Raw genomic sequence first — 144,179 nt, forward strand, 5'->3', positions numbered from 1 at the left:
GCTCGGCCGCTCCATCCTCAATGCGCCTGTGCCGATGAAGTCACATCTACACCCGGCGCAGGCGCACTGAGGAAGGAGCGGTACGGCGCAGGCACCAGATTTTGAATGCAGACAGGGCTAGCCAGAGGACGAGCGCGTTTGCTGGCCCTGTCAATCAACATGAGGAGGGGGCGTCTTTATGAAAGGAGGATGCGGCTGCTACCAGCAAGTAGCCGCCCTACTTGCTGGTAGAGAGGTAATTTACATATTATAAAAGTCTGTTTTTTTAAGAAACTGCTGAACGAAAATGAGTAAGAGCACTATATATTGATATATCGCAGTATAAGGAATTTAAGTAGCCAAAAAATAATAATATGACTTTAGTGGGGTGACAGAAGCCCTTTAAAAAAGCACATGAAATCCTTGTAGTTTTTACAAGTCAAAGTAAGACATAGAGGGCTATACAGCTTTTACTACAAGGACATCCAATAGGAATAAAGACAAGAACAACTATATACAGGGGTAAAAAGGCAATTTTATTTATAATGAGGGATGTGCTTCATTATTGAAATATTAGTGCTAAGACTATTACTGTGTATATGTAAATGATTTACCTGTCTTTTTAAAACCTATTTATGGGCCAAGTTGATCCAGAGGAAGGTAAAAATGCCCTGTGAGGAATAAGACAATTGTCCTCCTGAGGCCCCTTGCAGACGAGCGTGTCTGGATTAGGTCCGGATGCGTCCCGGTGCATTGCGGCAAACCCGCATGAGTAGGTACGCTATTGCAGTCAGTTTTGACTGCGATTGCGTTCCGTTGTTCAGTTTTTATTGCGCGGGTGCAATGTGATTTGCACGCGCGTGATAAAAAACTGAATGTGGTACCCAGAACCGAACTTCTTCACAGAAGTTCAGGTTTGGGTTCAAGGTTGTGTAGATTGTATTATTTTCCCTTATAACATGGTTATAAGGGAAAATAATAGCATTCTGAATACAAAATGCATAGCATTATAGGGCTGGAGGGGTTAAAAAAAAATAAAAAAAATTTAACTCACCTTAATCCACTTGTTCGCGCAGTCGGCATCTCTTCTGTCTTTTTTGTGAGGAATAGGACCTTTGATGACGTCACTACACTCATCACATGGTCCGTCACATGATCTTTTACCATGGTGATGGATCATCTGACGGACCATGTGATGAACGTAGTGACGTCATCAAAGGTCCTATTCCTCACAAAAGAAGACAGAAGAGATGCCGGCTGCGCGAACAAGTGGATTAAGGTGAGTTAAATTATATATTTTGTAACCCCTCCAGCCCTATTGTACTATGCATTCTGTATTCAGAATGCTATTATTTTCCCTTATAACCATGTTATAAGGGAAAATAATAATGATCGGGTCCCCATCCCGATCCTCACCTAGCAACTGTGCGTGAAAATCGCACCGCATCCGCACTTGCTTAATAAATTACTTATAGGAGTTTACTATAAACCACCTAATACACCAGAGTCCACAGAAAATCTACTACTAAACGAGATAGACAAGGCAGTAAATCATAATGAGGTGGATATTATGGGGGACTTCAACTACCCAGATATAGACTGGGAAACTGAAACTTGTATATCTCATAAAGGAAACAGGTTCTTGGCAATAACCAAAGACAATTACCTCTCCCAACTGGTTCAGGACCCGACTAGAGGGATGGCCATACTGGACTTAGTATTAACCAATAGGCCTGACAGAACAACAGACGTGCAGGTTGGGGACACCTGGGAAATAGTGACCATAAAGTAATTAACCTTCCAATTATCATTCAAAAGAGCGTTTCTACAGGGAGGAACAAAAATACCAAACTTCAAAAAAGCTAAATTTAGCCAACTAAGAAAGGCCATAGGCCTAACTAACTGGGACAAAGTCCTCAAAAATAAAAATACAGCCACAAAATGGTATATCTTTAAAAGCATTCCAAAAATCTCATTGTGAGAGGTACATACCGTATGGGAATAAAAGGTTAAGGAACAAAAGAAACCAATGTGGATAAATAGAACTGTAAAGAAAGCAATAAATGACAAAAAGAAAGCATATAAATAACTAAAACAGGAGGGTAGCGAGGAAGCACTGAAAAACTATAAGGAAAAAAATAGAATATGTAAAAAACAAATAAAAGCGGCCAAACTAGAGACCAAGAGATTAATTGCCAAAGAGAGTAAAACTAACCCTAAAATGTTCTTCAATTATATAAATCTTAAAAAGTATAAATCTGAAGGTGTCGGTGTCACGGACGGTGTACAGGAAACAAGGCAAAGCAACATGTATAAATGACTCGCTGGATCCGAAAGCTAAGGAACCAAGGGAGACCCCTGCAGAAGACCTGGCACTTTCCCTGGCTGCTCAGCCTATGCAAAGATCCTAATGGTGGAGGTTTGCATATCCACGAACCTTGACTATAAAGCCCTGAGCACCCTACAATAGTGATGGGGCACGACCACCGGCTCCCTACACAAGATACGGAGGGAGTCAGGGTCACCTGGGATCCAGCAAACAGAAAATAACAGATAAAGGTACAACACTTAGCTTTGTAGCAGGCAGGAGAACAAGGTCAGCATGCACACACACTCCAGGAAGAAGTATAGGCCGCCCAGAAAAGCATTCTGGGGAGGAATTTAAAGGGAAGCAATTAGTCCAACACATGACAGCTGAGAGAGGCTAACGAGAGGAGGAGCTGAATACCACAACACAGAAACTCAAGGAGGAGGTTCTGAAAGGCCTCTGTCAGAGCTTCTCAGCTGTCTGGTTGTGACAGTCGGCCCTTTACAGAGTAATGAGGGGGGAGTCGCAGAGAGCGACGAGGGGAAAGCAAAGCTGTTAAATATTTTTTTCTCCAATGTATTCACTGAGGAAAATAAACTGTCAGATGAAATTCTGAATGTAAAAATTAATTCCTCATTAAAAGTGTCCTGTCGGACCCAGAAAGAAGTACATCAGCGACTTAAAAAGATTAAAATAGACAAATTGCCAGGACCGGATGGCGTACACCCCCGTATCCTAAGGGAATTAAGTGATGTCATAGCCAGACCCTTATTTCTGATATTTGCAGACTCTATACTGACAGAGAATGTCCCACAGGATTGGCTCATAGCAAATGTGGTGCCAATATTCAAAAAGGGTCCAAAAACAGAGCCTGGAAACTATAGGCCGGTAAGTTTAACATCTGTTGTGGGTAAACAGTTTGAAGGTTTTCTAAGAGATGCTATCTTAGAAATAACGCCATATCAGCACGGCTTCATGAGGGATCGGTTTAATCAGTTTCTATTCGGAGGTAAGTCCTAGACTTGACAGCGGCGAATCAATGGATGTCGTATATATGGACTTCTCCAAAGCATTTGACACTGTACCACATAAAAGGTTAGTATATAAAATGAGGATGCTTGGACTGGGAGAAAATGTCTGTATGTGGGTAAGTAACTGGCTCAATGATAGAAAACAGAGGGTGGTTATTAACGGTACACACTCAGATTGGGTCACTGTCACTAGTGGGGTACCTCAGGGGTCAGTATTGGGCCCTATTCTCTTCAATATATTTATTAATGATCTTGTAGAAGGCTTGCATAGTAAAATATACATTTTCGCAGATGACACTAAACTGTGTAAAGTAATTAACACAGAAGAGGACAGTATACTGCTACAGAGGGATCTGGATAGATTAGAGGCTTGGGCAGATAAGTGGCAGATGAGGTTTAACACTGACAAATGTAAAGTTATGCACACGGGAAGGAATAATGCAAGTCACCCGTACATAGTAAATGGTAAAACACTCGGTAACTCTGACATGGAAAAGGGCCTAGGAATTTTAATAAACAGCAAACTAAGCTGCAAAAACCAGTGTCAGGCATCTGCTGCCAAGGCCAATAAGATAATGGGTTGCATCAGAAGGAGCATAGATGCCCGTGATAAGAACATAGTCCTACCACTGTACAAATCACTAGTCAGACCACACATGGAGTACTGTGTACAGTTCTGGGCTCCTGTGAACAAGGCAGACATAGCAAAGCTGTAGAGGGTCCAGAGGAGGGTAACTAAAGTAATAACAGGAATGGGGCAACTACAGTACCCTGAAAGATTATCAAAATTTGGGTTAATCACTTTAGAAAAAAGACGGCTAAGGGGAGATCTAATTACTATTTATAAATATTTCAGGGGTCAGTATAGAGATCTATCCCATCATCTATTTATCCCTAGGACTGTGACTGTGACGAGGGGACATCCTCTGCGTCTGGAGGAAAGAAGGTTTGTACACAAACATAGAAAAGGATTCTTTACGGTAAGAGCAGTGAGACTATGGAGCTCTCTGCCTGAGGAGGTGGTGATGGTGAGTACAATAAAGGAATTCAAGAGGGGCCTGGATGTATTTCTGGAGTGTAATAATATTACAGGCTATAGCTACTAGAGAGGGGTCGTTGATCCAGGGAGTTATTCTGATTGCCTGATTGGAGTCGGGAAGGAATTTTTTATTCCCCTAAAGTGAGGAAAATTGGCTTCTACCTCCCAGGTTTTTTTTTTGCCTTCCTCTGGATCAACTTGCAGGATAACAGGCCGAACTGGATGGACAGATGTCTTTTTTCAGCCTTATGTACTATGTTACTGTGAATGGGTACAGAGAGGGCCTAACTACTGTGAAGGGGCATAACAATTGTTATGGGGCACAGAGAGGGCATTACTAATGTGAAGGGGGCACAGAGAGGGAATTACTACTGTGAAGGCAGCACAGAGAGGCCATTACTACTGTGAAGGCAGCACAGAGAGGCCATTACTACTGTGAAGGGGGCACAATGTGGGCATAACTACCGTAAGGGGGCACAATATGGACATAACTTGTGAGGGGGCACAATGTGGGCATAACTACTGTGAAGAGGTGCAATGGGGGCATAACTATTGTGAGGGTGTGCCAGAGAAAGGACCCGCACTGGGTACCAAACACCTTAGGCACGCCTGTGCCTGTACCTATTATGCAGTGTGCCTGTTCTTATCATATAGTGATGCATGTGGTGTAAGTACTTACCTGGCCGGTGCTGAAGTGAATTCAGGGATAATAGCCGCTCCAGTGTATTCTCAGCAGCCCCAGGATTACAACATACGGCTATTGTCCTTGAACTCACCACATGGAAATGAAGCACAGGCTTCTCCTATGGTCAAAGAGGATCTTCTGGCTTTAGTGATGTCAGATGCCAGCCTGGGATTGGAGGATGCCAGCTCAAGGGCCTGGGGCAGCAATGGTAAGGAGGATGCTTTAGGGCAGCTGAGGTGCCATAAAGTAGCTGAGACCTAAGGCATAGGTCATGAGGAGGCACAAAGTTCTGGTTCGTACGCACAAGCTCATCCTGAAAGACATAAGAGGAAGACATCTATAATACGTCTAGCTACTATGCCTTCTGTCATATTAGTGGCATGCTTTTTATAATGAAGCATCCAGCTATGTAACATCAGATATAATGAGGGGTGTGCAGTGTGTATGGTGGTCATGTAACATCCCAGAGTTATGTTACAAAACTCTTTTACCCCGCTACAACCTGTTAAGTGTATTTACCTTGTCATCTAATGTGATTTTATCTAATAGTCTCACAAATGTGCATTGAAACCCTTGTTAAATGTATTTGCTGTGATTTTCATGTTCACCAGCAGGTGGCAGCAATGTTTAGCAGGGACTTAGCTACAGTTTAGTGCTTCTAGACTGGAATAGTATATTCCAGTTTGACTCCCCCCTCTTTGAGCAGAGTGGGCTCGCCCATATCATGCCTCATGGGTGGGGAAGGAAGTTAGAGTGAGTGTGCCAGCCACCCCGGTTAGGGGAAGGCTGTGTGTGTAGGAGCTCTCAGTTCTAGTGATCCAACCCAGTATCTTGTCTCGGCTGAGACAAAAGATCCTCATTCCCAGTCTGAGCCCTTCAGCCTCAGCTGGTGGAAAGCAAGCAGCCATCTCCAGTATTCCAGGAAGAAGCATACCCTGTGAGCACAACTGTGAGTACCGTCCAGAGACCAGGAGAAGCCAAATTCCTCCTCAGCCTGTCAGTCCCCATACAGCAGAAGATAGTAAGCGCAGAAGATATAAATTCCTGCCACATTACAGAGCCACAAGCAGATGACTTATCCTGCAGAGAGCTCCAGGCACATGATAGAAGCAGAAGATAGATTCCTGACACACATTGCCAATACCTGCTGGGACCTAAGACTATTGCTGTATCTCACTTGGATGAAAGCTGCATATAGTAAAGACAAGTTTGAACTTTATTCCAAGTCTGGATCTCAATTATTGCTGCAAATCCCTCAATTACTCCTACTAGCAACACACTCATTTTATTGCAAGTGAGCCAGGATACAGGGGTCCAGCCGTACTAAAGGTAGGAGACACCGTTGACACTATTACTACTACCACACAGAGACATTACACCACTCTGGCATTCCCAACCTACATGAGTTGTAACATCTTAAAGGGCCCTGTGACTGTTCCTTGTGCACGCTGCAATTGGCGTCACAAACAAAACTATAGAGTATCACTTACACCTGACCCAGCCATTGCATATTGGCGTCAGAGTGCATGTCCCAATCCGGCTTATTGCATATTTTGGCGTCATTGGAACAGGATACAAACTGAATTGTGTGCCGACAGAACCGGATCCAATTGTGTGCTTAGCTGGATCAAATTGCATGTTTCACAGTACTGTAAGATCTACAGATTGTGCAAAAACCCTGAAGATTGACTTTATTGCTTTGTTGTTGTGCCAGAAAGCGCTAAACGTGCGCACCAGCACTCAAAAGGTTAATTTGCCATATTCGCAAAATGGCGCTGCTTCTTCATGCCTAGAAGCGGGAAAACTCAGGAACGCCCTCTCAAGAGCACGAAGATGCCGAATACTCCCCCCTAGAAGCGGGAACTCTAATGCCTGCCCACCAAGAACTTTGCATTGTGAGCCAAGGGAGTGCAGACTCCTCCCTCTGGGCTCCACCCTCACTTCCTGAAAGCACCCCGACAGTGGAGCCAAGGAAGATGGCGCTCCCTTCACCAGGATGGAACCAGATGGTTATTGGAGGAGAGCCTGTATACGAAGATCACCCACCGGAGATTCAGCTTTCTCAATTGGTGAAGAGAAGTGGTCCCTCCGTCTTTGCCGAAAGCCCGGAGGCAGTGGATCCCTCCGCGGCTACGGAGCCTGCAACCCTGATTGCTACCAGCGCCGAAGAAGAGAAGGCCGCTGTTCCCGCTCCCACCGAAGAAGACGTGACTCCAGTCCAGCCCTCGGAGGCAGTGGATCCCTCCGCCACTACTGCTGACAGTAGATGGATCTTGCGTTCTAATGCCATGGGCCCTCTGGGATTAAATGAAAAACTCTATATGAGTGGTTTTTTTGTAATATCTCAATATTCCATGTATGTTGTCTTTGTTGTTTTTAATATTTCACAGATATCTTATTTTGTAACACTCGCAATGTTATGCGACAGTCTACTCCAACACCATGCGCCTAAGTTTGCGTGTGTGACGCATAAAAGATTACGTCTTTTGCATCAAAGGGTTGACAGTATTGGCCAGATGAAGTGGTGATACGCGAAACGGCCGTCGCCATGATCCTGTGAGTGCACTGTTGTTTGCTATTTCCCTCTCTGCACCCAGTAAAATTAATTTTGCATCGAAGGGTGAGTGCCGCTTATTCATTTCTACTTTTGGAACTACTGCTGACAGAGTCGAAGGCTAGACGTCCCCCAAGATGACCGCCAATGCTGAGCCTGCTCCCGCGGAGGACCCCGCTGACACAGCCGCCCAGGCCTTGAACCAGCCTGCAACGCAGACGGCACCTGAAGCTCCAGATGACCACCAGGAGGCACTGGAACCGGCCGCGACATCAGGTAGGAGCAGACGCGCTCCCTTAGGCCCAGGCCCGGTCTGTACCTGCCACTGCACCGCTCCCTGTGGGTCCCGATACCCCAAACAGGCCTAGGCCTGCTCCGGAACTTCCACTTCACTGCCCAGTGCTGCTACTACTGCCAAACCGGAATGCCTTAACCCCGAAGTCTCCTGGGAGATCACTGCTTATGCCCGGCTTGCAGCAGGTTACAGTTGCTTTCTCCAGTACCTCAAGCATTTAACCCCTCACGTCCAAGTTCATTGTTTTACCCCCTTTCTCAGGTTACTTGATAACCTTGTGGAACTATGGTTCTTAAGCTGCTATTTTATACCTCCTTTGGATTACAATTAACTTTTATTCCTGTGGATTACAATTGACTTTTACCTGTTTCCAGAGTATTTAACGTCAAGCACTTCAAGTAAAAGGACTCAAGTTATTTTTGAGCATACTTTTGCATTAATAAAATTATTTTCTAACAATGTTTACTGCAACGTTAAAAGCTTGCACCCAAAGAAAAGACTCAAACGTATACCTGAGCTCTTTGTGATTTCATTCTGTGATATAATTGCACTATAATTTTACCAGTTTACATGTTATGCAACGTTTAAGATAACATGCCCATTGTGTGTATTCTTTTCTAGGTGCCGTAATGTGACCTTCCTGCACTATTTGTGACAATTGCACTTACCATTGCACTTAACCAAATGTAGCAACTTACTCAGTATGCCTTATTTGACAGCTCTTGTTCTCTCCTCTCTTTATAAGGACTGCCTTTATACGGACACTTAATACTAATGGCCTACACCTGGAGTCATATATCCCGGGTATCCAGGGTAGGACCAAGTGGTAAGTCCTGGCAGGTCCAATAACTACACGGGTAACCCCGCTGCTTCGGGAATGGTTAGAAGTCATAGACCCCTCCTTCCCGCTTGTTATATGTTCATGAGGTGTTTTACTTCTAGGAGTTCCATTGGATTATACTACCCTCCTCCTGTGACATTGCCAGAAGTGCATGGAGACGCTAAATACCTTCCCTTCTGAGCCTTTGCCTAAGGTATGGTACCTCAAGCCTTAGAGCCACATTTAGCTACCCATAGTCACCATAGTGATCGTGCTATAAGCCATATTTTTCAGACTTTGGTGCACGGAAGGGAATACAGGATAAAGCCACCCTTCCATTTGCGGGCATTCCATTACATAATGGTGGGATTACGGAGTAAAGACTCCCCTATGCTTTCTTTAGTGTTTAAAGGGCTCAGAACACTACAAAGTCCGTCAGTAATGTTTGCTTAGTGCAGTATTTGGTTCACTGGTTATAACGAGAGAGGGAAATTGTTAAATAGGACAGCTCTCGGTAGTAGGTCAAAAAATAAGTCCCTGGGTATGGACGGCATCCCTGTAGAAGTTTTAAAAACATATAAATCAGTGCTATTGCCTCATCTACTGGAGGTGTAAAACGAGGCAAGAGATCAGGGGACATTGCCGTCGTCAATGAATGAAGCTATAGTGGTAGCATTGCCTGGGCCAGACACAAGGATGTGTTGTTAGCAGAATCTTATAGACCCATATCTCTGCTTACAGTTGATGTCAAAATACTAGCAAAGATACTAGCCAATTGTTTGACCTCAGTGATTACATCACTTATTATTCAGACCAGGCTGGTTTTATGCCTAACTTATCCACGGCTGTCAACATGCGGTGATTATTCCTAAATATTCAGGCAAATCAGATCTCCATCTTGGATGTGTCTATGTCATCTTTGGATGCGGCCAAAGCATTTGACAGTGTAGAGTGGTGTTACTTATGGGTAAGAGAGCTTTAGGGATGGCTTTTTTTCCTGGATAAAACTGCTGTATGCCTTCCCGTCTGCTTAGATTATTTGCAGGGGGTGAGGAGTCCCTGGTGGTGGCAGGTCGCCCAATGAAATTGCTGGTCATGCTGGAGGATTGCAGACAGTGTGTCAGCTAGGGTTCAGGATTTTGATGCTTTAAATCTGCAACCAGTGGCGTACACACAATCCATGGGCCCCAGTGCGAAATTGATCTATGGTGCCCCCCCGTCAGATGCCAACCCAATTTTTTATTTACCATCCTTTTTCGTTTGCCTCTACTGTGACAATTGTACAAGAAAAAAAAAATACTTTTAACTTACTGAAATTCTCCACTGGTTCAAGACAATATTTTATTTGCTACTGCAAGATGGATGAATTTTGAACCTGCAGAAATAAGAAACAGCAATAACTTACCACTTTATTCTAAATATTGCATATCACCTGTATATATTAAACAATTCCTATGTAATTCAGCCACGTAACAGAAGTAACTTACTCAAATATTCCATAACGAGGAATCTTATTCATGGAACAGGATTGCAAGACAAACAATGGTAACTTCCAACTTGGTTAATTCAAACGTGATGCCTTCCAGCTCCGTAACGTTAAATTCTTCTTTAATTAAACTTTTCAATAAACAATCACGACACAACGAGAAGACCTATCTGCAGAAAGTAACTAAAGAACAACCATGCATTAGCACTTTTTAGTAACAATAAAGCAAGATAGAAAGAATAAACTGTAAATCACTTGGTTAGTACAACAATTTAAACCATGCAACAAAGGTTGGTATAAACTCCAAACTGCAAGCCGAACTGAAGGCCAAATGCAAGGCAGAACGCAAGGCACAACTGATAACTTACGAATCCCTTTAAAATGGACACTGCCGTGCTTTCATTTCAGAAAAGTTGTCCACAATGGTTTCAATGTTAAGTTTTCTAGCTCTCTTATTTTCAATACTTAACAGAGCTAGGCCAGAAAGTCTCTTTTGTGACATGGTGCTTCTCAAGTAATTTTTTTATTAACTTAAATTTTGAAAAGGACCGTTTTGCACTTGCAATTGTAACTAGAATGGTGAGGAACAGTAGCAACGCTATGTACACATCTTGTAGATTTGATGACAAGACACAAATAGAAGGTGAGAAAGGTCCTTTACAGTGAAGCATGTCAGAATCTCTTCCTGAAATGTTGAACGGAAGCTCAGAAGCTGTTCTGGGAAAGCTGGTGACATGTCCTCTGGGTAGCATTCCTGTAGCTGTGTAGCTGTCACAACCAGACAGCTGAGAAGCTCTGACAGAAGCCTTTCAGAACCTCCTCCTTGAGTTTTCTTTGTTGTGATGTTCAGTTCCTCATCTCGTTAGCCTCTCTCAGCTGTCATGTAGTTGGACTGATTGCATCCCTTTAAATTCCGCCCCATAATGCATTACTGGGCGGCTTATACTTCTTCCTGGAGTGTGTGTGCATGCTGATCCTGTTTCCCAGTCTGCTACAAAGTTAAGTGCTGTACATTTATCTGTTATTTTCTGTTTGCTGGATCCCAGGTGACCCTGACTCCCTCCGTGTCTGGTGTAGGGAGCCGGTGGTCGTGTCCCCTCACTATTGTAGGGTGTTCAGGGGTTATATAGTCGAGGTATGTGGATATGCAACCATCCACCTTTGGGATCTTTGCATAGGCTGAGCAGCCAGGGAAAGTGCTAGGTCTTGTGCAGGGGTCTCCCTTTTGGTTCCTTAGCTTTGGATCCAGTGAGTCATATATGCATGTTGCTTTGTCTTGTTTCCTGTACACCGTCAGTGACAGTAGCAGCTTTGAACAAATAATCATCAGTTTCAGAGGCAAGGACTGTAGGCTGAAGTAACCCCTTCAAGACCAAGCCAGTTTTTACCTTCAAGACCAAGCCACATTTTGCAAATCTGACATGTTTCACTTTATGTGTAAAACTTTGGAACACTTTTACTTATCCAAGCCATTCTGAGATTGTTTTTTCGTGACACATTGTACTTCATGTTAGTGATAATTTCGAGTCAATATGCTTTACCTTTATTTATATAAAAATCCAAAATTTACCGAAATTTGGGGAAAATTTGCAATTTTCTAAATTATGATTTTTCTGGTTCTCTGACAGACAGTGGTAACTCACATAATTGTTTTTACTTTACATTTACCATATGTCTACTTCATGTTTACAGACAATATACAACTTCACGCCATACCTAGCCCTTTTTTTTTTAATCGGCCTTTGAAGTGGACCAATGATTCATCCACTGAGAGCCATTTTTGGGGGGTATATACTTGATCAAATTTGGAATTGTAGTGGTCAACCACTGGCCTAATTTTAAAGAGTCTGTCATAACTGGGGTCACTTGGGGGTGGGCATTCATTATTATTGCTGAAGTGTAGAAATCTTAGAAGAGCTTTGAAACGGGCCCAGGGCATGGCAAGACAGTGAAGAGGGGTGTAATATAAAATATCTTTGTTCCAATACGAACATATTGTTGTTGTTTTTTTTTTATAATGCCCATGCTTAGGAGAAGTCCCCAAAACCTTTGCATTCAAGTCGTGTTAGTAGGGGTCCATTTGCGGGGCCTTGAGAGAGGAGGCAATAAATTGCTCTGCATATATATTTGTTTGTTCCACCATCAAGTTAATTAGGTCATCAGTGAAGAATAATTGGAAAAAATGTATCTCACTGAAACCTGTGGTATCCACATTGATGCCTGGGGTGGTTGTAAATTCAGGCACCTGGGGCACATAGTTATCTGTGGGGATCCATGAAGAGTCACTTGTACAGGGCTGCGACTGCGCACTACCCCTAGGACACCTATGAGGGGGTTCATCATTAGCTGAATCATCTGAGGAAGATGAAACTAAAAATGTCACTTCATCTTCACTGTTGGAATCAGTGTCCTCAAAAAGCATAGCATATGCCTGTCAAGGAAGGTGTACAGAAAACTAGAAGACACAAAATGAAGATCCGACTGACTGGATCCAAAACTAAGGAACAAAAGGGAGAGCCCTGAATCAGACCTGGCTCTCTCCCTAACTGCTCAGCCTATGCGAAAATCCCAATGGTAGATGATCGCATATCCTCGTACCTCGACTGTATAACACCTGAACACCCTATAATAGTGAGGGGACACGACCACCGGCTCCCTACACTTGATACGGAGGGAGTCAGGGTCACCTGGGATACAGCAAACAGGAAAACACAAATGAACGAACAAAACTTATCTGTAGAAGACTCAGTAGTAGGATCAGCATGCACACACTCCAGGAAGTAATATAAACCGCAAAGTGATGCAGTATGGGGAGGGATTTAAAGGGATGCAATCAGTGCAACTACATGACAACTGAGAGAGGCTAACAAGATGAGAAAATGAAAGCAAAACAAAAGGAACCTCAAGGAGGAGGTTCTGAAGGACGTCTGTCAGAGCTTCTCAGATGTCTGGTGGTGACAGTACCCCTCCTTCTACGAGTGGACTCCGGACACTCAGAGCCCACCTTCTCAGGATGGAACCTATGGAAAGCCCTGATGAGACGAGTGGCCTTAATGTCCGTCACTGGGACCCACATCCTCTCCTCAGGACCATAACCCTCCCAATGAACGAGGTACTGGAGAGAACCGCGGACAACACGAGAATCCACAATCCTAGAGACCTGAAATTCAAGATTACCATCAACCACAATCGGAGGAGGAGGCAAAGACGAGGGTACAATGGGTTGGACATAAGGTTTTAATAAGGACTTATGAAAAACATTATGGATCTTCCAAGTCTGAGGAAGATCAAGACCGTAGGCAACAGGATTGATGATGGACAAGATTTTGTAAGGCCCAATAAACTTAGGACCCAACTTCCAGGAGGGAACCTTCAATTTGATATTCTTAGTAGACAACCACACCAGATCACCAACATTCAGGTCCGGACCAGGCACACGTCTCTTATCCGCCACATGCTTATATCTCTCACTCATGCTCTTTAGATTATCCTGAATCTTTTGCCAAATAGATGACAAAGACGAGGAGAATCTGTCCTCATCAGGTAAACCAGAAGACCCCTCTCCAGAGAATGTCCCAAACTGCGGATGAAACCCATATGCACCAAAAAATGGTGACTTATCAGAGGACTCCTGACGACGGTTATTTAAAGCAAACTCAGCAAGGGACAAAAAAGAACACCAATCCTCCTGATTCTCCGCCACAAAACAGCGCAGATATGTCTCCAGATTCTGATTGACACGCTCTGTCTGACCATTCGACTGCGGGTGGAAAGCAGAAGAGAATGACAACCGAACCCCCAAGCGAGAACAGAAAGCCTTCCAGAATCTGGAAACAAACTGCGTGCCCCTATCAGAGACTATGTCTGAAGGAATACCATGAAATTTGACAATGTGATCAATAAATGCCTGCGCCAGCGTCTTATCATTGGGCAAGCCAGGAAAAGGAATGGGTAACGGAAGGAGAGGACCTGATGGCCGTGAATGAGGAACTTTGGCACGAGCGCAGGTCTCGCAGGTTGCCACAAAACCCTCAACCGACTTACGAAGCGCCGACCATCAGAATCTCCGTGCGATGAGATCCACTGTGGCTCTTGCCCCCGGGTGCCCAGCAAGGACAGTATCGTGGTGTTCCTTAAAAATCTTGTGTCTTAAAGCGAGAGGCACAAACAACCTCCCAGGAGGACAAAGATCAGGAGCCTCTGACTGGGCTACCTGAACCTCTGCCTCCAATTCAGGATAAAGAGCAGAGACCACCACACCTTCAGCCAAAATGGGACCCGGGTCTTCAAAATTCCCACCTCCCGGAAAACAACGTGACAGGGCATCCGCCTTTACATTCTTAACCCCAGGGCGGAACGTGACAACAAAATTAAACCTTGAAAAGAACAAAGACCATCTGGCCTGTCTCGGGTTCAGACGCTTGGCTGACTCCAATTAGGCCAGATTCTTATGGTCAGTAAACACGGTAATAGGGTGTCTGGCTCCCTCTAGCCAATGGCGCCATTCCTCAAAAGCCAACTTGATTGCCAACAACTCCCTATCTCCCACATCGTAATTTCTCTCTGCAGAGGAGAGTTTCTTCGAGAAAAAGGCACCCGGTCGCTATTTGGCAGGAGAGGGACCCTGAGACAAGACCGCACCCACACCCACCTCAGAAGCATCAACCTCAACTATGAAGGGTAGAGAAATATCAGGTTGTACCAAGATGGGAGCGGAAGCAAAACTATCCTTGATATTAGAAAAGGCCTTACTGCGCCTCTACCGACCAGGAGGAAAAATCTACCCCCTTTCTAGTCATATCAGTGAGTGGTTTAACAACAGAGGAATAATTCAAAATAAACTTCCTGTAATAATTTACAAAACCCCAAAAACGCATCAGCGCCTTCTGATTCTCAGGAAGCTCCCACTCAAGCACAGCGCGGACCTTCTCGGGGTCCATGCGAAAACCAGAAGCGGAGAAAAGAAACCCCAGAAATTGAATTTCTGGAACCGCAAACACACATTTTTCCAGTTTAGCGTACAATTTATTCTCCCGCAGGATGAGCAAGACCTGACGTAAGTGTTCCTTCTGAGTTTTGAAATCAGGAGAAAAAAATCAAAATGTCATCTAGATACACTAATACAAATTTCCCCATTAAATGATAAAAAATGCTGTTCACAAAATGCTGAAAGATGGCTGGAGCATTCATCAAACCAAAAGGCATAACCAAATTCTCAAAATGGCCCTCAGGGGTATTGAAGGCCGTCTTCCATTCGTCTCCTTCTCTGACCCTGACCAGGTTGTATGCCCCTCTTAGATCCAACTTGGAAAAAACTTTAGCCCCAACAATCTGGTTAAACAGGTCCGGGATCAGAGGAAGCGGATAAGGGTCGCGAATTGTGATACTGTTCAGCTCCCTGAAATCCAGACATGGTCTTAAAGAACCATCTTTTTTCTTAACAAAGAAAAAACCAGCGGCAACAGGTGACTTTGAGGGTCGTATGTGTCCCTTTCTCAGACTCTCAGAGATATAAGCACGCATAGCGACCCTTTCAGGTTGGGAGAGATTGTATAAACGAGATTTAGGCAGCTTGGCGCCTGGGGTGAGATTAATAGGGCAATCATACTCCCTGTGCGGGGGCAAGTCCTGAACACCACTCTCAGAGAACACATCCGAAAATTCAGAGAGAAAAGATGGTACAGTCTTAGTAGAAACCTCAGAAACAGATGTCGTGAGGCAATTCTCTCTGCAAAAGTCACTCCAACCATTTATTTGCCTCGCTTGCCAATCAATGGTGGGGTTATGTTTAGTGAGCCAGGGTAACCCCAACACTAGAGGAGTAGGCAACCCGCTTAGGACGAAACATGACACATCCTCAACATGAGTATCACTCACAATCAAACGGATATTGTGAACTATGCCCTTTAACGATTTCTGAGAAAGTGGAACGGAATCAATAGCAAAAACAGGTATATCCTTTTCCAAAGTGCATACCTGGAAACCATGAGTTATAGCAAATTGACTATCAATGAGATTGAAAGCTGCTCCACTATCTACAAAAATCTCACAAAAAATGTTCTTCCTCTCTAGCGCCACCCTGGCAGGTAGGAGAAAACGGGAACTACAAGCAAACGGAAAACCTTCAATTTCCGCATCAACCTTGCCAATAGTAACAGATTGAACATTTTTAGAGGATTTTTTTTCTTTTGTTTCTGTATTACTCTCAAAAAACTGCCTGAATCTCCTAGAGGGACAAACATTTGCCAAATGATTTATACCTCCACAACAGAAACAAACCTTCCTATGAGAGCTGAATCCTCTATTGTCAGAGGCAAGCAAACCCAGCTGCATGGGCCCCTGCTCAGAAGGGATTGAGAGCGACTGAGACCCCTGTGCACTGAATGAGACCGCCGCACTGTCCTTGGACTGAGTATGACAGGAAGGAGTGATCTCTCCTCTCTCTCTAAGACGCCTGTCAATACGAACGGACCGAGACATGGCAGAGTCCAAGGAGGTAGGTCTCTCATGAAAGTCAAATGCATCTTTCAATCCCTCTGAAAGACCATGGCAAAATTGACTTCGGAGTGCAGCATCATTCCAACCAGTATCAGCTGCCCATCTCCGAAATTCTGAGCAGTATATCTCTGCGGATTGTTTACCCTGACATAAAAGACGTAGTCTAGACTCAGCCAGAGCCATACGATCCGGATCATCATATATCTGACCCAGGGCTAAAAAGAATTCATCCACTGAACGGAGGGGCCGTGCCCCCACCGGCAGTGAAAAGGCCCAGGACTGAGCGTTATCCCTGAGCAGCAAGATGATGATCTCCACCCTCCTCTCCTCATCACCAGAGGAATGGGGAAGTAGGCGAAAATGGAGTTTGCAAGCCTCTCTAAAACGAACAAAATTCTCACTACCTCCGGAGAACTTATCCGGGAGCGAGATCTTAGGCTCAGAACAAACTCTATGAACGCAAGCTGAACCGGTCACCTGAAACTGAGAAAGAGTCTTACGGAGATCTGCTACCTCCAATGAAATACCCTGCATGCGTTCAGTCAAAAGTGAAACCGGATCCATGCTTGAGACGGTTTTGGCGGTTTATAATGTCACGGAAGGTGTACAGAAAACTAGAAGACACAAAATGAAGATCCTGACTGGATCCAAAAGCTAAGGAACAAAAGGGAGAGCCCTGCATCAGACCTGGCTCTCTCCCTAACTGCTCAGCCTATGCGAAAATCCCAATGGTAGATGATCACATATCCTCGTACCTCGACTGTATAACACCTGAACACCCTATAATAGTGAAGGGACACGACCACCGGCTCCCTACACTTGATACGGAGGGAGTCAGGGTCACCTGGGATCCAGCAAACAGGAAAACACAAATGAACGAACAAAACTTATCTGTAGAAGACTCAGTAGTAGGATCAGCATGTACACACTCCAGGAAGTAATATAAACCGCAAAGTGATGCAGTATGGGGAGGGATTTAAAGGGATGCAATCAGTGCAACTACATGACAGCTGAGAGAGGCTAACGAGATGAGAAAATGAAAGCAAAACAAAAGGAACCTCAAGGAGGAGGTTCTGAAGGACATCTGTCAGAGCTTCTCAGATGTCTGGTGGTGACAATGCCTCTTCAGCAGCGAAAAGCTGTTTAGTCTTTTATAAACTGTAAACTAAGGTAGATTTTTTTGTCTTTTTTTATTTTTATTTAAATAGAACAGCAGACTAAATTACTGTATATCCTTTAGGATAGGATAAAAACTCCCGAGTCACTTGGCAATTATTGACAGGTGTCACAGGTAGCACAGATGGCTGGCGATGAGCCAGGGGTCTAGTATGGGGCACAGAGTAGTGCCAATATCCTAACTGGGGCAGAAAAGGGATTAATTAATGTAGTATTTTACAGTATTATGTGGCACAAATACACATGGGGCATAAGAGACCTATATTTTACAGAATGGTGCCACTCAAGCACAGGACATGTGTATATACACACAGAAGGATGTTACTTGTGAGTGTGTGACAGGTGACTTGACGGACAGATAGGCTAGTGTGACAGGTGTCTTTATTGAACGGACAAACTGGAGTGACAGGTGTCTTGCTGGATGGACAGACTGGACTGACAGGTGTCTTGATGGACGGACAGGCTGGAGTGACAGGTGTCTTGATGGGCGGACAGGCTGGAGTGACTGGAGTGACAGGTGTCTTGATGGACGGACAGACTGGAGTGACAGGTCTCTTTATTGAACGGACAGACTGGACTGACAGGTGTCTTGATGGACACACAGGCTGGAGTGACAGGTGTCTTGACGGACAGACAGTAGTGACAGGTGTCTGGATGAGGTGATGATGACAGGACTAATCTCACTGACTGGGGCAAATCAGGCACAGAAGAGTGGCAAATCGGTACTGAAGGGGTTAATTAGGGGTTAATTATGTAGGAGGCAGGGGATGAGGCACAGAACTGACTACAGATGACAGACGACAGGCTGTTGATGAGGCACAGAACTGATCTGTGTCACTGACTGGGGCACAGAAGCAGTTTTTCGGCACACAAGGGGTTTATTCTGGTAATACTGTTCTGGTAAGTGTTACTGTACTGCAGCTTTTCACACTCGTTCCTTCTCTGACAGGAATTGGGACGATCAGAGAAGGAGAAGCACATAGTCCCTCCCTAACCCCCCCTTACCTGCCCCGATGCGCTGCGATTGGTCCCTCTGCAGTATTGGACCAATCACAGCGATCGCAGGCGGGACAGAGCTCCGATACAGTTCCCGCCGGTGTCTCTAGTTGCCTAGCAACCCCAGCATGCCGGCTTAACTGAACCTTCAGCGCTTCGCTCCCTGCGCTGACAGAGAAAGCCGATCACGTACATGTATGTGATGTTGCGGGAAGGGGTTAAATCTCTGCATGACATTGCTCATTCCAGCAAATCGGTCGGACAGCTGGTTGGTCACAATGTGTAAACACCTATAAAACACAGCGGTTTTAACTCCTTAAGGACCGGGCTCATTTTATAGAGCAGGTTCTTACGGATGCGGCGATACCTAATATGTCTACTTTTGAAATTTTCTTTACATTTAACATAAAAAGCATTTTTTTGTCTGAGAGCCATAGTTTTTTTTTTATTTTTTGGGCCATTGTCTTATGTAGAGGCTCATTTTTTGCGGGATGAGGTGACAGGTTTGATTGGTACTATTGTGGCGTACATACGACTTTTTTGATCACTTTTATTACCTTTTTTGGGAAGTAAGGTGGGCAAAATTTCAATTTCATCATAGTGGTTTTTTTTTTATGGCGTTCACCGTGCGGGGAAAGTAACATGACCATTATATAGATCAGGTCGTTATGGACGCGGTGATATCAAACATGTGTAGGGACATGGTTGCCACGCATGCTATTGCCGGTGGTAACATGTGGATTGGTATGCTTGTGTGTGCACTTCCCCTTTAAGTGGCTTCCTTTCCTTGTTGGTGTTGGAAGGGTTAACTCCCTTCCTAGTGTTTTATCCACACTGGGTTTATGTGTTTGTGGGTGTGGCTGCTTGGGCTATTTAGTCTCTGCTGGAAGCCTGTAGCTCAGTGGTACTCCAGCCTTGGTGTGTGCTGGAGTTAAGCTCTGTCTGGTTGTTCCCTCTGTCCAGTGAGGGCCACCCTTGTGGTCATAGATGTTCTATGTCATCCCAGTGTCTCCCTCCCTTCCTGTCCCTATGTGTATGGAGTGGGTTATGTTCAGGGTGTTTGTAAGTTGGTGTTACATGTCTGGTGGTGTCGGGTGCATGTTTACTAGATATTCCCCTGTCTCAAGTTATTGCAGCTATGGGGTTAAACATAAAAAAAGCATTTTGAAGTTTCTGATCCCCGCGGTCAGTGACAGCGGGGATCAGAAACTTCCGAAAGCGCTGCAAACCTGCAGGTCTGAATTGACTTGCGGTTTGTAGCGATCGCCGATACGGGAGGGTCACAGGACCCCCCTCGGCATTGACCCAGGGTGCCTGCTGATTGATTTCAGCAAGCACACAGTTCTGATCACTGCCCGCCGGTGATTGCAACTACACAGGGCGTACAGGTACCAGGACATCAGGACGTACCTGTACGCCCTGTGTCCGTAACAGGTTAAAGCATTGTTCAGGATCCTGCAACCTTTCATGCATTGAAAGTTCATCAAGTGACGCTTCACTTTTCTTACTCTCTTGTTTTCGAACTGCATTTGGATGCCCCACTTTTCTGCCCGTTCTACCGCTGTTTGTTTTGCTCCATTAAAATGATCCCTATACCGTATTTCTAAAGGACTTGAGCTGACTTTTGTATTAGATGCACTGGATAAATCCATATTTTTTGACTGCAACAATTTAGAAACCACATTTATGGTGTCCAAAATCTTGCTTTGCAGGACAACGAGACAAACAAATTGAAATGATCCTATTTTTGTTCTAAGGCGAGCAGCATCACCTCTTTCTTTAGGCTTGGGTGACATCAAGTTTATTTTTGTTAAAGCTTGCATAATGTCTACAAAACAAAAGCGTAGAGCAAGCAGTGAATCATGGTGAGATGACCGTCGAGTGGGGCAAAGTTTTTTCAATGTAAGTGCGAACTCTGTAGAGAATGATGAAAGAATGTTCCATATGCGTATGCTTTTCCCCCAATAAATATACAATTCCTGCACCACTTGAAAATACTAAAAATTTCTGGTATGTTCCCAACAGCATCCTGAAGTACCAGGTTCAGATTGTGAGCTGCACAATGTACATACAAGGCATTTTTTTTCTCTCTGTGCAATTTGAGCCTGCACACCAGAATACACCTGCACTCATTGTCGCTGCACCATCATACCCCTGGCCATGACATTTGTTATATTGAGGCCGTTGCTCTCTATGCAAGAGACAATGTCATGTTCAAGGCCTGCAGCACTCTGGTCCTCAACGGCATGAAACCCTAGGAAAAACTCTTTGATCTCAACACTAGTTGCTCTCTGGCTTTCATCTCTTTCCACAGAAACATATCTGAATATTTGACTCATTTGGTCAACTTTTGATATATTCTGTGTAGTATCCATTATAATTGAAAAAAAAATGGTGTCTGTTTTATTTCCGACACAATGATTTTCTGGACCTTATTTGAAAGTATTTGTATAATTTCATTTTGTATTCTAGGTCTTAAGTATTTTACTGATTTTTGGGGTAACTGGAGGAGTTGCTTTAAAACAGGGTCATACTCTGCGAGCAGCTCTATAATGGAGAGAAAATTCCCATTGTTGACCTCGTCTACTTTTTCTCTATGACCGCGGAAGGCAAGATTAGCCATTGACATTGTCAATGTTACATTAACAATTCTATGTAATACTTGTCTCCAATAGTTTTTTTCCTGTGTAATTTGCTTTTCATTTTCCTCATCAATAGTTTTGTTCTTCCTCCACTGTTCATACACTACACAGGCTTCTATATGAGTTTTGGAAGACTCATGAACCAGAATTCTTGCAGAAAGCCTTTGTCATTTCTGGATTCCTTTTGCCCATGCAGGTTCAAATCCTGCCTTTTTACGGTCCCAAAAAACAGCCAGCATGGTTCACAGTATGCTACATTAATTTTAAAATTTAGTAGCATAGCCACATCACAGGGATCTTAAGGACTGTTTTTGTAGTTAGTTCATAATAGCTTTCAGAAAAGCACATTCTCTCTTTATCTTGCGGAAAAGGTCCTGGAGGTCGGCACAGGCCATGAGCTATTATAAATCTCTTTATATTGGAATCCATTATTGTGATAGGGTAATGTCCCCCATCAGTAACATGTTTCTCTCCCACAACACTACTTTCTATAGAAGCCTCTGTAGATTTCAACAATTCAAAATCATCACCTGATTTGGTGCTTTCTGTTGACTGCACATTTCTTTAGTTGGTAGCCTTGTGCTACTACCTTCATCAGGTTTATCATCGCTCGCTATATCTAAAGAACTGAAGTAAGTGCATTCGCTGATTTCCACCTCTGTGACATCAACAGCACTTTCCGCAGACATTTCACTTTCAGTGTTACTCCGTACAGGAGGAACTCTAGCAGTTGTTGGAGTGGAAAAGTAGCTGCTTATTTTTGGAAGTTTCCCAGTTCTCAAATTCTCTTCCCTTTTCTGTTTACGTTTCTGAGCACCACTCTTATGTTGATAGGATGACATACTTGGAAAAACTAGTTTTCTGTAAATAAAGTACAAAAAAAAAGTAACCTAACATTACATGCTAAATATTCTCATAATTCCACCATAAACTGCAGCTCTGAATACGAGTCCTCAGCTCCTCCATGTGTCTCTTCATCCTCCCCTCCAACTCTTTGTAGCATGGCCGAGCGGACTAATGTACGCGGCCTAAAAGCAAGTGCTTGTTGCTCTCAGTGAGCACTTCCTGTCAGACCACGGTCTACTTTGCCAATCTACATGCAGTGACTAGCAAGAGGGGAGCATTGTGCCGAGTAGTTTCCCACTGTCAGTCACCTTCCGAATGCTCATCCCCACCAGTTGCGGCTGTGCACCGGCCCTGAAGTTATGCAGGCCTACTGGGATTTCCCGTGCCAGTCTGGCCCTGTGCATCAGCAGGGGTTGACGGGGCAGCAACTGTGGTAGTTCCACCACTCTGTACAGATAAATACACTGTAATTGAAATAGCTATGAACTGAGTACAGACGGTGAATTTAAAAGGGACTCCAGTGGCGTATCCAGGAGAGGGCAACAGGGCAATTGCTTCACACAGGGGGGGGATGAAGGGGCTGCACACAGGGCAGGTGAAGGGGCTGCACACAGGGGGGGGGGGGGGTGAAGAGGCTGCAAACAGGGGGGGGTGAAGGGGCTGCATAGAGGGCAGAGGGACTTGCACAGAGAGGGGGTATGGAGCAGGCGGGCAGCACATGAGGAATACATACATCAAATACTTTTATTTGGTGCCCCCCTCCCTTTGGCTTACCTTGTTGCTGGGCCAGAGAGGGGAGACATTTCCGGACCCACGCGGAATGGCGCGCACTTCTGGGAGGTTTCCAGCTGTCGACTGTCGTCACTGCCACCAGCAAAAAGATTCATGCAACTTCCTGCTGGGGGCGGGCCCTCCCCCAGGCAACACAAGGGCCAGGCCCTCCCCCAGGCAACACATGGGCCAGGCAACACATGGGCGGGCCCTCCCTCCCCCAGGCAACATATGCTCTGCCCCCGCCCCGCCCCCAGGCAACACATGCTCCGCCCCCCCCACCTTGTGAACTGACTGTGGCATTAGTCCAATGGGGTCCCACAGCGGCGCGTCTGTGGCCGCCAATGTAAGTTCTAAAAAGACCACACATGGTTAGGGCTGCAGCTAACGATTATTTGAATAATTGATTAGTTGTCGATAATGTCATAGATTAATCTGGAAAAACACCAAAATGACAAAAAAAAAGGGGTTTATATGATTTAACTTGAAAAATTATGTACAAAGGCCATATTAAAACAATTTTAGGAGTTAAATAATTATGAAAATTTTAGGAAAAGGGAGACTAATTTTGATTGAGAGAGGGGCTTATTATTTATTTAAAACTAGTCTGTGCAGACGGGGAAGAGCATTGCATCATCGTGTCTGTAGTAGCATTACGCACGACGTAGCTTCTCAGGTGGCGTGGGGGAGAGCAGCAGCAGCAGCGCCTGATTGGTGAGTGGAGGATCAGAGGAGGGTAGGACTGAAAGTCAGGGGTCAGGGACTTAACCATAGTCGTGCGCAGCCTATTGCATTACGGTGTGCACCCTAAAGCACACACGCCGCGTGCGCATGTGTATGTATATATATATATATATATTATATACTTTATATCACTAATATACAAGAGAATGATATACGGTATAACATCTTCTTGTATATAGTGGACCATGCTGATGATATAACCTGGGTAATCTGTATATAATTATATATGTACAGCTGGTGTAAGTTATACATCTTGTATATAGTGATATGGAGCATGCTGGTATAACCTGGGTATCTCCTGTATATAATTATAAATGTACCGCTGGATATAAGTTATACATCTTCTTGTATATAGTGATATGGACCATGCTGGTATAACCTGGGTATCTCCTGTATATAATTATATATGTACAGCTGGTATAAGTTATACATCTTAATATACATCCTTATATACCAGAAGATATATAACCTATACCAGGCCAGCTCACATATAATAATATACAGAACATACCAAGGCCAGATAGTAACTATTACCTGGGCTGGCTCAGGTGGAAAGCTGCTAAATGGACCTGCTGAAAGTCAGCGGAAACTGAGTGCTGCTCCCGGGCCTGGCTCAGGCTGGCAGAGAGAGAACGAGGTGAGGTGGGGTGAGTGACTGTAGTATAGAGTCAGACTACTGGTCAGTGGCAGACTAGCAGTGGCTCCTGCGCTCCTCTGTTTCCAACTTCCTTCTGGACCTGCAGCGCTGATAACTTTGTGACGTCACGTAAGCGCGCAGTGTGATCTGGACATTCTGCCAGGCCCTGCCCCCTGCCATTGGTACTTAAAGTTACCATGCCTGAGCCGCCGTCCCATCAACCATAACAACAAAAAAGGGGGACTTCTGGACGTCCGTCCTGGCTTCGCGCCGGACCAGGAGTCTAAAAAACGGACTGTCAGGCCTAAAACCGGAAGTCTGGCCACCCTAACAGCAGCAGTGGCAGAGAGACTGAGGCCAGCAGCAGCTATTTCAGTCAGATTAGAGCCAAAGCTGCAGAGTGGCTGTAATCTGACACTGCAGAGAGACCTCAAATCAGCTAACTCATCCCCCATCAGACCTCAGATCAGCCCACTCGGTACCCCATCAGACCCACAATCAGCCCGCATCAGACCTCAGATCAGCCCAAAGACCCCTATCAGACCTCAGATCAGCCCAAAGACCCCCATCAGACCCCCACTCAGCCCCCATCAGCTCATATCAATCAGCGGCAGCCCACAGAGTGATTCCCAGGCCCCAACATACTTACCTGTTCTGCGCTGTGGATACTCTTCCTCTCCGGCAGAAGTCGCGCTCCTCTGTCCTCCCGGCTGGCGCTGCACTATCACCTGACAGCGTGCAGCGTCAGGTCATAGTGCGCGCACTACGTCAAGACGCTGTACGCGCTCAGGACAGTAAAGCGCCGGCCGGGGAGGGTAAGTATATTAAAGGGTCGGGCCGCGCAGAAACGAGGAGCACTGGGCCCCGGGTACTGCACTACTGCAGGGGCCAGGGGTCCACAGGCTGCCGGGCCCCCTGGAGTGCCGGGCCAGGTCGCAACTGCAACCCCTGTATGTATGCCAGTGTCTGCAACCTCTTTTAGTTAAATTTCAGTGTAAGGTGCAGTACTGGTCTAGACTTTCTCTTACACTGGTTGGTCGGACTAATCCCATTAAAATTATTTTGATGGCCCAACTGCTCTATGTGCTCCATAAGGCTCTGGTGTGGGTCCCACTTAGATTCTTCCATAAGGTGAATGCCTATTCTTAGGGATTTCATTTGTAAAAAGGGTATCCCGAGAATAAAACTGGAGACGTTGAAGAGGCCTAAAAAACATGAGGGGCTTAGGGTGCTCAACCCCTGGATATATTATTTAGCGGCCTAGATGCAACATCTCAGGGGATGGGGAGAGGGTGATAAAGTATCTACATCAGGAGAATTGTGCAGTAACTGTCTTATATGTACCTTGGAGGAAGGGACCTTTCAGACTTTAGGTAGTACATACCCAGTTCTAAGGAACAGGGTGTAGCTGTAGGGTAAGCAGGGGCCCACTCAAGAGAAGGACTAAAAGATTTTATTGTCGGGGGCCCCCTCAACAGAAATGGAGCAGCTGCCGGGCCTCGTCTGAGAGAGCGATCTTAACTAGCCACAGGTGTGGGGGTTTCATGGGACAAGGGGGTTGGGAAGAAGTACGTCAAAAAAGTAAAAAAAAAAAAACTCTCTCTATATGCAGATCAGTGTTTCGGGATTCCATGATTCTTTTATAATAAAAGTTACTTGGAGCCTGTCAGATAATTCATTTCAAAGCCTTCAAATAGTACAGGTCTGCCACTAGCTTACATGGAGCAATTTTGTGGGTGCAGCCACACCTATTAGTATGGCTGCATTTTTGGTGATATGTTCTTGTAACCCTGAAAATACACTTCTCAACTTTGAAAATACAACACCAAGAAGGAGAAGTTGTCGAATTATGGAAATCACAGGATTGATAGACATTTTAATGATGTGCAAATGATTAAAAATGGAAAGAAAACATATTCAAAACATCTTGATTTATTCAGTATTGAGTATGAGCACCAAGGGCAGAGATACACACACTTACACGCCTTGGAATGCTATCAGTGAGGTAATTAATGGTTGTCTGAGGAATGTTCTGCCATGCTGAATGCACTTGGGCACTCAACTCATCAAGTTCTGCTGCTGGCAGCTCCCTTTGCAATTGGTCACCAGTAATATCCCAGATGTACACGTCCCGAGAGGCTGCAAGCCATGATAGCACGTTTAGGCCATGCAGGCTGCTCACAGTAGAATGAGCAACATGGGGCCTGGCGTATTCATGTTTAAAAATGGCTGTACCACTGGTTCTGCAACCAAATCACTGTAATGCAGATCTGTTAGTATACCTGAAATAAAGAGTAGAGTAGGCTACCATACATTATGTCACTCCACATTATAATTCCATGAAGGACGTTCCCTTGTGAATGCCTCTTCATGGTGTTGCCCACGTGGCCTCCAGACCAATCTCTGGCTATCATTGCATTCAAGACAAAAGCGTGACTCATCGATGAGGAGGATAGACCACCATTCCAGCCTCCAATGCCATCTTGCTGTGCACCATGATAACCTTTGAGAATGGTGACATGAGGTCAATGGAACACCTGTAGCTGGACATCTGGCTCGTAGCCCAATTTCATCCAAACTCCTTCTAAAGGTTTGTGTAGACACTGTTTTCTGCCCTAGGCTTGGGATGTGACTTCCAATTTCACTTGCACTACAGAATGGGTGACTACATGCCATTCTTCTAATCAGAAGGTAGGACTGGGAGTTGAGCTTGACTCCATCCTCAACCCAAAAAGGCCCCACAAGCTCATCTTTGATGATACCAGTCCAAACCAGTACTCCACCTCCACCTTGCTGGCGTCTAAGTCGGACTGGAGCTCTCTGCCCTTTACCAATCCAGCCATCTAGCCCATCAAGACTCACTCTCATTTCATCAGTCCATAAAACCTTAGAAAAATCAGTCTTGAGATATTTCTTGGCCCAGTCTTGACGTTTCAGCTTGTGTGTCTTGTTCAGTGGTGGTCGTCTTTCAGCCTTTCTTACCTTGGCCATGTCTCTGAGTATTGCACATCTTGTGTTTTTGGGCACTCCAGTGATGTTGCAGCTCTGAAATATGGCCAAACTGGTGGCAAGTGGCATCTTGGTAGCTGCACGCTTGACATTTCTCAGTTCATGGGCAGTTATTTTGCGTCTTGGTTTTTCCACACGCTTCTTGCGACCCTGTTGACTATTTTGAATGAAACGCTTGATTGTTTGATGATCACGCTTCAGAAGCTTTGCAATTTTAAGAGTGCTGCATCCCTCTGCAAGATATCTCACTATTTTTGACTTTTCTGAGCCTGTCAAGTCCTTCTTTTGACCCATTTTGCCAAAGGAAAGGAAGTTGCCTAATAATTATGCACACCTGATATAGGGTGTTGATGTCATTAGACCACACCCCTTCTCATTACAGAGATGCACATCACCTAATATGCTTAATTGGTAGTAGGCTTTCGAGCCTATACAGCTTGGAGTAAGACAACATGCATAAAGAGGATGATGTGGTCAAAATACTCATTTGCCTAATAATTCTGCACTCCCTGTATTGTTCAAGGGGTTGTCATCAATATCAGATCAGCCGGGATGCTCCGGCACCCTGACGATCATCTGTTTGAAGAGAGGGCAGCGCTCATATGAGAGCGGCTTTCTCTGTTCTGTTCACCTGCTCGCTGTAGCATTTGCAGTGATGAGCAGGTAAACAGAGCAGAGAAGGCAGCGCTTATACAAACAAAAAAAAAAAAAATAGACACTTACTTTCCTACTTTTCCATCTTCCTCCTCACCTTCTCAACACCCCATCCTGCCACCCCCAATACTGTGCCCACTGTGCTCCCCAATACTTTCCTGCAGAAAAAGTCCCCCAGAAAATACTGGTACCACACAGATGCGTCAGTACAAAAACACCCCTTTATATTGTGCGCTAGTACAAAAAAAAAAACCCCTTCCTTTCAGATCAGACCCCATATAAAACCCTAAATGAGATCCCCATCTCAGACCAAACCCCCTTTAGACCTTTATGTCAGACCCCATATAAGACCCAATATCAGACCTCTGATCAGACCCCCAGACACCCATTAGACCTCCATATCTGACCCCATTATACCTCCAGATCCCCATATCTGACCCCATTAGACCTCCAGACCCTCAATCAGACCCCCATTAGACCTCTAGACCCCCATTAGACCTCCAAACCCCCAATTAGACCCCCATTAGACCTCTAGACCCCCAATCAGACCTCTCCAGACCCCCAGTCAAACCCATAGACTCCCCAGTCAGCAGTGGCGACTCTAGGAACAATATATAGGGGTTGCACATAAGATACCACAGTCAAAAATGGGGGGCACTAATAATTTTCACCACTTAATCATACTACTGAAAAAAAATGAAATAAGTATGTAAAAATAAGATTACAAAATACGAGAGTATTGCGGTATGCAGGGATACCTTTTTATTGTACAAACCTAATACTTAAAAGACAAGCTTTCAAGAGTTTTCCTTTCTTCCTCGGTATTGCTTCAGACCTGAGAAAGAGAGAAACACTCTCCAGAACTTTTCTTTATAGTTTAAAGCAGTTTCAGCAAACCTCAGGGCTGTGTAAATAATCCCATATGTAAAACATGTCACTAAAGAAGACCAATGAACATAACCCTGTCGGTGTTGTTGGTGTGTGCAACTAATACTATTATTCTGCTTGTAACGGAGAATGCGGCGGTCAGGGGTGCGTGTAACTCAGGGTGCGCTGGTCAGGGGTGCATGTAACGCAGGGGGCGCTGGTCAGGGGTGCAAATAACGCAGGGGGAGCTGGTGAGGGGTGTATGTAACGCAGGGGGTGCTGGTCAGGGACGCATATAACGCAGGGGGCGCTGGTGAGGGGTGCATGTAACGCAGGGGGCGCTGGTCAGGGGTGCATCGCAGATAGAAAAGGTACTTACAGTTCTGATGTGCTCTGTCCTTGTGCCTTCTTCCTCCAGGCGTGGTGACAGAGGGAGGGGCGCACAATGATGTTTCCTGGTGTTAAATCCCCAAGCCGCATTCTTTTCTGCCTCTGCAGGCCCTGCTAGGCTGAAATACACAGGCAGCCAATGGCAGTGCTGCCTTCTCCCTCCCAGCCAATAGCAGCTGAGGTGGGCGGGGGAAGATTCACTTGGCTGCCGACTGCCGAGGAGCTCGTAGTGAAGCGGGTGGGCAGCATGGGCAGTACTTTCAGTTTGGCAAAACTGACAGATCACCACTGTACTCAGGGCCGTCTTTAACCCCTTAGGCAGCGGGCTCATTTTCACCTTAAGGACCAGGCCATTTTTTTGTAAATCTGACCAGTGTCACTTTATGTGGTGATAATTTTAAAACGCTTTGACTTATCCAGGCCATTCTAAGATTGTTTTTTCGTCACATATTGTACTTCATGACACAGGTAAAATGGAGTAAAAAAAAATCATTTTTATTTATAAACATTTGCAAATTTCCAAGTTTCAATTTCTCTACTTCCATAATACATAGTAATACCTACAAAAATAGTTATTACTTTACATTCCCCATATGTCTACTTTATGTTTGGATCATTTTGGGAATGATATTTTATTTTTTGGGGATGTTACAAGGCTTAGAAGTTTAGAAGCAAATTTTCAAAAAACCCACTTTTTAAGGACCAGTTCAGGTCTGAAGTCACTTTGTGAGGCTTACATAATAGAAACCACCCAAAATGACCCCATTCTAGAAACTAAACCCCTCAAGGTATTTAACACTGATTTTAAAAACTTTATTAACTCTTTAGGTGTTCCACAAGAATTAATGGAAAAGAGAGATAAAATTTCTGAATTTCACTTTTTTGGCAGATTTTACATTTTAATAATTTTTTTCCAGTTACAAAGCAAGGGTTAACAGCCAAACAAAACTCAATATTTATGGCCCTGATTCTGTAGTTTACAGAAACACCCCATATGTGGTCGTAAACTGCTGTACGGGCACATGGCAGGGCGCAGAAGGAAAGGAATGCCATACGGTTTTTGGAAGGCAAATTATGCTGGACTGTTTTTTTTACATTATTTTAGAAACTACGGGATAGGGTGGCAGTTTTGTTGGTACTATTTTAGGGTACATATGATTTTTGGCTACTCTATATTACACTTTTTGTGAGGCAAGGTAACAAGAAATACGGTAGCTGTTTTGGCACCGTTTTAATTTTTTGTTATTTAGAATATTCATCTGACAGGTTAGATCATGTAGTATTTTTATAGAGCAGGTTGTCACGGACGCGACAATACCAAATAGGACTACTTTGACTCCACATTCTGAAAGCCATATTTTTTTTATTTTTTTTTGGGCGACTGTCTTGTGTAGGGGCTCATTTTTTTCGGGATGAGATGATGGTTTGATTGGCACTATTTTGTGGTGCGTATGCCTTTTTGATCGCTTGTTATTACACTTTTTGTGATGTAAGGTGACAAAAAAATGGCTTTTTTACCCCATTGTTATTTTATTTTTTTGAGGAGTTAGGTCATGTGATATTTTTATAGAGCAGGTTATTACAGACGCAGCGATACCTAATATGTATACTTTTTATTTATTCATTTAAGGTTTACACAATGATTTCATCTTTGAAACAAAAAAAAAATCATGTTTTAGTGTCTCCATAGTCTGAGAGCCATAGTTTTTTCAGTTTTTGGGCGATTATTTTGGGTAGGGTATGATTTTTGCGGGATGAGAAAACTGTTTGATTGGCACTATTTTGGGGTGCATATGACTTTTTGATTGCTTGCTATTACACTTTTTGTGATGTAAGGTGACAAAAAAATGGCTTTTTTTACACAGTTTTAATTTTAATTTTTTTTTACGGTATTCACCCGAGGAGTTAGGTCATGTGATATTTTTATAGAGAATGTTATTACGGACGCGGCGATCCCTAATATGTAAACTTTTTTTTAATTTACTTAGGTTTTACACAATAACAGCTTTTTTAAAACAAAAAAATGATGTTTTAGTGTCTTCATATTCTGAGCCATAGTTTGTTTACTTTTTGGGCGATTGTCTTAGGTAGGGGCTAATTTTTTGCGGGATGAGGTGACGGTTAGATTAGTACTATTTTGGTGGGCATACGCCTTTTTGATAGTTTGCTGTTGTACTTTTAGTGATGTAAGGTGACCAAAAAATGGTTTATTTAGCACATTTTGTAGTTCTTATTTTTTACGGTGTTCATCTGAGGGGTTAGGTCATGTGTTATGTTTATAGAGACGGTCGATAAGGACGTGGCGATACCTAATATTTTTTACCAATTTATTTAGGGGAAATTACTTTTAATTTTTTGGGGGGAAAACTTTATTTTTTCAATTTTTTTTCGCTTTATTTTTTGTCTTACTTTGGGACTTCAACTTTTGGGGGTCTAATTCCCTTTACAATGCATTCCAATACTTCTGTATTGGAATGCATTGGCTGTATGAGTAATAGTGTGTATTACTCATACAGCTGCCTGCCTGTGAGATCCAGGAGGCTGGATCTCACAGGCTCTTCACCGGAGCCTTCCATGCCATCAGGTCCCCATTACAGCAGCACGGGGACCCGATGGCACCGCCGATCCCCGCCGGAACAACCCGTAAACGCTGCAAACCGCAGGTTTGTCCCAGGGTGCCTACTGATTGATTTTAGCAGGCACCCAGTTATGATCACCGCCCGCCGCGCGGCACTCATCAGAACTACACATGACATACCGGTACGTCATGTGTCCCCAAGAGGTTAATATTGATTGGACGCTGGGCAAGAATTTACTTGGGCCCTCTGGATCCCGCCTTCCCACACCCTAGCATGCAATCACGCCCTCCACCACAACACACACACACACACACAAAAATCCACACACCTCGTAGAGTAGTAAACGTTAATAATGATGAGTGGCCACTAGAGATGTTCCTTGGCAGTAATGTAAATACTGCCCTTTTTTCTGAAAAGACAGTATTTACATTACAAAGCTTGCAGAGACATGCTATAGACACCAGAACTACTACGTTTAGCTGTTGTGGTTCTGGTGACTATAGGTGTCCCTTAATATAGAGGGGAAAAAAAGAATTAGCACAAAAGTATCAAATAAAATGGCTGTATCATTATTCTAAAAATTAAAAAAAGCACAACTTCTGACACAAATATATAGTATTTTGCAGATTACTATTATTTTTTTTAACACTGTGCAGATAGTACTGTACTACTAACCCCTCCATCCACCCCTACATACAGGGTAATACAGCGCCACATACCTCTTACATCCAGTGACGTCTCTTTGATGTAGATGTTCTCTTTCCTCATCTTCTCCTTTCAGACCTTCAGACCAGACCACCATTTTTCAGCCATTTTTCGTCTCTGTAGTTTGACAAACAAAATCATAGTTTACTACTTTTCCATCATCCTACCATCTTCTGGACAAATCATCCTACCACCCCCAATACTGTGCCGCTGTGCTCTCCAATACTATACTGCAGAAACAGATAAACCCCCTGATAATACTAGTACCATGCAGATAGCGCCCATCAATAATTATTGCCACACAGGATCCTAAAATAACTGCGCCCAGCAAATAGTTCCCCTGACACTAATAGTGTAAACATAACGTCCCCCAAAAATAATTGTGGTAAGCTGATACTGTGCCAAGGTGCCCCCACAGTAATAGTGCCCCCAAAAGTCCCACCAATAGGAATAATTCTCTGCTAGAGCACACATGGTAGTAATAGTGCTCCTACAGTGCCCCCAACATGTCCCCACTGTGCCCCAGAAGTAATAATGCTCCCATAGTGGCCATACTAGTAATCATGTTTCACATAGACCCCCTAGTAGTAATAAAGCCCATCATAATGCCCCCCAGTAGTAATAATTCTCCTTATAATGTGCCAGTGTAAAAAATCCCCCTATATAGTGCCCCCAGTAAATGCCCATAGTACTCCTCTCTCCCCTTCCGCATAGTACCCACAATAATGTGCCCCAGTATAAAATACCCCTTCTTTGTGGCCTCAGTAGATGGCCTCAGTAGATGCCCCCATAGTGCCCACAATAATGTGCCAGTAAGAAGTACCCCCATAGATGCCCCCCAATCATGTGCCAGTAGTAGTACCATATAAAAAAAAATAATCCCCTTGTTTTATAAAAAAAAAAAATTAGAGGTTTTGTCGCTTTGCTGAGTTAGTGGGGCAGGATCACTCAGTGTAGCTGGGTGGATGTAGTTCTAATTCATTGATTATGCTTATGGGTTATTGAATTAATTTATTGTAGAAGTATTTATAATTATTTACTATAATTGATTCTGCTGTTAATTTAATTAAGGTAACCCATAATAAAGCATTGTGGCCATTATTTATCCAACCCAGATTGTGGTGTCTTATTCATTGTTAGTAAGTTCTTTGAGGAGGGTGCGATGTGCCCCCATGTTCTTACAAAACTTTACCATATACAGTGAGTTATTTCTAGATGTTGCCACTGGGGGGCAATGCTGAGCTATTTGGTGGTTTTCTGAAGTCATTCATGAAATTCACCAGTTATCAGAGCTTAGTTTTGAACAAAGCCGATTCAACAAAACTTTGTGCAAATATGGTTGACTCCAGAGGCCAGAATGAAATTGCAGCATGATAAATATCCGGCTCACACGCCACCAGATACATATCAGAGACACTGTCACGAACCTTAGTGATTACTCTTCTCTACTCAATTCATGTATCAAAAAGTAGAAGAGGATAATGTCCCTCTTGTTTGTCCTCTCAAGCCATCTGAAATCAGGAGGCTATTTATATCCAGTCAGAGATGGTCATTCCTTCACATCAAGGCAGCAGAACAGGAAGAAAAAATGATGGGCTCTCAATGTACAGAAAGTTCTTTTATAGGGCCCCATCCTGACCACCCTGCCCCCAACCCTTCACAACACATTCCAACACCCACAAACTGGGGGCAGGGAAGACAACTGTAATAATTGCCAATTTCTACTTGGTGCATTTCCCTTTTTAGTACATGACCCAGTATGGACTTTGCGACAGAAAAGGACCTCCTGGTCCACCTAGTCTGCCCTTATATTATTTCTTATTTATCGTAGGACAGACATAGATATCACAGGCATGGTGACATTCACATACTGTAGATATCCCAATCACATCTGTTCCAAGTTTCAACTACTCTTTTGGAGTAAAAATATTTCCTGACATTGGTTCTGATGCACTTTGCTTCATGTTTCAGGTCTTTGACCCGTTTTACTTCAGAGAAATGTCCTTTGACCTCAGACACGGCCTTCTTCATACACATGCACACTCGGCTGAGCATACATGTGTTCTGAATGGAGACAAGGGAGTGAACCTCTGGAGGTGGCTTATCTCCCCCAACATGGTTGAAATCCTACTGCCCATTCCTTTGTAACATTTATAAATGAGGGAAGGTCCGGACACCCTTATGTTAGATAGTCAGCTGGTCCCACTGAAATCCGCTGGTTAGGCCGACATTAAAGGGGTGTCTCAAATCAGCAAACGGCATTCATCATGTAGAGAAAGTTAATACCAGGCACTTACTAATTTGTAACAAAATCGATGAAAAAAATCCAGCTTTTCAACAGGAGACACTTTATTGATGCAGTAAAAACTTTCCAATTCTCATAAGCAAGAATACAGTCTACGCGTTTCAGACCCTCATATTTCAGTCCTTGTCATGATTAAGAACCGAAATATGAGGGTCTGAAACGCGTAGACTGTATTCTTGCTTATGAGGATTGGAAAGTGTTTACCGCATCAATAAAGTGTCTCCTGTTAAAGAGCTGGATTTTTTCATCGAGTTTGCAGTAACAGCGGTGTCCAGGCTGGTGTCCGTGCTCACAACAGGGGAGAGCTGCAATTTTCTATTTTATTGAGTGTTTCTGCAGGCACTAACTAATGTATTATGATTGTCCATATTGCTTCCTTTGCTGGCTTGATCCATTTTTCCATCACATTATACACTGCTTCAGGGGTTATGACCACCCTACAATTCACCAGCAGTGGTAGTCGTGCTTGCACACTATAGGAAAAAACAACGGCCTATATGCCCTCCTGCGGTCCCAGCCACCAGAGAGGCCAGCACTTTTTCCTATAGTGTCCAAGCACAACCACCGCTGACCACTCCAGGACTGCAGGGTGGTAATAATGAAACGAGCGGTGTATATTGTGATTGAAAAATGAATCCAGCCAGCAAAGGCGGCAATATGGACAATCACAATACATTAGTAAGTGCCTGATGTAAACTTTCTCTACATGATAAATGCCATTTGCTGATGCGAGACAACCCCTTTAATGTTTATGGCCAGCTTTAGGATTTTTGTGGGCTTCACAATCCTGAGGCACAAGAATCCTGCTAAGCAAGAAACAGTATTTAACTGTATCACCATCATGAGGACAGTAATACAGTTGAGTTCAGGAGGACACCTGACGCGTTGAGCATCACATCATTATTTACCTGTCTTTCGGCCATCAAGAGGGCTTTAGTGGACCCCTGGGCATCGGCCCACCAGGAAATTTCCCTGTAGGGTCTATGGCCAATCCACCCCTGCTACACCTTATCACTTCTCCAAAACAGAAAAATACCAAATCACTAAGTAAATTTAAAAAACATACGGTAATTCCCAAATGTTAGCTACTGCCGTGTATATACGGCACATATATGTATACCATTTTACATTCTTTGTATGCCTCTTCTATAAATCTGGCACGGTATACAGCTAGCATGGCATAAACCACAGTGTGGATCCCTATGTGTAATTCAGAAGCCAAGAGAAACTAACCAGCCTACAATCCAAAAGCTTTTTTACTTTTCTTCTAGGAGGTTGTAGTGAGTAGCTCCCATTTCCTGAAATCTGCTTATATTATTATGGACTACTCATCATTATAGCCCTGTTTAGATGAATTCATCGGTTGTCACCATTCTGCATGTGGGAACTGGGTCCAGTCACTGTGTGTAAACGGTCTAGAATGTCATGTGGGTGGGAAACAGTCTGACTTGTCAATGTGAACAAACCCTAAACGTTTCAGGAGTTTATCAGAACAAAAGATACTGGAGACTAATAATGTGTGGACGTTCTCTCAGACTTCCAGATCTTCCACTGAATTTCATGGTATTGCAGTCTACACTGTGAAGGTAACCAGCAGTCACATGCAGAATCACTGAGAACTGTTGTATTCCCCAAACTACACTCATCAGTGAATCATCCGGCTTCTGCATTACTGTTTTATAGACATTTGGATTTCATACAGTTGATGACTTCTCTTCCTGGAAGTATGACTAGCAAGTGAAAACTCACAATATGCAGAATAGTATTTTCTGCAAAATTACAGGATAGAGAAATACCAGAATGGAAAGCTCCTCACCTTCTGAGGTTGGCATAACATGGACAGATTAGATTAGGGTAAAACTACAACTCCCACCATGCCCTGCTTTAGGTTAATAGCTGTAGGCTGGAGAGTCTCAGGTTGGCCATCCCTGGATTAGATGATCCATAGGTGCACACAGCTGTAGTTTTGGTCCACATCCGATTTGCGTTTATGGTGGATCGGATTGAGGACCTATTCATCTTAATGGGGTCCCAAAAGATGCAGACAGCGCACCCGTAAGTCTGTTACTCGGCCCCGCAAAAAATAGAACACGTCCTATTTTTGTCTGTTTTATGGACAAGGATAGGGCATTTCTGCAGAAGAAAAAAAAACATGGTGGCAAGCACTCGGACAGGATCCGTGTTTTGCAGATTCACGATTTGCAGACAGCCAAAACAGATACGGTCATGTGCAGGAGCCCTAAGGGTAGGGCTACACTGTGACGGGTCGTGCAACATTTTTGGTAATGATAGTCAATGGTGTCACACTCTGAAATGCTGCGACAGAGACACGACAGTTAGACAAAACCCAACTTGGATGGATTATTGTGCGACTGTCTTGTCACAACACCATTGACTATCATTACAAAAAATGTCACGCAACACATGTGTAGCTGATCCCTAAATCATCTGGAAACACTTGTGGCCACTGCACGGCTTCCTCAGGCTGCTTGATATGAACCAACTTGTAGAAAATAACAATGGTATATTGCAGGCCCTGCTGTTGTAGGAAGACGCTTGCTCTTACTCAATCAGACTTTATTTAGTGTTCCACGCGTTTCAGGACTGGTCTAATCCCTTGATCCCAAATTGTGTAGAACACAAGTCTTCCTACAAAAGCAAAGTTTACAGTTTGTCTTAGTGGCTTTTAAAGGAATGACCCCCATTTGGGAGAGTGAAGCATTGCTACAATCATCAGGCCTCATTCTGGAGGACCTCACGTGTCCACCATTCATTACATGGTCAGCTTGTTGACTTCAATTGTAACTGTGTAATGCTTCATTTTCCCTGAAGTGGCGCTGCAGGGGAATTGGAGACTAGAGAGTACCACAGATTAATTGGGGTCTTGTTAGATTGTTATCTGGGGACAAAGTAGACAACCCTCATATTACCTTATGGTGCAGTTAATACCAAGGCTTGATAGCGCTGTTCAATAGAATGGTATCCTCCTGCATTATTCTCATCTACACCTCACTAGCCCGTAACATTTAATTTCCTCCTCCATGACAGAAGACATCCAGAACTCCTTCAGAATCCTTTGACTCGCTCTACTTTTAACCTTGATAGAAGTCAGACCCCACAAGAAGATCCCATACTGAAAAGCTTTAGCCCCTCCAGCTGTAGACCTGATGTTCTTATGGTGTTATGAAGTTCTCCATCTTGGCCTTCCACATTTATTATCCTGGTCTTCATCTTCATCTTTCAAAATGATGACTCGTCAGTGTAACAAAAGCAATGCATTTTCTTACCAATTCCAAACCTGATATAGCTACTCCTGTCCATTGCTACAGGACTTCTTCGCCGCTGCGTATCACAGGGGGAGATAGGTGCTGATCCTTCGAGATTTTACATTTTGTAGGGCTCATTCAAACGACTGTATCCTTTTTTGCGGACCGCAAAAACACATATGCTGGCTGTCTGCCTTACGCATTGGGCAAATACAGGCAAGGATAGGATATATTCTATCTTTGTTGCAGGGCCATGGAACTGCCATATGGCTGCGGACAGCCCATTGTGCTTTCCTCATCTTTTGCGGCCCCATTGAAGTGAAGTGGTCCGGATCTGATCCACAAAATTGCAGACAGAAAAATACGGTTACGTGAATGGGCCGTAATGCAGTGTTTGGGAGGGCATAAAGATGGGGCAGAGTTTCATTGCACACGTATCTACAACCAAATCCTACAATTACATAGGAAGCCTTTGTGAAAGCAATCCTGCTTTCGCAAGAACACATTCAGAGGTGAAATAAACGAAACGCAGTCACACAAGACAGAAAATTAGCCCCGTGCCTGGTTCTATCCACAGAACTAATGGTTAACAAGGCTGAATGTGAGCCAACTGGCTCTGCTGCCTCCATTCTTGGCTGCTGGATGGGGTCAGTAGAAGCATTGTTCTCCTGTGAAATGTGTGACTTGGACCCTGCTACCATGGAGAAGAAGAACCTGCTTTGTGACATTAGCAGGTGTGACTGACAGGGAGGATCAGTAATGTCATGTCGTTACCATGACTAGTCTTATCAGCTCATAAGTCGTGCCGTATGAAATCCCACTTCTGTTAATGCATCACTCACAAATGGTGGGAGAGGTAGCTGAGTATTCCAATAGTTAATGCCTACAAAGACACTCATGCTTGAAGGAGCGCTCCACTTTTCTGTTTTACATCTACATGAATGAACATTATGCTAATAGGTTTTCTCTGTTCTCATCTAAACTGCTGCAGGTTTCCATGTACCAATATGAAATGTAGAAACACAGGTGCCATAGCGCTAAACTGACGGAGTCTCATGCATCAGACCTAAGCATCCAGTCTTCTTCCTATTTTACTTTGAATGTGAAGAGGACACAAAGCGACTCAAAAATCAGTACAAAATTATCAAATCAAGCAATATTTGAAGTCATTTTGATGTGACTCCGAACTGGGAATGTAAAAATGTTTTGGAGTATAGATTTCCTTTACATGGAAGTCCATATCTGCATTTTAAATCTATATCCTGTACCATATGAAATACTGCGAAACATGATTTGGCTGGAATATTTAGGTCCAGTGTTTGGACTTGCTTTAGAAGCTCCTTTCGAAAGGTTGGAAAAAAGTCCTGTGGAAATCACGAACCGGCATTTTGTTCGAAGTCTAAAAAATCGCCTCCGCATTGCATTGGGGTTATCAGGATTTTACTGGACAATGCCAAGGAACTTTGCAAATGCCTTGGACTACATACCTCAATATACATTTTGCTGCCTGCCTATATATCTGAACAGTTTAAAAACGGCATATAAAGATGTCCTTAAAAGTTTTGGCTCAACGAACATCTACTAATGCATATGGTTGTGTGGTATGTACCTATAGTATGGAGCTCATAGAATTCTGTCTCTGTAATGTACTTGTGTGTGCCCCTGATCTAATTTGCGATCTGAAAAACACGGATACCGGGGGTGTGATTTCCGCCCTATGTTAAAGGGTAACTGTCATGTTTTCATCAAAAAATCTATTTTAGCATATGTTACCGCTGCAGCAGCATTATGCATAAAGCAATCTTTAGTTTCTTCACATACCACAGTTTTCCTTGAGTTTTTGCCTTAGTTACGGCTTTTTAAACATTTACAATTTGAGGACCTTCTCAAGATGGCTCCTCTGCCAGTTCTCTGAGGCCAAAACGGCTTTCCCTCACTTCCCATACACACTTGCTGTAGCCAGCAGCTCCCTGCCAGCCAATCAGATTGGATTACTGAGAGACACGCCTCCTCACTCTGAAGCCTAACGCAGGCATGCAGTGTGAAGGACCGCCCTCTGTCTTCTTAGGCTACTTTCACACTGGTGTTTTGGCTTTCCGTTTGCGAGATCCGTTCAGGGCTCTCACAAGCGGTCCAAAACAGATCAGTTTTGCCCTTAATGCATTCTGAATGGATAAGGATCCGCTCAGAATGCATCAGTTTGCCTCCGTTCAGTCTCCATTCCGCTTTGGAGACGGGCACCAAAACGCTGCCTGCAGCATTTTGGTGTCCGTTTGACGAAACTGAGCCAAATGGATCCGTCCTGACACACAATGTAAGTCAATGGGGACAGATCCGTTTTCATTGATACAATATGGCACAATAGAAAACGGATCCGTCCCCCCATTGTCTTTCAACGGTGTTCAAGATGGATCCGTCTTGGCGATGTTAAAGATAATACAAACGGATCCGTCTGTGTAGAGAGCTGTGCCTCCAAAACAGTGCAGAAGACATGACCTCTTCAAACACCTGATCATCGGGGTGACGAGAATCCGCCCCCCACTAATCTAATGTACATAGCCCACTTTAAGAATAGGCCATCAATTTTAAAAGTCCTAGATCACTCCTTTAAATAAAAAAAATTTGTGAATTAATTTTGTATTACTTTTGGTACAATTTAGGATGGGTTCACATTATGATTTCTTACATTTAATGTAGACAAAAAATACAACGCATGTCATACAGTGGCACCCGTCACCAGAGACCCACTGTGAAAAAAAGAATATATTTTTTTTTTACCGGGCTCTGCAATATAGAAAAGCACAGTGTACTGCTCTTTTATATTCCCAGCCCCCTTAAACATATATGTTAAATGTAGTTTAAAAACGTGACATAAACCCAGCCTTATATACAGTATTGTGCAAAAGCTTGTGGGAACAAAAACTGCTAATTAAAAATGCTTTAAAAAATAAATAAGACGTGTTAATAGTTCAAAATTAAATTTTCATCAGGACAACGACCCCAAACATGCAACCAACGTCATGAAGAACTGTCTTCAGCATATAGAAGAACAGGAAGTCCTAGAAGCGATGATATGGCCTCCACAGGGCCCTGATCGCATCATCATTGAGTCTGCCTGGTTTTACATGAAGAGACAGAAGGATATCAGAAGATCTGTGGTTAGTTCTCCCTGCCGTGTTCCTTCAAAAACTGTACAAGTGTACCCAGAACTGATGCTGTTCTGAAGGCAAAGGCAATATTGATTGGATTTAATTTCTCTTTTGTTAATTCAATTAGCATTTTGTGAATTGATAAAAATAAGCTATTAACACGTCAATTTTTTAAAGCATTCCTACTTTACAGCGTTTTTCCTCCACACTTGTCTAAAACTTTTGCACAGTACTGTACATACCAAAACTATAATTACTAGGATAAGGCTAGGTTGGTATGTACTGGAAACAGTAGTGGTATGGGGCGTGTGTGCAGGTGATATGTCCAAATATTGTGTTGTAACCTTTATAGCACCAGCATAACAACCTGTTGTGGTGGGTTCGGACTATTTAGATTGATCGATCTACAACAGCATCACCATAGATGGAGCCCATGTAGCTATTAGGGAACCCCTGGAGCAAGGAAGATCCAGTCAAGGTTGGTAGCAGGCCCTTTGCTATTGGGCATTTATTGCATTGGTAGCAAGTGGTGGGAGAGAATCGCCACTAGGGAATGAAGAGCTGGCAAACATGTGGTGGGCCCTTTGTCCAAGCTGGCATGACCCAGCACCATTTGGGTGCTCAGCCTACCTGAGGGTTGCAGATACAAATATCAGCAGGTGTCTTCTACTTGAAGGTCCTTCTGTTGTTAGAAGAAAAAAAAAAAAAAAAAAAAAAATCAACAAAGGCCTGCAAATGGGGGTTGTAAAGCAGACTTCCAATAGACCAGCAATACTTTATTGCATCTTCAGGGTTCACAGTGGAATAATGGCTGCAGTCGCCAAGATGCAATCACAGGTCACTCCAACAAACAGCATGGACTTCCTTGATTTGTATAGCTTTCCGTCCACGGTAAATGCAGCAGGCCGGCTCAGCTGCCCACATTTGCCAAGCATAGGCTAAAACCTGCTCTTTGCCTGGGACAGCCATTTACTGAGAGACCTGGACAATCGTGGTGGGACAACTTAAGGACATTGCAACCAACAATGCAGTCTTGTAAAACTTCTATATCACTAATTAAACATTTAATATTCAACCAATTTTTTTTTTTAAGCCAGGAAGCAGAGGCCAAGTACCTTATTCCGTACAGAGACGGATTTCAAGATAAAAACTCTTCTCTGGGTGGTAAAAATGAAAATTTTTCAGAATGCACCACGGGGTCTAATATGCAAAATTATTTCCTTTAAGCCTCAATATCACTGTTACGGTAGGAAGGGTCAGGAGTGTAAAATGTAGGGATTACTAGAATTGTTATCCAGGTCATCCTGTCCGTTCCATTACTGCAATCCAATAAGTTAATTGTACAATGATGAACACAATACTAATTGGTCTAACAGATCATATACTAGTGATTACTAATGGAGCAGGGTTGGTAAAACGACTGCCACCCATGGAATCCTGTCTTCACAGGATAGAGGAGAACTATTAGATAGGTGGAGCTCCTACCTCAACAATCATGAGAACAGGGACCCTGTGCTCTGTGGAGCCCCCTCCGAAATAAATAAACAAAGTTGCTGGTTAGGTATACACGGAGCCCCTTTATTCATTTCTATGGAGGTTTCAGAGACAGCTGAGTACAGTGCTCGGCTATCACCAGAACTCCCAGGCTATCACCAGAACTGGAGCGGCCGCGTGCATGCTCAACTGGCTGCTTCGTTAATTTCAGAGGGCTCCATGGGGGACGGTGTCTCTTTCTTGTGATTGGTGGAAGCCCCACTTCACAAACCAGAATAATCCTTTAAAGTTGGCCATACCATACACCTTGGTCTAAAGTTGATCAAAATTGACTATTTCAACCAAAAATACTGTACATTGGATGAAATGTAAAAACGAAAGATCATTTTAGGCCAGCTTCACAAGAGCATGTGTGGTCTGGAAAATAAGATCGTTATGACGGCTGTGCCTCAGCTGACCCAAATTCACTGCATCATGCCGAGCTCCAGCCTGAATGCAGATCCACCGCCCCTTACTTGCGGCATCATTCGAGTACGGGACTTGTAGACCCCTTGTTGGACTGGAATTCATAGTATTACAGATCGCTATAATGTTAGGTCAATTGTGGAGTGGTCGGTCCGGAAAATGTGCCTGTCACACGGATCTTATGTCCCAGACCACACATGCTCGTGTGAAACTGGCCTTAGTAGACCGATGACACCATCATCAATGTGAAATGAAGTCTGCTGTGTTTAAAATTTTTGTCTGATAGCGGCTAGGACAGCCAATGACTGTAAGGCCTCATGCAAACAAACGTATATTGTTTCCGTGTCTGTTCCGTTTTTTTTGCGGATAGAATGCGGACCCATTCATTTCAATGGGTCCGCAAAAAATGCGGACAGAACACAGTATGCTAACCGCATCCGTATGTCCGTTCTGTAGCCCCGCAAAAAAAAATTAACATGTCCTATTCTTGTCCGTTATAGGAATTGTTACAATGGATCCGCAAAAAAAATTAAAAATAAAATAATGGATGGCATACAGATATCATCAGTTTTTGGGGGGGCTGACCGCAAAACACATACAGTCGTGTGCATGTAGCCTTAAAGCCAATATAGTTCAACCAATGTTTATGTAATGTGTACGGCCACCTTAAAGGGGTTGTCTCACTTCAGCAAATGGCATTTATTATGTATTGTGCTGAAGTGCGACACCCCTTTAAGAGTTAAGCCAAGGGGGACATAATGGTGCAGCAAGGAGGGGTTGCTAGATAAGACAGACTATGACTGCGGGTTTCAATACTATGCTCTGAAAACCATATGGCTTTCAAAGGAACGGAGTGAACACCTGCCTGCCTTGTGTGAATACGGCCTAGCAAACCGATTCAAATAATAGATTCTGGTCATTGCCACATCCCAGAAGAATAACGAGACACAAAGAATTATCCGACACTTGTGTTATATTCTATGTACCAGAGTGTATAAATAATGTGACATAACACAGGTAGATTGGAGAAACAGATAAAAGCGGAATAAACAGTAAACCATCAGGAAAAAAATAAAAACCAATACATTGATAAACAGCTTGGTTTAACCATTCAGCTGCCAGAGACACTACTGGTCGCCCTACACAGCAGCAAGACTCAGCCCTAAAACCGGAATGTCCCAAATGTCAAAAAGGCAAACAAAGGGAAGCTGGGTAAGAAACTTTCTCCCAAAAATTCATAAAATTTTCTTGTACCGTACATTTAGTTAAATATAGACATTTGTTATTTATACATAAAATCACTTGAATAAAACTAGAAATTATTTCGTTCCACTAAAAATTCATTCAGATACTGTGTATTTGTAGGTCACCCAATCGCTCAGTTTCTGCGCAATGTTAGTTCAGTCCCAGAATTATTATTAACCTGCGAGGAGAGCAGACGGGGGCGTGGAAAAGTATACATACAGATATAGCGATTTCTCTATCTTTGTTCTAGAATTCCCCACACCTCCGCTCTCTCCCAATAAACATTCAGTTTCCCTTCATTCCACAAACACTCATCTCGTGGGACGTCTTGTAGTTCATAGGTTACAAGATGATTGAATAATCTGCATTCATACCGGAATGGCAAATAAAAAATAAAATAATATTAATTACAAAAAGGAAAAAAATAAAATAATATTTATATATATTTATATATTTATATATATCTAATGCAAGACTGGCACTGTTACATATTCTCGCTGGTCCTATCTGAACGCAGATAGTCCCCCGGGGGTTCAGTCCACCTCATATGATCCACTTTAACGGTATCACCGAAAACTGCTCATGTCGGTTCCAGCAGCCACCTGGCAAATTAAGAAATTCTTCCTGGGGTTTGCGGAGTCACCGTGTCATCCAGCTGCTTTGTGCTTACCCCCACAGCAGCCACACATCTCCCCACAGTGGTGACAGGCTCGTAGAGGGAGGTAGCAGCACATACAGGGGGCGATGAAGGATAGAGTGATTAGGGCCAGCCAGCGCAGGCACAAGTTTTCATCAGAGGCATCGCAAGAACAGGGGTCAGAGAAGTCTCCTTCTGAATCTGACATGCAGTGGTAGAGCATGCTCTCGGCACACAGCATGCAGCTGACCTGATAGATGCACCGCCGGATAGGATCCGGAGCATCCTGGCACTTTCCCCTCCTGTTCTCTTCATGGTTGAAGCGCTCCTGGCAGTACACACACCGGGAGCGTTCTCCATCCTCTTTCCTTCGCTTTTTCAGAGAGGATGTTGGCTGAGTCTTAAAAACGCCAGATGTTTTTTGCTCCTTAAGCGAGTCTCTGCCATTAGCAGGAGAATAAAGATAGTTGTTTTTTTTATTATCCACCTTGGTAAAAGGAGCACTTATCTCATGTTCCTCGTGCTCGGCGTCACTCTTCCATATGTCAGGGTGGCGATAGTCCGCGTAGCGTCGAATGATGATGTCACGAGGGTTGATGCGCACAATCTCATCTTCATCCTGGAAGCTGACGTGGCGGAGGGGCTTTAGAGGAACCTGCAAAAGATGGTGTCCAAGGTAAATGATTAAAGTTGACTCAATTATGTTGCTTACAGTGACTCGGAGAACTAGTGAGACAAGACTATAGAAGACTTAGAAACTTCACCCTTGGATCGCAATCCAGTGCTACAGAGGTGAAGTGTTAGCAGGATGAATCCCATTAAACCAGGCAAAGGGTTATCCTGCTGAGTAAAACAATTCCTCATTTATGTAAAGTTAAAGGGGTTGTCTCACCTCTCATCGCTAGGATATGCTCCCACCGTCTTATAGGAGCAGGTCCCACCTATATTGGGAACGGAGTCTTGCAAAGTGGTGGCTGGAGGACTCCGGTCTGGTCACCACCAAGCGGTCTCCCGATAGAAGTGAATGGGAGCACACAACGCATGACTGGCCACCGCTCCCATTCACTTCTATTGGCCCGACGGAAATAGCCGAGCTATTTTCGGCAGCCCCGTAGAAAATTAATGTAGGGTGGTTGCGCATGCGCAGTGCTCCCTACACCCCTTTTGGGGCTCTGTGCTCGATATAGGTGCGGGTCCCAGCAGTGGGGGCATATCCTAGTTCCCTGCAGGGCTACCACTAGGGAGAACAAAACATTACACAATGCTCATTGAAATCAGGTTCTCCAGAGTAAAAGCCACTCTTGTGACCAGTCCTGCTAACAGAGGAGGTCCTGACAGAGAAAACCATCATAGGGTATTTGAGGGTTTCCCAAACCAGACAATCCCTTAAAATATACTTTTTATGGGTGTACTCTGCTATCTCCGGCAATTCCATAGAGAATGACTGGAGTAGCATTTTCTTGGGATAACAGAGTCCCAGCGATCGTACCCCCACCAAGCTACTTAAAAACTTGGCACAGCCCCTTACAAGTGGAGTTATAGTCAGAAAATTGCATTATTTAAATCGAATTTTTGTATTAAACATAATTTCAGAACATTTCGGTGAGGTTTTCAAATTTTCAAGGTCATTATCTAGATTTTAAAAATAACCGTGAAATACTGCAATTTAAACAGTTAAAACCTCTACTAAGAAGCAGGAGAATCCACCACTGACAATAGGTGATGGGGAAAGCTCACCTCCTCCCCCTCCCTACATAATGACCTCTGCAAAGGTCACAGAGCATGCCTAAAACACACTCTCATAGCAGTCAATGAGTCATCTCCAGTCTACACGTTCCAATAGGCCATGTAACTGTAAAGCAGCTCCCATAATCATGTACAGATATGATTAAGAATAGAATATAAAAACAGGTTATAAAAAAGAAAAAGTACCCTTTTTTTTGTTAGTAAAAAAATACATCGAGGTGACACATTCCCTTAGCAGGACATGCCAGCAAAAGCAGTGACTAGGTGCCCCATATCTAAAAAACAAAAACGTATACCACATATCCACCCCTTCAACATCTGTACTGCAGCCAAAAGACCCAGCACCCCGCAGCTCTAATGAGCTGGACTTGGAACACCAACGTTCATTTCTGAATAACCGCAGACACTTAGAGTGGACGTTAAAATGTGTTTTTTTTGGCCGTGTGAAACTTAAGTATCTAAACCCTGTGGGTATTGGAGGAAGTCTCCAGAGCTGATAATAGCTTGTTTACTGTCTTCACTGCTCACTGTGGAGCCAGAATGATGCAGTTGATAAAGCTAGAAGTCCTAGAGATGGCCTATATGGCTTCATCCACCCAAGGCTTTGGTAAGCTAGCTGCCTCACCTGGGTGTGCATATAGGCTCTTCTGGGATTAAGGTTCTCAAATGGAGAAGGTCTTATGGCAGAGCTGCGATATAGTTCATCCGTTGGAATGGAGTCACGATGGAAAAAGGAGTCGATGTTCTGAGTGCTGCAAAGTTCTTCTTTGTTCATCTATGGAGAGGACAGAATAAAATAAATTCCGATATCCATATTCACTCTTTGGTAAAGGTGACCATAAAACACCACAAGAAAATAACTGCTGAAAACAATAATCCATACATTACAGGATAAGCAATAACTGATACCACATGCGCTTGTATGCCATGCGTGCTCTAAGCCATTCCATAAACTAACCGTGAAGCATGCCCATGATCCTAGGACACGTTAGCTGAATTACATGCTGCAAGGTGATTATTGTGAAAAATGATTGTTCGTTCATTCCTTTACGTGGGCTACTTCTAAACAGGACCTATTTGCAGATATTAATATTTCCACTTTTTGGAAAATGCTCATTACTATAAAAGTGTGACCTATATTCTATGCTACCGTATGAGAATGCGTTGCTGAGAACACAGGAAACCGTGTAAACTGAAAGACTGTAGTTGCCACTCTGGCAATTTTAATCTAAACTGTCCACAGATTTGACCATGCTAAACTTCTGACAGCACTAGGTAGAGGTGGGAGAGAGCAGTGCAAACTTACCTTTTGTGGAGCTTTTATTATCAGGAGTAGTGTGAATATGAAGTGTTATTCTGCTCCTGCTAGTGACCAAGGTGGAGCTTCACTGTGAGGTGCTCTCTGCACTGAGCTGCTTCACAGCTCCTCTCCTCTGAGTGGTGGTAGTAGTGGTCTCCTGGCTGGAGGCAACTGCTATCACTCAGATCAGAGGCAGGGGTGTTCCTGCTCAATGCAAATAGCAGAAAGCACTTTGTGATGAAGCTCTGCCCCCAAGACACCTGCATGAGCAGAAACAGACACAATAAAACTGCATAGTCACTCTACTCCTGATAATAAAATCTCCACAAAAGTTATGTTTGTCCTGCACTTACATGCCCCTGCCTACTACTGTCAGTAGTTTAACATAGCCAAAACTGCTGTCAGACTCCCTTTAATATATCTTTGTAGTAGATGCATCTTTAGTTTATCTTGTACAGAGCTCCAAATCCTCTGCAGAGTCGCATATTTGAAAAGTACCACTATGCTAGACCTAAAAAAAAAAAAAAAAAAAAAAAAAAAACATCACATGGTGTTAGAGGTGGGGATTCAAATTGAGGGGAACGCCCACAAGGGACAGAAATGCCTGCAGATTTTCCAGGTCTGTCTGCAGAGAATACACAGTGCAGAAAACAGTAGCAGCAAAGTGGCTGAAATTTGAACAAATTTTATTCATGTGCTGTGGACATTTCTGTGCAGAAAAATTTTGCTGCAAGTTAGCCATGGATTTTTCAGTCCTGTGCTGACATCTGCAGAATGGTTGGTTTGGCTGAGGATGATGTATTTAGTGCCATCAAAATGGCTAATGATTGCAGCACTTCAAACCAAGATTTACCTTTTCTTCCAAAAGGCAATATATCAAGGCAATTTTGGACCATAAAAAGCCTTTAGCTCGAGGCTGTTTCGGAATAAAAATAATTTGATCTGCTGGGAGCTATGAAAGGACTGGCTTCTTTGGGCTGTAGGTATTCAGTCACTGACAATCATGGTCATGGCATTCTACATGTAACAGACTACAGTAACATTTATTTAGGAGTCCTTCAGAGAGTCCTCTGAAGTCTCCTTGAATATGGTTGAACAGGACTATATATGAAAGTTATTACAAATCTGGGGCATGTGTGATCTTGGGGATATGGCAAAATCACCTCAAGACTGTGTACGCCCCCAAATCACCGAGACTGTGTACGCCCCCAAATCACCGAGACTGTGTACGCCCCCAAATCACCGAGACTGTGTACGCCCCCAAATCACCGAGACTGTGTACGCCCCCAAATCACCGAGACTGTGTACGCCCACAAATCACCGAGACTGTGTACGCCCCCAAATCACCGAGACTGTGTACGCCCCCAAATCACCGAGACTGTGTACGCCCCCAAATCACCGAGACTGTGTACGCCCCCAAATCACCTCGAGACTGTGTAAAGCCCTCTAACTATCGATGGTCAATAACTGACACACTCCCTAAAAACGAAATTCTTTGGATCTGAGTCACCTCTATAGTCATATGGCAAAAATAAAACAATACTGCAGGACATTGATCCATAAAAAAATGACACCAGAAACGACATGTATCCCTCGGTGCAATAGCATCATACTAAAGTGGTCCATGAAACTTCTAAGATCTCACAAAGATGACCATCATATGGGAGCAACCCAACTTATTCCTGACATTTTCCCTTGAGCTATACAGTCAACAAGGTTTGACAGCAAAGGTGTCTGCCATAGCACATGCCTACTCAGCTCATGTTTTTGAGGAAGTTATGGAAGTTAGCTGTTGGTTGAACCATTGGTTGTCCAATAATGTGTATGCACAGCATAGGAACGAACCAGGATGTGACTCCAGAACCTATAACAGGTATCACAAACAGCATCTAGACTTTACATCACTTTTCTACTTCAGTGAGAGATTCAAACCATAAGGTAAACAAAGCCTAAAATAAACCATTAGATATTGCTGCATACATACTAAAGAATTAGGATATGGTCAAGGAGATTCCTCGTTGGAGCACTTACACAAATATATCAGGAAGTGCTTAAATAGCCATTCTGGTATTTTCAGTAGTGTTAAATTCAAATAGCTCACTGTGGAAGCTAGGGTATCACAGCAATGTGGAACATCATTGCAGCTGCTGCGTTTTGAATCCTATAGTTTAATGACAGAGTACCGACTGCCATAAACAGCAGCCTGTTATCTTAAGACAATATAGCAGAGAGATCATTTATGTGTTATATTACCTATTACAAACATAATGTAAAGACTTGGGTGTTGGATCACGAAGAACCAGAGAGGACCTGTTAATGGTGGCTTTTATTTTTTTAAATTTTTTCCGAGATCTTTATACTGATGACTTATCCTCTGGATAGGTCATCAGTATCTGATCGGTGGGGGGTCCATCACCCGGGACTCCCGCCAATCAGCTGTTTATAGAAGGCACTGGCGGTCTCAGTAGTGCCACGACCTTCTCTCAGTTCACCATGCACAGTGCCATCCATTTGATATTGGCTCTTCTTGGTATCGCACCTCAGTCTCATTCATTTCAATAGGGCTGAGCTGCGCCTAGGCCATGTAATGGATGACCGTGACATCACATGGCCTAGGGAGAGCTGTGAGAAGGCCGTGGCGCTAGGCGCAGTTCAGCCCCATTGAGGTGCGATACCAAGAGGAGCCACCATCAAATGGATGGCGCTGTGCTTGGTGAGCTGAGAGAAGGCAGCGGCACTACTGCAGGCAACAGTGACTTCTCAAACAACTGATCGGTGGGTGTCCCGGGTGTCAGATAATGATGACCAATCAAGTGTATGTCATCAGTAAAAAAAAAAAAAAAAAAAATGTAGGAAAACCCCTTTAACTAAATTTCCATTTTTATATATAAAAAAAAAAAAATAGGTAACTGTCTCTTTAATGTCCTCAGTTTTACTGTGATTGATAAGCTCAGAGACTGCTTGCTCCAATGCTCCGAGATATGATGTCTGAAAAACTGACCATTTGGTGCAGAATTGAGGGGCAGATGCTGAGGCGCTGAACGTTACTGCATCCGGTCCCACCAAAGAGCTGAACATTGCGAGAAACGAGATGAACAGATACAGTTCTATGTAGTCACAGGCAAAGTATGGAGCTGCAAATGAGTGGGCAGCAGCATGCCAATGAAGACCCACTTTATAAACAAGGCGACGTTACCATGGAAACACTCCATGGCGACACAGCAAAAGACAAGAAAAAAAGAGAAAAACACAGGAGAAAGAATGAGACAGAAAAGTGCTCAACTGTTTCCATTACGCTACGGACTTGGACAAGATGTAATATAACATGGCAAGAAGCGTGCTAAGATGACGGTTTAGCCTTTTTAATATCATTGCTACTTAAAGGGATTGTATCACCCTATCGCATCCCCATTCCATACGCTCTATTAAGGCATGGTGACATCATGGGGGGTTGGAGGTGGTCTCTATGAACTAGAGCTGGTCATCTTGGCCCGCCATTTTGCTAAATGTATGGCTTATGGAAACTCCACCCAATCATCACAACTGAAGGCCCAAGTCAGAAGCTAGACCTGTAATGATCAGCTGATAACCAAGCCTGTTTATTAAAAAGAAAGGGGTCATCTTTGTCAGACAACCCCTTTAATAACACAGCAGATTTATAGCGTGTGTGGTGGCAATTAAACAAGGTTTTCTTGAATTGACTAGACAGTGTTACAAAGACATACAAAAATGAGAGATAACAGACTTACAAAAAGGTCTCACATTTCACAAATAACTCAGAAATCTAATCCTGGTGTTTCTCTACATCTACACAGATGAGTTTCTGACTCATCTCTGTCAGCGTTGCCAATTTGTTCTCTCTATGCTAAGCACCCATTTTGAGCAAGAAGGAGACGGCAGAGGGGATCTAGGAGCAGCAATCTAACTGAAGGTTTTACATCCTTGAGCTGTCCATATCTACAGAGCATGTCCTATTCTGGTCCATGGTGCAGGATGAATGAGAAAAAGACCTCTGTCCAGTGGTTTCTCTAAAACAGGGATCAGCAAACTCCGGCACTCTAGGTGTTATGAAACTACATCTCCCATCATGCACACTTGCTTGGTTGTTCTCTGAAATACCACAGAAGTGAAAGGAGTATGCTGGGAGTTGTAGTTTCACAACAGCTGGAGTGCCGAAGGTTGCTGATCCCTGCTCTAAAAATACTGGATTTAAAAATCACAATGGTGAAAGTAAAAGAACATAAAAATAACTGGTAGGATACAAATAATGTGTTTCAAGGATGAGCTCCTTCCTCAGGTACTGGACTTCCTTAGTCCAGAATCTGAGGAAGGGGCAAAGCCCTGAAACATGTTATTTGGACCCTACTGGTTGTTTTTATTTTACTTTCACCATTGTGATTTTAAATCCAATAAAGTGTTAGTATTTTTTAGAGGAGGCACTGGACAAAGGTCTTTTTTTTTTATTCGTCCTGTACCCGACATCTTCTCCATCCTTGGACCTTTAACAACACCATCCTGGCATGGAAGACCAGGTCCAGCCAGCAAGCCTCCTATTCCATGCCAACAAGCATACATGCATTTTGGTTGTTGTGAGCACGCAACATCAGTAGGTGAGCAACCTGTTCTAACTCTGTGTCTGTTGGGTATCACCCTAGGTCTACGTTATGAATTTCTCTTTAGCTTCATCTATTCTGGTCCATGTCTCAAGAAAAATGAACAGTCTCCCAGCGGTAACCAGGTCCATATCCTATGCGGGCATACAGATCTACTGCTGTATTAAAAATTGTTCAAGTCTGAATAAGGCCTAAAAGTGCCCATACAACTTCAATAGCTCATTCGGCTGACAGCTATCTCTCACAAGTCAACCATGCACATACCTGCTCGGCTGAGCATGTGTTTTCAATGGGAAGGGAGAAGAAAGCCGTTGCCAGACATGTCTGGTGGCTCCATATCAAAAGAACAAACGGCTCAAGCCTTGAAATTCAACACACCGGATCCTTCTCTCTCTAAACATCAACTATCTCCCCATACACACTGGAGTATCAGATGCTCCCGCAGGGCTTAGATCACAAGTCTAATGCGTATGGGGACTTTAAGGCTCTGTGCAAGATTTATAGCCAGATAACACCATGCTTCCACAAACCATAACTATGGCCCTCACAGATGGGGGCTACCAGTGAAAATACTATGGATGTTAACAAATCTTACTTCTACTGGTCTCACAACTCAGAAACCTACTGTGCCTAAGGCTAGCCATACATATTAGACAGGTGTTGGCCAAGTACTCTCGTTTGGCCGACAGCATTCTCTCCTGTGAACCCCTCACACATGCCGCTCCATTAAGTGCGCATGTGTTGTCAAATAGAAAGAGGGGAATAAGCCGTTGTCAGACTCCTATGACGGCAACCTATCTCCCCGGACAACAAAAGGATCAAGCATCAATTAGGGGTACACACGTCAGGTTTCACAAATCATGGCGCTATTGGATGCTCTTCCAAGGTTCTCTTGAATACAGGTTAATGCTGACTTCAGAGAGGCAGTGTCTCTCTATCCCCCCAGTTGCTCTTTTCCCTCGCCTCCCTCGAATCCACCCCCTCTTTTCTCTTCTCTTTTAACTCTCATTTTCTTCATATTGTCTTTCCCTAGCAAACGCCTGGTCTAATCGGGTTGGGTTTTCTTATTTACTTTATATGTACAGTATGACAATGAGCAATATTGCATAGGCCGCACAATCGATCGACCTGGAAGCCCATACAATCTAAAGGTTGAGAGGCCCCCATACACTTTGGTTCAAGACACATATTTGGATACAAATTAGCTCTCCTCCATTAGGAAGAAAACTGTCCCTCTATTGCAATTGGTAGGTAGCAATCTTGTATGTCAATGTAGATACCTACAGGTAGCACCAGAGAGACAATTTGCACGAGGAGAGACAATTTGCGTACTACTTTCCAGGGATCATTGCAGGTAAGATTCCCTAGAGCAGCTGGATCTCCTCAAAGAGAACTTGCACCCTGCACAAAGAGAACCAGTACCTTCCTAGACCTGGGTCCTATTTGCAAGTCATTTACACAGATGCCAATGGATAAAAAACGTTTCTGGACCATTCAGGCATCTCTGGTGTCACTACAGCTGGCTGACAACCATACTTCATGTGGTACTCAACACACAAGGTGTAGATAGGGTTCAATGTACAATCTCCCTTTAGAAGGATATGCCTCGTGTTAATCAACCCAGAGGAGTCTTGTAGCCGTGATCCCCCAAAATATATGGTCATAAACATAATACATAAAGGTGCTTAACATCTAGATCAAGGTGTGCTGGTGGGATTTTAGCTGCAGTAATGTAGAAGGTAACTGAAGTATTCAGTTCTGTGTCGTACATACAGTATATACCAGGGATCCGCAACCTTCAGCACTCCAGATGTTGTGAAACAACAACTCCCAGCAAGCTCCTTTCACTTCTGTCGGAGTTCAGAGAACAGCCAAGCAAGTGTGTAGGATGGGAGATGTAGTTTCACAACACCTGGAGTACCATAGGTTGCTGATCCCTGGTATATAGGATAACGGAGCCATAGCTTGTCATGGGAACCTATGAGATTCATATTTTCTTTGGCAGTGAGCTTCAGTGAAACAAGGAAGACACCATATTGGTCTTCCCTGCATTTCCCTATGTTAGTATCACTGCTTTGTAATGGAACAGCCTATTGCTTTATAGAACTCCACTGTACAATATAGATTCGGATCCATTGGTTTCCTTGCTGTATTGAGGAGGGATGTCTGACATTTCCTAGCACATGTACTGTCATGACAGAATATACAAGCATGGGGTCTGGCATGTCAATCAGGCCGGGGGTCTTAGGTCTGAATCCAACCAGAAGTAACATCTGCATGGATTTTGTATTTTCTACCACACTTCAAAAAAACATACAGATACATTTACTGTATTCCTATGAAACTGGACTTCTATATGTATATAGGGGGGTACAAGTTGGTATTTTTGTGTCCAGCATTGTGAAATATGTTGGTGCTAGTTAAAGGGGTTTTCTAGGAGTAAAATACTCATGACCTACCCTCGGGATAGGTCAGCAATATAAAAATCAGCGGGGGTCCGACTCCCAGCACCCCCACAAATCAGCTGTTTGAAGAGGCCACAGTGCTCTATTGAGTGCTCTGGCCTCTTCCTAGGCCGGCGATGTCACGTTCATCGATCACATGGCCTACGTGTGGTCAGTCCCCTTCAAGTGAATGGGCCTGGGCTGCAATACTAAGCATGGCCACTATACAATGTACGGCCGCACCGAGTGCTGGGAACCTTTCAAATAGCTGATTGGTGGGGATGCCGGGAGGCGGCCCCCACCTGATCTGATGCTGAGAATAGGACATCAATATTTCATCTATGGTAAAGTGCAGATGTCCGGATCCTGCAGACTTCTTTCACACATCTCACACACTTCCATAGGACCTGCAAACCAAGTATGGAATACTAGTTGGGGGGGAAAGAGCCTGCACCTTGCTCACTGCCAGCTTTTAATGCACTTCGGAAATCTGCTTTCTCCCAGCTGCTGGTAGAACAATTATGGTACTGTGGTTGCTATGAGATCTGTGCGATTTCTCCCCAGCTTCCCCCCTCTGAAGCCGCAGGTCTGTGCAGGAGCTATAAAAGTGTCTCCAGCTGCAGAAATGGCAGCCAGATGAGCAAGGAAGCTGGAGTGGGGGAAGGGAAGGATATGGAAGCATTCCCTCCCCCCCTCCACCCACTCCCAGCGCACAGAACTTTTCTCCTGTCACCCTTCAGCATCCTGCAGGCAGCCAGGAGGCTATATTTACTATGGCTGCACCCAGGCCAGCAGGAAGTGGGAGATTGGGAGATTACAGTATATTGCCGAGACTTTAAAACTTAATCTCTGCCCGCAGAACACTGGCCCGGGGACACAGGAATCCATGAACTTGAAGGGAAAAAAAAACACAAAGAAAGGGAAAACAACTCGGGAAGGAAGAGAAGAAAGTGAGGATAGAGCCGGAAGGAAGATGTAAATAATACGATAGAAAGCAACGTTGCAAACAAGGGAAAAACAAATCCAAAATTCAGAAACAGAAATTCTTTTTAGACCCGGTTGGTATTTTACACTCTAATCTGCTTCTTATAGCCAGGAACTCCGACAAATTATTATTATTATTTTTTTTTTTTTTTGCAAACTCAGACTGGCTTCTTCTTTGTACATCACTTTCTACATTCATTTGGTATTTGTCACGCCAGAAACATTAGCGACTCCATCACAAGACACAAATTAAATCCCCGGCACCAAATATTAGCCTGGAATCTCTTTGAAAAGACTTGCTGTGTCAGTCATTCATACTGCAGTATTGTTCAGATACAACGCAAAAGTTTTGAGGTTTTGTTTTTTGTTTTTTTTATGTAAGGCATACGTCAAGTGTCCATTTGCCTCCAAACAGCAAGAAAAGTTAGGATTTTGGAAAGTTCACTGAGCAATTAGATAATTGCAATAAATGAAGTCCAATCACTCATACAGACTCCAGACAAGGCTAAAGCTGAACTTCAAACACTGATGATAATTGTCCATTTATCTGCCAGAGATTATAGCCAGAACCCCTCCCCCAACTTTATTTCTGGCAGCAATAATTAGAATCATGACATACCTGAGATCCTTCCTCTGATCCAACATCGGATTCCCCATGAGATGTGGGAAAACCTGCACACACCAAAAAAATAAAAAGACTTACGTAGTTAAGCACTGGAGACATATATTCTTAAAGTATAATCTAAAAAAAATTATAACAGAAGAATGCACCTCTAGCCATGGAAATTAAAGGCTATGGGCACACTTTCAGCCATCTTTCAATTGATTTAGATGTATTTTACGAAAAAAAATAAAAAAAATTTGCAATAGGTTTTTATTAGTTTGGCTTTAGCAGCTTTTGCGTTTCACAATACATAGCAGCTGCAGAATGCTGTTCTGTGATAAAACCACCAGACTGGCTTGTCTAATGACTCAGTGGGCAGCCTCTCTCTCCATAACAATCTTCTAAGCAGATTTATGATCCAATCAAAGGCCTCATGTACACGACCGTTCCGTTTTTTGCGGTCCACAAACCGCGGATCCGCAAAAAACAGAAGCCGCCCGTGTGCCTTCCACAATTTGCGGAACGGAACGGGCTGCCCATTGTAGAAATGCCTATTCTTGGTTGCAAAACGGACAAGAATAGGACATGTTATATATTTTTTTTTTTTTGCAGGGCCACGGAACGGAGCAACGGATGCGGACAGCACACGGAGTGCTGTCCGCATCTTTTGCGGCCCCATTGAGTGAATGGGCCCGCAACAGAGCCGCAAAAACTGCGGCTCAGATGCGGACCAGAACTACGGTCGTGTGCATAAGGCCAAAGTCTGAGGGATTTCACTGAACAGCATTCTGAAGTTTGCTATGTATTGTGAAACGCAAAAGCTGCAGAGGCCAAACAAAGTATAATTATTAATAAAAACCCATGACAAAAAGAGTTCTAGCCCCAAATTAACCCATTAAAAAATATGGCTCTAAAGGTGTCCATAGCTTTTAAACTACAATGGCACGTACAACGAAATTCCTCTAATATGGCATCTGAAATTCCAGAAATTCTGAAATTCCATCATATGTTTAAACTGTATATCATATTTAGTGATTGGAGCATGATTTAAGCGGGGAAAAGCTGTGTGAATTGCATCATAACTGGGTTTAGAAAAACAAAAGGTCTTTACAAGGTTAGACAACACGGCTGCTTTCTTCCAGAAATTGCGCCACTCTTGTCCATAGGCTGTGCGTGGTATTGCACTTTATCAGCAGGTGGAGTGTACAATCTAAGTCTGCACCTCTAGAGAGGTAACAGAGGCCCCTTTTAGCACACTGAACAAAATGTTTACATTTGTAAAAGTAAAGGTGGCTGCAGACATAATCAGCTGGTAATACTACTCACTTGCATTCCCCTGTGTACAACGCAATAACTGCAACTCTTAAGCTCCAGCAATATAATGGAGAGGATTGTTAGGGCTTGTTCATTATCATGAGCTGCTTTTAAAAAGGACCTGCCACTACTTTAATAAATGTCTATTATTAAGTGCATTTTCCAAATGCTGGCGGCCTGCTGAGTGCACCGATTTTTATTTTCTTCCTAGCACCCCCTGTTCCCAAGCTGGAGTCCTAATAGTTCTATGTTAACCCTCAGTCCATTACTGCTTTGCCAAGGAGGGGTGGTCTACCGGGAGCCTTCAGTCCATCACGGACAGTGTCGGAGTTGAGTCACAGTGATTAGACAGCATCAAGGGGACGACAATCATTCAACCTGGTAGCCGCCACTTTGGCAAAGCAGCAAAAGATTCTGTTTTTCAAGGATAGAAATTTTGGGGCCCTGGACTATAGGTCAATGTACTTCATCTACATTTGTGGTGGCAGGTCCTCTTTAAACGAGTTCTCTCACTTCAGTAAGTTGCATTTATCATGCAGAGAAAGTTAAAACAAGGCACCTACTAATGTATTGTGATTGTCCATATTGCCTCCTTTGCTGGCTTCATTCATTTTTCCATCACATTATACACCACTCGTTTCCAGGGGTTATGGCCACCCTGCAATCCAGCAGTGGTGGCCGTGCTTCCACACTATAGGAAAAAAGCACTGGTCTCTCTAGTGGCTGGGACTCCGGCCCGACCACCTCATATTGGCGCTAAAGCGGTGGACATAATACCTGAAAAAAATCTGTGTATAATGCGATGGAAAATGGACAATTACATTAGTAAGTGCCTTGTATTAACTTCCTTTACATGATAAATGCTATCTGCTGAAGTGAGACGACACCTTTAAGGTATTTACTGACTACTGCAGTTAGACGGGGCCTTCAGGGTGTCTTTGAGAATAAGGATGTATCTGTTGCCCATCTGTATAGTAAGAAAAAGCAAAGCCAACAGGATTGTCAATACCTTGAGTGAGGTCTTCAATGGCACGGCGTATTCCCCTATCAAAGGCTCTAGCATCTGCTGGACTCTGGAATGTGAGGCCAAACTTCTTGTCTCCAATCCTCCAGTGGTGGAAAGTAGGGGTGACTTTATTATAGACCAGTTCCCTCTTCAGAACACACTCCAGGACCACCTAGAGAAAGCAGACAAGTAATTATAGACAACAAAAGAAGCTAAAAAGTCCTATAAACCATAACACAACATTCCACTTACCGGCTGTCCCAATCTGGAACAAAACGGCCAAAAGTCATGCAACCGACGACTTGAGACTAACACAAACTCAGCACCGGGGTTTTTCCAACCCTAAAGCTTGTCATACACTTTAGAGAACTGCCAGCCCCACATACACATGCACACTTGGCTCAGCCGAGAGTGCATGTGTCATGACTCTGAAAAGGACAGAAAACCACTGCCCAATATGGTGGTGGCGTATGTTCTATGACAGGGGTTAGCAACCTCTGCCACTCAGCTGTTGTGAAACTACAACTGCTCCATTCACTTCTATGGGAGTTCCGAGAACAGCCAAGCAAGTGTGCATGCTGGGAGTCATAGTTTCACACGATCAGGCATGTTGAACACCAACATGCCTGATCTCTCTTTTCTGTGATGCCCACATTAGACGAGGAGCCGATCCCGCTGAAATTGGGGGGCCTGACACATTTCCTTTAATGTTACATTTCAATGCAATTCTACATGGAAAAAGATTATAATAGCTTTGCATTAGTATCTGATTACAATCTGTAAAAGGATGAGATTTGCTGAAGATCTAACACGTGTGAGGGATGAGAGGACCTCTCAAGTGCCCATTTTTAGGGCTAAGTTAAACCGGCCTCGTTGGATCTTTTGGCCAATCCACTTGTTTCTCTTCCATTGAGAAGGGTTTCTACGGGATCATAGAACAGAGAACATGTCCGGATTCACACAGAGCTGACCTCAGAGGCAGCAGTTGGAGGGGGTCCTCTCGATAATGGATGACATACATTTGTAACTGCCTGCTCACCATGTCTCCTGCATCTATACGATAGAAGATAGGCCACAGTCTGTGTCAGTGCACACTGGGAAGTCTAAAGTTTCATTCACACTCCTATATACAGATTTCGGCTATACGCAATAGAATAATAGACTTCAACGTGCCAGGGACAAAGCAACAGAAATATACATGCATGCCCAATTTAGGCAGCACGGTGGCTCAGTGGTTAGCACTGGGGCCCTAGATCCGAATCCGACCAAGGCCAACATCTGCATGGAGTTTGTATGTTCTCTCCGGGTTCTTCGGTTTCCTCCCACACTCCAAAGACATAGGGACCTTAGATTGTGAGCTCCATCGGGTACAGCGAGCCATGATAATGTCTGTACAGCGCTGCGGAATATGTCAGTGCTATTTAAATGAGTAAAAAAATAATTCAGTAGATGTCTAAAGTCAGGGTAACACATGGAAACTTATTCTGATTATTCGGAATGACAGCATCCAGTGATGATCTTGCGGTGAAATGTATGGAAGCCCCATAGCGTCATGCCTTTTCTTTTGTTCCTATAACTATATTCATGTTTGGGGGGGAGGGGGTCGTTAACTCCAGGATGTATGGGAAAAGACTGATCTAAAGAGAGAATCAGACAGTAACATACCGCAACCAAATGATTCCACCAGACAGACCTATAATTCACACTAATAGGTAGTCTGGGTGTATTTGTCCGCTTGGAGCTGCTTCGGCAGCAGGATGCCATGTGGATTTATTCCTGGGTGATCTAGAGATCAGATGGAGGCCTTGCTAGGCTTCCTGTAGACTGGCTGGAGCCCAGAGCCGGAAGGTGACAGTAATAATGCAGGATGTGTGGAAGCTACAGGAGGCCTGACCTGACTCTCGCTGGCCTCCTGCATACACGGGGCTGCAGCTGCTCCCAGGAGGAGGCCTCTTTGCTGCTCTCAAGAATCGATACCCCGGCTGCCTCTGGAGGTCACATTCCTCTCTGTACTGCCGGAGAATACAATCAGGAGGCTGTCTCTCACATTACCGCTCAGATCCTCCATCCCCTGCATCCCATATAATACTTGTGCTGTGACCCCCCTCACAGTCAACGGCTGAAATTATCTAAATGTCCATATGACGTCCGACTGAGATACTAGTTCAGAACTCATGGTAAAGTCCAATGACCAACTTTACTGTAAACCACTATTTATATAGTGCAAAGGGCATCTGTCAGCAGATTTGTACCTATGAAACTGTCTGGCCTGTTACATGCGCACTTGGCAACTGAAGACACATATGTGTAGGTCCTATGGGGGGACTAGGCCTATTTCTGGCACAGATTGCAGGCGAAAAGGTTATTTGCACCTCAATCTGCGACTTTCCCCCACTCAAGCCAGTTCTAAAAGAGTGGGCATGGCATGGGCAGGGAAGGGCCGGCAGATCCGTCTCATTCATCATATTCTACACCTGTTTTAGGCACCTCTTCATAAATAGACGTTTACATATCTAGATATAGACGTTTACAAATCTAGTCTTAATAAATGACCCCCATGTTCATATGTGCCCGCATAGAGAAAAATGAAGTTTTAATATATGCATATGAGCCTCTAAGAGCAATGGGGGCGTTGCTGTTACACCTAGCAGTTCTGCTCTATCTGCACTTTAATGGACAGGGCCAGACAGTGAAAACGTCATCACTGCCTGGCCCTGTCAATCAAAGTGGAGAAGGTATGGCATCTCCCCTGAAACAGAAAACACGAGGTGTGTTGAAACCAACAGCTGGATCCTTCTGTCATTAGGGGAGAGTCAGGAGACCCCCAGAAGTGATGCTGGAACTGTATAAATAATGGTTGGCCATGCTAGCTGAAGCAGGTTTGGCAGTAATTAAAACCGGCTGGCCATACTACACGCTCTAGCTGTGAGCCATTTCTCCTGACTCCACCACAAACATGCATGCTTGTTTCAGCCAAGAGTGCATGTTTATTTTAATGGGTAGAGGGCAATAAGGCACCCCAGACCCAGAACCCAGAGAAACAGAGAATTTGGAGATCCAACATGCCCTATCCACATTTCCTCAAAAAGTATGGTCAAGTCATAAGGCCAACAAACATAGGATCTTCACGCGATCCAAGCAAAATATTGGGGGTTCAGCCAACTTTTATGCTTATCACTAACCTAAGGCTGGGGTTACACTGTGATAAATAACCCAGAACAGCAAAATGAGAAGCCATCTTGGTTGACACAACTTTTTCAGAAAAATATAAAAGTCAAGATACAACTGATAAGTCAACTTAAATGGATATTTCCATCTGTCAAATTCACTATAAATGCCATAAAAATCCACGAGGTGCAGGTCCCACCTTTGAGAACTGTTCCTGTCTCCATAAATGGGCCCTCGTCGTACCCAGGTAGGAATGGAGAGGTGGCCATACATGTTGGCTATATTCTGAGGTGCTAATGAAGTGACTGGAGAGAGCCATGCACGTGCGGTGACCTCTCTATTCTCTGGCCAAGCTTGACAGGGCCTCTTTATGAAGATAGAAGTCTTAAAGGTGCCACCTGCAGCTGTTAGACATTTATGGAATATCCTGCCATAAATGTACCAGATGGGAGAATATCTTATGTGTTTAGGATCCTTTTAAAGACAATCTAATGTGGACCTTCTGACTCTCCTGCAACAGGGAAGGAAGGATCGGGCAAATTGAATTTGCACGCCTGATCCGTTTGTTCTGACAGGACATAAGCCGATGTACCCATGACACTGGCTGACCTGTTGCATGTTCTCTTGGCAGCTGAAGGCATCTGTGTTGGTCCCATGTTCATATGTGCCTGCATTGCTGAGAAGATGATGTTTTAATATATGCAAATGAGCCTCTAAGAGCAACGGGGCGTTACCATTACACCTAGAAGAGGCTCTGCTCTTTCTGCAACTGCAGTGTCCTCTGTACTTTGACAGGACCAGGCAGTGAAAACGTGATTACCTCTGCCTGGCCCTGTCAATCGAAGAGCAAAGTGCAAGGCAGCTGCAGAGCCTCTAGGAGTAACGCCAATGCCCCCGTTGCTCCTAGAGGCTCATTTGCATATATGAAATCCTCATTTTTCTCAGCAATGCGGGCACATATGAACATGGGACCAACACAATTGCCTTCAGCGACCAAGTGCACATGTAACAGGTCAGCCAGTTTCATAGATACAAATCTGCCCTTTAAGTCTCTTCCCATTGAAAACACATACACGCTCTGCGGAACCAAGCATGCATGTGTGTAGGGAAATGGGAGAAAAAGTTATCGACCGAACAATCTTTCAGATAACAGATATTTAGGGTGACCTCAAGGATAGGACTACCCAAGACCTTTAATGTGCTTTGCTGTATCGTGATCATTTATCAACTTCTGATCATCTGTCACATCACAAGTGCCCAATCAATAATTACTACCAAATCTAGGAGCATGACTTCATCCGATGGGACTGAAGATTTCAGGGATTTATTCAGCCTCCTGTACTCGGAGGGAGTCTGGGGAGTGTGGGGGGTTGGGGAGAGACTTCTAGAAGAGGCCAAAGTAAGTGAAACCTGCTTCTTGGATTAACCAGATGAGTGCATTTACTGATGGGAAATCCACAGCGGGACCCAGCTGGTAAAAGCCGTCTCTCCAGCCATAAACTGCTGCTCTCCCGCAGACTATGCTGATAATCAATATGTCCACTGTGAATCTGCAGAGAGCAGAACTGCGAGGAACAGGCGTCTCCTGGAATTCCTGTCATAAAACGGCCCATCAGCTCCAGATCTCCTTGTATCTGTACATGAGAGCCGATACCTCACAGAGTGCCGATCTCATTCCCAAGTGAACTGAAAAATATCAACAACTGTAGATGACCCTGGCGGAAAATTCCTTTTTCTGCGGCGTAATCCGCGAGCAAAATGCCAACAGCCGCTCCCCATTTACTTTAAAGGTGGAAGGCCACCACGTACATATGGCGGCTTCTTTTTCCACCGCTGATTTGCCGTCCACTTCAGAAGTGGCATTTTACTTCTATAAAGCAGCTTTTAGCTGCATTCCCCATTGACGACAATGGGGAAGGGCTAAAATAGCAAGGAAGCTTCCGCCACCAAAAAGACGCTGCTTACAGATCTGCCGCAGTTTTTAGGTGGCGGATTTATGCCATGTGAACATACCTTGAGAATGAAAAATCCACAACGTGGGTTTAGGGCAGCAGTTTCCAGCACAACGCGTGATCGGGAGCGCTGCTCTGAAGGAAAAAGAGTGATGTGGACGCAGCATTAAGGTGATGGGCTGAAAGCTATGCTTGTTCTTGATCAATGACACATGTAAAAGGCTCAATGAACAGCCGATCGGATCTTTTACAGCAGCACATCTCCTCGTGTAAACCGGAAAACGTGCCACTATGCAAACTAGGGCTGAAACGATTACTCAATTGAATAGAGTAATTCTACACAAAAAAATCCTTGATGAAAACTTTTTGCATCGAGGATTCGTTTCTGTCATGTGACCACGAAGCATGAGTGAAGCAAGTTATTACTCACCGCTCCGTGGTCATCCGCCAGCCTGTACTGCGCTGCACGTATGCGTGCACTATGACCCGACGCTGTGTGACGTCAGGATGACAGTGCAGCGTGCGGGAGAATATGGAGGAGCTGTGGAGTGGCGCCCCTACAGAAAAGGTAAGTACTGGTGCTGGGGACATGGCTAGGAGGGGGAGATAGTGGCACGGGGGGCAAGCTAGTGGCACTAGGTGGGCAAGCTGGTGGCATTGAGGGGGCAGCTGGTGGCACTGAGGGGGCAGCTGATGAGTTTTTATACAGAAAAACATTCTTTTAATTAGTTTTTTGTTATTAGAGTACTCGATTAATCATTGGATTAATCGATAGAATACTCGATTACAAAAATAGTCGATAGCTGCAGCCCTAACCAAACTGAATTTTTTTGTAACAATCGTACGTCAACCATTCAGTTTGCGTTGGGCCCTGTCAATATGTCTGTTGATTGACTTGTATAGCGTCAGCCGCGCTCACTTAGGGCTGAGCCTGCCTTATGTAAAAGGACCCCAACACATTCATTCTCAGGAATGTGATATCCCAGGGGTCTGACCCTCCCCGATCGCAAAGCGATGGCATCATGCACATACCCATCATCTCTTGATAGAATGGTTCGGGCCCAGCACTTGAGTACCTCTCTTTTCTTTTTTTTTTTTTAAGTGCACATACTCTGTATTTTGGGTACTAAACACCTTCTTGGTGGAAACGTCAATTCGAAATTCTGCACTTTGCAATCACAATTATTCAAATAAAGCAGAACCCTATTTACAGCAATGAAGGAGAAATCCTATTAAACTGATCTAATATCAGCAATGATCACGGAGCAGCCCTGATTACGGAGCGTTGAAATCCCCCTTTGGTACTGCTCAGAGATTTCAGTTACTGTGAATACGACACTAGAGCAAGAGCCATATTGGGCTAATAAAGATGAATTAGGACTATTAAATCATTGGTACTGTAGCTGCATGTATGAGCTGTCCCCAGCACGTGTAGCCAGTAATATATAGTGGCCAAGCCCTTTAAGGGGACTTTGTCACCAGCATCTTGGACTTTTATCTGCAGTAATACATGGGCAGTACTCCACATAAGGAGTCCAGATTTCAACATTTTATTTCCCTGTTCCTGCGCTGAAATACATTGTCAGGACTGCTGCGCATGCGCACAGGAGTCCCTGTCCGTTATATAAGCACAGCACAGTAGTCCGGACTGCTTTCAGCTTTGACTGCTGAAAGCAGAAGAATGGGGAGCAGTAAGAAAGAAAAAGAAAAAAAAAAGTGATCTGGACTCCTTGGCGCCAGTTTACATGGAGTTTTTTTGCGCTGATTTTGGAGCGTTTCTGCCTCACAATCAGCTCCAAAATCTCCTCAAAACAGCCTCTCATTCATTTCAAATATTTTATTTTTACGTGGAAAAAAGAAGCAGTATGCCCCATCTTGGGGCAGAATCGGTGCTGAATCATCTATTAAAATGAATAGGAAGCAGAAAAAACAGTTCCATGTAAGTTCCATGCATTTTTTGGTGTCAAAAACCTTAAGCTGAAAATGCAGCTTTGTATTGAAGTGAACACCCATTGTTTAAAAAAAGACACGTCAAAAATAGCACGAAAAAATGTGCTGTCAATTTTTTTTTTTTTTCAAGAGTCGTTTGAACTGACTGTATTGCCGCAGATAATAGTCCAAGATTCCCCATACTTACAGTATACGTTAGGCACAATTATTTGTAAATCTGGGTGATCTCTGGCAAATTTCCCCTTTTCCAATGACCCTTTGCCCCCCGAATATAAAGAATTTGTAGATGCAAGAGGGTTAAGAGTTGGTAGGTTGGGGCATTGTCTTGGACCCCTGCACACCAGGCCCCACATCCTAAAAGTGACCATCAGAGCCCTTTGGCCGCGTGCCTAGATTTGCCAGCACCGTGGACCAGACATGCCTGGAGCGCTGTGATTCATGCAGGGATAGCTTCCCTCCACTGCCAGTCTACAGACTTATCATCCTCTGCCGGAGACAGTGCACCGTTGCCATGGAGACAAGCGCTCAGCAACAGGCACGGTGACCAAGGACCGCAAGCACGCGCTTTCTGGAGCTGAAGTGAGAGGCATCCAGTGCACTGACAACCGTCCATGTAACGTAATGACTAGTTGCACCTCTAGGTTGTCACAGGACGGCTTCCACTCTTGTGACATTAACCACTTGGTTAGCAGAGCAGTTTCTTCTCAAACCCCATAAAGGGGTTTTTCGGATAATATCCTTTTTATTATTTATATATTACAAGGATAGGTCATCAGTATCCGATCGGTGGGGGTCCGATCAACAGGAGCACCCCAGCCTTCTAGCAGCTTTGTCTAGACCATGTGATGACACACTCATCAGTCACATGACTGGGGCGGAGCTGCTATACAACGGTGCTGTGCTTAGTGAGCAGAGAGAAGGCCATAGTGCTACTGCGAGCACCGGTGCCTTCTCAAACAGCTAACCGGAGGGGGTCCGGGGTGTCAGACCGCCACCGATCAGCCGAGGATAGGTCATCAGTAAAAAAAAAAAAATAATATGTCAGAAAACCCTGTTTAACAATGCCCCACAACAGCCATAGAGAGAAGGTGCAGTCTAAGACCCTGTGGGCGCCTTATTCTGGATGCCAGTAGATTGCATCGCCCAAATCACCCAGCCAGGTAGAAAGAGGCAACAAGTCAGGGCGAGGGCTTTCTTTTGCCCCTCAGGCAATGTTCTGTATCTCAAATGCATAAAAAATATAAATAAATTTTATCTGTGGTCCACTTAAAATGCCGTTCATTAGAAGGACTACACCTATATTAAAAGGGGTTGCCTTGGATAAAAAAAAAAAAAATTACATTTTTTCAGCCCAGAAACAGCACCACATCTATCCATGGCTGTACCTCATCCCTACTGATATGAATGGTGCAGACACCCCCAAAGGAGAAGAGTGCCACTGTCTCTGGAAGGAAAGATTATCCTTTTTTTTCTAACCCAGGACAACCCCTTTAATTCAGTTATTATAGTGAGCAATGCAGGTAGCATAAGTAACATGAGAAAATGTCACATGGTGTGGCACATTGTACATCTTCTCTCACCGTTTTGTCTCGGAGTCTCTCTCCATGGACAAGAAAGTCTGCACTCCTGTTCTCCTCGGGGTGGGAAGTTTTATACACGGTGACACAGCTGAGTCCCCCTCCTGCAAGCGGTAACCACCCGCCACTCGAGTCATCCCGTGTCATCACCACAGCTCGCACGCGTGCATAACTGTCACTGAAAGAGATAGAGAACACGCAAGCAAACACGCATTAGAGCTGGAGACTGGTATAAACGAGCAATAAGAGAAACGGATGAACATCATGCACATGGCCATGTACCATCACATTCTAAAACGTCTGTGTGCACTGAACCTCAAAGCAGTCTGTAAATCATTAAAGGGGATGACCAGGATTTTACTACTGGTAGCCTATCCTTGGGAGAGACATTCAATATATGAACAGTGGGGGTCCTTCACCAACTCCAATCAGATGTCCTGCAGCTCTGGAGCCGTGAGTGCACCCCTGCCCATTATGTGTAGCATATGGAGGTGGTTACTGCAGTACTGCTCCCACTGAAGGGAATGGGAACAGTGCTGCAGTAAATAGCTCGGTCCACTACACAATGAACACAGTTGTGTAGTTCTGGTGCTGGAGCTACCCTGAATAAATTTATTGCAGTGAATGCGAGCTATTGGACCCCCTTCCAATATGATATTGATGGCTTATCCCGAGTATAATGCTGGAAACCCCTTTAAGATTACTGACCAAGCATTAATAGTAAAGAGGTTGGCTAAATATGGCATCCTTCTGCAGATTTGAACACGGGAAGCTGGAAATTTTCCTTGCGGCCAGAGGATGACAAATCTATATAATACACAGATCGGTCACGCACTGGGGCGGACAAGGCCATATAGACCAGGTTTGACACTCTGATATTTGTAACATACGAACCCATCCAAGAACTTAGTTACTGCATATAAAAATACGTAATAAAAACCTGAAAATCACGTAGATATTGAGATAATTGATGATCTGCAGTCTGTCGGGGGCTCTATACCTAGTATCTCCCATGCATCTCAGTATATGCTGCACAGTCATCCATGAAAAGTAATCCCCATGCCTCAATAAGACAATAATGTTGTAACCTTCCACCGACGACTTTCCAGACAAGAAATATTTTATTCTACTTCTAGGCTACAAAATCAATTCTAAATTCTAGTCATTCTGAATATTTCCGGGAAATACATGCACTCATTTGCCACCTAAAAAAAAAAAAAAAAAAAAAAAACAACAACAGATATGCTGCTACCAAGAATACCATTTATATGACCAATAAACCACTTTATGGGTGCACTTCACATCCTCCGTGACACCAATCAAGACTTGTGCAACTTCCATAGTACAGGATTGCAAGAAACCAAATAAGGAGCCAAAAATAATTCTACGAAATTCTCTTTGTGTTGTCATATCTTCCGATGATAAAAGGTTATCGAGAAACTTAAGGGCCTTTTACATGGGCAATAAACAGCAGTGGCAACAACTGATGGAGTCACACTAATCAAATCATCTGCACAACCCTAAAGAGACCCTCAAAACAGAACTTATTGGGGGTGGTTGAAGATCAGAATCAAGATATACTGGACCAAGCACACACATAGTATTTCATTGTAAGGCTGCTTTCACACTAGCGTTCGCTGGTCCGCTCGTGAGCTCCGTTTGAAGGAGCTCACGAGCGGACCCGAACGCAGCCGTCCAGCCCTGATGCAGTCTGAATGGAGGCGGATCCGCTCAGACTGCATCAGTCTGGCGGCGTTCAGCCTCCGCTCCGCTCGCCTCCGCACGGACAGGCGGACAGCTGAACGCTGCTTGCAGCGTTCGGGTGTCCGCCTGGCCGTGCGGAGGCGAGCGGATCCGTCCAGACTTTCAATGTAAGTCAATGGGGACGGATCCGTTTGAAGATGCCACAATGTGGCTCAATCTTCAAGCGGATCCGTCCCCCATTGACTTTACATTGAAAGTCTGGACGGATCCGTACTAGGCTATTTTCACACTTAGCTGTTCTATGCTAAAAATAATGCAGACGGATCCGTTCTGAACGGAGCCTCCGTCTGCATTATTATGAGCGGATCCGTTCAGAACGGATCCGCCCGAACGCTAGTGTGAAAGTAGCCTTAGATGACCAACATGGTTCTTGAAGTCACAAATGACAAAGTGGATATTCTTCAAAAGAGCACCCGCAAAACCTGTCCAGTAGTGTGGTTCCATGGCCATGATCTTATGGTATAATGTGGTACGGTAAATTAGGCCCACATGGGTAAAAAGACAATAAAGGACACAAATCCCAGATTCGGTCTAGTACTGTTAAAGAAAATGGTAATCATAGTTGTTGACTCCTCAGACGATCATGCTGCATCCAAGATTAAGGGTACTTTCACACTAGCGTTATTCTTTTCTGGTATTGAGTTCCGTTACAGGGGCTCAATACTGGGAAAAAACGCTTCAGTTTTATCCTAACGCATTCTGAATGGAAAGAATTACGTTCAGTATACATCAGGATGTCTTCAGTTCAGTCCCTCTTACGGTATTTCCTTGGATAAAAATAAATAAAAATAAAGTTCAAATTATTTTTTTTACCCCAGCACCACATCTATCCACGGCTGTACCACATCCCTATTGAAGTGAATTGTGCAGAAACCCCCAAAGGACAAGAGTGCCACTGTCTCTGGAAGAAAAGATTACCCTCTTTTTTTCTAACCCAGGACAACCCCTTTAATTCAGTTATTATAGTGAGCAATGTAGGTAGCATAATTTTCTTTGGCCAAAATTCCGGAACACTTGTCGGAATGCCGGATTCGGCATGAATTTCCATTGAACAGTATTAATGCCGGATCCGGTACCAAGTGTTCCGGAAAACCGGATCCGGTTTCCCGGTCTGTGCATGCGCATACCTTTAACAATGCAAAAAAATAATAATAATACCAGATTCGTTTTTCTGGATGACACCGGAGAGACGGATCTGGAATTTCAATGCATTTTTCAGACGGATCCGCATCCCGATCTGTCTACATACAGGTTTCCGGATCCAGCATGCAATTCCGGCAACGGAACTGCCGGACGGATCCTCACAACGCAAGTGTGAAAGTACCCCCAAGTTAAACTACTTCAAACTTGAGAAAACAAGGACAGAAAGCCAATTGTTCAAAACATCGGTGGTGGTCCAAGCTCCTGGACCCTGTCTGAGGATACTGTGAGAATATCCGGTTAAGGGTACTTTCACACTTGCGTTTTTCTTTTCCGGCATAGAGTTCCGTCACAGGGGCTCTATACCGGAAAAGAACTGATCAGGCATATCCCCATGCATTCTGAATGGAGAGTAATCCGTTCAGTTTGCATCAGGATGTCTTCAGTTCAGTCGTTTTGACTGATCAGGCAAAAGAGAAAACCGTAGCATGCTACGGTTTTATCTCCGGCGAAAAAAACTGAAGACTTGCCTGAATGCCGGATCCGGCATTTTTTTCCATAGGAATGTATTAGTGCCGGATCCGGCATTCAAAATACCGGAATGCCGGATCCGTCCTTCCGGTCTGCGCATGCGCAGACCTTTAAAAAAAAAAAAAAAAAAAAAAAAAAAAAACGGATCCGTTTTGCCTGATGACACCGGAAAAACGGATCCGGTATTGCAATGCATTTTTCTGACTGATCAGGCATTTTTCTGACTGATCAGGATCCTGATCAGTCTGAAAAATGCCTGATCAGTCAGAAAAAATGACATCCGTTTGCATACAGTTTGCCTGATCAGGCAGTCAGTTCAGGCAACGGAACTGCCTGCCGGAATCAAGCAACGCAAGTGTGAAAGTACCCTAAGATCTCTTTTTTATTCATTCACCAAGGTAAATCCAGGTCAAGAAGAATCCAGAAATAATGTACCAAGGAAAAACAAAGATGAAATATGAATACCTGCAACACAGAGTGAAGCACAGAACATACATTTAGTATGTGACCCTCAGGAACACACGTTCAATATGTAGAGAGTATATTGTGGCGGCTGTCTGTTAGCATACGGCAGCAGGGATGTCTCACATCCTAAGTCGTGTTAATGACCATAGCTTTGCTTCAATATTTTGAGCGGTGCCAGTGTTTGACAGTCTATTTCCTTCAATTATGCTGCGTGCAGTTTTCTCACAGGACGGCTGAATGGCAAGCTCTGTGCATCCTCGTCTCACTCACTCAAAGCCTGGAGCTAGGAAACGGTTACATAACCACGCTTAAAGGGCCACCGATACCTCTCCATAACATCTGCTTAGCCGAGACGAGTACAACTGAGCATGAACAGTACTACAAAGCGGACATTACCAACTACAGGAATTCAGACTATTAGCTTTTCAAATGAAAAATTTAGGAGCCAAATTGTTCACCGTTCTCAGTTAGGACTTTGGCACGGTCGGCATTTGGTCATCAGTATTTATAACCCAAGACCAGGAATGGAACCTACAGAGAAAACGTTTCATGGAAAGATGTGTGCCTCTTCTGTGTTTTGGAGCCACTCCTGGTCTTGGCTTACAAATACTGACCGTGTGAAAGTGGCCTTAGGAGTACAATTCTCCCTTCCATGATTTTATTATATATTTTTTTTAATCAAGAACAGGAACGGAATCTAGAAGAGGAAGCTGAGGGAAATATTTCTAAATGAGAAGATCCGGTCTCATTTCTGGTGACAATACATGTAAAATAAAAATAGGACACTTTAAGCACTTTTATGCATAAAAAAATGCTTAAAGGGTTTGTCCCATTAAGACACCTTATCCCCTCTCCTCAAGATAGGGGATAAGTGTCTAATTTGCGGAGGTACACCCATCATGAGAACAGGGGGGACTCACCTTAAATGAAGCGGTGGTCACGCATATGTGCTGCTGATGCTCCATTCAGCTCCATGAGGCTGCGGAGAAAGCTGAAAGCTTGTACTCGGCTATCTCAAGCAGTCCCATAGAGCGGAAGAGAACAGCAGATATGCAGGCTTGACCGCTACTCCATTCAATTGGGGGAGCAACAAAAAAAATTGTTCCATCAGATGCCATGTTACAAAGCAACTTTAAGCAAGTGACGAAAACCTACGTAACATGCTGTACGGAGCCGCATCGACTCTGTATGCGGCATATTTGAGCGCATGGGGCCTTACATACTGTATGTACACCTCTAGATAAGTTCAAAATAACTAGATCCATTACATGAACCCAGGTAGTGGCCACCTTAAAGCCACCAGGTAATCTTCTGCCCAGACTACGGCAGGACTTCCCCCTGTATACAATCATCACCAGTGCAGGCCTCTAGACAATCCCGACTGATGACAATCTCAAATCATGTCTCTTAGGCCTTATGCCCATAACCGTTGTTTGGGTTTGTGACCCATTCATTTTTAAAAACATGCAGTCCCAATTTGTGCGGTTGTCTCACAAATTATACAACATGCCCTATTCTTGCCCGTTTTGTGCACAAGAATAGGCAGTTTCTATTTAGAAAATGTGGCATGCGCATGGTTGGTATCTGTATTTTACGGACCACAAAATAAATACGCTGGTGTGCATGAGGTCTTATCCTAATTTCTGGCCATACTTGCTGGAGACTATAATGCTAGGACATATATCATTCTAGAGGACACGTTACTATAAACTAAACATCCTTGCTCCAGTACAGCTACATTTCTTTCTTCATCATATAGAAACTGAATTTTCTTAGGTTTTCATATATGGTGCTTTATTGTAGCCCAGTCCCACCACTAGGACCATAATCATCTGGAGACCTACTGCTTCCAGAAAATCTCCACACAATCATGACACAATCATTATCCCTTATGGTGGTGTCACACATTATTTTTTTTATTTTATTTTTTTAAGACCACAGTTTTTTTAGGTAGTTTGTCATGCAAACATTTGAGCCAACGCCAGAAGGAGAAATATAAAGGCAAGAACATATATTTCTCCTTCTTCTTAGATCCACTTCTGGCTTTCGCTCAAAAACCGCATCAAGAACTCCAGCATCTTTATCCCAAAAAAAATAATAATATATTTTTGAAACCACCCTAATGGTTACGTAGGGTAGTATTTAATTTAAAATACTGCGGTCCCATTCTCGGTTTAGCTTTCATTTGCAGTGGAATCCGTAGCAGAAATCAGAGGATGGCCCTGGATTTCTGCCACAGATAAGCCCCATTCAATGGGCAGTGTGTGGTTTCCCATGCGGATATTCAAGAAGCGTCCTGTCAACTTCTTCCTGCAATGTGGACAAATCCCCGGTGGGAAAAATTCCCAACAAACTCAACGGGGCTCTGAAAACACAAGGCTTTCCGCCTAGAAAACAAGTCTGAATCTGAATGAAAGATTCGCCATGTGAACATACTCTGTCCATCAAATTCCTGTGCTCTTGTCTGTTTAAAGGGGTTCTCCAACCAAAAATATTCAACAAAAATTTCCAACCAGCACCTGGCTCTGAATACTTTTGTAATTGCAAGCGAGTAAAAATTTTTGTATAGCCACTGAGTTATTCGCTGAAATCTAGCTTTATAGCGCCATCTGCTGTTTGCCCTTTCTCTACTTTCTCTGTCCTGCTCACTGAGATGGACATACATGCTCAGTTCCATCCTTCAACGGCCACCAGCTGCAGCAGACAGGACACACCACTTCAGAAAGTACAACTAAATCTAGCAGAGCAATTGGAGCAATGATAGGGCAGATCTTTGGATCCATTTGAGGTACAGGGCTGGTTCTAAGAAAGAAGTTGTCATCTGCTATACGATATTGGATTTGAATTTTTAACATTAATCATGGGATAACCCTTTTAATGTATCCGCCTGGGGCTTTTCCTGACGTACACGTTAACTGAAACGTGACGTGAACAGCCCCTAATATCTGGTATGTAAATGGTACCAACTGTGAAACTGCAGTAATGCAGGATACAAGTCATAATAGTAGAGATAAGGCAGGACTTAGTAGAGATAACAGGGTTGCCCATGTAAATAAAATAGAAGTTTGGCCTGCAGGGTGCTGTGTGCACCCAATGATGATTGCATGGAGCTAATGTGGTCTGCATCCTGCTAAAGTAGTCACAGATATCTCCTCCTGGGAGAAGGAAGCGCAATGGGTGCAGGAAGCTATAGTCAGCATCTGGCAATGGCATGGTAGATATACAGTGACATATAAGGCCTGGTTCACAAAACCCCCGTTGCAGTGTGCGACCAGCCTTACAGGGTCATTACCACCTCTGAACTTTCGAAGTTGGCTTTCAGATATCCCATGGGCTGTAGAAGAATAGCAAAAATGATTTTAAAAAAATTCACCGATCCATCAGTTAGGATAAAAACAAGATAAAAATGGATAAGAAGGAAGAGTAAAACACCTATGCCAGGACTCCGAGCAGCGAAGGGGTTAAGGAGGCCTTTAAAGCTGCATGCCTCACTTCTATTACATAAAACAAACAGGAAGTTTTTTCTCCCATTTACTTTCTTCCGTCTGTTTTCAAACCCCTCAGGCAAATGGTTAACCTATTTCTTCATAACCAGCTCCCGCCGAACACCAGCTATCAACACCAGGGAGTTCTTTCATGGCAAAGGAGCGTAAAAGCTGGGGTGGGGGGTGCAAACCGGACGCTGGGAAAAAAAAAAAAACACGAGGATGAGAGCAGTGGAAGAAGAAAGAGGAGGCCGAACACAGAGTAACGAGAAAGCAAATCTGCTGGGAAGCCATAACACGCCAAAAATATGTTAGGTATGAAGACTAAGCGATGTGTAACATGCGGGAGACACATCCGGGAAGAACAAACACCAACTTTCTTTATCCACAATAGTCCTGTAATCGCTTCTAATACACACTGTGTCACCCGAGCCACATCCGCTGCTGAACTCCTGTTTGCACTTCGATACTTTGGCATTACCAGATCTCCTGGAAAGAGTGGAAACAACCCCCCACCCAAGGTCAAATTACACCATCACTCAGGAAATAAAGGATAAAGTCATGGCTACATGATTGAACTGCTAGCAGAGTTCACACATGATGCAACACATATGCCATTTATTAGGTCATTCACATTTTGCCTACGAAAATCGCGAAATACCACAAGTTTCTTCGGGTTTGCTGCGTTGTTTTTTTTTTCTTAATACATCACAGCATACTTCTACTTGCTGTGGTTTAGAATCAATTGTTTCCATTACATTTATAGTGAAGAATACTATATCAAACAAACACACGTAAAAGAAAAATACAAAACAGGAAAAAAAAAAAAAAAACACTCAACGTACAATCTCAATTGGCATTTGGCCATACAACTGATACAGAATTTCAGGCCAGCAGGGGTTGCCCACCAGGACTGTGTATGTATGTGTATACATACATACACACACACATAGATATATATATATATCTATATACACACACACACACACACACATACATATATACACACACACATACATCATTATATATGTATATATATATATATATATATTTATGGGAGAGGCTTAACTGTGATGAGTGGGTGAAGCGCTTCCCCTGACCTAGCTGGCTGTGTTGTGCCGGAAGCCAGGAGCGAGGGTAAGCCTAGTAGTGGGCATACCCTAAAAGGGAGTGTTTGAGAACAGGGGGGGTGGGTGGGTGTGAACAGAAGCGCCCTGAGGAGCTGGAGGCTGGGGCTTAAGAAGGTAATATGCCCCTCCCACAAATTCAGGCTGACTTTTCAGCCTTCCACTTATGGGAGAGGCTTAACTGTGATGAGTGGGTGAAGCGCTTCCCCTGACCTAGCTGGCTGTGTTGTGCCGGAAGCCAGGAGCGAGGGTAAGCCTAGTAGTGGGCAAAAATAAACGAGGAGAGCAGAGTAGTGACCAAAAGCCTTCAAAACCACCCAGAGAGCAAGATTACAAAATGCCTGGGAAATCTCAACATGCGGGTTCGGGATGTATCTCGTGAAGCAAGAAGAGCGCCACCTACCCAAGCATTTAACCCAGTGCGCCGAGACCCCGTTTTCGATGCTGAGGGCGCAGCTCCAGTTCAGAGCGAGAGTCCCGTGGTGGCCAGCGGGTTACGACCGAGACCTGAGGCCAGCGTTATGATGTGGGCCACAAAACTGGATTGATGACAGGGGCCCCCAACGCCAAGGAAGCAGCGGGGCCTCTGGGGAGGCCATTGCAACGGGGCCAGCAATTGACGGGGGACCATGACTGGGCACCAATCGTTGGAGGTTTTAAAACCTGACCTCCGAGGATGGTCCATGCTGATTGGCCTTCGTGGAAGGGAGCCAGAGGCCACAAAGGTCATGGGCCCAGGACAACTGTCGCACCGGCAACCCCTAACGTTTAGGGGAGGTGCTGGTGAACTCACCTGGCCCGAGGAACCCGCAAAACCCGAGATACACGGCTGCCCTAACAATCAAACTAGGAGAGTGGCCAAAAAGGAAATCCATCCAGCGCGGACGAGAGTCTCCCAAACATCTCACCGGAGACAAGCTGCGCGCCACCTACCCGCATGGCGCAGTGCTGTCTCCCCGCTAGGTACAGCTTGATGGTGTTAAATGACAGCCTGAGATTTGCAGTGACAGTGGGCTATGAACGCCAGGGTGTAGGAGACATCGTTCAAGCCACCTGCGGGTGGGACCTTAAAAAAACTTTGGAAACCTTGACGCCGGCTTGGTAGTTTCCTGATGGTACGGGAAAACCTCTGAGCGTTTCAGGCAAATATATTGGATCCTGACCGATTCAGGCAAATGCGAACAACCTGTGGGAAATACGTGACCTGAGTGAATCAGGAAAATACATAGTAACATAATAACATAGTACATAAGGCCGAAAAAGACATTTGTCCATCCAGTTCGGCCTGACATCCTGCAAGTTGATCCAGAGGAAGGCAAAAAACCCCTGTGAGGTAGAAGCCAATTTTCCTCATTTCAGGGGAATAAAAAATTCCTTCCCGACTCCAATCAGGCAATCAGAATAACTCCCTGGATCAACGATCTCTCTAGTAGCTATAGCCTGTAAAATTAATACATACACCCTGGAAATACCGACAACCTGAAGAGACAGGAAAATACAAACCTGAGCGATTCAGGGAAATACATGACCTGAGTGATTTCAGGGAAAATACGTAAAACCTGAGCGATTCAGGGGAATACATAAAACCCAAGCGATTCAGGGAAATGAGACCTGGGGTGCGTCAGAAACCCCCTCCCCGGAAACCCCCCTAAAAATATATACATATTTCCCCCCTTTTTTTTTTTTTATATATATATATTTTTTTAATGGAGGTGCGTAAAGCCGCCACCCGGCTCGACCTTACCTGAAACCTGGCACCGTGGAATAACCAGACACGGAGACGCCCTGTGACACAATTGAGGAAGGATCGAAATTCCGGTGGCCTGAGGCCCTGCTTACCTGAAATAAACTAGCGTTGGTACGAGACCCGGAGAGAGGTGTGATCTGGTGGCACTGGAATGAAGCGACGGAGAACCAGGATGCAGCCTGGGCATCATGGCCAACTGCTGGATGACCCTGAACTGCCAGAATCAGGGCCCGAAGTCGCGCTGCATGCAACAAGACCTGTGGGAAACAGAAATCCAGACGTGCCGGACACGAACCGGGTAACCAGGAACCAGCCGGACCCTGCTGAGAAACCCCCGAGCGTTCCAGGCAGCTGCATGGAACCTGAGCGATTCAGGCAAATACATTGAATCCTGAGCTTACCTACACCTTTCGGGGAGGATGACAGGCCTGGGTGAACCAGGAGGCAGAGGTAGGAATGAGCCTGGGCGAACCAGGAGACAGAAGAAGGTGCGTGCCTGGGCGATCCAGGAGGCAGAGGTAGGAATGAGCCTGGGCGAACCAGGAGACAGAAGAAGGTGCGTGCCTGGGCGATCCAGGAGGCAGAGGTAGGTATGAGCCTGGGCGATCCAGGAGACAGAGGTAGGTATGAGCCTGGACGAACCAGGAGACAGAGGTAGGTATGAGCCTGGACGAACCAGGAGACAGAGGTAGGTATGAGCCTGGACGAACCAGGAGACAGAGGTAGGTATGAGCCTGGACGAACCAGGAGACAGAGGTAGGTATGAGCCTGGACGAACCAGGAGACAGAGGTAGGTATGAGCCTGGACGAACCAGGAGACAGAGGTAGGTATGAGCCTGGACGAACCAGGAGACAGAGGTAGGTATGAGCCTGGACGAACCAGGAGACAGAGGTAGGTATGAGCCTGGACGAACCAGGAGACAGAGGTAGGTATGAGCCTGGACGAACCAGGAGACAGAGGTAGGTATGAGCCTGGACGAACCAGGAGACAGAGGTAGGTATGAGCCTGGACGAACCAGGAGACAGAGGTAGGTATGAGCCTGGACGAACCAGGAGACAGAGGTAGGTATGAGCCTGGACGAACCAGGAGACAGAGGTAGGTATGAGCCTGGACGAACCAGGAGACAGAGGTAGGTATGAGCCTGGACGAACCAGGAGACAGAGGTAGGTATGAGCCTGGACGAACCAGGAGACAGAGGTAGGTATGGGCCTGGACGAACCAGGAGACAGAGGAAGGTAGGTGCGTGCCTGGGCGATCCAGGAGGCAGAGGTAGGTGCGTGCCTGGGCGATCCAGGAGGCAGAGGTAGGTGCGTGCCTGGGCGATCCAGGAGGCAGAGGTAGGTGCGTGCCTGGGCGATCCAGGAGGCAGAGGTAGGTGCGTGCCTGGGCGATCCAGGAGGCAGAGGTAGGTGCGTGCCTGGGCGATCCAGGAGGCAGAGGTAGGTATGAGCCTGGCGAGCCAGGAGACAGAAGTAGGTAGTAGATGAGACAGCAGTATATCACGTGAAGCATAGATATATAACATGTGGCATGTCGCCCATAGAGTAGAAGACTGCGGTGAGCGTATGGTGACCGCTAAATGGGTATGGCGAGGAATGATGGCCTGGACTACTTATGGTGAGACCCCCAATTTTATTTTATTTTTTTAATTTTTTTTTTTTTTTTTTTAACCCGTGCTAACCTGGACCCTTCCAGCCCAGCGGAATGAGGAACCAAGGATGACTGCCTCGCTCCCGCACGGCGGGAGTGCGTATGAAATGGCTGGAGATTGGAACCTACCGATTAACTTGTAGATCTATTTAAATTTCTTTATAAAATAAAATAAAATTTTATTGTATAATTTTTTTTTTTTTTTTATATATTGTAAGAGAATGTCTGGAGTGGTAGTGGATGGAAGATACGTACCACTGGGGGTCGTGGCCCTGGTGGAGTAAGAGCAGGGTGGGTGTCTGTTCCCCACGGACCACCACGGGTGGACAGGTTTCAGTTGTTGGTGTCAGTCTACACTGATCCTGGCAGGTTGGTTATCTCTGGCCTTAGTTGGGTAGGGAAGGAGTTAATCCTTCACTATGCTTGCTGGGTGTGGTCTGCCTGCTACACCCAGGGCTGTGAATATAGGTTTGATGCTCACTGACTGTGGGGCTGCTGATGAAGTGTGGTCTCCTGTCTCACTGCAGGAGGCTGATCGCTCGGTCGGGCTGAGCGCTGTAGTCCGCTCGTCTACCAAGGACTGCCCAATTGCTGCAGGCTCAGCGAAGGACCAAAAGAAGGGGATCCTGTGGCCGGAGCCAATCCCTTGTCCAGGCCGACACGTGGCCTGTCTAACTTGCATGAACTTGGACAAACCCACCCCATGACAAGGTGTAGTACTGACCACGGATGTGAGAGACTGTGTGAACAGGCACCAAGACGCCTGCAGCGTTTGGGGATCCTTTGTGGGAGGTGGGGGTTTATGGACATTGCTGTTGTGTTGAATTGCACAGTTTAGATGTGATGCACTGGAGTGAATAAAAGAGCACGGTTTTTCCCTTAACAAAAGAGTCATGGTGCATAGTGATTTTAACTTTGACAGGGTTTCTGATGTACATTTATGGGCCCAGGCCTGACGGAAGCACTCCGGCGTGCGCTCCAAGCTGGAACGCACGCCGCACACGCGACCAGGCCCAGACCCGGCCGAGGGACTCCGGCGTGCGCTCCAAGCCGGAACGCACGCCGGCCACGTGACCCGGCCCATGCCTTGCGGCGGATTTCCGGCGTGCGCTCCACGCTGGAACGCACGCCGGCTTGCAGTGGGGCCTGAGGTGAGGACGGGGAGGCCGTGTGGAGAGGGGGATCTGCGGGCCAGACCCTGCCCCCCCTGCTATCTCGGGAGGAAGTTGGAGGGGAACACAGGGAGGGAACCAAGGAAGGAGACAAGAAGAAATTTGGTGCGGACATGAGAATTGGCACGCGTTCCACGCTGGAACGCATGCCAACTCGGGGAGCCGGGAGTATGTGACCGCGGCTGATGGAGCCCTTGTGGCGCATTGTTTGCGCAAAATTACCTCTCCTGAAGACGTGTATGAAAACGAAACCAAACGAACCGAACCGAACCAGATGAAAGCTACTCACAACATGCACAGATGCAGCACCAGAGCAGGCGACTCCCTATCCAGAATGTGAACAGAAGCGCCCTGAGGAGCTGGAGGCTGGGGCTTAAGAAGGTAATATGCCCCTCCCACAAATTCAGGCTGACTTTTCAGCCTTCCACATATATACACACATACATCATTATATATGTGTATATATATATATATATATATATATATATATATATATATATATATATATATATATATACACACACACACACACTACTCACAAAAAGGTAAGGATATTTGGCTTCTGGGTGAAATTTATGTAAAAAGTTCACGCTACAGTGATATTACATCATGAAAGTAGGGCATTTAAAGGGAATCTGTCACCTGCTTTTACCATTTTAAGCTGGCACCATCGCTATGTTGACTAAAGTACCTTATTTCCAGCAGTCTTCTTTTTACTTTATTTCGTTTTGTAGTTTTGATATAAAAGCGCTTTTTACGTTATGCTAATTAGGCCCCAAGGTGCCCAGAGGGGCGTTTTTTTTTCCTTCTCCGGTGCCCAGTGACACTCCCCTGCAGTGCCCAAGAACGCCTCCTGATTATCAAATAACCTCCCACAGCCCGGCAAACGGTTCCGCCCCCTCCCCACGTCATAGTCTACCTTCTAGAAATGCCCCGTCCTCCTTCCTGTCTGCGGCCAGAAAACTCACGTAAGGCGCAGTACCGCCTGCACGATCATCAACCTCCTGAGGGCAACAGACTCAAAAGTCTCACTGGGCATTCGCCGAGCCCAGTGATGTGACCTGAGCGCTGTTGCCCTCAGGACATTGATGATCGCGCAGGCGGTACTGCGTGAGTTTTCTGTCCGCAGACAGGAAGAAGGACGGGGCATTTCTAGAAGGTAGACTATGACGTGGGGAGGGGGCGGAACCGTTTGCCGGGCTGTGGGAGGTTATTTGATGATCAGGAGGCGTTCTTGGGCACTGCAGGGGGGCATCACTGGGCACCGGAGAGTGGAAAAAAACGCCCCTCTGGGATCCTTGGACCCTAATTAGCATAACATAAAAAGCGCTTTTATATCAAAACTACAAAACAAAATAAAGTAAAAAGAAGACTGCTGGAAATAAGGTACTTTAGTCAACATAGCGATGGTGCCAGCTTAAAATGGTAAAAGCAGATGACAGATTCCCTTTAAGTAGAAACAGCAATGGTGATTTTCTCATCTCAAACTATTTATTGAATCTAAAGCTAACACCAGTGCTGGGTATACCCCCACAAAAATGTCAATGTCTCGATAACTTGTCATGTGGCCTTGAGCATCAATTACAGCTAGACAACGACGTCTCATGCTGTTCACAAGTCGGCTTATTGTCTGCTGAGGCATGGCATCCCACTCTTCTTGAAGGGCAGCCCCCAGGTCTTTGAGTTACAAGCCTCTATACGTTGACTCAGCTGATCCCACAGGTTTCCAAAGGGGCTCAGGTCTGGAAAAAGTGCAGGCCACTCCATTTGAGGTACCCCAGTCTCCAGCAGCCGTTCCTAAATGATGCAACCTCAATCAGCTAGTGCATTGTCGTCCATGAAGATAAAATTAGGCCTGTGTTGTTCATGCACAATGACTGGATTAATAATGTCATATGTAGTATGGGCTTGTCACTGTACCATTCACAAAGTGTAGGGCAGTCCTGTATTGATTAGACACACCTGCCCACACTAACACCACCACCAAAAGCAAACAGTGGCTGATGCATAGCGCTCTCCAACATCGCTGGCGGCCATCATTTCTGCTCAGCCTGAATTAACTTTCATCAGTGAACAGCACTGATGCCCACTGGTCCCTCGTCCAGCGTAGATGTTCCCTGGCCCATGCAAGACAACGACACAGACCATGCTGATGTAAATGGTTTTAAATGGTCTGATGTGAGACTTGGGTGCATCTCACCTCCCTTAAATGTTCCTGGAGTTGTATGGCATTCATCATTAAGTTCCGCAGGGCATTGTTCACAATGAAGCGGTCACCAATGTGGGATGTGGCTAAAGGACGTCCATTTCTATGCCTTTCTGTGACTCTTACAGTCTCTATTTATCTCTGTTACAACCTGCTGATGACACTGACACTCTAAGCTCAGTGGCCACTTCCGTCTGAGAACATCCTGCTTGGCGAGGTACTGTTGATCAATTGTTAGGCGTCGTCTTGGTCTCATGATGTCAAAATTTGAACAGCATGATGAGGAGGACTGTTTAAATACCAATTCTAATTGAACCAGAAAATTTATTGAGCGATTCATGGATCAAACACCTGTTGTGAATTTTGCCGTAAAGCTCCTTGTTAGAGAACAGCAAGTTGTGCAAATAGTACTGAAACATTGAAGAGTTGGACATGTGTATTAAAAAGTTTAGAGAAGGTCACATTAAGTTCACCTGTAAAGATTAGTGTGCATTTTAGGTTTATCCCGAAATTTCACCCAGAAGCCAAAAATCCCTAACTTTTTGTGAGTAGTGTATATATAAAGCCATACTCCTCCTCACCGACACCCTGCCACTGCCGTTTTGCGTTTACCCATCCCTTCTGCCCTCTACTTCCTGGTCCGGGCTCGACGCACAGAAAATGCCTACAAATCCAAATCACTAGCTGAGGCGGTGAGCTGAGGAAGTAGAAACCGCCAGGCATTTCCTGAGTGTCAAGCCGGAATTATGAAGAAGAGGGCAGCACGGACAGGTAAGCCGCAAAATGGCAAAATGGCAATGGTGGGGCATTGATAAGGATGAGTAATGCTTTTATTTAATTTTTTTTAAACCCACCGGACAACCCTTTTAAACACTTGGTTGGGTGGCCCATGTCCATAAGAGCAGAGAGGAACCAGATGTCCCCATGACCTATTAGGGTCCGGCGACACGTGGTGCACGTAATTTCATGTAATGCATTACAATGGTGTCGCAATGCAACATGCTAAATCCTGCGACAGTTGCAAAAAATCCATCCCGGGTGGATTTTTCTGCAACTGTCGCAATGCAACACCATTGAAATACATTATGACAAGTCCCCATGTAGCCATACCCCTTGTGTTGCGCGACGGGTAGCTGGATCATTTAAATAGTTTGCCTTCAAGAGACGCCTATTTTAAGGGGCCATTCAAACACAGTATTTTGACAGTGGAATGTGTAGTGTATTTGGTGCCAAAGTGACTCATTGGAAATGCTCATCGTGTGGGATAAAAACGAGCTCAACAAAATAAGTCACCCAGTCCCAACCATTCTATCATCTATGTTACAGTCATGTGAAAAAATTAGGACACCCTTTGAAAGCATGTGGTTTTTTGTAACATTTTTAATAAAAGGTTATTTCATCTCCGTTTCAACAATACAGAGAGATTAAAGTAATCCAACTAAACAAAGAAAACTGAAGAAAAGTCTTTTCAAGATCTTCTGTAAATGTCATTCTACAAAAATGCCTATTCTAACTGAGGAAAAAGATAGGACACCCTTGCCCCTAATAGCGAGTGTTACCTCCTTTGGCTGAAATAACTGCAGTGAGACGGTTCTTGTAGCCATCTACCAGTCTTCGACATCGGTCTGAGGAAATTTTACCCCACTCCTCAATGCAGAACTTTTTCAGCTGTGAGATGTTTGAGGGGTTTCTTGCACGTACAGCCCTTTTCAAGTCACCCCACAGCATCTCAATGGGATTCAAATCTGGACTTTGACTTGGCCATTCCAGGACTCTCCATTTCTTCTTTTTCAGCCAATCTTTGGTTGATTTACTAGTATGTTTTGGGTCATTGTCATGTTGCATGGTCCAGTTCCGCTTCAGCTTTAATTTTCTAACTGATGGTCTCACATGTTCTTCAAGCACCTTCTGATACACCGTAGAATTCATCGTGGATTCTATGATGGTGAGCTGACCAGGTCCTGCTGCAGCAAAGCAGCCCCAAACCATGACACTTCCACCTCCATACTTCACAGTTGGTATGAGGTTCTTTTCTTGGAATGCTGTGTTTGGTTTACGCCAAACATGTCCTCTGCTGTTGTGTCCAAATAATTCAATTTTGGACTCATCTGTCCAAAGAACATTATTCCAGAAGTCCTGGTCTTTGTCAACTTTATCTCTGGCAAATGTCAGTCTGGCCTCGATGTTTCTCTTGGAAAGCAAAGGTTTCCTCCTTGCACACCTCCCATGCAAGTTAAACTTGTACAGTCTCTTTCTGATTGTAGAGGCATGTACTTCTACATCAACAGTAGCCAGAGCCTGCTGTAGTTCTCGAGATGACACTTTAGGGTTTTTGGAGACCTCTTTTAGCATCTTGCGGTCTGCTCTTGGGGTGAACTTGCTGGGGCGACCAGTCCTGGGCATGTTGGCAGTTGTTTTGAAAGCCCTCCACTTGTAGACTATCTTCCGGACAGTGGAATGGCTGATTTCAAAATCTTTTGAGATCTTTTTAAATCCCTTCCCAGACTCATAGGCTGCTACAATCTTTTTTCTGAAGTCCTCTGACAGCTCTTTTGCTCTCACCATGGTGCTCACTCTCACTTCAACAGTCAGGAGCACACCAAACTAAATGTCTGAGGTTTAAATAGGGCAAGCCTCATTCAACATGCAGAGTAACGATCTACTAATTATGTGCACCTGGTGTGATATACCTGTGTGAGATCTGAGCCAATTTAAGAGGGAATACATGTGAGGGTGTCCTATCTTTTTCCTCAGTTAGAATAGGCATTTTTGTAGAATGACATTTACAGAAGATCTTGAAAAGACTTTTCTTCAGTTTTCTTTGTTTAGTTGGATTACTTTAATCTCTCTGTATTGTTGAAACGGAGATGAAATAACCTTTTATTAAAAATGTTACAAAAAACCACATGCTTTCAAAGGGTGTCCTAATTTTTTCACATGACTGTATATGCGGATACTGCAGATACTAGGCGACTGTGCCTTTAAAATACCCTTCATGCCTGATATTAATCAGATATTTAGAAACCAGCATGACAGAGGAAATCTGGTGACCTCTATCAGTTTGCGGAGTCATCATCCAAACAATCTAGCTGGCCCCGGACACAGCAAACTAGGTCTGGCTGCTGTCCCTATTCAAACAGCTGGAGAATGGCCAACCCAAGCTTTTATGTTTGGGGATGAGCAATACTATTGCACCATGTTCAGTCAAGCATGAGTAGAAAATGCCTAGAATGTAATTAATATAATCAAGTGTGGTATAAAAAGCCAACTAATTATCATAAACAACATACAACCTACATGCATCACCTACTGTAATCATTTAACACATTGCGCCCCCCCCCCCCCCCCCCCCTTCTTGGGGGAGAGAACTCTACACAGTCAGATAGCAACACACATTATTACACTATAATAAGACAGATACATGGGAGATTGCCATAACTGCAAATTATCGGTGAAAAATGTTATATCCTTGACTGAAGTATTTACTTAAGAAGACCGGTCCAGGAAGAGGATAGGTACACTGCCACAAAATAATCAAGACACTTTTATTAGGTACTTGGCTCTTGGGACTTATCAAGTCTTGCTCAAAGAGGTATGAGCCACCTTCAGTAACCAAGAACATTTCTTTAAAGTGGTACTAAAGCACATTTATAACGCAATTCAGAAAATCAAAACCACTTTCAATGTGATGTCACATGGCCTAGGAAGAGGCCTAGGTGCTCGTTGGCGTACTTTGACCTCTTTGTACAGAAGGGTGTGTCGGGAGTGGGACCTCCACTGATCAGATATTGATGACCTATTCGGAGGAGAGGCAGTCAGTATCAAAGGGTTTGGATATTGATGGCCTGTCCTCAATAAACCTATCTCTTCCGTCTACCCCATACAGGGAGTGCAGAATTATTAGGCAAGTTGTATTTTTGAGGATTAATTTTATTATTGAACAACAACCATGTTCTCAATGAACCCAAAAAACTCATTAATATCAAAGCTGAGTATTTTTGGAAGTAGTTTTTAGTTTTAGCTATTTTAGGGGGATATCTGTGTGTGCAGGTGACTATTACTGTGCATAATTATTAAGCAACTTAACAAAAAACAAATATATACCCATTTTGATTATTTATTTTTACCAGTGAAACCAATATAACATCTCAACATTCACAAATATATATTTCTGACATTCAAAAACAAATCAGTGACCAATATAGCCACCTTTCTTTGCAAGGACACTCAAAAGCGTCAGTGTTTTGATCTGTTCACCATCAACATTGCGTGCAGCAGCAACCACAGCCTCCCAGACACTGTTCAGAGAGGTGCACTGTTTTCCCTCCTTGTAAATCTCACATTTGATGATGGACCACAGGTTCTCAATGGGGTTCAGATCAGGTGAACAAGGAGGCCATGTCATTAGATTTTCTTCTTTTATACCCTTTCTTGCTAGCCACGCTGTGGAGTACTTGGAAGCGTGTGATGGAGCATTGTTCTGCATGAAAATCATGTTTTTCTTGAAGGATGCAGACTTCTTCCTGTACCACTGCTTGAAGAAGGTGTCTTCCAGAAACTGGCAGTAGGACTGGGAGTTGAGCTTGACTCCATCCTCAACCCGAAAAGGCCCCACAAGCTCATCTTTGATGATACCAGCCCAAACCAGTACTCCACCTCCACCTTGCTGGCGTCTGAGTCGGACTGGAGCTCTCTGCCCTTTACCAATCCAGCCACGGGCCCATCCATCTGGCCCATCAAGACTCACTCTCATTTCATCAGTCCATAAAACCTTAGAAAAATCAGTCTTGAGATATTTCTTGGCCCAGTCTTGACGTTTCAGCTTGTGTGTCTTGTTCAGTGGTGGTCGTCTTTCAGCCTTTCTTACCTTGGCCATGTCTCTGAGTATTGCACACCTTGTGCTTTTGGGCACTCCAGTGATGTTGCAGCTCTGAAATATGGCCAAACTGGTGGCAAGTGGCATCTTGGCAGCTGCACGCTTGACTTTTCTCAGTTCATGGGCAGTTATTTTGCGCCTTGGTTTTTCCACACGCTTCTTGCGACCCTGTTGACTATTTTGAATGAAACGCTTGATTGTTCGATGATCACGCTTCAGAAGCTTTGCAATTTTAAGAGTGCTGCATCCCTCTGCAAGATATCTCACTATTTTTGACTTTTCTGAGCCTGTCAAGTCCTTCTTTTGACCCATTTTGCCAAAGGAAAGGAAGTTGCCTAATAATTATGCACACCTGATATAGGGTGTTGATGTCATTAGACCACACCCCTTCTCATTACAGAGATGCACATCACCTAATATGCTTAATTGGTAGTAGGCTTTCAAGCCTATACAGCTTGGAGTAAGACAACATGCATAAAGAGGATGATGTGGTCAAAATACTCATTTGCCTAATAATTCTGCACTCCCTGTATACCTACATGCTTGGCAACGTGTTGTTAATGGGGACGGAAAAGAAAAACACTGGACTCAACATCAAGCAGAAGAAAGTTATTAGGCATAAAACTTCAAAGCACCTAACCCATTTCTGACCCCAAATTATCTGTGGGGGGAGGGGGGGGGGGAGAGTCAGAGTACATTAGATTGTTGTTCGGCCCCGCGGTAAACAGTGGATTTTAGGCAGAAATTACTTTATTGTGCATGGGTGCCTAGGATGTGATGGTGACATCACTAAGGGTAGGGCCACACAGTCAGGTTCTGCAAGCAGGAGTAGACTGAGATCGTAGACGGAGAGAAGGTATAAAGGATGGATACAACTTCTACTCTTTTTGTTTTTCACTCCTCCAAAACTGCTTCAGGAAACCTGACGGTGTGTCCGTGCCCTAAATGGGTTCAAAAAGGGCCTGGATGCAATGGTTGAGTGTATGAGGTTATGGTTACTAGATTACTGCAAATGGGCAGATGATCTGAGGAATATTTCTGATTTGGAGTCGTGAAGGAATATTTTTTCTTAAGATGAGGAACATTGGCTTTGGTGCCATGAAGTTTTCACCTTTCTCTGGATCAACACTGAACTGGGTGGATGGATGTCCTTACAACCTCTTACAAGGTTATAAAATTAATATTTTTCCCGATTTATGGGCTATTTGGGCCATGGTTGGCAGAGCTGAATGACTACATGGGCAAAAGGGGGTATTAATCAACCGGTCTGGACACATGGACGGCTCTAAATGTCCTCTAGGTCACCTGGAGTGCAGATCATGGCAGCAGCACTAGCTGGCCCAGTTATGTGGACACTGCATGGTACCGTTTTGTGGTATTTAATTATGTCACATATTTGCACAGGACTGACGCGGTTCGGCCCTCAGGTAGTGAAAGAGGCCCCCACCCACACACACAAATTGTTGAGGGGCCTTCACAGACATTGTTCCTGCTCCACATAAGTAAATATCAAGGGCCGCCGATAAGCATAGGTTCATGCCCCTGACAGTTTTGGCGGTGGCTGCCAGAGGGGGGGCGTGCAGATTTTGGCTGCTTCCTTGTTGTAAAGTAGGTTCTATCCACAAATTCTATATTTTCAGAGGAGGCCAGGAGTTTTTATTAATACTTTTTTCATGACCACATATTCACATATTTACCGCCTGAAGACGGAAGAATCAGAGCAGTGTAAAAATGAACGGTATTCATGGCAATGAGGGAGTTAATCTGCGGCAGCCCTCAATGAACTGCTTATCAGTCATTTCCTGTCCAGGCCGCTCCCTCTGTCCAATGGTTAATCATTCATCCTTTCCTGCAGAAATTTATCAAGCAGATAACATTTGCAAACGCCCTGCCAAGTTAGGAAGCAGACTGTGAGCTGAACTGCGTGGGGGCAGCAAGGCTAACCAGATCATGAAATCCTGGAGACCCATGTCAGCAAATCCTTCTGACTGTATCAGTGAGCTCACAACAATACACTGCAAATCCAGGCTAAAGAGCGGCCTGGAAAATAAGCTCTGCCACCAGCCATCAGATATCCTGGAGCCTACACCAATAGTAATAATGGACGGTTCATGCAGGTGGCACACCTGTGTATGTGTAGACCAACGTACAAATGCTTGACAAGTGGCACCAAAACACAGCACGAAACTATGACCTGGATGGCAGCTGTGCCATATGCAGTTTGCTGGGATTGCATGTGTGCATTCCTCCGGCACAATTTATGGATTGTAAGAAGGCTTCGCGCACATGGGCATATCATGGCTTGGAGGACCCATGTAGAACGGCACTCACAGCAATGTGACATTTATAAAAGGAGCAGGGTTTCATCAGATGCTTGTGCCTACAAGCATAGTCTCTAGGACAGAGGTGCACAACGTTTCCTGGTTGGGGGCCACATTGCCATACTGAACCAATGACGAGGGCCGAAATTAAAATTTAAAGATGTATTAATAACTGAAATATTGTACTTATGGCATATTGAACACACATTATGTACCATTAATGTCAAGTTACACTTCCAGGACTCCCATCTAATGGGAAAAATACATGAAAAATACATGTGAGTAGCCACAAGACATAGGCATACATGTCTGTTACCAGATGGTTGGGGGCCGCACAGAATGGTATCAAGGGCCGCATGTGGCCCCCGGGCCGCAGGTTGTGCACCCCTGCTCTAGGAGGTTATAAAATACAGTATATTGCTATACCGAAGCACCAGTGGCACATAGAGGGCCCATGTCTGCAGGGTACAGAACCGATGCCTATGGCTATGGCCACATGTGGAATTAATGCAGTGGATTTTCACAAAGTGGAACTGCATGTGAAAAATCCACGGCTGACCTGCCATCGCCACAACGGATCACTTCTGGCTGATCAAAATCTTTTTCACGAGGTTTAATATTCAGACATGCTTCAAAGTTGTACTAGTCTGTGATAACCGGCTGTTTTACTACACCGATTGCAGACTACAGGGTGCCAGAATCAGTAGTCTGTACTCTAAAGGTGGTGGGGCAAAATCTAAAAGGTGCCTTCACATGTTACGGAATTTTCTGCAACAAAATCTGCACCACAAAGGCATCGCCCTTGTTGGCCTATGGGGTCGAAAAGGGTCAATACCCCCAGTCTGTTCGGCGGTAGAATGTTAAGCAAAGGTTTGTTGTGGATTTCCTTTAGTTGAAGATCAATGGAAATTAGCAACATTATTTACACACAAAATCTGCAACTTTGAAAAACCCAGATTTTGTTGCAGAACATTCCGCAATGTGTGAAGGCACCCTAAGGATACATCTACATCACGATTTTCGGCATGACATATGTTGCGTGTCAGTGTCGCACCCAAGATTCGCAGTCTAGCCAAAGGAATGAAAGGGGTCGCAGCATGACTCGCACGTTTTGGGCTCCCTGTAAGGGTACACAGGATTTTAGGTGCGACAAATGGTGTCTGCTAGTGTCGCACCCTAAAAGGTACATCTACAAGGGTTTATAGGTGCGATACATGTTGTGCGTCAGTGTCACACCCTAAGGGCACCTCTACATAGGATTATAGGAGCGATATATGTCGTGCTTCAGTGTCGCCCCTCAAGGGTACATCTACATGGGATTATAGGTGCGATATAAGTTGTGCGTCAGTGTCGCACCCCAAGGGTACAGCTACATGGCGATTTTTTACGAGTGACATGTTGCCAGTCAGTGTCGCACCCCAAGGGTACAGCTACATGGCGATTTTTGGCGTGACATGTTGCCAGTCAGTGTCGCACCCTAAGGGTACAGCTACATGGCGATTTTTGGCGTGACATGTTGCCAGTCAGTGTCGCACCGAAAGATTAGCAGTATAGCCATAGGAATGAAAGGGGTCGCAGCATGACTTGCACGTTTTAGGCTCCATAAGGGTACATCTGCATGGGATTTTAGGTGCGATATATGTTGTGTGCCAGTGTCGCACCGTAAGGGTACATCTACACGGGATTTTAGGTGCGACATATGTCATGTGACTGCGGTGTGACTCGCACGTTTGCTGTGACCGCGTCACTTGAATGGTAAATACAATTCAGCAGGCATGCGAGCCATGCTGCAACACCATTCATTCCTATGGCAGCCCTGCCACACTGCATTACTTGGGCGCAACACATGCCGTGCCCAAAAATTGCCGTGTAGACGTACCCTTAACCAGAATACTCCAGCTGCTAAAATGAACATTTCTACCAATATCAGAGGACTCCTCTGAAAACCAACGCTGAAAAGAGAATGAAGGACAATGGCTTCCTAGGATTTGTCCAGGGCAAAAATAGAGCGACAAATAAAATATGTCAACGTATCCGTGTGTTTTTACAATGGCCGGAGACTTCTGTAAGGGGACCCCCCTCTAACGATCAAACCTCTGTTGGGTCTGGGGGACAAGGATCCAACTGGATGAATTTATCACATGCCATTCTGTTGTTTCCCCCATCCATGTCGAGATATTACGATATGAGGGTCTGCATGTTAATGGAAACCAGGACAGCTCGGCTGTGTGCGGGATCAAAGCTAATCATATAGTATTTATAGTATTCACCAGCTATACTGTCTTGTCATTACCATTTCCAGCAAGCAGATAGATTGTGCTGCGAGGCCCGCCATAGGACCAACAATCTGGAAACAGTAGGGTTAACTGAGTAAATCTAGATGAATCAAGACTGACCCACAAGCAGTAACATATGAAGCGGTAATGAGATGGGGAGAACATCCACCCACACGTGCAGCCAGGCCGCGCTCACAGCAGCTGCTATGTCTTCAGGAACTGGATGTCTCACAGGCTGAGGCGACTGAGTCACAGCGCTCGCTGCCTCCGCCATCGTCAGGACTCCATCATTCAGCCAGCCCTCAGCACTTCCCAAGGCTGGAAGTCGTGCAACCAGCAAACCCACGGGAAAGAAAACAGGAAATGAAATCTCTCCAGACTTTGGCCTAGGCTGACATTCTCAGAATGGTTTTAAAGGGCTTTTCCACTGAACCAATTCATCTCCAGTAAATAGAAGACTTAGGGGAGGGGGATTTATAGAAACTGATGCAAAAGGAAAACTGGCTTAGTTGCCTATAGCAACCAGATTCCACCTTTCCAAAGGAGCTCTGAAAAATGAAAGGTGGAATCTGGTTGCTATGGGCAACTAAGCCAGTTTTCCCTTTACGCCAGTTTTGATGAATCTCCCACTTTGAGTTGTCGTCTTATGTCAACTTTTTACGGTGTACACCCAGAAAGGAAGAGGTGGGAGTGCTCTTTCAGAAACATCCCTTTAACTGGTAGATAGATTTGAATGGGAAGTAACACCCCTACGTCCCATACAGTCTCCAGCTCCCATAGTGGTCCATACTGGCAGACATATATATATATTGCATAAGTAGGCCTCACTGTCATGGCGGCCATTTATTGTCATCAGAAATGTACACAAACAGGGGTAAGAACACCTGTGTGTTTATACACTCGGCCGCCAAAATGGCAGCCGGAATTGTGAGGAGGTGAAAGGAGCTTGACTTCAGATGGTTTCTCTGAGGGATCACGTCAATGTCTTCTACAGACCATGATATGCAAGATATTCAAACCAAAGCTGAAAATGATCACCAAATATGGAGAAAAACACATTTCCTGCAAAACAATGCTGAAACGCATACCCCATTTCCCCAGGGCCTTGAAACACCAGTCTGGCTGCAAACAAGAGCGAGACAGAAGCGGAGTTACTTTTATTAAAGCACAATAAGCAATGGCCGGGGGTAACAAACATGACTTCAACCACACCGCCATATTATACATCCACATGGCATGGGCAATGCGACCTAAAAACTGGCGTACAGGAGAACGGGCTTAGTTTCTCATGGCAACTAATCAGATTCGACCTTTCATTTTCCAGAGCTCCTTTGGAAAATGAAAGGTGAAATCTGATTGGTTGCTATGGGCAACTAAGCCAGTTTTGATAAAACTCCTCCATGGTTTCTCATTATAGTCAATATCTGGTATCAACAATTTCATTTATTCTTTTGAATCTGCTCTTCCCTGGAAGATAGGTGGTATGGTTGCCCTCAAACATGCAGCACCCATGCCATTCTCACTACCTGTCCCAGCAGCCTTTGCGTGTCTGTGTACACGCCATATGGTGGGCATGTGGGCCTCTCGACTGTCCCTGATGGCCAGGGAAAGGTTGGACATGTTGTATTTTAACATACCCAATCTTTTGGTTATATTAGAGATAAACCACTGCCACAGGCGCCAGCTCCTAAGTCCCTTTCCCCCACTGAATAATATTATGGGTGCACGGCTGGGTTTAGGGTGCATTTTTGTGGGCAAATCAAGAAGAGAGACACACTAAAGAAAACTAGTGTGGGCCTCAGAAAAACACCCACAATAAAGCATTTTGTCATGTAAAAAGAAAAAAAAAAAAAAAACACACTAATGTAATTCATACATTCCCACGCGCCAACACTGCACATATGGCTGGAGTGAGTCATAAACACAGCAAAACCTCCCAGAGTGAATGCGGCCCTTACAATCACATGCTATAAGGGTTCTATTTTGGAGTGCTCACAAAGGTAACCCACCAGCTGAGCCGTGGACACTCTTGATCTCACTAAACACATGCATGCTCGAAATGGCAAAGCATTCCTATGTTCTCAGTAGGAAAATGGGAAGAAGATGTTGCCAGACTACTCTGCCAGCTTATCTACCAGAGAACAAAAGGATCGGACAGTTAAAATCCAACATCCAGTCCTCATCTACCCTGATATCTCCCCATACACTTAAGATGAGAAGAGTGGGTTTGACCGACAAACATCTAACCAGAATGGCTAGCTTGAAGAAGACCAGTCACCTCTCCTAATACTTGCAATCCCTAGCGCTGTACATGGGTTCTGACTATATCCATGTATATGACTTTTTGTTGGGAAATAGTCTTTAAGTAAATGACAAAATGTTTTGCTTAGCCTCCAGATCGCACTGCTTAAGACAGCTGCCTCACCTTTACTCATTACGGGGTCATTCGTGATTAGAGGCGGCCATTTTTGCAACGGGGTGGAAACAATTATGATCAAGTTAGGAGTCAGTCAAACACATTCAAAAGCCACTTTGTAATTTTAAAGGTTAGGATTTCGACAGCCACTCTCCTCAGTTCCTGGAATTCTTCAAGCTCCATTTCCCATGTATTCAAGCAAAAAAATATAAAATATATATATATGCCTAAGACGCAAGATTAAGTTACTGGTTACAAGGATCTGATAGTGGCAGGAAAAACAGTGCCTCCAACCAGTATCTCCATCATGGCTAGAAGTTCACTGCTCTTTAAAGCTCATAAATGGTATAATCATGCATTTGTGTGGAGTAGTAGTAAAACAAGTCAAACAAAAGTACTGAATGTTTGGCCCAGGAAACCAGAGAACACATGTGGTTTGCCAGATGGCATAAACGGCCCAGACATCTCACAGCCAAAGTCTCCAGATGTGTCCAAAGATACAGGCTGGAAAAGACAACCAACCTAACCAACTTGATGAAATATGATTAAATATTAGAGGACGACTAGCTTCCTTGCACAAACCTAACATTTTCCGGAATTGTCAACTGTCCAGAATCGCCTAAAAACAACAAGAGTAAACTCTTCCTTGAAGGTTGGGTTAACAGAGGGGAGAAGGATAAAGCTTTACATTGAAAAGTATTTTTTTTCTTCAGAACCTTTGATCCCCCTTACATAAAACATGGTTTTATCTTTCAACCCCCTTGGCCATAACATACAACAAGGTTAAATAATGGCCAAAATGCTGGTAAATTATTAATTGGTTATTTTCAACGTGTTCCGGAACTAGCAAAATTATAACTTGAAGACCTACAGAGCTCTAGAGCAGTTGTCTGCAACCTGTGACTTCACAGTCCACAATGTGGTCAGCACGCCAAGCCGTAGTCCATGTGGAAAGGAATTTGCACACCTAAGAATATAGAGAGAACCCCAACACTCACATAATCCCGTTCAACGCTTCCTTATTGATAAATCAGTATACGTAATTTGGCTCAAGGGCAAAATTGTGTACGGCGATATGAAAAAGATTTAAGAGAATGCTGGGGTTCTCTCTACATTGCAACCTGTCATTCTTCAGCTGCTGTAAAGGGTGGCCATAAACATTAGTCTAAAGTTGGATGGATGATCTCAAGCAAAATAATTATTCAAGAGAAATTAAACTATGAGCGATTATTTTACCCGACCAATGACTAGCATTGTCTGAAAAGAAATTGGCAGATTTCTGCCAGACAACTAGACGAAAGATCCTTATTTGAAAGAACGTTCCCGGAAAGATCTTTCATCCATGGTCCATTTTCCTTGAACATGTATGGTCAGTTTGAACAAGTGTAACGGCCAATGTGGACTAAAATGTGTATAGCGCTTCCAAAGAAAGATCTTTTGTCCGACTATTGGGCAAAAATATTAAACTCTGCCAACTTCTTTGGATCCACTTTAGACTAATGTCTACGGCCACCTTAAGACTCCAAGCAGCCTGAGGCCACCCGCTCCAGAGTTTAGTAAATTAAACATATAGGTTTAGTGGGTGGGTATCAATTAAAGGAGGGAAAAAGTGAATCCATCAACCATAATAACAACATTACAACGGCAACAGCTTCATCTAAAACATTTTGTCACGGTCACATGGTATATTAGAGTATGGATATATATGCAATTTCTACTATTTTGGCGTAGGTCTGGTCAATATAACTATGTGCCTGTTAGATGTATACCTCAGAGACTTATCTGTTTTATATCAGATTGCTGCAAAACTCGGCATGCAGTTATGTCTCAGGCAGATATGTACATGATTACAGGCGTGGTCTGATTAGACACTGGGTCTTGCCACAAGAAGGCGAAAAAGTATTTCCCCTGCTGCCAAAAAATCCTACTACTTCTGGGTACTGTTGACTGCTAGATATGCCTCTGTGATGAACTCAGACATTTGCCCAGCATCGTTCTTCTCTCAATCAATGGACTGAGAGAAGAACGATGCTCGTTTCGACGAATGGCCCACCATCTGCTACCATCTAACTATTAGTAACAGTGGTCATGTCACAGCGAACAGGCTCTGGACGGTCTAGACAGACCACCAGTAGAGAGGATTGACTGATCTGCCAACAAACACAAGCACTCCATTACAGACTCATCACTGCCCAGACCATTTCTAGGCGTTTAGCAGAAGGAAATTTGGTGTCACAGCGCCCATTACGTGTCCTGCCATTGACAGCCTTCCACCGTCACCTCCATTTGCAGTGGTGTTGTGAACAAGAAACCTGGGCTGCTATGGACTGGAACCATATCACCTTTAGCGATGAGTCCAAATTCTGTTTGGGATCTGACAACTGTCGGCATGGAGTATGGAGGCCTCGTGGTGAGCTCTTCAATCCTACCTTTGCTAAGGAGGGACACACTGACCAACTTCTGGTGTGATGATCAGGAGAGCCATCACATACAACAGTCGGTCACCCCTAGCAGTGATATGAGGGACACTAACAGCTCAGCTATACGTGCAGGACATCGTTCGGCCACATGTGTTGCCTCTCATAGCAGGACTTCCAACGGACCACACACAGCAAGGGTTTCCCAGGAATGTCTCTGCCAGATTACATCAATTCCCCTGGCGTGCCCGGTTGCCAGGTTTATCGCCAAGTAACCATTTATGATATACAGGCCCAGCTGAAACATCTGAGGGGCAATGTGCCGCAGGATACCATACAGAACCTATATGTCTCCATGCTCAACTGCATCTCATCTTGTATCCAGGCTAAAAGCGGCCCAAAAGAGTAGGTATTCTATATAGAGAAAAACATGGCTCCTGAACAAACATGAAAAAGGCCATTGCGATGTGCGCTTACATGAGATTTTTGTGCAATCTGACCACCTTGGTCACATCAAGTGAAAATAGCAACATGTAAAATGCCTGGTAGGGACGGTATTCAATTGCCGATACTTATGACTGGAAATAATCTGACATGGTTTCTCTTGTCATGGTTCCTACACCCCCATCAATTTTAGGCCCCATTCACACAATTGTATTTTTGGTCTGCATCCGATCCACTTTTCAAATAGAACATGTCCTAGAATAGACATTTCTAAGAAAGGGAGGGACGTGCAATTAGCGGACTGCAAAACGGATACGGTCATGGGAATGCTCCCTTATAACGGACATGTATCTCACACAAAAATCTACCACAAAACATTTCACACACCATCATATACAATAAATTATGAGACGACGGCTGTACACCCAGCCTGAGTACACGGCCTGTGTTTACATGCATCTGTCCTGGAAAATGGAGAACAAGCCCATATATTTGTCACGGCCTCCTCCGCCACCTAATACAAGTGAACGTAAATACGGGATCACCAAAGAGCCCTACACGCTCAGGAACACGTACACGCAAGACTACCCTCTCCTGCAGGTGTCTCATCATGGCACAACCTATGTGACACGGCTACCGCAGTGTGAATGGACACAGGTATTTTATGAATGGAGGAGGAGGAGGACATCACGTGACGCCACAGCCTCCCTCTGCTCTGATATTATTTCCCACATAGCTGTGTCAACAAGACAGGGAGGGGAGTGCGGAGGGAGAGGCCAGGAAGGAGGAGAAGACAAGAGGAAGGAGGAGGCGGTGGGGGAGAAAAGTAAAAAAAAAAAAAAAAAAAAAGGAACAAGGAGAGGGAAGGAGTGATTGATAAAAAATAAAAGAAGTTATTTTCTTCCAGTCCTTATAGCGATGGAGATTACCAATGTGGGAAGTAGTCACCGACTACACGGCACAAGGCAGTGCAGAGTGTACGTGTGCTGAAGTAGTCCAGAACAGCAGTGCTTCCCACATCTATTCAGGGCTCACACTTCCCCCTTGCCTCCCCCACACACTTTTGCACGCTTCCCTGTTTTTTCACTTTTTAAATAGGCCTCATCTTGCTTCCTAATTGTCTGTCGCGGCGCCCCTTCGCCCAGGCAAAGCGAGCGAAGGTGACACTGTCACCGAGCATTTTATGAATGAGATCCTGCTATGCAAATGAGGGCAATTCACAAAACAGTAGCACAACATGGCGGCTGAGAGAGCTGAATACACAGAGACGGTGGAGAGAGGTGTCACCACAGGGGGAGAGGAAATACACACGCCACATATAGGGAGCCGCCATGGACCAGGGCACATGAAGGAAGCCTCAAACGTACGCATTATGCCCAAAACTGGAAAGTCACGAGCGACGTAAATCTGTCCCCACAATGCCACACGGAATTCACTGTGCTGGAGGAGCACGTACGTACAGATCCGTGCAACACACCTGAAGTATTATTACACGTTACAATAATAGAACCCGTCTCCTCACAAGTAGCACATGTACATGGAGGCGTCTCCGCGGACACCGCTGTATGAGAACAGCACAGAATATGAAAGAGACAGGAGGCAGATGGGCCCCTGGCATTAGCAGCGGGACCAATCACTACTCCGCATGAGAAAGGACTGGATGAGTCACCCAGCAACACGCCACAGAGAACATGTATGCAGCCATGTACATGAATGAAGACCTCAGAGGCACATTCATCAGGCAAATCACCTGCTGTGCCACACACAGTACATATCTATCACATACCACATCAATGTGCAGTAAAATACTAAGTATAATCTTATCAATATCCTGCATGTACCGAAATTATCCCTGGCAGATAGACAGACATTAGTAAGGAATGATAGTCCAGTAGATGGAGGACAGTCATAGGTTTACACTTGTAAAATCGATATATACACACGGAAAATAAAGAAGTTAAAACTATATATCTGCAATATATGGAAATAAAAAGTAAGCACTCATGGATTAAATATATATATATATATATATCACACACACACACACATATATACACAGTGTCACACACACACCAGCAGAACCACATACCACAGTGCAGCACAATATACTGCCCCAGCAGAACCAAACACCACAGTGCAGCACAATATACTGCCCCAGCAGAACCAAATACCACAGTGCAGCACAATATACTGCCTCAGCAGAACCACATACCACAGTGCAGCACAATATACTGCCCCAGCAGAACCAAATACCACAGTGCAGCACAATATACTGCCCCAGCAGAACCAAATACCACAGTGCAGCACAATATACTGCCTCAGCAGAACCACATACCACAGTGCAGCACAATATACTGCCCCAGCAGAACCAAATACCACAGTGCAGCACAATATACTGCCTCAGCAGAACCAAATACCACAGTGCAGCACAATATACTGCCCCAGCAGAACCAAATACCACAGTGCAGCACAATATACTGCCTCAGCAGAACCACATACCACAGTGCAGCACAATATACTGCCCCAGCAGAACAAAATACCAAAGTACAGCACAATATACTGCCTCAGCAGAACCACATACCACAGTGCAGCACAATATACTGCCCCAGCAGAACAAAATACCAAAGTACAGCACAATATACTGCCTCAGCAGAACCACATACCACAGTGCAGCACAATATACTGCCCCAGCAGAACAAAATACCAAAGTACAGCACAATATACTGCCTCAGCAGAACCACATACCACAGTGCAGCACAATATACTGCCCCAGCAGAACAAAATACCAAAGTACAGCACAATATACTGCCTCAGCAGAACCACATACCACAGTGCAGCACAATATACTGCCCCAGCAGAACAAAATACCACAGTGCAGGACAATATACTGCCCCAGCAGAACCACATACCACAGTGCAGCACAATATACTGCCCCAGCAGAACCAAATACCACAGTGCAGGACAATATACTGCCCCAGCAGAACCAAATACCACAGTGCAGCACAATATACTGCCCCAGCAGAACCAAATACCACAGTGCAGCACAATATACTGCCCCAGCAGAACCAAATACCACAGTGCAGGACAATATACTGCCCCAGCAGAACCACATACCACAGTGCAGCACAATATACTGCCCAGCAGAACCACATACCACAGTGCAGCACAATATACTGCCCAGCAGAACCACATACCACAGTGCAGCACAATATACTGCCCCAGCAGAACCACATACCACAGTGCAGCACAATATACTGCCCAGCAGAACCACATACCACAGTGCAGCACAATATACTGCCTCTCATGCTGCAGTGTTCAACTATATCACCATCCTGAAGACTTGAATTCATGAGGGCACCCGTGGCCACCAGCCAAGCACCTGACGCTCCTAGCATTCATTACTGCTGAGAGCATCCGATTGTTATGTACCTGGCCGAAAATGTAAGGAGGGCTTGGGCAGCCCCCTGGGAAATTACCCTGTAGAGTCTATGGCCAGTCTGCCCCTGTTCCTGGGCGTTTTCATTGCACTTCCCATTTAGGAAAAAGTAAAGGTGAAATCGGAAGGAAGCCATGTTTAGACGTTTATTATGTTCTGATATTGGAAGGTTTGCAAACTTTGCAGTCGAACCACAAGTCATGTGATGTCGCATCAGGTAGGATACTGCCCAAATGCCACCAAAATTCTCTATATCCAATCCACTGTACACATAGGGATGAATGAGGCATTATAAGGATACCCTTGGTCCTGTGTGGGGCATGCAATGACACATAATGCATACACCACAGGGCAGTATAGTGTATGGGCACATGTAATGGCACACAACAGGGCAGTATAATGTATGGGGACATGTAATGGAACACAACAGGGCAGTATAGTGTATGGGCACATGTAATGGCCAACAACAGGGCAGTATAGTGTATGGGCACATGTAATGGCCCACAACAGGGCAGTATAGTGTATGGGGACATGTAATGGCACACAACAGGGCAGTATAGTGTATGGGGACATGTAATGGCACACAACAGGGCAGTATAGTGTATGGGGACATGTAATGGCACACAACAGTATAGTGTATGGGGACATGTAATGGCACACCACAGGGCAGTATAGTGTATGGGGACATGTAATGGCACACAACAGGGCAGTATAGTGTATGGGGACAGGTAATGGCACACAACAGGGCAGTATAGTGTATGGGGACATGTAATGGCACACAACAGGGCAGTATAGTGTATGGGGACATGTAATAGCACACAACAGGGCAGTATAGTGTAAGGGCACATGTAATGGCACACAACAGGGCAGTATAGTGTAAGGGCACATGTAATGGCACACAACAAGGCAGTATAGTGTATGGGGACATGTAATGGCACACAACAGGGCAGTATAGTGTATGGGGACATGTAATGGCACACAACAGGGAAGTATAGTGTATGGTGACATGTAATGACGCATGCTATGGGCAAAAACTCCTGTACACAGCACTACACAGGGTGGCACACACTCCTGCCCATAGCACTACACAGGTGGCACACACTCCTACACATAGCACTAAACAGGTGGCACACACTCCTGCACAAAGCATTATACAGGTGGCACACACTCCTGCACAAAGCATTATACAGGTGGCACACACTCCTGCACAAAGCATTATACAGGTGGCACACACTCCTGCACAAAGCATTATACAGGTGGCACACACTCCTGCACAAAGCATTATACAGGTGGCACACACTCCTGCACAAAGCATTATACAGGTGGCACACACTCCTGCACAAAGCATTATACAGGTGGCACACACTCCTGCACAAAGCATTATACAGGTGGCACACACTCCTGCACAAAGCATTATACAGGTGGCACACACTCCTGCACAAAGCATTATACAGGTGGCACACACTCCTGCACAAAGCATTATACAGGTGGCACACACTCCTGCACAAAGCATTATACAGGTGGCACACACTCCTGCACAAAGCATTATACAGGTGGCACACACTCCTGCACAAAGCATTATACAGGTGGCACACACTCCTGCACAAAGCATTATACAGGTGGCACACACTCCTGCACAAAGCACTACACAAGTGGTAACACACTCTTGCACATAGCAATACACAGGGTGGCGCACAGTCATGTACATAGCTCTACACAGATGGCACACTCATTCTTGCTCCTGCACATAGCACTACACAGGGTGGCACACTCTCCTGCACATAAGTACTACACAGGTGGTAACACAGGCCTGTACATGGCACTGCACAGGTGGCACACAGTCCTGTACATGGCACTACACAGGATGGCACACTCCTGCACATGGCACTACACAGGTGGCACACAGTCCTGTACATGGCACTACACAGGTGGCACACAGTCCTGTACATGGCACTACACAGGTGGCACACAGTCCTGTAGATGGCACTACACAGGTGGCACACAGTCCTGTAGATGGCACTACACAGGTGGCACACAGTCCTGTACATGGCACTACACAGGGTGGCACACTCTCCTGTACATGGCACTACACAGGTGGCACACAGTCCTGTACATGGCACTACACAGGTGGCACACAGTCCTGTACATGGCACTACACAGGGTGGCACACTCTCCTGTACATGGCACTACACAGGTGGCACACGGTCCTGTACATGGCACTACACAGGAGGCACACAGCCCTGTACATGGCACTACACAGGTGGCACACAGCCCTGTACATGGCACTACACAGGTGGCACACAGCCCTGTACATGGCACTACACAGGTGGCACACAGTCCTGTACATGGCACTACACAGGTGGCACACAGTCCTGTACATGGCACTACACAGGGTGGCACACTCTCCTGTACATGGCACTACACAGGTGGCACACGGTCCTGTACATGGCACTACACAGGAGGCACACAGCCCTGTACATGGCACTACACAGGTGGCACACAGCCCTGTACATGGCACTACACAGGTGGCACACAGCCCTGTACATGGCACTACACAGGTGGCACACAGCCCTGTACATGGCACTACACAGGTGGCACACTCACTCTGGCTCCTGCTCGCCGCTCATTGTCCTCCTCTCACCGGGCACCGATCACAAGCTGCCTGGGCACGGCCGGGGGAGTCTCCCGGGAGAGCCGCATGGTGACCCGCGCTGGATTCCAAATCCAGATGGAAGAATCAGCCGAGAAAAGCCGAGCACACAGCGGGGAAGCGCTCCGGAGCCGCCGGGCCAATCCTGCAGCAAGCATCCGTGAGAGTGCGCATCCAGAGCGGGCCCTCCGCCTCCCTGCGCCGCTCGGGCACTCCCCTCCGCCATTCCCCTCCTTCTACAGGGGGTGGGAAGACTGGGGCTGCTCCCGCTGTACACTCGGCGCTGTGCACGTGCCCCGACCTCCGAGGGCTGCGCTGCGATATCCACCCGACAGGCTGACATCTCCGCACTGATACCTGACGTGTTCCGTACGGGTAGCCTCAAGACCCCAGAAATCCAAGGGCTAGCCTCGGACTTGTGCTAGGGGTAGGTTCACACGGAGGATCTAGTCCTGGCTGCGGTTTCTGCTGTGGGTTTTCCTGCTGGCCTGCTTCAGACCCCTGAGGTATCCGCATCCATATAACTGGCGGGGTGCGCAAAACCATGCGGGAAAGATCCTGGGCCGCACGAACCGCAGTGAAAACGGTGGGAGGCGGTTTCTGTGCTTTTTTGGCACCATAAAACATGCAGTGTGAACATACCCCAAGAATGGACAGTTCACTTCCCTTTTCCACTCCGCAGAAAAAACTGCGAACAGGAAATTGCACCAGAATCCATGGTGAAAAAACTCAGTGTGAACATACCCCAAGGGTCAGCCCTTGCCTAGGGATCTGGAACGTTTCCTTTCAGGGCTGATGCAAACGAACATATTTTCTTTCTGTTTTTTTTTGCGGACCGTATGCAGAACCATTCATTTCAATGGCTCCGCAAACAAACGGAAGTTACTCTGTGTGCATTCCGTTTCCGTATGTCCGTTCCACATAAGAAGAGAACTTGTCCTATTATTGGGCGCATTACGGCCAAGGATAGGACTGTTCTATTAGGGGCCGGCTGTTACGTTCCGCAAAATACAGAATGCACACAGATGTCGTCCGTATTTTTTTTTGCAGATCAATTTTTTACAGACCGCAAAATACATGCGGTTAATTGCATTAGCCCTTCTAGTGAGAACACACCCAACACGGAACATCTCCAGGGTGATAGCAGAAACTGATAATCCGGAAATACGGCAGCACACCAACGTAAGGCTCCGTTCACACGTCCGTACTGTGATTTGTGGATCCGCAAAACATGGACACCGGCAATGTGCGTTCCGCATTTTGCAGACCGCAAATCACCGGCACTAATAGAATAGGACATGTTCTATTTTTTTCGGGAACGGAAGTGCGGGTCCGCATTTCCAGAGCCGGGCCGCACATCATGCGGCCCCATAGAAATGAATGGGTCCGCAATTCCGTACCGCAAATTGCGGACGTGTGAATGGACCTTAAGGGCTCTGTGCCAAACTGACATCACCAGACGTGATGACGTTTTTCTCTACCTGGCCCTGTCAATCAAAGTGCAGAGGACTCGGCAGTTGCAGAGAAAGCAGAGCCTCTAGGTGTAACGGCAGCTCCCCCGTTGCTCCTAGGGGCTCATTTGCTTATATTACAAAATGTTTTATTTGTTTTTTTACAAAACTTTTTGAAATCAGCAGTGAAAGGAGAATCCAGCTTGTGTTGCTGGTCATAGTCACATACAGCTTTGCAGCATTTTCTTAGGTGTTTAACAGCTATTTTTGGTTAAAAAAAATGCTAAAACTGGATGAGAATTTAACCCCTTAAGGACCCATGACATGCATATACGTCATATCTGGATGGGACTTAACCACTTCAGCCCCGCTAGCTGAAACCCCCTTAATGACCAGACCACTTTTTACAATTCTGCACTACACTACTTTCACCGTTTATTGCTCGGTCATACAACTTACCACCCAAATGAATTTTACCTCCTTTTCTTCTCACTAATAGAGCTTTCATTTGGTGGTATTTTATTGCTGCTGACGTTTTTACTCCAATTAATCGAAATTTAACGATTTTTTTGCAAAAAAATGACATTTTTCACATTCAGTTGTAAAATTTTGCAAAATTTTACATCCAAACGACATCCATATATAAATTTTTCGTGAAATTTATTGTTCTACATGTCGTTAATAAAAAAAATGTTTGGGTAAAAGTTATAGCGTTTACAAACTATGGTACAAAAATTGGATTTTCCGCTTTTTGAAGAAGCTCTGACTTTCTGAGCACCTGTCATGTTTCCTGAGGTTCTACAATGCCCAAACAGTAGAAACACCCCACAAATGAACCCATTTCGGAAAGTAGACACCCTAAGGTATTCGCTGATGGGCATAGTGAGTTCATAGAACTTTTTATTTTTTGTCACAAGTTAGCGGAAAATGATGATTTATTTTTTCTTACAAAGTCTCATATTCCACTAACTTGTGACAAAAAATAAAAACTTCCATGAACTCTCTATGCCCATCACAAAATACCTTGGGGTGTCATCTTTCCAAAATGGGGTCACTTGTGGGGTAGTTATACTGCCCTGGCATTTTAGGGGCCCATATGCGTGAGAAGTAGTTTGCAATCAAAATCTGTAAAAAATGACCGGTGAAATCCGATACAAAGTTGGCATTTGACCAAGATATTTATCTCGCCCAGCATGGGTATATGTAAAATGACACCCCAAAACACATTCCCCAGCTTCTCCTGAGTACGGCGATACCAGATGTGTGACACTTTTTTGCAGCCTAGATGCGCAAAGGTGCCCAAATTCCTTTTAGGAGGGCATTTTTAGACATTTGGATCCCAGACTTCTTCTCACGCTTTAGGGCCCCTAAAAAGCCAGGGCAGTATAAATACCCCACATGTGACCCCACTTTGGAAAGAAGACACCCGAAGGTATTCAATGAGGGGCCTGGCGAGTTCATAATTTTTTTTCTTTTTTTGGCATAAGTTAGCGGAAATTGATTTTTTTTTTAGTTTCCGCTAACTTGGGACAAAAATTTCAATCTTTCATGGACTCAATATGCCCCTCAGCGAATACCTTGGGGTGTCTTCTTTCCAAAATGGGGTCAGTTGTGGGGTGTTTGTACTGCCCTGGCATTTGAGGGTCTCCGCAATCATTACATGTATGGCCAGCATTAGGAGTTTCTGCTATTCTCCTTATATTGAGCATACAGGTAATGAGATGTTTTTTTCCGTTCAGCCTCTGGGCTGAAAGAAAAAAATGATCGGCACAGATTTCTTCATTCGCATCGATCAATGTGGATGAAAAAATCTCTGCCCAAAAAAAAAAGGAGGGGAAAGGCGTCTGCCAGGACATAGGAGCTCCGCCCTACATCCATACCCACTTAGCTCGTATGCCCTGGCAAACCCGATTTCTCCATTCACATCAATCGATGTGGATGAATAAATAATTGCCGGGATTTTTTATTTATTTTTTTATATACAAAGTGTTTGCCAAAGCATAGGAACACCGCCTCCTCCTTAGCTCGTATGCCTTGCAAAACGTATCTTTTACTGCAGAGGAGAAATCTCGTCTTGCAGCGCCGCATACACCGACTTGTGTGTAATCTGACAGCAGCGCAATGCTTCTGTCAGAATGCACATCAATGCTGCAGCTAGTCGATCGGTTGGTCCACCTGGAGGGTAAAAAAGAAAAAAACCAGGCCGCAACGCAATAATTTTATTAACTTTTAAACAGAACATATAAACTTTAAATTTTTGAACTGAACATTAACCTTTTTGCTTACTGGTGATTTTTTTTATTTTTTATTTTAATTTTATTTTTTACCTTTATAGGACAAACCTCTCCTTCCCCATGGGACAATGTGCAAAGCGCAAATCGCCCAAAGATGTGGCGAAGTGCGTTATGCACTTTGTCCCAGGTGAAAGGAGAGGTTTGCAGCAGCTCTATGTGAATGGGCCCTAATAGCCCTGTGTGCCTGTCCTGTGAGATGTGATCCCTATGCTAGGTGTACCTGTGTGTGGTACTTCCGGAAACACTCCCCTAAGCATAGGGCAGGGTGGTCAGGGCAGTCAGGACAGAAATAGCGAGTGTCACGCCTTATTCCACTCCTGCTACTGACCCTTTTTCGGGGTGACGGTTGGGTTGAGGTACCGGCAACGACATTGGGGAAATGTCGCTCGTGTAGACGGCTAACTACACTGGTGGATGGGGCCACGGAACCTCCTGGGTACAGGAGGTTCTCGATGATCTCTTCCTGAAATTTGAGGAAGGATCGTGTTCTCCCAGCCTTACTGTAGAGAACAAAACTATTATACAGAGCCAATTGAATTAAATATACAGACACCTTCTTATACCAGCGTCTGGTGCTGCGGGACACTAAATACGGAGACAACATCTGGTCATTGAAGTCCACCCCCCCCCCCCATGTGAAGGTTATAGTCGTGGACTGAGAGGGGCTTTTCAATGACACGGGTTGTTCGCTCAATTTGGATTGTCGTGTCTGCGTGAATGGAGGAGAGCATGTAAACGTCACGCTTGTCTCTCCATTTCACCGCGAGCAGTTCTTCGTTACACAAGGCAGCCTTCTCCCCCCTTGCAAGACGGGTGGTAACAAGCCGTTGGGGGAAGCCCCGGCGACTAGTTCGCGTGGTGCCACAGCAGCCAATCTGTTCTAGAAACAAATGCCTGAAGAGGGCCACACTTGTGTAGAAATTGTCCACATAAAGATGGTACCCCTTGCCGAATAAGGGTGACACCAAGTCCCAGAATGTCTTCCCACTGCTCCCCAGGTAGTCAGGGCAACCGACCGGCTCCAGGGTCTGATCTTTTCCCTCATAGACACGAAATTTGTGGGTATAGCCTGTGGCCCTTTCACAGAGCTTATACAATTTGATCCCATACCGGGCACGCTTGCTTAGGATGTATTGTTTGAAGCCAAGGCGCCCGGTAAAATGTATTAGGGACTCGTCTACACAGATGTTTTGCTCTGGGGTATACAAATCTGCAAATTTCTGGTTGAAGTGGTCTATGAGGGGCCGAATTTTGTGGAGCCGGTCAAAAGCTAGGTGGCCTCTGGGATGGGAGGTGGTGTTGTCGCTAAAGTGCAGGAAACGCAGGATGGTCTCAAATCGTGTCCTGGACATAGCAGCAGAGAACATGGGCATGTGATGAATTGGGTTCGTGGACCAATATGACCGCAATTCATGCTTTTTAGTTAGACCCATGTTGAGGAGAAGGCCCAGAAAAATTTTCATTTCGGAAACTTGGACTGGTTTCCACCGGAAAGGCTGGGCATAAAAGCTTCACGGGTTGGCGGTTATGAATTGTGTGGCATACCGATTTGTTTCTGCCACAACTAAGTCCCAGAGCTCCGCAGTCAAGAACAGCTCAAAAAATCCCAGAACCGATCTAAGCTGTCTCAACCCGAACTCCAGACTGGGCGGTGAAAGGGGGAACTACAGGTGCGGCTGAAGTTGGGGATTGCCAATCAGGATTTGCCAGCACCTCAGGGATTCTAGGGGCTCTATGGGCCTGTCTGTGCGGTGGCTGTGATGGGGTAACTACTGCACGTGCCACCGTACCAGCTTCAACTGCCCTTCTGGTGCTCGCCACTTCACCATGTTGTACGGCAGTGCTGGTACTAGGTCCAGGGAGGGCTGCGCTGCTGGTGTATGCCTCACCACGTAATCCGACAGCGCCAGCCCCACTCTGCTGCCTTTGAAGCGGATCCTGCGCAACCTGTGGTCTAGCGACACGGGGCCGGGTACGCCTGGTGCTATCAGGGACCTCAACCTCCTCATCAGACTGCCGCTGCAAGATGCTGTGGTAGCCATGCTGGTACAGTATGCCTTCAATTTTGAATAAATCCCCAACAGTGTCACCAGCAAAGCACCCCCACACCATCACACCTCCTCCATGCTTCACGGTGGGAACCAGTCATGTAGAGTCCATCCGTTCACCTTTTCTGCGTCGCACAAAGACACGGTGGTTGGAACCAAAGATCTCAAATTTGGACTCATCAGACCAAAGCACAGATTTCCACAGGTCTAATGTCCATTCCTTGTGTTCTTTAGCCCAAACAAGTCTCTTCTGCTTGTTGCCTGTCCTTAGCAGTTGTTTCCTAGCAGATATTCTACCATGAAGGCCTGATTCACACAGTCTCCTCTTAACAGTTCTAGAGATGTGTCTGCTGCTAGAACTCTGTGTGGCATTGACCTGGTCTCTAATCTGAGCTGCTGTTAACCTGCGATTTCTGAGGCTGGTGACTCAGATGAACTTATCCTCCGCAGCAGGGGTGACTCTTGGTCTTCCTTTCCTGGGGCGGTCCGCATGTGAGACAGTTTCTTTGTAGCGCTTGATGGTTTTTGTGACTGCACTTGGGGACGCTTTCAAAGTTTTCCCAATTTTTCGGACTGACTGACCTTCATTTCTTAAAGTAATGATGGCCACTCGTTTTTCTTTACTTAGCTGATTTTTTCTTGCCATAATACAAATTCTAAGTCTATTCAGTAGGACTATCAGCTGTGTATCCACCTGACTTCTCCACAACGCAACTGATGGTCCCAACCCCATTTATAAGGCAAGAAATCCCACTTATTAAACCTGACAGGGCACACCTGTGAAGTGAAAACCATTTCAGGTGACTACCTCTTGAAGCTCAACAAGAGAATTCTAAGAGTGTGCAAAGCAGTAATCAAAGCAAAAGGTGGCTACTTTGAAGAACCTAGAATATGACATATGTTCAGTTGTTTCACACTTTTTTGTTATGTATATAATTCCACATGTGTTAATTCATAGTTTTGATGACTTCAGTGTGAATCTACAATTTTCATAGTCATGAAAATAATGAAAACTCTTTGAATGAGAAGGTGTGTCCAAACTTTTGGTCTGTACTGTATATGTATAGAAAAAATCCAAGGCAGCACACAAAAATCTGTGAAAAACAAGGTGTTTATTTCCCCATGTGAAGACAGCAACGTTTCAGCTCTCTCTATGGAGCCTTTGGCTTGACAAAGGCTCCATAGAGAGAGCTGAAACGTTGCTGTCTTCACATGGGGGAATAAACACCCTGTTTTTCACGGATTTTTGTGTGCTGCCTTGGATTTTTACTATACATATTCGAATTGGATCCAGTCCGTGGTCTGCTCTAAGGAATTGCACCTTTCTAGTGTGTGCTGCTCATCTAATTTTTGTTTTGTGTGTGTATATATATATATATATATATATATATATAGTCAGGTCCATAAATATTGGGACATCAACACGATTCTAACATTTTTGGCTCTATACATTAGCACAATGGATTTGAAATGAAACGAACAAGATTTGCTTTAACTGCAGACTGTCAGCTTTAATTTGAGGGTATTTACATCCAAATCAGGTGAACGGTGAAGGAATTACAACAGTTTGCATATGTGTCTCCCAATTGTTAAGGGACCAAAAGTAATGGGACAGAATAATGATCATAAATCAAACTTTCACTTTTTAATACTTGCTTGCAAATCCTTTGCAGTCAATTACAGCCTGAAGTCTGGAACGCATAGACATCACCAGACGCTGGGTTTCATCCCTGGTGATGCTCTGCCAGGCCTCTACTGCAACTGTCTTCAGTTCCTGCTTGTTCTTGGGGCATTTTCCCTTCAGTTTTGTCTTCAGCAAGTGAAATGCATGCTCAATAGGATTCAGGTCCGGTGATTGACTTGGCCATTGCATAACATTCCACTTCTTTCCCTTAAAAAAAACACTGGTTGCTTTTGCAGTTTGCTTTGGGTCATTGTCCATCTGCACTGTGAAGTACCGTCCAATGAGTTCTCAAGCATTTGGCTGAATATGAGCAGATAATATTGCCCGAAACACTTCAGAATCCATCCTGCTGCTTTTGTCAGCAGTCACATCATCAATAAATACAAGAGAACCAGTTCCATTGGCAGCCATACATGCCCACGCCATGACACTACCACCACCATGCTTCACTAATGAGGTGGTATGCTTAGGATCATGAGCAGTTCCTTTCCTTCTCCATACTCTTCTCTTCCCATCACTCTGGAACAAGTTGATCTTGGTCTCATCTGTCCATAGGATGTTGTTCCAGAACTGTGAAGGCTTTTTTAGATGTCGTTTGGCTAACTCTCTAATCTGGCCTTTCTGTTTTTGAGGCTCACCAATGGTTACATCTTGTGGTGAACCCTTTGTATTCACTCTGGTGAAGCCTTCTCTTGATTGTTGACTTTGACACACATACACCTACCTCCTGGAGAGTTTTCTTGATCTGGCCAACTGTTGTGAAGGGTATTTTCTTCACAAGGGAAAGAATTCTTCGGTCATCCACCACAGTTGTTTTCTGTGGTCTTTCGGGTCTTTTGGTGTTGCTGAGCTCACCGGTGCGTTCCTTCTTTTTAGGAATGTTCCAAACAGTTGTTTTGGCCACGCCTAATGTTTTTGCTATCTCTCTGATGGGTTTGTTGTGTTTTTTCAGCCTAATGATGGCTTGCTTCACTGATAGTGACAGCTCTTTGTATCTCATCTTGAGAGTTGACAGCAACAGATTCCAAATGCAAATAGCACACTTGAAATAAACTTTGGACCTTTTATCTGCTCGTTGTAATTGGGATAATGAGGGAATAACACACACCTGACCATGGAACGGCTGAGAAGCCAATTGTCCCATTACTTTTGGTCCCTTAACAAGTGAGAGGCACATCTGCAAACTGTTGTAATTCCTACTACACCGTTCACCTGATTTGGATGTAAATATCCTCAAATTAAAGCTGACAGTCTGCAGTTAAAGCACATCTGGTTCGTTTCATTTCAAATCCATTGTGTTGGTGTATAGAGCCAAACATGTTAGAATTGTGTCGATGTCCCAATATTTATGGACCTGATTGTATGTATATATATCAATTTCAGTTAGTGTCATTTTAGATTTTTGATCGAACGCACCATCAGCGTACGTGCATTTTGCAACCACTGAGCACCGATCAGTAGTGTCCATTACTGATTGTGTCTGCTCAGTTTGCACTGCAAGTTTGTTTTTGTGCAGAAAACAACTTTTTGCTGAATTATTTTTTATTACAACTTTTTCTCTAAATTTAATTTTACATTTTCTACAAGCCCCTTCACGTGTGAAAACACTACATACACACCCCACACACTAAATAAAGGTTTACACATTTCACACATCACACCCCAATAAAATAAAAATGGCCTGTCCATCCCAATGAGTTTACTCAGCTGAAAAGGCATACGCCATCCTTGCCTCCGATACTAAGTCTGCCAGTTAGGGAGAAGAGGATTCCACTTTCCTCTATTCCTCTACCCCCTCATCATCATCATCATCTGCTGATGAGGGACCCTCTAGAAGGCGCCCCAGGGTAGCAAGCGGAGGCAGCCCCCAGAGTGACCCCATATGGACCTCACCCCCTGACGAATATCTAGATTTTTTCAAAATCTTCTTCTCTGAAGATTTTGTAAATTTAATGGTGGCCCTAAGCCAATTTGTACTCCCAACAATTTATTTCCCAGAACCCTACTTCGCCATACGCTAGACCCCTAGGTTGGGCCCCAGTAGATGCAGCAGAGATTAAGTTTCGGGGACTCATGCTGCATATGGGCGTAATAAAAAAAAACTTTAGGCAATATTGGAGTTCGGACATTTTCTACCAGACTCCAATTTACACTCAGACCATGACCCGGAAGCAATTTGAATCAATCCGAAAATTCCTATACTACAATGACAATGCACAGTGCCCACCCCAAAATGACCCAACATTTGACCGACTGTTCAAGGTTAGGCCTGTCATTGACCACTTCAGCACCAAGTTTGCTGAGGTGTACAACCCAGAGAAAAATATCAGTGTAGATGAGTCCCTGTTACTTTTCAAAGGAAGGATTAGATACCGCCAGTCCCTGCCTAGCAAACGGGCAAGGTATGGCATAAAAATATACAAACTTTGTGAGAGTAGCTCCGGGTACACCCACAGGTTCCGCATTTACGAAGGGAAATATTCCAGGATAGAACCCCCAGAATACCCCCCCATCCCAGGAGTTAGTGGGAAGATTGTGTGGGACTTACTTCACCCACTGCTAGATAAGGGTTACTACCTCTATGTGGATAACTACTGTATTATACCAGCATACTCCTATTCAGGTCCCTAACTGCCAGAGATACTGTGGCTTGCGGCACAGTGCGCAAAAATCAGAGAGGCCTTCCCAGATCACTGGTAGGGCAACCACTGAGAATGGGTGAAAGTAAGGCTCTCCACAATGAGAACATGCTGGTGGTTAAGTACAAGGACAAGAGGGACCTCCTTGTACTACCACCATTCACTAGCGCCAGCTCCCCTGCCGCTGTACGAGGTACCACAACCACTACCCCCAAACCAGTTTGCATCAAGGACTACAACCTGCACATGGGAGGGGTGGATCTTTCAGATCAACTTCTGAAGCCCTACCATGCCACACGAAAAACAAAAGTGTGGTACAAAAAGCTGGCTGTACACATTGTACAGATGGCAATGTGCAATGTGTACGTGCTATTTCAATCTTCAGGCCAGAGAGGAACTTTCCTTCAGTTCCAAGAGGTGGTTATCAAGGCCCTAAATTATCAAACCCAGACCGGGGAGGGTCCCAGTACTTCTGGAAGTCATGGTGCCCGTGTCGTACCAGGGCAACATTTTCCAGGTCAAGTCCCCCAGACAGCAAGGAAGGGGAATGGCCCAAAAAAGGTGGGTGTGGATGCAAGGTGTGTCACAAAAGAGGGATAAGGAAAGACACCATTTACCAATGCAAAACCTGCGCTGAAAAACCTGGCCTGTACATGCAGGACTGCTTTAGAATCTACCATTCTTCCGTGGAATATTAATTAGTTTTATTCTTTATTCTCCCTGTATATTTCCACTTTATATCCGATTTCCACTTTCCAACAATCACTACATATTTTTTTCTGTGAGACACCTGTCTGCTACAAAGTACCCTTTCAACCACTTAAAATGTTCGTACTTGGGGTTTTTCATTTCTGGGGACCTCAGGAAATTTTCTAAATGCAACATGGCAGCTAAAATCCATGTATGCCAATTACGGCCTGCAAAAACATATTTTGCACTTTGCCTCTAGAGACCTGCTGTGCGAAAATACAGCAGGCCACGAGCACATATGGGGTGTTCGCAAAATGCGAAGAAAATGGGGAACATATACTGGGGTGCATTTTCTCCTTTAACCCCTTGTGAAAGTGAAAAATTAGGGTCTGCTCGGAATTTTTCAATTTTACATGTGTGTTTTGAAATGCTACTCTCAAGTAATTCTGCCTTCTGTAAGACACCTGTTTTCTAAAAAGTACCTTTTCCACTACTTAAAATGTTCATACGGGGGTGCTCTTTCCGAAATGGGGTCACTTCTTGGGGTTTTTCATTTCTGGGGACCTCAAGAAATTTTTTAAATGCGACATGGCACCTAAAATCCATGTCTGCCAATTCAGGCCTGCAAAAATCATATTTTGCACTTTGTCTCTAGAAGCCTGCTGTGCGCAAATACAGCAGGCTACAAGCACATATGGGGTGTTCAGAAAATGGGGAATATATACTGGGGTGCATTTTCTCCTTTAACCCCTTGTGAAAGTGAAAAATTGGCATCTGCTAGTAATTTTTCATTTTTACAAATGTGTGCTTTGAAATGCTTCCCTCAAGTAACTCTGCTTTCTGTGAGTCACCTGTTTGCTGAAAAGTACCCTTTTCACCACTTAAAATGTTCCTACGGTGTTGCTATTTACAAAATGGAGTCACTTCTTGGGGTTTTTCATTTCTGGAGACCTCAGGGAATTTTTTAAATGCGACATGGCAGCTAAAATCCATGTCTGCCAATTCAGGCCTGCAAAAACCCTATTTTGCACTTTGCTAGAGACCTGCTATTTGCCAATACAGCAGGCTACGAGCACATATGGGGTGTTTGCAAAATGGGGAGAAAATGGGGCACATATACTGGGGTGCATTTTCTCCTTTAACCCCTTGTAAAAGTGAAAAATTAGGGTCTGCTAGTAATTTTTCATTTTTACAAATTTGTGCTTTGAAATGCTACTCTCAAGTAATTCTGCCTTCTGTGAGACACCTGTTTGCTAAAAAGTACCCTTTCCACCACTTAAAATGTTCGTATGGGGGTGCTCTTTCCGAAATGGGGTCACTTCTTGGGGTTTTTCATTTATGGGGACCTCAGGAATTTATTTAATGCGACATGGCACCTAAAATCCATGTTTGCCAATTCAGTTCAGCAAAATCCATATTTAGCTTTTTGACTCTAGAGCCCTGCCATGTGCCCATACATAATTTTTTGAGCACATATGGGGTGTTGGCATATTCGGGGGGAAATAGGGAACAAAATGTGGGGTGCATTTTGTCCTGTTACCCCTTGTGAAAGTTAAAATTATGGGTGTAAAGCAACTTTTTCTGGAAACAATTGGCATTTTTTATTTTCACAGCCAAGCGTTTCTTAATTCTGTTAAACGCTCGATGGGTCAAAGTGCTCACTACACACCTTGAAATATTCCTTGAAGGGTGTTGTTTCCAGAATGGGGTCACTTTTTGGGGGTTTCCACTCTAGGGCCACCTCAGGGTGTGTTCAATTGCAAGATGGTGCCTGTCAATTATTCTGGAGAAATCTGCCTTCCAGAAGCCATTTGGTGCTCCTTTCCTTCTGACCCCTGTGGTACGCCCATATAGCAGTCTACAAGCACATATGGGGTATTTGTCAAGGCCTATGGTGTGTTTTGTGACACTTTCCTTCACTTGGTTGCCAGTGACAACGTGTGGTGTTGTGTGCATGTGGTGGCAGTGTCTCAGCCCTATGGCTGATCCCCAGGACATGATTGCCACGCATGCCGTTGCCCGCGGCAACAGGTGAAGTGTGGGTTTATGTGTGTACTTCCCCTTTAAGTGGCCGTCTTCCCTTGCCTTGTGTTGGAAGGGTTAATTCCCTTCTTTGTGTGTGAACACTGGGTGTGTCTGTTGGGTGTGGCTACTTGGGCCTATAAAGCCTCAGTGAATATCTCTAGTCTGAGGGGTACTTCAGCCATGGCTAGCTGGAGCAACCTCCTGTGTAATTCCATCTGCCAGTGGGGGCCACCCTTGTGGTCATAAGTTCACATATGGTGTTTAGAAGATGTTTGTTTGGTCTTGTTATTGCAGCATATGGTTTCCTGGGTTCCCGTCTGATGTCTGTGGTGTGCTGTGTCCTTGGTGTTGTTGTGGACAGCAGCACTTGCACGTGGGTTCCAGGTTGTGTGTCTGTGGCAGGTAAGTGTGGTACTAGTCTCACTTACCTGTCATTGCCATATGTCTGTTCATGTTCTATGTAGCTTGGCCAGTGAGACTCCTGTTCCTCCGTGTCTAGGAGGAACGGGTCGTCTTACCCTGCTCCTAGTCCAGGGCCACCCTGAGGGCTAGCAGGAATATCAGGTTCCGGTGTATAAGCCCTCCTACCTTCAGGGTCGGCTCATACAGCTAGGAGATAGGGTCAGATTTAGGGATTGATAGGAGGTGACCTGCTCCCTGATTCCTGTCCTGGCCTGGCATTGACCATCCGCCTTCTGATACCGCACGGCTGAGGGTTTTACCCATCCTCAGCCGTGACAGTATTGCTGTAATGAGGAGAAAATGGGCAATAAATGAGGGGGTGCATTTTCTCCCGTTTCCCCTTGTGAAAGTGAAAAATGTATGCCTAAAGTCAATTTTTCTGGAGGAAAAAAATGTAATGTTTCATTTTCACAGCCAATTCCATGAATCACCTTTGAGGACAAAGTTCTCACTATACATCTTCAAATGTTCCTTGAGGGGTATAGTTTCCAGAATGGGGTCACTTTTGGGGGGTTTCCACTCTAGGGATACCTCAGGGTGTCTTCATATGCAACATAGCTCCCAAAAGCCAATCCTGCAAAATCTGTCCTCCAAAAGCCCTATGACGGTACTTCCCTTTTGAACCCTGCCCATACATCATTTTTTGAGAACATATGGGGTGTTGGTGTATTCAGGGGGAAATGGGGAACAAAACTTGGGGTGCATTTTGTCCTGTTTTCCCTTGTGAAACTGTAAAATGCGGGTGTAAAGCAACTTTTTCTGCAAAACATTGTAATTTTTTCATTTTTACAGCCAAGCGTTTCCTAATTCTGTGAAACCCCTGATGGGTCAAAGTGCTCACTACAAACCTTGAAATATTCCTTGAGGGGTGGAGTTTCCGGAATGGGGTGACTGTTCGGGGGTTTCCACTCTAGGGCCACCTCTGGGTGTCTTCATACGGACGTAGCTCCCAATCACCATTCCAGCTAAATCCATTCTCCAAAAGCCATATGGTGCTCCTTCCACTCTGCAGCCTGCTGTGCAGCCATACATCAGTTTTTGAGCACACATGGAGTGTTTCTGTAAACTCCAGATTCAGGGTAATAGATTTTGAGTCTTGTTTGGCTGTTAACCCATGATGTGTTGCCGAAAAAATAGATTAAAACTTAAAATCAGCTAAAAGTGAAATTTTGAAATTTCATTCCCATTTTCATTTAATTCTCGTGGGGCACCTAAAGGGTGAACAAAGCTTATAAAATTAGTTTTGAATAGCTTGCAGGGTGTAGTATCTAAAATGGGTTGATTTATGGGTGCTTTCTAATATGTAAGTACATATATGTACAATGTCTTGAAGTACAATATGTTACAAGAAAACAATCTCAGAATGGCCTGGATATGTAAAAGCGTTTTAAAGTTATTACCACATAAAGTGACACATGTCAGATTTGCTAAAAATGGCCTGGTCAGAAAGGTGAAAAATGTCCTTAAAGGGGGTGTCAGAGAAAATGAAAAAATTTTGGTCGATACCTACAATGCCTTACAATAAAAAAAAGTATGACATTCTCACCCATTTCTCCACTGCATCAGTATTCCTGGTGCGCGCCTGGATATGACACATGACCAGTGCAGCCAATCAGGAGTCTACAGTGGCCGACCTGTCACCACCTATACTGCCCTTTTTCGGAGCGGCATAAGGTACTGGCTGGCATGCAGAGTCCAGTTATTTCTGTCTATATAATTTAAAGGGGTTATCCGACACTAACAAATGCCCCTCCATATTCCGTGCCCCTCACATTGAATATACTTACCTGGCTCCCTGCACCACCGCTGCTGTTGCTTCTTCCCGTGCGTGGATAAAAACATCTGGTGTCGGGGGGGGAACAGCCAATGGGCTGTCACCAGCGATGCTAGGGAGGCTTGTCTCCATCCCCACCTGCCATTAGCTGCCCCCCCCTGACACTGGATGTTTTCATCCTCGCACGGCGAGAAGCAGCAGTGGTGGTGCAGGGACCAGGAGCGACGGGGGGAGCCAGGCAAGTAAATGCATTGTGAGGGGTCTGGCATATGGGGGGGAGGGGGGCATTTTATAGTCTTGGATAACCTCTTTAGCTAGCTGCAGGAAGGTGTCCTCGTATTTATTAGCATTGGGGATAGCTCTGACCGCCCACTAATGTCTATGGGGCAAACGAAAATAACTGAGCCAGCGCTTGACTATTTTTGGGGGCCTCATAGAAATGAACATAGGGCGGCTGCGCATGCGCAGTGCACCCTTCATTCATTTACCCGCTCCGTTCTCATTGTAGGTGCGGGTCCCAGAGATGGGAACAACACCTATCAGACAATGGGGGCATAGCCTAACAAAATGCCCCCATTGTCTGTGATGGGAATACCCCTTTAATTGGGCAGTACAACAGTAACCATAATGGACAGAGGTGTGTAGTTCTGGTGCTGGAGCTACTCCTAAACTAGTGGGGTAACTACAGGGGAAGCAGCTGCTCCGGGGTCCGAGTGGAGAAGGGACCCGAGAGCAGTGTGTTTTCTATTACAATTCAGGCCAGGCAGGGCCCCCCGTGTGACTGTTTCTAAAGGGGGCCCGGCCAGGGTTGCCAACAGTGCAGAAATTTCTGGACAATCCGTAAAAATAGGTGGCTTTTTTACTGTGTCCATGAAAAAAAATAGACATGATTTTTTTTTATGCTGGTGGTACCGGACTAGATCATTTTGGTGGTAATTCTCATCATTTTGCAGTTCACAGTAAGTGCTGGTAATGAGTTCTTCTCAGGATATTGACGTACAGACATGGATTACTTATAATCTTTATCATTCATTATGGTTATACAATTTGTCAGTAAAAAACATTGGCTGTCTGTAATTTTGGGATAAGTTGTACAGAAAAAGGAAAAATTCAGGTTGGCAACCTTGGGCCTGGCCTGAAATGTACTAGCAAAGGTGTACATACAAGAATGAAGGACCTTTGGAATGCAGTAATAGTTAGCTAAAGGACCTTTGATGATGTCATGTCATGTGACCAAAGGTCCTTTAGCCTACCATTATTGCATTCCAAAGGTCCTTTAGCCTTCAAGAGATATCAGAGGAGAACAGAGTGTGTGTGTATATATTTGCGTATGTGTTGTGGGGATTTGCTCTGGTAGACAGGACAAGCAGACGCAAAGACCAGTTTGTAACTCAAAAAAAAACTTCAGTGTTTTAATTAACACTTCTGGCAACAAAACAGTACGACAGTCCATTTTCTGTTTTGGTGTTCGTTCACACCTAGACAGTTCAGACAGCAAAATAGTCACCTGTTATCCTAGGTGTTAGTTCACAGCCGTATGGCATTGCTCAGGACAGAGCAGACCTCCCAAATCTCAGGCCTCCAGCCTAGCACACGGCTCAAATCCCAATCTAGCGATTGCCAGAGCTCCTCTATCAGAGAGAGAGGTAATCACACCCAGCTGACACTGCCGGATGGGTTTTTTATAGGCCAGTCAAGACCAGGCCTGGAACGTGGGGAGTAGACTAGTCACCCACCCAGCACTTTGACTACTCCCAGTAAGAGCCGTTTCAGATCAGCTATACAGCTATACTGAAAAGCTAGGTGTCAAACAGCAACTGCTGCTGACACATGAAAACTGTCCCTTATGCACCGAGGCCAGGAACCTCGGTGACACATACCTTTTATCAACTACGGACCCTTGCGGCTTCCTACATACCTCCCCCCTTTGTTCAACCCTGAGGGGGTGAACACTTGCCAGACAGTGTACCTGGGACAGGGCATCCGCGTTTCCCTGCAAGCGACCTGCCCTGTGTTCTACTGAACTTGAAGTTCTGTAATGACAAGAACCATCTGGTGACCCGAGCATTCCTCTCTTTGGCCTGGCTCATCCACTTGAGAGGGGAGTAGTCAGTCACCAGATGGAACTTTCTTCCCAACAGATAATAGCAGAGAGACTCGAGTGCCCAGGCACTCTCTCTCCACTATACTGTACCTAGTCTGGGCTGGGGTGAGTTTGCGACTCAGGAAAACAACAGGATGTTTCTCTCCATTGATTTCTTGAGAGAGTACAGCTACAGCTCCGAGGCCTACTTCAGTGGCATCGGTCTGTACCACAAACTCCTTCTTGAAGTTGGGCGTCACCAAAACCGGTGACCCGCACAGGGCCTACTTCGACGCGCAAAAAGCCTCTTCCACCTGGTCATTCCAGCGGACCATCGCGGACTTCCGTCCCTTCAAGAGCCCTGTCAGCGGAGCCGCTAAAGTGGAAAAATGGGGAACGAACCTCATATAATAGCCCACCATTCCCAGAAACGACTTTACTTGCCTAGTAGTGACAGGTCGGGGCCAATTCCGAATCACCTCTATTTTATTCACTTGGGGTTTGATAACTCCACGTCTAATGGCGTACCCCAGGTACTTAGTCTCCTCTAACCCTCTTGAGCATTTCTTTGGGTTAGCGGTCAATCCAGCCTTCCTAAGGGAGTCCACTACAGCCTGCACTTTGGGTAGATGACTTTCCCAGTCGGTACTGGGCCTATAAGATCCATAGCAATTCACTCGAACGGGACCTTGATAATCGGGAGAGTTACCAGGGAACTCTGGAAATGTGGCTGGGGGCTATTTATCTGGTAGGTTGGGCAAGATTTACAAAACTCTTCTTGCTCTCTGAACACACTGGGCCAGTAAAACCGCTGTAGTATCCGGTCCTTCATTTTCTGCCATCCCAAGTGACCCCCAAGAACATGTTGGTGGGCAAGCTCCAATATGAGCTTGCGATACTCCTTTGGCACCACCAGCTGTTCAACATGCTCAACCCGTAGTTGGTTTACCCGATACAGAATTTCCTAGAGAACGACAAAATGGGGAAACATCGACTTGACCCCAGGTTTTTGTGGTTCACCATCAATTATTACAACATTCTCCCAGGCCCTGGATAAGGTCTGGTCCCGGCTTTGTGCGGTTCCGAAATTTTCACCGGAGACATTGAGGTCTGCCAATTCAGGACCCGACGGCAAGTTCTCAACGTCTCCTACCAACACACTCAGCGGGGTTGTCTCCACCGAAGTGGTGATGACCCTTACCGCTGGCCTTTTGGCCTCGGGTTCCCAGGGTTCTGGCCTCCCACCCGAGCCAGGCCACTCTGTTGGAGTTACCCTTGAATCAGGATCATCAACAACTCTCACAGCCGGCCACAGCATCGGGAAGCCCGGAAAGTCTCTCCCTATTATTAGTTCATACGGTAAAGTGGTGGCAATGGCCACTTTGTGGGTCCACCTGCCGCCTCCTGTGCATAGAGACACCAGGACGGTGGGATAGTCCTTTAAATCTCCATGTATGCACCCGACCCCGATTTTTCGGCCAGTATACTTATTGGGGCCACACCAGGGTAGCTCTTACCAGGGACACCAGACTCCCTGAGTCCAACAAAGCCACTGCCAGAGTGTCTCCAACTTCTACCTGGCACAGGTGGTTATTGTCTATAGTCTCTGGGATACCTGATGCACACAGCTTCCTGGCATACGAGCTGCAGTATCCATAGTTAGTCTCCATTGGTTCGCCCCGATGGGGACAGTCGGTCCTTATGTGGCCAGCCTCCTGACACCGCCAGCATACTATTGAATCTGTGTCTACGGGGGGTACACCCTGGGCAGGCTTGGTTGGCATAAGTCTGTCGGCCTGGGATGGATATTGCTGGGGTTTGGCTGCCCCCCTCCCAAACGAACCCCCTTTCAAATTCCTGGTAGCCTATTAGCGTTCCACCAGGTCCACCATCTCAAGGGCATTACTAGGAGACTCCTGGCCTATCCAGTGCTGGAGGGGGTACGTCAAAGCCCTCCAGAAAACATCAGCCAACAGACGGTCCAACATAGCAGTGGGACTCAGCATGTCAGGTTGCAGCCATTTTTACAACAGGTGTAATAGGGAATAATACTGGGACCTCGCGGGCTCAGCCGGGTTAAACTCCCACTGATGCATCAGCTGGGCACGGACTAATACATTCATCCCCAGTCTCGCCCATTGCTCCTGGGGTAGCTTCTCTCTCACTGCTACCTTCTCGAAGATCACCAAATAGATATCAACGTCGGCGGCGGAGGTCATCTTGGGGATCACCGCACGGACCGCTTTCCGGGCATCGTGGACGCTCTGGGATGCTCCTGCTGCTTGTAAAGCCATCACATGTTGTAACAGCAGTTGGTTTGTTTCCTGCTACTGCTTATTGGCCTCCCATTGTTGCAGGTTTACCTCCACAAGGGCTTTCAAAACAGGTTGTAATCTCGCTGGTTTGATGTAGGACATTCAACCAAGCCCGGAAAAACTAAAATATTTTGGCCTTTATGCCAGCTTCACTGCAAATGCATGCATTCTCCACCAATTGTCGGGATTCACTCTGGTAGCCAGGACAAGGGGACGCAGTATAGAGGCAAAGACCAGTTTGTAACTCAAAAGTTGTGTTTTTTTTTCACACTTCTGGCAACAAAACAGTACCACAGTCCATTTGCAGTTTTGGTGTTCGTTCACACCTAGACAGTACATACAGCAACACAGTCACCTGTTATCCTAGGTGTTAGTTCACACCCGTTCGGCATTGCTCAGGACAGAGCAGACCTCCCAAACTCAGGCCTCCAGCCTAGCACACGGTTCAGATCACAATCCAGCGATTGCCAGAGCTCCTCTGTCAGAGAGAGAGGTAATAACACCCAGCTGACACCCGACCTGGAACATGGGGAGTAGACTAGTCACCCACACAGCACTTTGACTACTCCCAGTAAGAGCCGTCCCGGATCAGCTATACAGCTATACTAAAAAGCTAGGTGTCAAACAGCAACTGCTGCTGACACAGGAAAACTGGCTCTTACTCCACCGAAGGCAGGAACCTCGGTGACACATACCTTCGGTCAACTACGGACCCTTGAGCCTTCCTACAGTGTATATACAGTGAACATAAAAAGTCTACACACCCCTGTTAAAATGTCAGGTTTCTGTGCTTTAAAAAAATGAGACAAAGATAAATTGTTTCAGAACTTTTTATACCTTTAATGTGACCTATAAACTGTACCACTCAGTTGAAAAACAAACTGAAATATTTTAGGTGGAGGGAAGAAAAAATAAATAAACTAAAATAATGTGGTTGCATAAGTGTGCACACCCTCTTATAACTGGGGATGTAGCTGTGTTCAGAATTAAGCAATCGCATTCAAAATCATGTTAATTAGGAGTCAGCATACACCTGCCATCATTTAAAGTGCCTCTGATTAACCCCAAATTAAGTTCAGCTGCTCTAGTTGGTCTTTCCTAAAATTTTCTTAGTCGCATCCCAGAGCAAAAGCCATGGTCCACAGAGAGCTTCCAAAGCATCAGAGGGATCTCATTCTTAAAAGGTATCAGTCAGGAGTAGGGTACAAAAGAATTTCCAAGGCATTAGATATACCATGGAACACAGTGAAGACAGTCATCAAGTGGAGAAAATATGGCACAACAGTGACATTACCAAGAACTGGACGTCCCTCCAAAATTGATGAAAAGACGAGAAGAAAACTGGTCTGGGAGGCTACCAAGGGGCCTACAGCAACATTAAAGGAGCTGCAGGAATATCTGGCAAGTACTGGCTGTGTGGTATATGTGACAACAATCTCCCATATTCTTCATATATCTGGGCTATGGGGTAGAGTGGCAAGACGAAAGCCCTTTCTTACGAAGAAAAACATCCAAGCCAGGCTACATTTTGCAAAAACACATCTGAAGTCTCCCAAAAGCATGTGGGAAAAGGTGTTATGGTCTGATGATACCAAGGTTGAACTTTTTGCCCCATAATTCCAAAAGATATGTTTGGCGCAAAAACACTGCACATCAGCAAAAGAACACCATACCCACAGTGAAGCATGGTGGTGGCAGCATCATGCTTTGGGGCTGTTTTTCGTCAGCTGGAACTAGGGCATTAGTTAAGCTAGAGGGAATTATGAACAGTTCCAAATACCAGTCAATATTGGCATAAAACCTTCAGGCTTCTGCTAGAAAGATGAAGAGGAACTTTCAGCATGACAACGAACCAAAGCATACATCCAAATCAATAAAGGAATGGCTTCACCAGAAGAAGATTAAAGTTCTGGAATGGCCCAGCCACAGCCCAGACCTGAATCCGATTGAAAATCTGTGGGGTGATCTGAAGAGGGCTGTGCACAGGAGATGCCCTCGCAATCTGACAGATTTGGAGTGTTTTTGCAAAGAAGAGTGGGCAAATCTTGCAAAGTCAAAATGTGCCATGCTGATAGACTCATACCCCAAAAGACTGAGTGCTGTAATAAAATCAAAAGGTGCTTCAACAAAGTATTAGTTTAAGGGTGTGCACACTTATGCAACCCTATTATTTAATTTTCATATTTTTTCTTCCCTCTACCTTAAAGATTTCAGTTTGTTTTTCAATTGTTTGTACAGTTTATAGGTGTGTGTGTGTGTATATGTATATATATAGAAAAAAGTGGCAGCACCGTCTCTAAAAAAAAAACAGGGGGGTGCAACTGGCCCAATTAGGATATAGCAAATCCAATGCATGAAAGTCAAAAAAGTGGGCAGCACTCCATAAAAAAAGTACAAAAATCTTTATTTACCCAGACAGGACATGCAACGTTTCGGCTCTATGCTGGAGCCTTTCTCAAGCCTAGAGAAAGGCTCCAGCATAGAGCCGAAACGTCGCATGTCCTGTCTGGGTAAATAAAGATTTTTGTACTTTTTTATCTTATGGAGTGCTGTCTACTTTTTTTTACATATATATATGAGGGGAAAAAGAGATTCGGCGGCACCAGTGAACTGGCTCAGGTGCAAGGTCCAAGGGAATCCTCACCCTTAATATACGTATGAAATCGGACAGCACTCCCAAGACTTGAAAAGACGTGATGTATTTATTCACCCATGTGGAACAATTGCAACGTTTTGAGCTCACAACTGAGCCTTTCTCAAGCCTATATATATATGTTTTTGTGTGTGTACAGCCGTGGCCAAAAGTTTTGAGAATTACATAAATATTGGAAATGGGAAAAGTTGCTGCTTAAGTTTTTATAATAGCAATTTGCATATACTCCAGAATGTTGCGAAGAGTGATCAGATGAATTGCAAAGTCCTTCTTTGCCATGAAAATTAACTTAATCCCCAAAAAACTTTCCACTGCATTTCATTGCTGTCGTTAAAGGACCTGCTGAGATCATTTCAGTAATCGTCTTGTTAACTCAGGTGAGAATGTTGACGAGCACACGGCTGGAGATCATTATGTCAGGCTGATTGGGTTAAAATGGCAGACTTGACCTGTTAAAAGGAGGGTGATGCTTGAAATCATTGTTCTTCCATTGTTAACCATGGTGACCTGCAAAGAAACGCGTGCAGCCATCATTGCGTTGCATAAAAATGGCTTCACAGGCAAGGATATTGTGGCTACTAAGATTGCACCTCAATCAACAATTTAGAGGATCATCAAGAACTTCAAGGAAAGAGGTTCAAGTCTTGTTAAGAAGGCTTCAGGGCGTCCAAGAAAGTCCAGCAAGCAGCAGGATTTTGCGGGATCGGAGTGCCACCAGTGCAGAGCTTGCTCAGGAATGGCAGCAGGCAGGTGTGAGTGCATCTGCACGCACAGTGAGGCGAAGACTTTTGGAAGATGGCCTTGTGTCAAGAAGGGCAGCAAAGAAGCCACTTCTCTCCAAAAAAAAACATCAGGGACAGATTGATCTTCTGCAGAAAATATGGTGACTAGACTGCTGAGGACTGGGGCAAAGTCATATTCTCTGATGAAGCCTCTTTCCGATTGTTTGTGGCATCAGGAAAAAGGCTTGTCCGGAGAAGAAAAGGTCAGCGCTACCATCAGTCCTGTGTCATGCCAACAGTCAAGCATCCTGAGACCATTCATGTGTGGGGTTGCTTCTCATCCAAGGGAGTGGGCTCACTCACAATTTTGCCCAAAAACACAGCCATGAATAAAGAATGGTACCAAAATACCCTCCAACAGCAACTTCTTCCAACAATCCAACAACAGTTTGGTGAAGAACAATGCATTTTCCAGCATGATGGAGCACCGTGCCATAAGGCAAAAGTGATAACTAAGTGGCTCGGGGACCAAAACATTGACATTTTGGGTCCATGGCCTGGAAACTCCCCAGATCTTAATCCCATTGAGAACTTGTGGTCAATTCTCAAGAGCCGGGTGGACAAACAAAAACTCACTAATTCTGACAAACTCCAAGAAGTGATTATGAAAGAATGGGTTGCTATCAGTCAGGAATTGGCCCAGAAGTTGATTGAGAGCATGCCCAGTCGAACTGCAGAGGTCCTGAAAAGGAAGGGCCAACACTGCAAATACTGACTCTTTGCATAAATGTAATGTAATTGTCGATAAAAGCCTTTGAAATGTATGAAGTGCTTGTAATTATATTTCACTACATCACAGAAACAACTGAAACAAAGATCTGAAAGCAGTTGGCCACGACTGTACATGGTGACTTTAGCCTGTCTCTTTCCTCCATGAACTTGCTTCTCTCCTTTCACAGTCCAACTTCAACTCCAACTAACTCATCTCTCTCTCTCTCTCTACATTCTGCTCTCAGCTAGACACACCCCACTATATATATTATGTGGTGCCAGCACCACCTAGGGGCGAATGGATGTAAATGAAATTGCCAGCCAGATAATAGAGAATACCATAAAATGCAAATAAACACATGTATATACATTAAGATGTTTGAAGTGTCCCATTTACACACATATGTGGGACGCTGCACATGGATGTGTGAATACACACATTAAAATGAATGGGGACTTGTGCTGTCCATGGAGAACACGTACAGCACGCATCCGTGAAACACTGCCATGTGATTAAGGCTTTACCCATCACAACCAATATATGATGTTTGATTTGCCCACAGCAGGTTAGTCAATTAAGCAGTAATTGGGCTAGTACTTCTCATTTCACCTTGCTTAGTAACACTTCCATATGATTTAGGCCTCTTGCACACGAACGTGTGCTGGCCGTGCCCGTGCTGCGGACCGCAAATTGTGGTCCGCAATGCACGGGCAAGGACCGTGGGGATGCCGCATGCAGATCATGACCCCATTCACTTGAATAGGGTCCGCGTTCCGTCCGTCCCTCAAAAAGATAGGACAAGTTCTATCTTTTTGCAGAACGGAAGCACGGAACGGAACCCCACGAAAGCACTCCGTAGTGCTTCCGTAGGGTTCCGTTCCGTGCTTCCATTCCGCATCGCCGGATTTGTGGACCCATTCAAGTGAATGGGTCTGCATCTGTGATGTGGAATGCACATGGCTGGTGTCCCGTGTATTGCGGACCCGCCGTATGTGGGCCGCAATACGGCCACAGGGGACACACAGCCGTGTGCAAGAGACCTTAGTCCCCATATATATCTAGCTTTAGCTATTTTTTATAGCTCTTTGACTCTTCCAACATTCAGTCACTATGGACTTTATGCTACATGTGCCATACATTGTTTGTCACTATCCCTCAGTAGAACCGCATCTTTTTTGCTGTGCACACATCTGGATTTTAAACATTTCCTTTTGATTGTAGTTCAATAAATGCATATTTATTTGAGCTTCGGTGACTCAATTTTTTGTGTAGGTCTCTTTAGTTATAAGTGAGTCGGCTCTGTACTGGGGTGTTACTATAGTCCTGTAACTATTTTTCTAATTTCCATATGGGAATGTACACTCCTCAACATTGTAATTTCAACACCAAGAAGGAAAAGTCATTAAGTTATGGAAATCAAAGGATTGATAGACTTAGTTAATAATGTGCAAATGATAAAAAAAAGGGGCACTAAATATTCAAAACACCTCGATTTATTCAGTATGGCGTAAGACTGCCACACACAGAATCTACTGCTGGAAGCGACTATTGCCAACCAATGACAGCCCACATGTGCTCGATGGGAGACAAGTCCGGAGACGCTGAAGGCCATGGTAGCACGTTTAGGCCACATAAGGAAGCTCACAGTAACACGAGCAACATGTGGCCTGGCGTTGTCCTGCTGAAAAACGTCTCCTGGGAAACATTACAGAAATGTCTGTACCAGTGGTTCCACGACCAAACCAATGTAACGCATAGCTGTTAGTGTACCTAAAATTAAGACTAGAGGGCCCTGGCTACAGTACATTATGCCACCGCACTCCTGGGAGAGAGCCTGGCATGATGTTCCCTTGTGAAGGCCTCTTCATGGCGATGTCCATGTAGTGTCCAGAGCCACAACAATCTACAGATATCATTGAGTCTAAGACAAAAGTGTGACTCATTGCTGAAGAAGATAAACCTCCATTCCAGCTTCCATTCTTGTCCTGCTGTGCACCATGATAGCTTTTGAGAATGGCAGCAGGATGTCAAAAGAATAACTGTAGCTGAACGTCTGGTTTGTAGCCCAATATCGTGCAAGCTCCTTCTGATGGTTTGTGTAGACACTGTTTGCCACCTTAGGCTTGGGATGGGACATCCAATTTCTCTCGCTGTACAGAATAGATCACTACATGCCATTCTTCTAATCAGATGATTTGTTCATGCAGAGGTTCACCTCTGTGGACCCCGTGTTTTAATTCTCCCAACCACCAGGACATACCACAGTACTGACATCTTGGCCTAGAGGCATAGCAATCTGCCGGAGAAATAAATCAAGGTCTCTCAGTTTAAGGATCCTGTGCCTCTCAGTTTGTGACAAGTGGTGATACCCGGTGCCTTGATCAAGAGGCACTGCACAATCATCCCACATGACTTGAGTTTTGAGTTTTCATATGAGGTTTTATACATATACACACACACATAAATGGAACAATACAGAGCTCATACATACCAATATAGGCAAACTATACTTGTACTTTTATAGTCATTCCTTTCTATCCTCTGTAAATATTTAACCAACCAGTTCCTACTCACTGAGATCATATTGCTTGGCCTTGAACTTTTTTTTTTTCAACTTTCCTTCTAAATTGCCCCCACATGTTATAGCCTTAACATTCAATCTGATTGGTTTAATTGCTTAAATATCAATATGTGTATGGACAGCAAGGGAGAAATATATGCAGGTATACAAATATAGACAACAACAACAAAAAAAAAAAAATAGCAGACATAATTACCAAAGTCCACCAGTCACCACCAAGCCCTGAGTACCCCATTCCTCCTTACACATGGAAGCATCACTCATTCTCTATATGACTGCTAGGTATAGCAGAGCACAGTACTTGGCAATTTCTGGCAGCTTCATACAGATAAATGGAAAGGTAGTGTGGATGCTTGACCAACTACTCCATTCATTTGGGTGTACATGGCCTTTAAATGGGGTGTCCATTTTTTTCACATTTGCACCACCACCCAGCATGAAGAAATCTATACTTACCAGCTCCCTGTCCCTCTTTTCCAGCTCTGTGGCTCCAAGACTGTCTTGACTGGACATCTGGTCCCCATCTGTAAACTTCCTCAAGGACAAGGTCACATGCACCTCTGCAGCCAATGACTGGCCTTGCTGGTGACGTGTCCCCAAGCCATACATGACCCAGCATGACCAGGTGAGGCCATTCATTGGCTGCAGAGGAGCATGTGACGCCATCTGTCCAGAAGTTGACATATTGGGAACAGAAGTCCAGTGAAAACAGCCTGGGAGCCACAGAGCCGTAACGGAGGGGCAAGGAGCAGGTAAGTATAGATTTCTTCACAGGTCCTGCTGGGTGGGGGAAAATAAAATAAAAAACTTGGACAATTTTAGTTGACTTCATCCAACAGAAGCCCTTGCAACCCCATGTTCTGGATGTTTAGGCCCCAGTAGGGGACCACCAGAGATCATACTATTATTACTTATCTGGATGATCAGTGATAAATATATTAGAAATTTTCAGGACATGGCCTATTTTTATTTTTGTTTTTCTTCCCTGCCTTCCAAAATCCATAATTTTTTTAGTTTTCTGCTCACATAGCCATTTGAGGGCTTGCTTTTTGTGGGACAAGTTGTATTTTTTAATGGCGTCATTTAATTTATTATAGCTAGCATTGGAAAATGGGGTTGGTTGAAAGTGAAAAAAAAAATTGCAATTCCACGTTTTTTGGGTTTTGTTTGTACGACTGTTATGGCAGTGGGTGTAGAACGACCATGTTAACCAACCAGTTTGATTTTGGGCTAAACCTAAGGGAGTTATCTTGGCGGTCCATTGTAAATCACCCTATGTTTATTGTGAATGGGGTATGCTCCATTCAGGATGCGTCAGTATCAGGGTGGATAAAAATGAATGGTTAAAAAAAAAAAATATCAGATTTTTTTTTATAAAAAAAAAAGCTTTTTGAGGAAAATATATTACCATCCAAAGGTTATTCCATCATGAAATAAAGATTTGTTTTTTAAATTATGTAGAATAAGTCTGTATATGTTTAATTTTTTTGGTAAATAAATTCCATTAATCCATTCACAATGTCATGCTCTTCCAGAGGTTTTTGTAAGATTATTGGGCAGTTTCTCTGCCTACAAGATATTATCACAGATTGGTTTACTTTTGCAGTTCTCAAATTTGACTCAGCAGAGATCACATGCCTCTTCTTCACAGCAAAAATGTTATAACATGAACAGAGTTGAGAAAAATACCTTAATCCTAACTTCTACAAACCTATGAATACAGAATCAAACTAATATGAAAAGTTGGTATTCAAAAAATACCAGATTAGTCTTTATGTAGAAAACTATGATTTAAATCAAACCTTTCTGACTAGTGATTTAAATTGTGATTTAAATCAGTTTGATTTGAATCAAATCCACCCTAGTCAGTATGCATTTTATTCTGTTTTGTGACCGGACATAAAATCGTAGCAAGCAGTGGTTTTGTGTCCGATCATCGAAACGGAACAAACCGGATCCGTCACCAAAGACAATGTAAGTCTGAGGGGCCGGATCAGTTTTTTTCTCATCCGAAAATGGATACGTCAACCATTGAACTTACAATGTTTTTAGTGACAGATCTGGTTTGTTCTGTTTTGCATCAGCATAACCGTATGCGAACAGAACGGATGCATCCTGATGCATCCTCTGTCGGATCTCAAAACCGGAAACCAAAAAGCAGATGTGAAAGTAGCCTCACAATTTCCCTTAACAATTTACCTATCTGGACCATAAAGGAGGGAATTTATCAAAGGCTGTATGACAACTTTTTGTACCTTTTAAAGGGAGCGTAACTAGTCTATGTAACCAAGCATCTGGCACCATGTTGTATAGAGAAGTAGCTGAAGACAGAATTTAATTAATCTGTCTTAAAAACACCAGTCTTAATAAATTCTTTATTATTCTTAATTTAGGTTAACACTTTGGGGGGGGGGGGGGGGGGCTACAGAGGCGCTGCTCCTTCTAGACTCTGGGATCTTCACAAAAAAAGCCCTTTTATGTTGCCGAGGATGGAGTCAGTTATGGGGAATGAACGTTCCTCACAAAAATCCATTGTTTACTGGAGACATAAATTCATCTTTGAGTGATAAGGATAAGGACTTTTTAATTGATGCAATAAACTATAGTCTTTTTAGGCAAAATGCAAAGCCAGTCTTGAACCTCTTATCTGTGTGGCATCAATAAAGAGCCTTTATCATCTACACAACATCCTGAATCCTATGGTTACACAAATTCAACAATGTCCATCTGAACTGCCGACATTCCTCTTGTATGACTCACATATATGTAGATACCCTGGTAGCTCCACATGCAGAAAGTAGTTTAGCTTTGTAGAATTCAGGTAACGTTTAGGTAGCAATGGTGGACAGTGTTACTGTATATGGCAGAATCTGGGAGCCACATACAAAAGACCCGAGAGACACACATGGTGTACAAAAAACATTTTATAATCCATTAAAATTATTTTTGTTTTTTTTTTGTCCTGAAGACTGACCTTTCTATAATCTTGTGGATGACTGCCGCAACCCTAAAAATCCTAGTGGACTAGCAGCTGTACATCTGAGCAATCTATGGGAGGCACAAAAACACTCCACTGCTCACCCTTTTGATTGAACATTTATGGCCTATCTAGAGCAGTGTTTCCCAACCAGTGTGCCTCCAGCTGTTGCAAAACTACAACTCCCAGCATGCCCAGACAGCCTTTGGCTGTCTGGGCATGCTGGGAGTTGTAGTTTTGCAACAGCTGGAGGCACACTGGTTGGGAAACACTGATCTAGAGCATGTATCCATGTCCTGCCTCCACAACCCACCAAAGTTCTCCTGTCCCATCTGATAGCTGTTCTGCCTTATGACTCATGCACATGCCCGTAGCTTGTTTTGAGGTCCGCAAAACACGGATACCGGCAGTGTACATTCTGCATTTTGCATAATGGATCGTCTGGCACATAATAGAACAGTCCTATCCTTGTCGGTAATGCGTTCAAGAATATAACGTGCAACAGAAAGGATGTACGGATGCGGACAGCACACAGTGAGCTGTCTGCATCTTTTGCAGCCTCACTGAAGTTAAGGGGTCCGCATCCAACCCACAAAAAATGTAGATTGGATGTGGACCAAAAATATGTTTGTATGCATGAGCCCTTACTATGCAGCAAGTGGGAGCCAAAAATTGTGTCTGGTAACTGGTAAGTAGCCCTGAGGTTCTGTGGATAGACCTGAGCACAGATGACTTTTTTGTCAAAGAACCCTACTAGAGTAGGTGAATTGACTGAAAAGAAACGGTAGATACATTGAATTCTGCAGGCAGATGTCACAGGTTAAGGCCTCATGCACACGACAGTTTTTTTTCACGGCCCGCAAAAACGGGGTCCGTGGGTCCGTGATCCGTGACCGTTTTTCCGTCCGTGGGTCTTCCTTGATTTTTGGAGGATCCACGGACATGAAAAAAAAGTCGTTTTGGTGTCCGCCTGGCCGTGCGGAGCCAAACGGATCCGTCCTGAATTACAATGCAAGTCAATGGGGACGGATCGTTTGACGTTGACACAATATGGTGCCATTTCAAACGGATCCGTCCCCATTGACTTTCAATGTAAAGTCTGGAGTTCTGTTATACCATCGGATTGGAGTTTTCTCCAATCCGATGGTATATTTTAACTTGTAGCGTCCCCATCACCATGGGAACGCCTCTATGTTAGAATATACTGTCGGATATGAGCTACATCGTGAAACTCATTTCCGACAGTATATTCTAACACAGAGGCGTTCCCATGGTGATGGAGACGCTTCAGGTTAGAATATACAAAAAAACTGTGTACATGACTGTCCCCTGCTGCCTGGCAGGTGCTGCCAGGCAGCAGGGGGCAGACCCCCCCCCCTGTTTTTAACTCATTGGTGGCCAGTGGGCCCCCCCTCCCCTGTTGTTAACTCGTTGGTGGCCAGTGTGCGCACCCCCCTCCCTCCCTCCCTCTATTGTAATAATAGCATTGGGGCCAGTGTGCGCGCCCCCCCAACCCCACCCCCCCCCTCCCTCCCTCTCTCTATTGTAATAATAGCATTGGGGCCAGTGTGCGCATTGCTGTCACTTACCAGTAGGAGGAGCTCCCGGCCGGACGCAGACATCGCAGCAGCCAGCAGCCAGGTAAGTATGAAAATCTTCTACTCCGCTGCCACCGATGATCGCAGGGGGGGGGGGGGGGGGGGGGGTGCGCACACTGGCCCCAATGCTATTATTACAATAGAGGGGGGGGGGGGGGTTGGGGGGGTGCGCACACTGGCCCCAATGTATTAAAACAATAGAGGGAGGGGGGGTTGGGGGGGGGGGCGCGCACACTGGCCACCAACGAGTTAACAACAGGGGAGGGGGGGGCCGCACAATGATATTCAAACTGGGGAGGGGGGGGGGGTCTGCCCCTTGCTGCCTGGCAGCCCTGATCTCTTACAGGGGGATATGATAGTACAATTAACCCCTTCAGGTGCCGCACCTGATGGGGTTAATTGTACTATCATATCCCCCTGTAAGAGATCGGGTGCTGCCAGGCAGCAGGGGGCAGTCTTGTACACAGTTTGGACTGTATTCTAACTAGAAGCGTCCCATCACCATGGGAACGCCTCTGTGTTAGAATATACTGTCGGATCTGAGTTTTCACGAAGTGAAAACTCAGCTCTGAAAAAGCTTTTATGCAGACGGATCTTCGGATCCGTCTGTATGAAACTAAAACCTACGGCCACGGATCACGGACACGGATGCCAATCTTGTGTGCATCCGTGTTCTTTCACGGACCCATTGACTTGAATGGGCCCGTGAACCGTTGGCCGTGAAAAAAATAGGACAGGTCATATTTTTTTCACGGCCAGGAAACACGGCTCACGGATGCGGCTGCCAAACGGTGCATTTTCCGATTTTTCCACGGACCCATTGAAAGTCAATGGGTCCGTGAAAAAAAACGGAAAACGGCACAACGGCCACGGATGCACACAACGGTCGTGTGCATGAGGCCTAAGGGGAAGGGAAAACACCAAATACACAACACAACGAATAGACAACAATCTAGGCTTCAAAAGCTAAGGAAGAGGGATGGTGACCTCCTAGTAATCCCTAGGCCTTTCCCTAACTCCTGCAAGTATGAGCAGATCCTGATGGTGGAAATACTCATACACCGTATACCTAAAGCCCTGCTAAAACTGACCAGCCCTAGGATAGGTAGCAGGGGATGAGACAGCTGGTTCCTTCCAGAATGAAGTAACCTGTGTCTCCCTGAGGCCTAGAAACAACACACACCAGATAATAAGAAACAGCGAAGGCAACAAGTACATAGCTTAGAGATGTATGGAGAAGCAGGAGATCCAAGACAAACCAGCACTAGCAACTCCAAGCAGAAACTATCAACCGCATGGTCAGCAGTGTGAGGTGGATCTAAATGGAGCCTCATCACTGATTAAGATGTATGGAGAAGCAGGAGATCCAAGACAAACCAGCACTAGCAACTCCAAGCAGAAACTATCAACCGCATGGTCAGCAGTGTGAGGCGGGTCTAAATAGAGCCTCATCACTGATAACGAGCGGCACCTGAGGAGAGGTGAGATCCTGACAAACAACAACATTCATAGAGGAAAACAGAGAGACTTGTCAGATAGCTTCATGTGCAGCAAGTCTATCCGATCTTCTCACCTCTCTCACAGGAGGGACCGTGTCAGCAGAGGTGTCATTGGGGCTGCTGGGTTCCATCATCCTTTGGATATTTTTGTACCAAAGCAGCAGATGTTCAACGGCAGCTTGTACTTCATACAAGAGAAAACACATCTCCCATGCCCATTTTTCTTCTTGGGCCCTAAAAGGAGAGCATTTTTGGCTGCTTTACCACCCTGAACCTGATCCTCAGTCATGATACACACCAACACCCACCTACATTAACAGTCAACATCTATGATACATATCACTCACCTATAGTAATAGTCCACATCCTAATACAAATCAACACTCACATATAGTAATAATCCGTATCCATGATACATATCAACACTCACCTATAGCAATAGTCCACTCCACATCCATGATAAACATCTATGATCACATATAGTAATAGTCCACTCCACATCCATGATACACATCTATGCTGAACTATAGTAATAGTTCACATCCATGATACACATCTACGCTCTCCTATAGTAATAGTCCACATCCATGATACACATCTATGCTCTCCTATAGTAAAAGTCCACTCTACATCCATTATACACATCTATGCTCACCTATAGTAATAGTCCACATCCATGATACACATCTATGCTCACCTATAGTAATAGTCCACTCCACATCGATTATACACTTCTATGCTCACCTATAGTAATAGTCCGCATCCATGATGCACATCTACGCTCACCTATAGTAATAGTCTACATCCATAATACACACCTATGCTCACCTATAGTAATAGTCCACTCCACATCCATGATACACATCTACGCTCACCTATAGTAATAGTCCACATCCATGATACACATCTATGCTCTCCTATAGTAATAGTCCACATCCATAAGACATATCAATGCTCATCTATAGTAATAGTCCACAATCCATGATACACATCTATGCTCACCTATAGTAATAGTCAGCATCCATGATACACATCTATGCTCTCCTATAGTAATAGTCCACGTCCAGAAGACACATCTATGCTCACCTATAGTAATAGTCCACATCCATTATACACATATATGCTCACCTATAGTAATAGTCTGCATCTATAATAAACATTTATGCTCACCTATAGTAATAGTCAGCATCCATGATACACATCTATGCTCTCCTATAGTAATAGTCCACGTCCAGAAGACACATCTATGCTCACCTATAGTAATAGTCCACATCCATTATACACATATATGCTCACCTATAGTAATAGTCTGCATCTATAATAAACATTTATGCTCACTTATAGTAATAGTCCACATCCATGATACACATCTATGCTCACTTATAGTAATAGTCCACATCCATGATACACATCTATGCTCACCTATAGTAATAGTCCACATCCATGATACACATCTATGCTCACTTATAGTAATAGTCCACATCCATGATACACATCTATGCTCACCTATAGTAATAGTCAGCATCCTTGAAATACATCTATGCCCACTATTAGTGTTGGGTGCGAATATTCGAATCGCGAATATTAATCGCAAATATCGGCACTTCGAGAATTCGTGAATATTTAGAATATAGTGATAAATATTCGTATTTTCGAATATTCTAGATTTTTTTTCATCTGAACCCTTGATCCCTCCCTGCTTCTTGCTTGTGGGCCAATGAGAAGTCTGCAATGTCCTTGTCTGAGCTTAGCAACATCCCTAGCAACCAATAGGAAACTTGATTACCCCTTACTATATAAAATCTATGCTCACCTATAGTAATAGTCCACATCCATGATACACATCTATGCTCACCTATGGTAATAGTCCACATCCATAAGACACATCCATGATCACCTATAGTAATAGTCCACATCCATGATACACATCTACGCTCACCTATAGTAATAGTCCACATCCATGATACACATCTATGCTCTCGTATAGTAATAGTCCACATCCATGATACACATCTATGCTCTCCTATAGTAATAGCTGGATAACTGCCTGAGAAGAACGCTTAAAATGGATAATTTATTATGTTATTGTTAAAATATAATGGCTACCCGCCAACAAGACAATTCAGGCTAGGTGTAATGAGGTAGTGGACTCTACATATATATGTCCAGCCACTATTCCCATTAACACTATTGAACAAAGAAAACTGTGTGGTGCCGGGGGATATATTGTTTCCTCCACAGTTGCACCACACACCCACAGATACTCTGTATTTACTTGGTATGTATCTGTTAGCTCACAGGTCATACAGGGCTGATTCCAGAGTTTTCTGACAGAGGGTGATTGGTTTATGTGCGATTGTAGCCACCAATCAACCTCAGTGTCATAGTCCAGCCCCTATGATCTGTTATTGTGCATCATCCCTGCCTAATGTAGCATCCACTCGATGCGTTTCTATGCTGCCCTATTTGGGCAGCCTTTCATCAGGAGCAGAGTATGGTGGCATCCAGCTCCATGTTGCCCATTGTTCCATTTTGTCACCAAAGACCTGCTCCCGTTTCCCACCAGCCCAGGTAGAGATTAGCGAAGGGGCACATGAACTTCCTATGGCAACTCCCCTGAGCTGGTGGTAAGATTTACAGTTGAAGAGGAACACATTATGGTTCAACACAAACTCAAGTAGTTCCATCTCAAATTCATTGTAGGTTTCTGTGTCACAGTAGACGTCATTGAGATGTCTCAAGACGTCCATGGAATCTCTTACGCATGACGGGAGTTTGATCACAAAGGGTCTTAAAATCTCATCCACGTAAATACTGATTCTCTCTGTGAGACTTCCTATGCCTGACACTATAGGCCTACCTTTGAGGGGACTTTGCCCTTTGTTAAACTTGGGCACACTATAAAAAGCAGCTATGACCGGGAATTCAGGTAGCAAGAAAGAAAACTCAGTTTTATCAATCAGGTGACTCTGCATGGCCTTTTTTTTAAATGTTACTTAGCTTGAGCTTGAACACATCCATCGGATTATGGTCAAGCCGCCTGTAACATGCATTATCCTCCAAGATACGTGTGCACATGCCCTCTTACTTGTCCACATCCAAAATCACCACATCCCCCCCCCCTTGTCTGAGGGTTTGATCACTACGGTGAAATCTTTTTGTAACGTTTCGAGACCCACCAGTTCCTCCACTTTGAGATTGGGTGTGCGGGGTGTGTGTACGTGAAGGGACTTTAATTTCTAAGTGATGATGTTTAGTAATGCGTCAAGTGGGGAGTAGTCACTTTGAGGGGGACTTTTGTGTGATGGTAGCCTCAGATTGGTGAAAGAACCTTGACCTGGATGTCTCTTCCCTTCTTCTAACAAACCCGCTAGAAGTCTAACATCCTGTAGCTCTTCAGGTTCAATAACTTTGACACTGTTCTCTGTCATTCAATAGGAAGGATTTTTTCCATTTGAGCTTTCTAATGAATAGATTGACATCCTTGACCCAGTGGAAGGGGTTAAAGTGACAATCTGGAACAAAAGAGAGTCCTTTACGTAATACCTCCATTTCTGCTCTGTTAAGGGGACGTTTAGAGATATTAATGAGTTGTAGTTCATCAGTTTTATCCCCTATCCCTAAACATCTCTCCTTCTCCTCAGTTGGTAATCCAAGGTAGGGGGTGCTGTCCCTAAAAAAACACCTCTGTCGTTTGTCACTCTTACCTCGTCTACGACCTCGACTATGATAGCGACCCCTTCCCCTGCCTCCCCTGGATGTGTTCGAGGTGATCTGACTGACTCGGTTTCGTATTCAGAAGATGACTTTTCTTTCTCACTGTCCCTAGTTGTTTTCTGGCCCGTATTGATATAATCAAATATTTTCCCTTACTTAAAGTCCCTCATGTCCCTGACAAACTGAAAATGCTTACATTCCTTGAGGCATCCTGTAAACCCCTCAATTGACTGCTGTAATAGTAACTCTCTCCTCTCAAAGTCACTAGCTGCAGAGAATTTTTGGGCCGTAACGATGCACTCCTGTAGTTCAGATGTGTTACCCTAGAAGTTCCTTTTCTTTTTCTAGGAGTAATTTCATGAGACGCAGGGTACAGTCAATTGACTCTTTTTCCCACTTTTTCATGAAATATTCTGATCTCAGGCGTGCATTCGGAAGGACAGGGTTTCTCAAGCCACGTGGGACTATCTTTTTTTTCAAGTAGGTCTCTAGGGTTTGTACTTCCCACCAAGATCGCACTTGATTTCTGTAGACCCTGGTGAGGTTCCTAAATGCTGATGAGATACTTGGTGTTTTAGGTTGCGTTGGTAGATCTTTATCTGAGAAGACTTACTTTGGATCTATGCTCACCTATAGTAATAGTCCACATCCATGATACACATCTATGTTCACCTATAGTAATAGTTTGCATCCATGATACACATCTGCAGTGAGGAACAGAAGTATTTAAACATCCTGCGATTTTGCAAGTTCTCCCACTTAGAAATCATGGAGGGGTCTGAAATTTACATTGTAGGTGCATTCGCAGAGAGACAGAATAAAAAAATAAGGAAATCACATTGTATGATTTTTAAAGAATTTATTTGTCTTGCACTGCTGAACATAAGTAATTGAACACCTGAGAAACAGCAAGAATTCTGGCTCCCAAAGACCTGTTACTGTGCCTTTAAAAAGTCCAACTCGACTCCACTCATTAATCTAACTTAGTAGCACCTGTCTGAGCTATTTATAGACACCTGTCCACGCCACAGTCAGACGCCAACTACTACCATGGGCAAGACCAAAGAGCTGTCAAAAAACATCAGAGACAAAATTGTGGACCTCCACAAGGCTGGAAAGGGCTACGGGGCAATTGCCAAGCAGCTTGGTGAAAATAGATCAACTGTTGGAGCAATTGTTAGAAAATGGAAGAGGCTAAAGACGACTGTCAGTCTTCCTCGGACTGGGGCTCCATGCAAGATCTCACCTCTTGGGGTATCACTGATGATAAGAAAGGTGAGGAATCAGCCTAGAACTACAAGGGAGTAGCTGGTCAATGACATGAAGAGAGCTGGGACCACAGTTTCAAAGGTCACTGGCGGTAGAACACTACGCTGTCATGGTTTCAATTCATGCATTGCACGGAAGGTTCCCCTGCTCAAGTCATCACATGTCCAGGCCCGAAGTTTGCCAATGACCATCTGGTTGATCCAGAAGAGGCATGGGAGAAAGTCATGTGGTTAGATGAGACCAAAGTAGAACTTTTTTGTCTAAACTTCACTCGTCGTGTTTGGAGGAAAAAAAAAGGATGAGTTGAATCCCAAGAACATCATCCCTACTGTGAAGCATGGGGGTGGTAACATCATGCTTTGGGGATGCTTTTCTGCGAAGGGGACAGGACGACTGCATTCCATTAAGGAGAGGATGAATGCGGCCATTTATTGTGAGATTTTGAGCAACAACCTTCTTCGCTCAGTCAGAGCATTGAAGATGGGTCACGGCAGGGTCTTCCAATATGAGAACGACCCGAAGCACACAGCAAGTATAACCAAGGAGTGGCTCCGTAAGAAGCATATCAAGGTTCTGGAGTGGCCTAGCCAGTCTCCAGACCTACTGTAAATCCAATAGAACATCTTTGAAAGGAGCTGAAACTCCATGTTGCTCACGACAGCCCCGAAACCAGACAGATCTAGAGGAGTTCAGTGTGGAGGAGTGGGCCAAAATCCGTGTTGCAGTGTGTGGTCAAGAACTACAGGAAACGTTTGACCTCTGTAATTGCAAACAAATGCTTCTGTACCAAATATTAACACTGATTTTCTCAGGTGTTCAAATACTTATGTTCAGCAGTGCAAGACAAGTACATTCTTTAAAAATCATACAATGTGATTTCCAGTGATGAGCGGCAGGGGCAATATTCACGATATTTGCGAATATTTGGGCGAATATTCATCAGATATTCGCTAATTCGAGAATTCATGATCTCCAGTCATTATTTTCTTGATTGCAAAAATCAGCAATCGGAAAATTTGCAAAAAAAATAAAAATTGGCGACATGAAATTTGCGAACAACACTACTCTTTAAGTCAAAGATATTGCAGCCTTCTCATTGGCCTACAAGCAAAAAGCAGTGAGGGTTAATGGTTACTGATGAAAAAAAAATCTAGAATTTTTGCGATTACGAAGATATAGCACTTTATTCTAGATATTTGCAAATTCTCGAAGTGCCAATATTCGCAATAAAAATTTGCAATTAGAATTTCCTGAATTTTTTTGTTTTATTCTGTCTCTCAGAGTGGGAATGCACCTACAATGTGAATTTCAGACCCCTCCATAATTTCTAAATAGGAGAACTTGCAAAATTGCAGGGTGTTCAAATACTTGTGTTCATCACTGTATGCTTACCTATAGTAATATTCCACAATACATGATACACATCTATGCTCTCCTATAGTAATAGTCGACAATCCATGATACACATCTATGCTCTCCTATAGTAATAGTCCACATCCATGATACACGTAATGCCCCAGAGTGGCATTACCACTTTTGCACCCCGCTACTATCTCTAATGGGCTAGTGTCATGTCACAATGTTCATTCCTATTTCATGTAACTGTTGTTGTTCATGTAATTTACCTGGTTCACCAGAAGGTGGCAGCAAGCATGGCAGAGCTACATTTATAAAGGATGGAACCCTTATTTCCATTCTAATTCTCCCTCTAAGGAAGGGAGAGTCTTAGTTATAGGTCAGTCTAGTACACCCCCAGCTAGGGGAGGGTGTGCAGCAGGCACAAGTCCCTGCTGGATGTGCCTTGCCTAAGCCAGCCAGAGCACCTTCAGCTCTGCTGGATGTGGAGGCCACAGTGTGGAACCTCTGAAGCCTGGAGGAAAAGTTCCCTGGATTAAGCTAGAGTCAGACTACAAAAAGAGAAGTTGCAGCATACAACTAAAGCAAAGTTATTCAGTCAGCTTGTCAGCACAACAGAGCCAGAGAGCACTAGAGTTAATGCTAAAGCCTGCTGGGAACCAAGACAAAGCCTGAAACTGTTGGAGAAATGTTTATTCAAGTAAAGCCGTTATTGAACTTCATCACAAGGTCTGGACTCAATGTATTTCATAATCCCCATTCATCAACAACCCCCCTTTCATTGCTTGGGGGCCAACACCTGGGGTCCAGCGTATCCAGGTAGGAGCACCGTGACACATGCACCAACTTTAAGGGACATTTAAGCCACCCACTCTGGCATTCCACCACCTGGGTACCATCCACAGTATCACTAAAAGGTACCCTGTGCCCTTGTTGCTTTATTGCAACTGGCATCACAAAACAAGTACTTTTTCCTTAAAGGGCCCTAGGGGGAGTCCACATCCATAAGACACATCTATGCTCACCTATAGTAATAGTCAGCATCCATGATATGCATCTATTCTCACTGTAGTAATAGTCCACAAGACACATCTATGCTCACATATAGTAGTAGTCAGCATCCATGATACACATCTATGCTCACCTATAGTAATAGTCCACATTCATGAAACACATCTATGCTCACCTATAGTAATAGTCCACATTCATGTTACACATCTATGCTCACCCATAGAAATAGTCCACATCCATGAGTGGGGGAAACGCCACCATCGTGCAATGTCTTCAAGGGGAAAAAGCAACTAGCCCTGAAATCAGGGATAAGGGAGCAGGTGACCTCCTAATGCTTCCCTAAATCCTATCTCTGACCTCCTGACTGTATGAGCCGCCATTGATAGTAGGGGGGATCATACTCACGAACCTAGGCTCTACTAACCCTATTGATCCCTGCATAATGGCGTCAGGAGGCAGAGACAACCGATTCCTCCAAGAAACAAAGGAAACAGAATCTCACATA

At 44.6% G+C, this 144,179-nt stretch overlaps 1 protein-coding gene across 1 annotated transcript; it reads right to left on the reverse strand.

Moving 5' to 3' along the window:
- Positions 1–44,351: 44,351 nt before the first annotated feature.
- On the reverse strand, positions 44,352–104,267 carry SPRED1 (sprouty related EVH1 domain containing 1). The gene is made up of 6 exons (XM_044271830.1): positions 104,009–104,267; positions 67,934–68,108; positions 59,287–59,455; positions 56,979–57,031; positions 47,644–47,793; positions 44,352–45,927 (listed from the first exon to the last, which is right to left on the reverse strand). The coding sequence occupies exons 1-6, from the start codon at positions 104,029–104,031 to the stop codon at positions 45,283–45,285; spliced, it is 1,215 nt and encodes a 404-aa protein (XP_044127765.1). The 5' UTR covers positions 104,032–104,267; the 3' UTR covers positions 44,352–45,282.
- Positions 104,268–144,179: the final 39,912 nt, after the last annotated feature.

This window comes from Bufo gargarizans, chromosome 11 (assembly GCF_014858855.1).
Source record: "Bufo gargarizans isolate SCDJY-AF-19 chromosome 11, ASM1485885v1, whole genome shotgun sequence".
NCBI classification, from domain to species: domain Eukaryota; kingdom Metazoa; phylum Chordata; class Amphibia; order Anura; family Bufonidae; genus Bufo; species Bufo gargarizans.

Excerpts from the sequence above, each read along its gene's own strand:
- SPRED1 (XM_044271830.1), bottom strand. The coding sequence starts at position 104,031 with ATGAGCGGCGAGCAGGAGCCAGA. Across the intron at positions 68,109-104,008 it reads AGCGGCGAGCAGGAGCCAGA|TGACAGTTATGCACGCGTGC; the intron begins GTGAGTGTGCCA and ends TATCTCTTTCAG. Across the intron at positions 59,456-67,933 it reads AGAGACTCCGAGACAAAACG|GTGGTCCTGGAGTGTGTTCT; the intron begins GTGAGAGAAGAT and ends TGCTTTCTCTAG.